The sequence below is a fragment of the Sarcophilus harrisii genome, chromosome 1 (genome assembly GCF_902635505.1).
Source record: "Sarcophilus harrisii chromosome 1, mSarHar1.11, whole genome shotgun sequence".
In the NCBI taxonomy this organism is placed as follows: Eukaryota; Metazoa; Chordata; class Mammalia; order Dasyuromorphia; family Dasyuridae; genus Sarcophilus; species Sarcophilus harrisii.
The window spans coordinates 360,738,483-360,882,661 of NC_045426.1; the positions used below are offsets into that span (position 1 = coordinate 360,738,483).

At 34.9% G+C, this 144,179-nt stretch overlaps 2 protein-coding genes across 2 annotated transcripts in view; both read right to left on the reverse strand.

Annotated features, from left to right (window-relative positions):
- Window positions 1–966, reverse strand: part of ELAC1 (elaC ribonuclease Z 1) — a 20,841-nt gene extending 19,875 nt beyond the window's left edge. The window contains exon 1 of the mRNA XM_003759550.3: window positions 881–966. The gene's annotated coding sequence lies outside the window, so the exon portion shown is untranslated. The remainder of the gene's footprint in view (window positions 1–880) is intronic.
- Window positions 967–20,197: 19,231 nt separating this feature from the next.
- Window positions 20,198–90,188, reverse strand: ME2 (malic enzyme 2). The gene is made up of 16 exons (XM_003759547.4): window positions 90,109–90,188; window positions 66,118–66,237; window positions 64,346–64,479; window positions 62,580–62,729; window positions 60,536–60,611; window positions 59,255–59,416; window positions 58,821–58,924; window positions 58,085–58,194; window positions 57,876–57,973; window positions 56,634–56,747; window positions 48,517–48,631; window positions 46,005–46,147; window positions 39,347–39,449; window positions 35,354–35,424; window positions 32,980–33,078; window positions 20,198–23,986 (listed from the first exon to the last, which is right to left on the reverse strand). The coding sequence occupies exons 2-16, from the start codon at window positions 66,223–66,225 to the stop codon at window positions 23,819–23,821; spliced, it is 1,755 nt and encodes a 584-aa protein (XP_003759595.1). The 5' UTR covers window positions 66,226–66,237; window positions 90,109–90,188; the 3' UTR covers window positions 20,198–23,818.
- Between the last annotated feature and the right edge of the window lie 53,991 nt (window positions 90,189–144,179).

Sequence of the window (144,179 nt, forward strand, 5' to 3'; positions counted from 1 at the left end):
TCATGAATCCTTCAGGATTATCCCGGACTGTTGTATTGCTGAGAAAAAATCATTCAAACTTGAATATAGTATTGCTGTTATTGTATTCCCTGTTCTCCTAGTTCTGCTCACTTCACTCCTATCAGCTCATTTCAGTGTTCCTAGGTTTTTAAAATACATATATTTCGATAACTAAATTTCAATACTATTGATTTCCTGTACAATCCTAGATCCGTTATTTTATATATTTACAAACATTATTCTGAGATGGAGGATTTCACCAGACTGACAAAGAGTTTCATTACACAAAAGAGATTAATAACCTCTTCATCTAAAACTACAATTGCAAAGAAAGCAAAAGCCTGAACTGGGATGGAGGAGGAGAGGAGGGAGAAGGGAAAGTAAGTTTCATAATAATAAAAAAAAAAATCTGATTTTTTTATTATTATTTTTCCCTACTTTTCCCTAAATCGAGGGAATTGAATTTCGAGTTTCTAACTGCTACGGTTTTATGCAATACTCTGGGAACTGAAGGAACACAAGTTTTTTCCACAGCAGACTTGAGGTTTCTTGGGTAAGAACTAGAGAGCTAATGGCACTCTCCCATTTTATAGATGAGAAAACTGAGGACGTCCCTCCTCCAGCCCAGGCCGTTGGAAAGGTGCCCAACTCCGCCCTGCGCGCACCGCCACGTCCTTCAGGAGGAGAGCCCGGCAAGGCGGCGCCTGCAGCTGCACCTCCTGGGGGAATCCTGCAGGGGGTCTGCTACCAGGGCTAAGGCAGGGAGCAGAGCGCACGCGCGAGGGCGCGGGGCCACCGGCTGGGCCGGACCCTGATAGCCGGGGGCGGGGAGGGGAGGGTCCGCAAGGACCGTGGGACGCACGCTCTCGGGCTTACTCACCGATTCTCGGGGCAGCCCCGGGGCAGGAGGAGAAGGCGAAAAGGAGCACCTCACCTCAGAGGGCCAGACCCGAGCGAGGGGACGGGTGTAACGAAAAACCCAACCTCTTGAGATTGCAGGCAACCACGCTGGGGGGCGTGAAATAAGTAGTGGGCGGAAATGTGTCTCCGGCTTTTCGGCACCCCCGCGATCACTTCCGTGTCCAAGCCGGGAGGCCTGGGCTCGTCGGGGGTGTTCCCGGGCTGCCCCACGCGCCGGGAGCAGATGCTCGCTTGTTTCCGGGTTGGCCAAGGGGCCGAGTGAGACGCTTTCTCTTCAGAAATCCACGTAAAACAAGCCCTAAATCCGCTGTGTACCGAATCGGTGATGGAGGCTGGGGAAACGGCAAGCTCTCTCACTCGCTTTCCTGGAGATACCTTCGCCGGCGCCTTTACTCCTAACTCCTAGCTCAGGTTTTGGTGCTTTCCTATTAGGAAAACTCACTTTTATTCTCCGCTCCCAACCCCCCCCCCCTTTTTTTTTTTTTTTTCTGTTTTTTTTTTTTTTTCTGAATTTTTCCAGTTCTTGATTCTGGCAGTTCTTACTTGCACGTGCCTTTAGTTTTGAGGTAGAATGAATTATGCAAAGGACGGAACAAACTAACACAGAAATGCAAAAACAAACAAAAACAACAACAAATAAACAAAAAACAAAAAACAAAAAAATGTTAAACAGGGTTCTGTGTGAAACCTCGCATTTTATGTTTTTTTAAAAATATGTAATTCTACCCATTACTTTGAAAACGGTCCAGATTGTCTAATCTTTGTTCCTTTCTGTGCATTCTGAGGGAATTCGGTGGAGCAGTGGATAGTGCTGGACAACATAGTTCAAATTATAGCCTCACTTACTACAATTATTAATTCATTTAATCCTCAACAATCCTGCAAGGTCAGATTACCCTCATTTTACAGATGAAATTACTTTGGAGAGAGCAGTTTGGGTGGAATTAGGTTAGAAGTCAGGATTTAGTGGGTAAGAAAAAAGGAAGAGTGAAGACACCAATTATAGATTATCTTTTTGAGGGATCTAGTTACAAAGTACAGGACAGTTAGCAGGAATGGTTTTTTTGTTTTTTTTGTTTTTTCAGAATTGGGAAGGTACAGGCATGTTTGTAGGCAATAAAGAATGAGCCAGTAGAGAAAGATTGAAAATAGATGAAAGAATAGAGATAACACAGGAGGTGTAAGAAGCAGAATATCTTACCAAGGAACTCCACTGACTCACTGATGAATGCAGGGAAAATTAATTTTACATTATTCAAGAATGGGTGCCTAGGTGAATAGACACACCTTTGAAACATTTTATTTTCTATCTTTAAAGGCAGCATTTTATTTCCTATCCATAAGCAAAAGACCCTCCCCTGATTCACCATTAATTGGATGTTACAGAAGTTACATGACATGAATCTCATTACATAGTCAGTCTCTGCTCCCAAAGAGCTTACATTCTAAAAAGGGGAAATTATCAGGCTAAAGGTAAAGAACAAAAGTTTCTTTTCAAATCTCAGGCTACCATCCCTGATGACAAAAGTTAGTCCCTGCTCCCAAGCTTACATTCTAGTAGGGGAAGATAATCTCCAACCTTTATTTTTCGTTGATTAATTTAAGTTTCATTTCTCCAATTTGATTTTCATAACTGTAGAAACTAAATGCCCATCCATTTCTCACAATTTCCCCCTTTTTATCTTTTTAATAATTTGGTTTCCACATGCTTTTTCTAACCTCAGATTTGACTAATACTTTTTACATCCCCCTTCACAAAAGTCTATTAACCCCTGCACAGATCTCTTTACACCAGATAGATAATTTATCCCTGAATTCTCTGCTAATTCTTCCAATTATAATACATATTCCTCCTCTTCCTCCTAACCTCTCTAGAGTCATTCTTGGTACAATAGAGACTACATTATACTCCAAAAGCAATTTTAAGAGAGGGGGAATGCAGAATAACAGAGGTATTTACAAAATCATTATCTACACCTAATACCCTATACCAAGATAAGATCAAAATAGGTTCATGATTTAGACATAAAGAGTGATATTATAAGCAAATTAGAAGAACAAAGGAACTCTCAGCTCTGTGAAGAAAGGAATTTGTGGCCAAAGAAGAATTTGAGTATATTATTGAATGCAAAATGGATAATTTTGATTATATTAACCATTCTGCTAGTGGCATCTAACTCTTCTGCTATTCCCTTCACTGCTTCTCTGGTGTTTCTTTTGCTACTCTTGTGAGTAGCAGTCACTCAAATCCAGAACCAGATTCTTAGCCTGGAACTCATCAGTTATTATTTTTGACTTAATTCCTCCTGATTCAGTCTTAGTCTCTTTATTGTATGCCAAAGTAAAAGGAATAGCCCATTGGGTTGGTGCACAGGTGCCCACTCAGTTCCTGGGCAAAGCAGGTTTGAGAGTTCTGCCTCCACAATTCCATCCAAGGTTTTCTGGGGTGTGCTCATCCCTGAGATTGCCAGAGCTACCCTCATTTACATCCAACTATCGTCCTTAGATTTTGGAATCTTTCACTCTGCCATGAGAGGCAAGTTGGTTGATCTCCAGAGTTAAGGGGCTAGTTTAGCCTGGCTTATTCCCTCACAGAAAGGAAAGGTAAAACATATTACTGCAATTCTCCCCAGAAATGTTATTTTGAAAACAGGAGGAATTTACTCTGATATTTTTCCATATCCAAAAGGAATGGTACTATCTGGACATGGGGCAACCTATAGCACAAACACAGAAATTGCTTTTTATTCAGACTCTTTACAGAATACTTTACCAACTCCACCCAGGCATTGGTGTCTATCACTTGCATTAAGTCCTTAACTGGATGCCAAATCTTCCTAAGAGAACTATATCTATTACATGTATAACCCAACTTACTGTTTGATCTGCATTTTCTAAATGTCTAGCTCTTGTAGCAAACCAAGCATTATTCCAAATTGGATAGGCAGTTCATAAAAACTTCTTTCTCTATTAGAACCCAACTGTACCAACTTGTCAAGACTAATTAAGCCTCTACAATTCTATAATTTGACAAGCATCCAACTGAATTGTTTATGGAATATCCTTTTTTAGTAATATTAACCCAAATCTTAATCTGATCTCCCCATCCTAAATCCCAAATACTATTGCAGCAGGGAAATAGCATTAATCCTATATAACCTTCCCCCTTTACAGGATTGATGGACTCCTTACAGGGAGCCCACTCAGACATTGGGTAATTTGGGATCCATTCACCAACCAGTTCCAGTTCCTTCCCAAACAGATGGAACCCAAAGTCCTTTGGGGTATGGGGCTATGATCTCATCTTCTGAAACTACTTTCTGTTGACAGTGGATATTGAACTGGGTCATCCTATGGAGTCCCATTTGAAGGGGCTTGAGGTAATTGAAGATCCAGTGGGTTGAGCCAGGGCCCTAGAACTGGTCAATTTAGCTGTCTAGTGCTGGTCATTTGAAGGTGCCCATTTGAAAGTGAATTGCTCAAAGTCTAGAGGAAAACTAACCTAAGAGAACTAGCGAGAGAGCAAGTACAAAGAGTAGAACCCTTATTCTTGGAAGGTGTGTTTATACCTTCCCTGAAGATTCTATAAAAAGCCAGTTAAGCATCATCTCTTTTAAGAGAGACTACATTATACCCCAAAAGCAATTTTAAGAGAGGGGGAATGCCATCAGGATAACAGAGGTATTTACAAACTCATTATCTACATCTAATACCCTATACCAAGGTAAGATCAAAATGGGTTCATGATTTAGACATAAAGAGTGATATTATAAGCAAATTAGAAGAATAAAGGAACTCTCAGTTCTGTGAAGGAAGAAATTTGTGGCCAAAGAAGAACTTGAGTATATTATTGAATGCAAAATGGATAATTTCGATTATATTAAGTTTAAAAGTTTTTGTGCAAACAAAACCAATGCAGACAAAATTAGAAGGGAAGCAATAAACTGGAAAAAAAATTTACATTCAAGGGTTCTGATAAAGGCCTCATTTAAAAATAATATAGAGAATTGACTCAAATTTATAAGAATTCAAGTCATTCTCCAATTGATAAATGGTCAAAGGATATGAACAGACAATTTTCAGATGAATTAAAATAATTTCTAATCATGTGAAAATTTGCTCAAAATCATTATTAATCAGAGAAATGCAAATTAAGACAACTTTGAGGTACCACTACATACCTGTCAGATCGGCTAAGATGAAAGGAAAAGATAATGATAAATGTTGGAGGGGATGTGGGGAAACTGGGACACTGATGCATGGAGTTGTGAACTGATTCAACCATTCTGGAGAGCAATTTGGAACTGTGCCCAAAGGGCTATCAAAATGTGTATACTCTTTGATCCAGCAGTGTTTCTATTGGGATAATATCCTAAAGAGATCTTAAAGGAAGGTAAGGGATCCACATGTACAAAAATATTTGTGGCAGCTCTTTTTATAGTGGCAAGAAATTGGAAACTTAGTGTATGTTCATAAGTTGGAGACTGGCTGAATAAATTATGGTATATGAATGTTACGGAATATGGAATATTCTGTAAGAAATAATCAGGAGCATGATTTTAGAGAGGTGTGAAGAGACTTACATGAATTGATGTGAAATGAAATGGGCAGGACCAGGAAATTATTATATGACAGCAGCGAGGTTATACAATGATCAGTTTTGATGGACATGGTTCTTTTCAACATTGAGGTGATTCAGACCAGTTCCAATGGCCTTGTGATGAAGAAAACCATCCGCACCCAGAGAGAGGACAATGAGAACTTGAATGTGAACCACAACATAATATTTTCACTCTTTTTGTTGTTCTTTGCTTACATTTTGTTTTGTTTCTCATTTTTTCCCCTTTTTGATCTGATTTTTCTTGTGCATCATGATATTTGTGGAAATATGTATAGAGGATTTGTACATGTTTAACATATATTGGATTACTTCCCAGCTGGGGGAGGAAGATACACACAAGGTTTTGTTGGGGTAAATGGCAAAAATTAACCATGTATATATTTTGAAATAAAAAGCTATAATTTAAAAAAGGAGACAAAATCCTTTATTAACAGGTTTCAGTCAACATCCTCCATTTTCCAGATTTCTTTCTTACAACAAATACTGGGGAATTCCAAGGACTTAGAGAAGGTTGTAAGTGGCCTTGGTCAAGCTGCTCCTGTACTATATCTAATAAGGCCTGTATTTTATCGCTACCTAAGGGCCACTGTTCTATCCAGACTGGTGTATCAGTTTTCCAATGGACAGGAACAGGTGAAAGTGTTGGCAGGCCTTCAACAGCAGCCCTGCTTAAAAAACCGAAGTACTCATTTTTAATCCTAATTGTTGTAAAATGTCTCTTCCCCACAGATTGATGGGAATTTATTCTACTACAAAAGGAGTAAAAACTCCTGTTTCACCTTCAAAAGTCCATCTCATAGGGGCAGCACTAACTTCAGTTGCTATTGATCCTTCTACGCCAGACATGTAGGTGTCTGCCTTAATCTTTGGCCAGTGACTGGGCCAGTTGGCACCTCTAATGACTGTACAATCTGCACCTGTGCCTACCAACCCTTCTAATGGTAGGCCATTTATATAGATAGTGAGCATAGGTCTGTCAGCTGTCACAGCTGGGTCCAGTATATTCCTGGATTTTGTGGCCTGGAGTCAGAATCTGGAGACTATCACCAGATTGCTTATTAGGATTCTGTAGCAGTAAACCTGATGCTCCTACTTCTCCTGGTTTATAAGTTACACATTGTTTACCTGTATTAGTGACTGGGATATTATCTACACATTCCCCAGTTTCCCACATCAGTGTATGGATGGACACTGTTTTGTAAGTGCTCTCAGGAGGTGAAATGGTCAAACCTACTGTGCCTGTAGGCAAGGGATCCATAGGCTGGAGAGGAACAGATTTCACCTCTTTAGGGGGTATGTCAGTTGTCCCAGCTGCATACAGCTCTATTCTCCCCAGTTGTAATCCCTTTCTCCCATCAAATGGCTTCCTGGCTGATTAGTCATGTCTGGGTACTGGACTTCTAGGCACTCTCTGGGTGTGGCATTGGCTGCCATCATGCCCCAAAGTTTTTTTTGCTTGGGGCCCTGGAGCTGGACCCCTCATCCCGTTTCCCTGAATCAGTCTACATTCTGAGGCCCAATGGAAGCCTCTGTTGCATTTTGGGGTTTTGGATTTTGTTCTCTTCTAAGTGGCTTATTTCTCTCTTTTAAAAATTAAATTAAAATTAAAATAAATAATTTTTAGATGTATTTTATAATTACATTGCAAACATTTTTAGATGTATTTTATAATTACATTGCAAACATTTACAGATCACCCCCATACCATGCAAAGTCTCTTATAACAGACCTCATCTGAAAGTTATGCCATTTATTCTCCTTCTAATTCTTTCCTCAAAGCTTTTATTTACTTTTTAATCCTTACATTATTTCTTCTATGTATTCATGTAATCCTTGTGGAAAATTCATTTTATTCCTTTCAATCTCTTCTTGTAGTTGTTAGGGAGTTAGATTTGCAGTAATTTTTGATAGGAGGTGGTGTTTTCTTTGATTGATTCATTTCTCTAGTTTTAATTCCTGAATTAGGACTTTATGCCAGGGCCAGGCTCTACCTCCTGTGCTCTCTAACGTAGAATGGTAGGTTTTGGATTCCTTGGACTTCTTATGTGGACATTTACCTCTTGTGTGGCTCCCCTGGATCTTGGAATTTCTGAGCACGAGATCTTTAGGATCCTCTCTGATGTCTTGGATTAGATTCTGGTCTGTGGGGACCACAGAATTCCTGGTTTGAGGGCTGTGGGCTGGCCTCTGGTCACTTCCCATTGCAGTTCCCCAGGGCTACAAAGGAATGCACCTTGGGACTTTCTCAGAGGAACCCTCTGCTTTTGCTCCCTCTGGACAAAGAGACTTCTAGGTTATGCATATCCCTTATCTGGTCATGTTGATATTTGTTTTTCTTAACATCTGGCTGATTTGTGTAATTCTGTGTCATTTATAATTGTTGGATTTCTTTTGATCCTGATTGGATCTACTATGAATTTCAGGGTTTTCAGGAACAAGTAGATAGGAGATGGGGAGCTTTACCTAGTCATGTTTATTTGAGCCCATGTGCTGTAATAAAATAGCAAATCTCTGTTATTTGTGATGGATGCCTCTGTCATGATTGTTTCAGTCAGATTCAAATCTCTATTATACTATTTTTATAATATTCTTTTACAATTATGTTCTCCCAATCTATTTCATATTTCTATTCTATATTACCACTTATGGTACCTTTATATCATTTCACTTAGTATAGTATCTGGCACATAGTAAGCACTTAATAAATATTTATTGGACATTGAACAATTATGTCCCTTATTCTGGACATTATAATGAAGTAGGTTGTGGTTCCTTTAAGAAACTACATTTGTGATTCCTTTCAGTTTGATTTATTCCTTTCTGATTTCCAATCCCTCCTGGCTGAGGTATTATCAATCCAGGAAACTAGGGTCTTTGATTCACAAATCCTGGTCAAAAGCATCCCTTTGAATTCCAATAGGAGATCCGGGCTTGTCCCAGCCCCCATGGGATCTGAGCCAACTTGGGCCATCTCAGCCCCCATTCTAATGATCTGCTTGGGTTTCCCAACCCCCACCAAGCAAATTCTAGACCTCGATGAAACCCAGCAAGGAGCCAACTTGGGACTCCACCCATGGGCCCATTTTAGATAAATCTCTCATTATAAAAAGAGCCAAACTAAAATCCTCTCCTTGCAGAAGTTTCAAACATGCCATGCTATGCTATGCTAGCTTGGCACGTCAAGGGCCTCTGCCCACTGGAATACTGTTTCCAGTGCTATCCCCTCTTTACTCTCACCTATTTCCCTAACTAGACTTTAACCTTACTTCCAATCCCCATAATAATAAATCTTTTTTATCAATCTAGGTTTTCGGGTCTGTAAATTACCTATGCTTGTGCTGAATCCCAAGGGATTGTAGGGGAGACAAACCCCTCCATTTGATACCCTGAACCCCAAACCTACCACTAGACCTTATTTAACTCCCTGACCACCAGAAACCCTCATTTCATTTGGGTATCCCAAATCTAAACCTCATCAATACCTCTCTTAATGCAACATAAAATCATAGTAACTTTATTAGTTACTAATTCATATTGAACTTATATAATATTGTTGTTTTTCAGCCATGTCACATGACCTCATTTGAGATTTTTCTTAGCAAAGATACTGGAATGGTTTGCCATATCCTTCTCTAGCTCCTTTTACATATGAGGAAACTGAGACAAGCAGGGTTATGTGACATGCCCAGAGTCACTTAGCTAATAAGTGTCTGGGATCAGATATAAATTCAGGTCTTTGTGATTTTAGGCCTAGTACTCTATCCACTATCCCAACTAGCTACCCATTGCTTTTGTTATTATGATGCTTTAAGTTTGCAAAACACCATAATGTTATCACATTAGCATTTCATTAAAAGTCCCAGACCTTATTCAGATGCACTGTTACCTAGCCACTTGATTCCCATTTGTAATTGTGAAACTGATTTTTAAATTCAAGTGTAAAACTTCACATTTATCTGCACTTGTACCTGTTTGGATATTTTTGGATCCTGACTTGTCATCCACCATATTTACTGACTTGCACAGCTTTGTGCAACATCATAGCTGTTTTGGTTGTCAGTTTAAAGCTGCCTCTCTTCTCTTCATAAAGTCAAGGGTAAAAGGAATATGGTGGGAAAGGGTGGACTTTGCCCCAAATTTGAATGGCAACTCTGTAACTTATGTAATTATGTGATCTTGAACAATTTATTTAACTCTCTAGTTCATGATTTCCTTGTATTTAAAATGAGGGGATTGGATTAAATATCCTATGTGATAGGAGAAATATCTTCATGGTCCCCTGAGATATGGGCTAGGCTAGTTCTTTTCTCTAAAAGGTTATTGAAATTGTCCTGGAGACTAATTAGCTCAGGAAATTAAAAACTGCGGTGACCTGGGAATGTCAACTGGGGTCATGAAGAATCACTTGGCTCCTTTCTCAGGAGCAAGATAACCAACATTAGTACAGAAAAGTAGCATTCTGCTGAATTAATGCTGTATCTTCCCTGAAGCTCATTCTCTTCATGTGGCTAAGTAAACCTCCATTTGTTAACTCTACCATGTGCCATAAGCATACATTTCACTTAGTCTCATGTTCAAACTTGAGCGACTTTCTGGTCTTGAACCAGGTTTGGAGTACTCAGCCTCTGCTGAAGCTTCCAACTGCAGATCCAACATACAATGACAGTGATTCTAAATGCATTCATGATATAGTTCTGGGTGATGAATAGATCAAAAGAAAAGCCAGACTAAGGTCCCTGCTGCCCAGAAGATGAAAATCAAGTAGGCACAATAAGGCATATATAGAGAAAATATTTCAGAAAAATGCAAAAGAGATCCAAGAGGAATGATGAGGTGACTCAAGACTAAGGAACTTGAACTGAGCCATAGAATGTGAAGAGGAAATTTATATGGAAAAGAAAATCAGTCAGTAAGCATTTGTAATAGATAATCAGAGAGCAAATAGGGCCCAAAGCCCAATCAAACCCAGCTTGTCAGCTGTCTGAAAGGAACATCAATTTAGGAAGCCCTTCCCTTGCCAGGTCCTAACCCTACTGCCTACTTCCTACCAGGTACCAGCTACCCTTCCCAGATATTTGCTTACCCTACTCATGCCCTGCCTGAATAACACAGAACCCTGCTTCACTCAGACTTTTAGGCCTGTTACCCTCCTTCTTCTTGAAACCTTCTTTCTACTATTGCTCTCCCAGGACCATCAAGCCTTAAGCATCTGCCCTGTTACTTTTTAATTTGAATTTCATCTGAATGGCCCATATGCCTGAAGGATCACCTGGCCTTTCCATGTATTCCTAAATTGTATCCTCCTATGTGGGTTGTCTCTCCTAATTAGAATGTGAGCACCTTGAGAGCCAATTGTTTTGCTTCTTTATTTGTAGTCTCAAGATTTAATGCAGTGAGTGGTTGGGACTAGTAAGCACTTAAGAAATGCTTTCCCATTCCATTTTTAAGCACCAATTTTGTGCTGTGTACTATACTAGAGAATTTTCAAATATTCAAATGTGATGTCATCATTTGGCTGTCGCCTTCAACAGTGCAGATCACAAAATTTGTTTGCCCATTCTTTGTAACTTGTGTTCATGTCCTGCTAATGGGGTGAATAAGACCCAAACAAAAGACCAGGCCCTTAGCAAATAGGTGGGCCATAAAGAGGGGCATTGATAGAATGTCTCTGTTGAATTTAAATTGGCCTTAAGTGAGTTTTTGTTGAAGTGGGCCCTTACTAATTTTCTTGAATCGACAGTATTATCTCGACCCCTATAGTTACTGTATGTCAATCCCCACCTCCACTCTCACCCCCCACTTATTTCTCTACTATATAAGGCCCTGCTCTTCCACATCTTAATTGCTAGTTCATTAGGAACTTAGCCTGCCTTATGGCATCTGCCCCTTGTTAACTGTGAGTTCCACTGGGATACTTAGTCCACATTTTCTCCTTGTTATCACTAAACTCCCTTTTGGAATTTAGCTTGATGCTAACAGTGTAATGATATCTTTGCCTCTTGATTTGAAAATGGTCTAAACCTATAAATTCTTTTGAGACATTTCATCACACTGCCCTAAAACCTCAGCATATTTATTTTGGCTTAATCATTGTTTCCCTATCCTTCCCATTAGTTAGCTTCAGAGGAGCCATTCATACTTCCATTCAATCAAGGAAGGCCTTACTCAATTTACCCTAACATTGTAAGAGTCCGAGTGCTGCACTTGAGCTTGCGCAGCCATCATGCCTTGCTCCATGACCAGCTGGTTCTATTATAGTTCTGGACATACCCTATAACTGCTTAGGTCCCCAGGGTAGTGTTCTACACAGACTTACCTTTCCCAAAATTTGTTCTCACTATGCTTCTTCCTTTTGAATCTTACCCATGTTTCATTCCCTGAGGGGTAGGTTCTCTGCCAGTTAAAGTGGCAACAGGACAACATAGCAAAGTAATTCATGTTAAAGGGAGAAATATGGACATTATTCCCATCCTACCCATTCTAGGTTACACATTTTGTTGCCATTGTTGGTCAATCATTTTCATTTGTAGCCTACTCTTCAAGACCATTTGGAGTTTTCTTGGCAAAGTTACTAGAATGATTTTCTATTTCCTTCTCTAGCTCAGTTTGCAGATGAAGAAAAAAAATAAAGCAAATAGGGTTAAGTGATTTGTGCAAAGTCTTACAGCTTGTCTGAGGCCAAATTTAAATTCAAGAAGATAAATCTTACTCCAGATTACACGTTTATTTTATTTTAATTTTAAAACTAAAATTTATTTCTTTCCCATGCTTTGCCCCCAGCTTAAAAAAAAAGAAAAACAAACCAAATATAATAAAATACAATAATAAAATTCCCACATTGCCCATATTCAGAAATGAATACACATAGGAGTCCCTCTTCTCCATGTATTAACCATTGTTGGACTTTATTTTGCTTATGACTAATCCTTCCCTGAAATTATCCTCTTTTATTCTAACTTGCCTCTTTCCTTCCTGTTTCCCTATTGAGTGAAATGTATTTCCACACCCAAATATGCATATCCTGCCCTCTTTTTGACAGTTAAAAAAGTGAGATTTACAAATGCCAGATTACAAATGCCTTGGTCTAACTAAAACAATATCTTTAGTACAAATAGTCATCTCAAACAGTAATAGCTATAAAAGTAGAAGAACCCTGCTTTTTTTTTTTTTTAATCCCTACAGGCTATTTATATTTATTCAGTGGGATTTAGTAATATCAAAATATTCTTTGCACAGTATAAGACTAATGCTAAAGAGCTTGTTTCTGCTAAAATAATTATAAATTATTTCATTTCTTAAATTGGTATAAAAAGTTGCAAAAAAGTAAGAAAATATATTACACTAGTGGTGATACTGTTATCAAGATTTTCTTCCCTAGTGAAATGATTATTCCTATGTCAAAATATAGTTCTTGTTCATCAGTGCTTCTGAATAACTTGCAGTTATACATGATTTCTTGTCTGATGAACAATGTTTATGGAAAGAGCAGATACCACATAAATACATTTGCACTTCTGACAAATTTCTTGCTGCAAAATATCAACTGAAAATCTGCCACCATATAAAGGATTTTCTGGGGTTAGGGTAGATGTTAATTTACATAAAAATTAATGTTTAGCAAACACTGTAATTGCAGATAAACCAAGGGGAAGGGATGCTATTTTGTTTGTTCCAAATCAACAGCACTTAAGAAGGTAATATATTTCTATATCTGTATTTCAACTTAATTGTATTTGATTGAAACATTTAAAAGAAATGAAAAATGAACATTTTTTTTAAAAGGAAGATTTAAGTATTATCTATTTCCCTACCCACCTCTCCTTATTTGCCTAGTTTTCTATTTATGTATTCAAAATATATGATATGAAAAAGTTTTTTTTTTCACTTTACCTTTCCCTTTTCTTACAAAACAATAATATTCCATAACATTCATATACCATAACTTATTTAGCCATTCTCCAATTGATGGGCATCCATTCAGTTTCCAGTTTCTTGCCATAACATGGTACTTTTGCAAAGAAATAGAGTGTCTTCTTTTATCTCTTTGGGGCCATGAAACTACTCAGTTTCAAATGTAGTCTGTGGAATTGTAGTCCTAAAATGATAGCTCCCAAATTCCCAATGGTGAATTCATCTTTAATAGCCAGTCATTTGATGTAATAATTATAAAACATCCCCTAATAAATCTGGAACACTTCCCCTAAACACACACACACATACACAGTGCACTAGAAGGAACAAATGGCATATACTTAGTAACTTAGTACACTGTAGTGAAGCACATGGTCTAAACAATTTGTATCTATTGTACTGCAAGTCTCTCATGTCCACTTTTTCCTTATGATGTTCTCATTTTGTTCTCTCTTGGTCAAATCACTCCCCAGTGCTCCCTGGGTCTGTGCAGCTCCTAATTGTCAGAGCTAATTCTCCATTGAAATCACAGATAGCTCTCTCAAGGAACTGCCAGGTGTCATGCTCCTTAACCATCAAATCCATCCATCATATTTTGGTCCCCATGTGTCTTTCTGTATATCTGGCTGGATGCAATATCCTCTACTGAGTGAGTAGATGCCATGGCTAATTCAGGGGAGGAGACAATAATCTTTCTGCTGTTGTTTTCTGGTAGTAAAGGGGTTCATACTCCCCAAGGTTGCTATCTGCCTTAATGTCCTCAGGGCTAGTAGACTTAGCTTTTTAAAGGACATCAGATCAGGCTTGTGGCCAGCTTCATTTCTAATTCAATAAGGAAAGTTTTTTTGACTTGACTAAGCAACATCAAGGCTAGATCTGTTTTTATATGTCATTTACACATTAACACTTTATTATCTATAGCTTTCTGTATCTATAGCAGCAGAGATGGAGGAAGGGGAGAAATTAACTATATACCACCTACCACCCCCAACTACTTATCATTGGGGGGGGGGCATTGGAGAACATCTGAAAATTAACCAGTGATTACAAAGAATAAGTATGCCCTGCTCAAGAACAGGTCATGTCAGATTAAAATTTCACTTTTTGACAAGGTTACTAAACTGTTAAGTCAGGAGTATTTGATAGGTAAAATCTAGGTAAGGTATTTCTATTTGATAGTTTCTCTTTGTTCTTTGCTGCACACCTTGTTTATTTTATTCTTTTTTCCCTCTTTCATTCCCTCACCATCATCCCCAAGCAGGATATAGTTAAAAAAGATTTATCTATGTATACATATATAGACATATATATGTCTATCTTTTCCTTTCCCTGATGATTCTTTGCTTTTAATTCTGCTCTTAAAAACTTACCTTGCTATTACTTAACCTCCCTTCACCCATGGATCCCTCGTCTTCTTCTCTTACTCTTTGCTTCCCCATCTACCCATCCTTCCCTCCTTATTTCTTTATAGATTTTGGAGGGTGCTAAACCCTTCGTGGCATATATGTAGCGTTGTCCATTTAACCCATTCCCAATGTGAGTTAGGTTTTCAGAACTACAAGTCTTCCTTCCCTCTCTAATGCCTCTGTATGTTTCCTCTGTACCTCATTTGTATGACATGATTGCTATTTTTACCTTAACTGCCCCAATCTTTCTTTTGAACTATCTTATTATCAATATGAATTTTAAACATATGCTATACATTTCCCATGTAAAAAACTCCCACAATTTTTCCATGTTGAGTTTCTTGAAATTTCTTTGATTTTGGCTCTTATATGTTAAATTTTCTATTAAGTTTGGGTTTGGTTGATAGAAAGTCCTGAAAATCTGCAGGTTCGTAGAATGTCCGTTTTTTTCCCCCATCATTCAGTATTATAATTTTACTAGATATATTTTTGGTCACAAGTCTAATTGTTTAGATTGTAAATAAAAATTATTCCAAGATCTGTGGTCTTTTATTGTGGCTACTGCTAAGTCCCCTGTTGTTCTAGCCCCAGCAACAATTGTAGTTGAATGTTTTTTTTTCTTGTTTTTTGCAAAATTTTTTTGATTTTTTTTTTAAATTTGGCAATAATATTCCTATGTGTTTTCTACAAAGGATCTCTTTGAGGTGGTGATCAGTGGATTTTTCCTATTTCTACTTTCTTCTCATGTTCTATCACTCCAGGACAATTTTCTTGTATAATTTCTTGCATTATTGTGCAAGGTTCTTTTTTTGGTCACAACTGTCAAGTAGTTCAGTTATTCTTATATTTTCTCTTCTTGATCGGTTCTCCAAATCTGTTGTATTTCTTACATTTCACATTCTATTTTTTCATTCTTAATACTGTTTTATTTTTTAGTCTCATAGTTTTACTGTCTTTCCCTTACCCAATTCTAATTTTCATTTTTGAGACTAATATTCTTTTCTATTTGGCTAACTTTTTTTCATAATCTTTTCATGGATAGTTTTTGTTTTTCCTCAATGTTTCTCATTTGATTTTTAAATTCTTTTTTGGGTCTTATAAATTCCCTCTGAGCAGGGAGCCATTTAATGTTACTCTTTGGAACAGAGCAACTTTTTTACTTCTGTGTCCTCCTCTGAAGATGAACCCTGTTCTTCCTTATTCCCATCATAAATTTCTATGGTGGGTTTTTCTTCTTCTTTGCCAGTTATTTTTAGTATAAGTACCTCTAATCATAGGATGGGGGGAGATGGTGCCTCAAGCTTCACTTCAGTTCTCTCAGACTTGAAACCCCAAATCAAGAGCTCTATCGTCTAGCAAGTGCCCTGCATCAGCAGCATCCTAGTCCCACAGCTTCTGCCCTCATGGGTATGCTGGTTCTTTCTCATGCAAGATCCTGGCTCGGCGGCATAGCTAAACCCAGCACTCCTAATCAGTAAAGGTTCACTTAAGAATTCCTGGAATCAGACCCTGACTCCACAACAATCCAGATGGTTTAAGTTTCTGTGATTCCTGCTGAGGAGCCAGTCAAACCCAACCAGCTCCAGGGCTCCCCATATAGTGTTTCTGAGGTAGAGGTAGTTGCACTGCACACGGTTAATCTCTAATTTCTTCAGATTTTCTTGGGTTGTACCTGGAGAAGCCCTTGTTCTGCCTCATCTTCTTGATTTTTCACCAGTCCATATGGTGAGTCTATGCCCTGAGGCACAAATTTGTTTTATTTGTGGAGGAAATCTGGAGAACTTGAAATTTACCAACCTACTCAACCATATTCCCTAAATCCTCCTTCAATTGCAAATCTTAAATTACCTTTTCAGTTGTCATATTTTGACTTCTCTAGCATTTGACATCAGCCTCTACCATTTCCTTAATAGTTTATCTTCTGTGAGTCTTTCCTAACATCTTTTTTTATTTTCTTAATGATTACCCCTCCTTCATATCCTTTATTGGTTTACTATATACTTAATGCTGTATTATGGATGTATCATAAAGCTCTGTACTGAGCCCATTTATCTCAACATTCAGTAACCCCATCAGCTTAAATGTAACTTTTCCTAAACCCATTCTTTTAATTTTCTTATTTCTGTTGAGTGCATAATCATCCAATCAACATTTATAACCTGTACTTCTATCATCAACCCTTCTCTTTCACACACCCTATATTTCCATTCAGATGCCAAGCCTTGCTGCTTCTATCTCTACATTTGTTTCTTTCATCCTACATCATAGCCACTGCCCTAGTTCAGGCTCTCTTATCAATTGATCTCCCTGCATCTGATCTTCCCTCTTTAGCCATCTTCTCTAAACAGTTGCCAGAGTGGTTTTCTTAAATTGCAAAACTGATCTATTCCATGATCAGTAAACACCACTGGCTATTTCTTCTCAGGTAAATTACAAATTTAGAATTCAAAATTCTTTACAATCTCACCCATCTTTCCAATTTTATTCTACATTCCCCTCCCTCCCCCTTTTGCACTGCACAGTTCAGGCAAAGCAACCTTCTTAGTGTCCTGCACATGACATTCTGTCTTGTTTCACTACCTTTGCACTGGCTGGCCCTCATGCATGAATAACCTTTTATCTCATTTCCAATCCCTTGTTTCTTTGAGGCCTGCCTTCTTCAGGAAACCTCTCCTAATCCCCCAGTTATTATGGTCCTTCTATACCACAGATTACCTTAAATTTTCCATATATTTTGTATTTATGTATAATCCAATACAACATAATCTTTTTTTAAGCCAGCAATTGTCTTTGTATCTCCAGATTCTATCACGACACCTAATAAACGCTTATTGATTTAACACCTGAATTTTTTTTTAACCTTGGAATACTCCCCTCTCAAAGCAGAACTGTCTAGAGAAGATGCATGGGAGCTGAATGTAATAGCAGTAAAGACATAGCCATTGCAAAGGATGAGCAAGAACACTTTCCAGTTGGCCCTGCTCATGATCTCTATGAAAGGTAAAATCTTTCTTTTAGAAGGTAATTCAGTGCTTAAGAGTTCTGGGTCTTGAGTCCAAATCTGATCTCGGACCCGTCACACATATTAGCTATGTGTCCCTAGGCAAGTCACTTGTTTGCTTGTTTCCTCAACTGTAAAATAAGGAAAATAGGAGCAACTCCCAGGATTGTGGTGAAGATCTAATGAGATAATTAGTACAGTGCATGACACACAGTGCTATATAAATATTAGCTATTATTTTTTAAAAATTATTTTTTGGTGAGGCAACGGGATTAAGTGACTTGTCCAGGGTCACACAGCGAGTATGTGCGAAGTGTCTGAAGTCAAATCTGAACTTGGGTCCTCCTGACTCCAGGGCTGCTGCTCTGCCCACTGCCATCTAGCTGCCCCAACTATTAATTAATTTTGATAATACCACAGAACTTTTCTGAAAGAATTAGTTTAAAAATGGTGCAAGATGGTAATTATTTTATACATTGTAACATGGTTTTTACTTTATTTTTCCTTCCTAATAAAATGTACAATCTTGAATTTATGGTCCAATATTGCATTTTTCTATAGTTTAAGATGAAAGTACAACAGAGATAAGTATTTTGGGAGGACATAGCCAGGTAGAAAAAGACATCAGAGAACACAACATGCCACAATGTAAATTGAAATCGGTAATATTTTCAATGAATTAGGCATTCTGGAGTTATTTTAAAGTTTTAAGATAAGCCATTTAAAAAAGTAACCAATATATACAATGGTATACTTAAGAACAAATACATAAGCATAATTTATGAATACGAAAATTTTACTAAGAAAATATAAGACCAGAACACATCAATTATAATGCCCTAAAAGAGAAAAAAAAAATTCACATAAATTTCTTATGACTGATTACTAGACCTTCATATAATAAATCAATGTTGCATACAAACATTTTCCCTCCTTAAATTTATATTCTCATGAATAATCAACATAAAAAGGAATTATTCTTTTTTTTACCTTAAATATTAATGGGGGAAAATAGTAAGCAATGATTTTTGTAGTATAAGATTTCCTTTAAATCAATAATCAATTCATGTAATAGATTAGTTTGTGAAACAGTATAATTGGTTAAAAAATTGTTGTAGTTCTTTGCTCAATTCTACATTTTGAGAAAAGTGAAGGAAAACATTTATAATTAAATTCAAGTATTTAACTTTCTGCTCATCAGTTTTTAATTGTTTTCCTATCCTGTAATAAATTATGTACACATGAAGTTGCACTTATACATGTACATGCAGTAGGTATTATCTAATACTTTCTACAAAACGAATATATTAGCATAAAATGGGAATTTTAAAAATCCTGAGTTAAGGGCAGCTAGATGGTGCAGAACATTAAGAGCACTGGACCCAAGTTTAAAGCTGGCCTAATACACTAGTTATTTGACTTGGGGCAATTCACTCAACCCTGCTTGCCTCAGCTTCCTCTAAATGACCTGGAAAAAGAAATGACAAACTACTTCAGTATCTTTGCCAAGAAAACCCCAAATGGGGTCACAAAAAGTGGGGCATGACTGAAGCAACTGAACAAAAGTTGAGAGGTAAAACATGAAAAGGATGAAAGAGATAACTTTAAGAGAACAGTAGATGAGTGTTTCATTTAAGATAATTTTCGAAACTAAAAGTCATTTATATTCAAGATTGAAATGAAAGGGCTTAGTGAAATAATTATTCTTGTCTCATCACTCTCTTTCATATCTTGAGTATTACTAATTTATGCTAGAACTGGAATGTTACAATCAATGATTGGTTAAGTATTTTTTAATTTGAAAAAGCATTAAAAAAAAAATCACTGACCTAAGAACATTGAACAAATCATGAAAATCAAGTAAAGTCCTAATTTATCAGCAAGATTTCCTCCTCAAACATAAAGCTTAAAAGATTTGCTCAACACCAGAGAATAAGAGTAACAAAAAAGGGTTTAACGTTTTTTTATATGGAATAGATAACAGTAGAATATAAAAACACAGCTTTTTAGCAAGAAGCTGTTACAGAAAAGATACAAAGCTTTTAAAGACATTTTATTTAATGTACAATTTCTGCAACTGAACTTTTAACATATTTTCATTTTTACCCCACTTTCCCTTTATAAAAAAGCAAAAAGATTTAGAATTCTCAAATCCATTTTGCATGGAATTTTCAGTGAAAGCAAATCAACATTTCATAAAGACTACTGGCCTTTCTTGAGTCCACTCATATTTAATTGATTTGAAAACACTATAGGCCTAATTCTATGTTTGCTATTACAAGATACAACACTGCATTTAACCCAATTACTTTACTATAATATGGGAAAATTTGCTGGTTAAATTAAAATACTGAAAAATCTCATCCACATTAAAGGACCAGGAATTTTTTAATAGTTGAATTATTCTAATCGATACATTTAATCTATTGTATCTAATGGATACATTTAAATGTTAGTCTGCAGAGTGCTCATTTCAATACTGGTAGAAAATAATTTTGATGCATATCAAAAGATCAGAGAATCAAGTACTATTTCATAACAGGTGACATGTCTCATTGTAACTTTCTAATTTATTAATATAGCAGCATCTGAACATATGTAATTTCAGATACAAAATACAAGCACTGCCAATTGCATCTACTCCTTTAAAAGTGAAATTTCAGGATTGGGAACTTTAATTAGAGCTCTTATAACTGTGCTCCTATAAAACTGACCCCATTATTGTTAGTGAATTCAACAATGTATAGTATGAAGAAATGGCAATGAATATGGATAATATCTGAATGAAGTATAGGAAAAGAATTTCTCCATTATCTCCCCCCTGGAAGCTTTGTGACAACTGTTACTTACTATTTGTTTATAATTGCTGTTACTGACTCCAAGCTGTAGATAACATTTAACAACCATTACACATTAATCCTAAAACAATCAATCTGAATTCAGAGAAGCAGGACTTGTTTTTTTTTTTTTCAAGATTACTCTTTACAAAGTAAAAAATGGTTCTCATATTTGATGAGTCTTTTTCTAAACCAATACAAAGAAATACATTGTAGTTAGATGTATTTTCAGGAAATCTTCTGAAGCATTATCTTCAATTCAAACAAATTACATTTATTCTCAGACTGATACCTTAAATTTAAGTAAACTTATAGACTGTAAACACTAAGATAGCAAAAATAGATGAAAAGTCATTCTATGTAAAAAAACATCATTTGAGTTGGTATTTTAAAAAAATATTTAAAATGCAGAAAACTATTCACAGTATTGAATTTAAAACTCATACCACATTTTAATACTTTTAGCATTTTAACCAAAATCTCACACTCACATACTTTCCCCATTATAGTGTAAATTAACCTTCTTTCAATTGGGGAAAGGACATCAGTGAAGCAATCTTTTCCCTTATTCTTACATAAGTGCTCCATTTGGCCTACACTGTATCTGGTACCAGATTATAATATTTTTTTACTCTGGACTATTAAACCATCTCTGACAAATCAACAGTGGTTCTAGTTCCTTCTTTCTCCTATAAGGTGAAACTATTTCTCTGTTCCTTATGAAATTAATTACATTTTCCCCAGACATAATTTCATAGAAAATCAAAAAAATTATAGTTTATTTCCTGTTTTTTCCCAATCTACTTCTCAATATTAATATTTTCAGCCAGTGTACATATTGTTGTAGTCAATTTAGAAAGTACAATTCTTGAGTAACACTAAGAATCAAAACATGAAATCTGGAGTCATAATCACATGAAACTAGCAGACTTCTATTATTAAAATAAAATTCTCCTTAGTTTTCTGTCACAAGAAGGGACACTGGTGTCTAGCAGCTTTAAAGATACCATATTATTTAAGAATTAGATTTTTAAAAAACTTATACTACCAAGTTTCTTTTCCTGACATTTTCTTAAAAACTATATTACCAAAATCTGTAAGCCATTTTCACCCAAGACAAGAAAACACAAAACTTACTGCTTTATTTGAGATATATGTAAGGGCATTCATTAAATATGCTCATTTTATTTCTAAAATGCATAATTATATACTGAAAATATAGCAATGGACATATTTACCAAGAACGTAAAATTTATTTTCTAATTCATAGTTCCTGGCTTCAAAAAACAATAACTGAAAGAAATCTATAATTATGCCCACCATTTAATACTACATTAGAACCTCAAATTATTACAATTTTATGGATAGGATCATTTTAAAGGCTACCTATTTTAAATGAAGAGCAATGAGGAGGAAAAAAAGTTAAATGCTTCGTCTCTAAGCATGAAAAATGCATAACTATGGACCTAATTTACTTATTTCATAGGAAATAGATTTACAAAACATAGTGAATAATCAGGGCATCCATTTATAATTATTTAAATCAAATTTCCTATGAAGTCATATTAAACAATGGGGATCAATTGAAAGGTTTCTGAGTTTCAAAAAACACTTAATCATCCTCAGAATTACCATCAATCCATTTTTCAACTCTTTCCATTGAAGAAATGAAACAAAGGAAAGAAAAAAAAGATTCCTCTCCTAAGAGCCACTACACATTTTTCTATAATGTTAGAAGAATACATGACTATTGTGAAGAAAATCAAGTAACTCACACATCTGAAATGAGATTACAAATTACTATGATGACCAAAATGTATATTTCCAATTAAATGTTGTTTTTCAAATCTCAAACTCTTGGTTTGGAATTGCCTCTAAAACTCAGTTTAAAGGAAAGAAAATTAATCTCATTATTTTATGCTTAAATCCCTAACTTGCAAAAGATACACTCATCTTCCTAACCCACCTCATATATCACACTTGCCTCTGAACAATTTTTAGCTATTTCTAAAACTCAAATCCACCTCATGAGAATGAAAATTTTTAGTAAAAATCAAAACAAAAAGATCCCAGTATTCTAAAAATAACTCCAAAGAATTCTAAAAATGTGAGAAATGGCAAGATAGTTGGAGGAAACACAAGAGATTCCCAAAGAGATGATTATGAAGGGGACTATTTAGCTGAATAATTTATGAATATGATACATTATATTAAGTCTTCTTCTGTATTACATCTTGTTCTTAAAGAATCATTTGCAATTCAAGAAGATGGAAGTATTGTAAATTATGCTTGTTTCAGAATATAACTTCAAGATTGAGCAATTAATTAGTATGCTGTTAATTATAAACCAATATTACCTATGTAAAATTTTTAAAAAAAAAAGGTCCTGATCACAATTTTGGTGTATTTTTCAATAGACTGGTTGACCATTTCCTTAGTTTTTCTAAAGCTCATACTAGCTTCTCATTTCACCCTCCCAATATATTTTAGATAAAATAAATAATATAGAAAACTTTTCCTATTTCACAACTCAGTCTGTCAGAGATTCACAAAGTCTATGTTAAATGGAATAACATTTTGGATACCAGGAAAAACTCCTCTAGACTTTAGAAAAGTGTAGAGTTTCTAATTAAAGGGATTTCTAGCTTCAAGTTATAATTCAAAATTTGTTTTTCACTTCCACAGGAGTGAATTTTAAATAATCCTGAAGGAATTGGATGGGAGAAGATTATTACTTATAATGGCAGAAATAATTTTACTTTGGCAGTCAGCAGTGAATGGGAATACAATAAACACATCTAAAAAATACATATGCATTTATATTTTTAACATATACGGTGTGGCATGTACTCCAAGCTTGTATTAGAGCATATAGTAGTTTGAACTTTTTTCTTTTTTAAAAACGCACAAACAATGTAAGTGATGTATTCTCTCACAGATCTGATTTATAGATATTTGGAGAAATAAATCAAGCAAAATGGAGTAAGACAACAAAATATGGGGGAAAAAAAAAAACACCCTACAAATATCAATTATTTTTTCTACTTGGTGTGGAAAAAATGGGGAGGGTGGGGAAGGAGGTCCCTGCAGCTTAGCAAATGTCCTTTTAGAAGGAATGCTTCTATTCAAGTATTTTGGGAGGATGTGATGCAAATTCAGGCCATTCATATACATCTGGCAGCAAAGACTCATAATCACTTCGCCATATTCTTGATCTAACATAGTCAGTCTTGTTTTCCGGTTCTGGGTAACGGAAAGCCATCTTCTTGGCATACAGATATTCTGTAATCTGAAAGAGAAATAATATTATTATGCAGTTTGCATGTACTATCAAAAAACAAGGGTAGTATATGATAAGGTTTTTTTTTTTGGTTAAATTTTAGTTCTTTAAAAGAATCTTTAGTTCTTTCAGTTCTTATTAGTACATATGGGATGGACACGATGCCTTCTCAAAGAACTAACCCCTACTATAGTTTGGGGATACAATTTCAGGACCTCCCCTCCTTGCTTGTACCCTTGCTTAATCTTGCACAAACCACTTTGTAATTTATAGCCCCCCTGCTGTTGTACCCTGAGAGTGGAGTGAATTCCTATGAAAGACTGTGAGCCTTGATACTAAGTCAGGAACAGCTGGGGCTCACAATGGGCTAAAAATTGTTTTAGGGTATAAAAACTGTTCTTTGTTGCCTATCCTTTGCCTCACTTCACCCGAATAGTAACTCCCAAGTAAATCGAAAGTAAAATGCACAAATAAAACAAAAACAAGTTAGCAAAAAAAAAAAAAAAAAACAAAAGAAAGAAAAAGAAAAACTACCCTGTCAGACAAGAAAGAAACTATCATTGAGCAACAATAAAATAGCTGGGAAAAGTGAAACCTCCAATGCAATATAACTGGCTGATCTGATATACAGATGCCAATCAATTATCAAGCATTTATTAAACAAGTCTGACATGAAGGAAACTGCCAATAGTACAAAGAGAAAGATGAAATGGTCTCTGTCCTTAAGCAGCTAATGTTCTATGTGGAGAAACCATATGTCTATGGGTAAGTAAATATAAAATACACACACACACACAAATATACTGGAAGGTAAAGAAGCTAAGAATACAACCAGGAAATCAACTACTTGAAAAAATTAAGCATTATACTTCAAGGAAAAAAATGGTGATTCAATGAAATAGAAGCATTTCAAATTTTCATCAGAACACTAGAACTGAGCAGTTTTCAAATGAAGAAATCAAAGCTACACATAATCATATGAAGAAGTATTCTAATCACTTCTGATAAGAGAAATACAAATTAAAACTCTGAGGTACGACTTCACATCAAAGGAAAAACCCTGAAGTTCATAGCAGATCCAATCAGGAGCAAAAGAAATCCAACAATTATAACACTGTCACAGCAATGCACAAATCAAGCTAGAAGCTAAGAAAAACAAGTAACATAACCAGGTAAGGGACATGCAAAGTGTAGAAGTCTTTTTTTTTCAGAGGGAGCAAAAGCAGAGGGTGGGGACCTTGGTAGCTGTGGGAAACAACCAGATGCCAGCCTGGCATCATTGTGCCACACTACTCAAACCAGGAATTCTGAGGTCCCTATAAACCTTACTGTAATCCAAGATATCAGAGAGGATCCTAAAGATCTAGTGCTCAGAAATTCAGGAGTGTCACAGGAGAAGATGTGAAAAATCAAAAATGTTGGAGAGAATATAGGAAAATTGGAACACTAATGTACTATTGGTGGAATTATAAATTGATCCAATCATTTTGGAGAACAAAATGTAACTATGCCCAAAAAAGCAACCAAACTATGTATATCCTTTGACCTAGCAATACCATTGCTAGATTTGTATCCCAAAGAAACTATTAAAAAAGGGGAAAGGACCTACATTAAATATTTATAGGAGCCCTTTACGTGATGGAAAAGTATTGGAGATTGAGGGATGGGGAGTGGCTTAACAAGCTGTGATATATACATGTAATGGAATACTATTGTGCAATAAGAAATGACGAACAGGCAGATTTCAGAAAAACTTGGAAAGAATTGATGAACTGGTACAAAGTGAAATTAAGCAGAATCAGCAAAACATTATACATAATAATCACCAACATTGTATGATGATCAACAATGAATGACTCAGTTTTCAGCATCACAAGGATCTAATGAAAAGCACAAAGGATTCAGGAAGGAAAATGTTACCCACATTTGGATAAAGAACTGATGAACTCAATGCAGATCAAACACACTTTCTTCATGTTTTTTTTTCCCTATTTTTTTTTTTTTTAATGTGGCTATGTTTTATGTGATGGTACATATATAACCTATGTCAAATTGCCTACTGTTTTAAGAAAAATGAAGGGAAGAAGGAAGAAAAATTTGGAAGTCAAAAATCTTATAAAAATGAATGCTAAAAATTGTTTTGAGAGGTAAGTAGAAAAAAAATATAAAAACTATTTTTAAAAAGTAAATATAAAATACAAAGTGAGGATGCGGAAAACACTGGCTACTGGAAGAGACTAGACAGGATAGGAAAGGATTCATGAAGGAAATATTTAGATTGAGGAGAAGAGGGTTGGGGGAGAGAGATAGAGGGAGAAAAAGAGAAGAGCAAGGGGGGAAGAGAGGAAAGGAGAGGGAGAGAGAGAGAGAGAGGAGGAAAGAGGGAGGGGGGGGAAAGATAGGGAGGAGGAGAGAGGAGGGGACAGGAGGGAGGGAAGGAGGAATGGGAGGGGGAAGAGAGAAAGGAGAAGAGAAAGAGAGGGGGGAGAGAGGAAGGGAGGATAAAGGAGATCGATGAAGGTATTTGAGGAAGGGTAACATGATAAAGAATACCACATGGGCAGCTATACTGGAGCAGGGAAATTAAAGAAGAGGCTATTGAAATATCTAGGCAAGTAGTGGCAGGGGTAGTTGCAATGTGAGTGGAGAGAAGGGGGAAGGTGTTATTGAGGAGAGGAAGATAATAGTAAAATTACAAACCTGGATGAATGGAAGAATGGTAGTGGTCAACAAAAATAGGGAAGAAAGGTGATTTGGGAGGCGGGGTAGGAAGTATGATATCTATTATGAACATGTTGAGATTGATATGCCTATAGTAATATAGTTATTATATAATATATAAAATCAGAAAAGCTAAATACCAAGAAACATGGCAACAATGTGCTATGAAACATAGGATCATTATATTCAGACAGTATTGTACTGAAGGGATGCCAAGTAGGGCAATGGCAGTGCATCAGAAAGCTGAAGCATAAAAAGTAAGTACAGGAATAGAACAAGTACAGCCCAGATGCCAATCTACAGCATGGCTTCTAAACTTCTTTCTATGAATGTATCAGAAACTGCTCTTATGTGTCCCAATGTAAATGAAAAAGGTAAAATAATTTATTGGGAGAAGATGAAAATGACTATGTGTTTTTCTTCTTCCCTGCCCCAATAGGTGGTTTTGGCACTTAAAAAGAAATATTTCACTAGATATTTCATAATACTGGTCCAAAACCCCAAACAAACTCTGAAACAATTTTATGAATTTTTTTCAGACGGCTCTTTTCTAAACACTTTATAAACCTGGTTTATTTTGGTTAAGTTTGCAAGTCTGATTCTTTCAGGTACTAATGAATCAAGTGTCTGATGTTGAACAGAATAAAAACATGCTGTTCATTTGTGCTAATGATGCAAATTACATAAAACAAAACTTTTTTTTTTTAATTTTTATTTAATAGCCTTTTATTTACAGGATATATACATGGGTAACTTTACAGCATTAACAATTGCCAAACCTCTTGTTCCAATTTTTCACCTCTTAACCCCCCCCACCCCCTCCCCTAGATGGCAGGATGACCAGTAGATGTTAAATATATTAAAATATAACTTAGATACACAATAAGTATACATGACCAAAACATTATTTTGCTGTACAAAAAGAATCAGACTCTGAATTATTGTACAATTAGCTTGTGAAGGAAATCTAAAACAAAACTTTTATAAGGATTATCAAGAACTGCATAAAAACTTCATGCATTTATCTTTTATTTAATGATAATCTAATATATAACAAAGATGTTTAAATAACTGATTCTTTCATCTTTAAATAGTGTGATCATTTATTTATTTCACCAAAGCATCAAAATAACTCAAACATCATTTTGGAACCATTGGCTCATTTGAGAATTGCCAAACAATATTATAAGACCACTGTAGAATTGAACTTGAGGAAACAGACTTAATATCTGGCAGTATTTTATACCATCTTTCAATCCCTCCTTATTTTTTTTTTCTCATTGATATAAACCACTTTATTTAGACTTATTACAGGACAAAATTTGTTTCATCATCAAGGCATCATAAAACTCATGCTATAATATTAACAAATTAAATCAACATGCTATACTACGAATAAAATATTAAGGACTTACAGTATGCAAGACTAAGTTCTGAGGATAGAAAAATGAACAAAATAGTCCTTGTCACCAAGAAGCCTAAAATCTAAGTGGTAGAAGAAGAAATACATAAAAATACATATGATATGAGCTAGATTGTGAGGGCAAAGAAGGGGCCTAGAGAAGGTGTTTTAAGAAATATCATAAAGATATCACTATACCTGAAATTAGTCTTGAGAATAGAAAAATTTTACTAGGCAAAGATGTAGAAGGAAATATCAGCCAAAGAACATAGCCTGGTTGAAATCATATAGAATGGGAAGAATAAAATTGGGGAATAGTGACTGCTCTAGTATGGTTGGGGGACAGAATAGGGTAAAGAGTATAATCAATAAAAATTGAGAAGTCAATCAAAGCCAATCTTTGAAGCTTTGAAGAGCTTTAAATGTCTGACTAGGGTGTTTCTATTTTATTTTAGAGGTAATGAAGAGCCACTGAAGGACATTGAGGGTTATCTAATCTAGTGAGGTGAAGTGATTTGCCAAGGCCAAAAAGATTGTCAAAGATGGGATGCAGGGCTCTGTCCTAGCATGGATGCTGACTTCAAAGCCAATGACTATGCTATTACCTTCACATTTAAGTGGGGGGTAAGGAGAGCCTAGTCTGCAGCAATGGCAGAACAGGAAAGGATAGTCCCCACTAGAGATAGGTTAAAGGGAACAGAACTGGCACTACACAGCATCTGAATGGGTACATGAAGGAAAAGAAGAAATCTATTAAGGTCTAGAGCCAGAATAAGGATAACTTTATCTTCCCGAGTTCAAATCTGGCCTCAGATACTTAAGTGAATGCATGACTCTGGGCAAGTCAGTTAATCCTATTTGCCTCAGTTTCTTCATCTTTTATAAAATGATCTGAAGGAAATGGCAAACCATTCCAGTATCACTGACAAGAAAACCTTAAATATAAAAATGAAGAGTTCAATAGAACTGAAATAATTCAACAAATCTTTCCTTCCTCTAGAACTTCTTTTTTATAATTTTTAATCTCCTGCTTAATTTTTTCTAAGTATTCATGTTGTCCTTGTGGAAAATTCATTTTTCCTCTATGCTTGCAGTTGTTATGGAGTTGCTTTCTTTTTGGGTATTTCTAGATTTGTTATGATTTGTAAAGATTTAATCATTAAAAAAATAATTTGTGATGGACAGAAGCAGCTACACCCAAAGAAAAAAATACTGGGAAATGAATGTAAACTGTTTGCATTTTTGTTTTTCTTCCCGCGTTATTTCTACCTTCTGAATCCAATTCTCCCTGTGCAACAAGAAAACTGTTTGGATCTGCACACATACATTGTATCTAGGATATACTAGGACATATTCAACATATATAGGACTGTTTGCCATCTAGGGGAGGGGGTGGAGGGTGGGAGGGAAAAATCGGAACAGAAGTGAGTGCAACGGATAATGTTGTAAAAAATTTACCCTGGCATGGATTCTGTCAATAAAAAGTTACTATAATAATAATAATATAAAAAAAATATTTTGATATTCTCAGATTTCTGGCTTTAATTCCTGATTTGGAGCTTTGTGCTAGGATGAGGTTCTACTTTTCTATCCCTTTTATTGTACTTTTGAGTGGTGTAGTTGGTGCTCTTTGGTATTGCTCAGTCACTTGAATTTCTGCCCTAACTACAAAGTTACTAAGCCTGGATATTTAGGGAGCCCTTTTAAGGGAGGGGAAAAAAAAATTAAGCTAGCTAATAACCTCCTAGATCTGGGGTCCTGAGCTGGACCGAGTCATACTTCTGGTTACTGCTGATACTATATAGCATTTGCAAGATTCCTATATTGGGGCTTTTTTCAGGGAGCTCTTTGCTCTTGCCAACTCTAGATACAGGACCTGGTAGGCTATTCATGTCCTTAGCCATCTCTACAATTCCTGGAGGCTACTCATTAATGATCCTGGCTTGGCTAGTACCTTTTCCTATTAGCCAAGAGCTTCTTATCCTTTTTTAAGGGTGGAAGAAATCACTTATAGTTTCTCAATGGATTTCTTGATTATTATTTTTCTGGTATGAATTCTAAGATTTTGATGGACTATATATAATAACTGGATGTACAGCCTCCCTTTCAAGCAGCTATATTGTCAGTTTTCTCATAAAACTTTAAAGAGATGGGAAAGTAGGCATATGGTATTGTAGTTATTGATGTCTTCTGGAATACTTTTTCCAATACTAATCAACATGTTGAGTTTTTCCAAGCTTTGAGTATCATCCCCTTTTTCAGATACCCCTTAATAAATTTTCACGAACCATCAAAGGCACAATTTGGGTGAGAAAGAAGAGTGCTAAGAACTGTCAGTGTGGGCTTATATCCCAAAGAGATCTTAAAGAAGGAAAAGGGATCTGTATGTGCAAGAATGTTTGTGGCGGCCCTCTTTGTAGTGGCCAGAAATTGGAAACTGAGTGGATGCCCATCAATTGGAGAATGGCTGAATAAATTGTGGTATATGAATGTTATGGAATATTATTGTTCTGTAAGAAATGACCAACAGGATGATTTCAGAAAGGTCTGGAGAGACTTTCATGAACTGATGCTGAGTGAAATGAGGAGATCATTCTATTCTTCAATAACAATACTATACAATGATCAATTCTGATGGACGTGGCCCTCTTCAACAATGAGATGAACCAAATCAGTTCCAATGGAGCAGTAATGAATTGAACCAGCTAAACCCAGTCAAAGAACTCTGAGAGAGGACTATGAACCACTACACAGAATTCCCAATCCCTCTATTTTTGATTTCCTTCACAGGTTAATTGTATACTATTTCAAAGTCCTATTCTTTTTGTACAGCAAAATAACTATGGACATGTATACATATATTGTATTTAACATATACAACATGTATTGGTCAACCTGCCATCTGGGAGAGAGGGTGGGGGAAAGGAGGGGAAAAATTGTAACAAAAGGTTTTACAATTGTCAATGCTAAAAAATTACCCATGCATATATCTTGTAAATAAAAAGCTATAATAAAAAAATAAAATAAAATAAATTAAAAAACCTGTCAGTGTTCTACAGTTAGTGATATAGAACAGATAAAGTTTTTAATGTGGTCGACAATAAATACTGACATTATTTGAAGGTATGTTTTACAGAATAAGAAAATTATTTGAAAGGCTATTTTGATTCAGTAATAAATTTTTGTAGAAAGCCATGTTATATGATTTTTACATAGCCACACAATTTTCAATTCATTTTTGAGATAAGTAACCAAGAAGTAAACTTATGTTGGAGATCTTTTCCAGAAAACATTTCCAAAGAACCTCTTGATGTTGGTATTGTTTTGCCTCTCATTCTTAGATCATCTACATTAATCAAGTAGTAGATAAATTTATACACATTATTTACTGGATAGTATGTTAATCATAGAGAAGCAGAGACAAAAATTAAAGGCCCTATACTAAGGAAATTCTATCACATCGTGAAGACGTACAGAACCATGTTTACAAAACAGATATAAAAATTCAAGATAAATTGGGGCCAACACCAGCAATTGGAAAAATCAGGAAAAGATTAATTATTAATTCAGCCCTTTAGTAATTATACTTAAGACTATTTCAATTATCTCCTAACAGATCAATTCAATTCTATTGTTTACCAAAAACACTTCAGACTTTTTAGGCTAGAAGTAAAGGTTTCTTCAATATGGCTGTTATTTACCTTTCCAGGCTTATTTCCTTTCACATGTTCTGTAATCTGCCTATAGTGAACTACCTGCCTATACTTAAACATGTCATATTTTCTCATTCTTATGTCTTTTTTCATGTAACTATCTTTGTCTGGAATGTCTACCTTATCCTGTTTTCAAATCATTGAAAGACTCAGTTCATACACTTGAAGCATTGGAAAAGCACCTCTCTTATGAAATGAATGTATTCTTCTTTATATTACAGCTATTTGTGTATATATCTTATCATGTTTATTAAATTAAAAATTTCTTGAGGGCAGAAGACATTTCCATAATCTATAGCACTTACTATAAGTGTATATTATAAAAGTGTTTTACTATAATAAGTATATAATTCTACATAGTAGGCACTCAGCAAAGGCAACTATTTTTGAAAATTAGCAAATCTTTAGTGAATTCATTATTAAGTTTATGAAACATTACTACGATGCAGAAATTTATGTTAAGTTATACCTCTTTATAAGTCAAACAATATCTAAATAGCTGTTCTTTTTATAGTGGCAAGAAATTAGAAACTGAGTAGATGCCCATCAATTGGGGAATGGCAGAATAAATTATAGTACAGGAATATAAAGGAACATTATTGTTCTGTAAAAAATAATGAACAGGTTGATTTCACAAAGGCCTGTAGAGACTTATATGAATGGATGCTAAGGGAAGTGAGCAGAACCAAGAGAACATTGCACACATGTGATGATTAACATTCACATACTACAACTTATTCAACCATTCCCCAATTGATAGGCATCTACTCAGTTTCCAGTTCTTTGCCAGTACAAAAAGGACTGCTACAAACATTTTTGCACATGTGGATCCTTTCCGTCTTTTTATGATCACTTTGCGATACAGACCCAGTAGTAGTAGTACAGACCAAAGGGTATGTATGTATGGTTTGGTAACTCTTTGGGCATAGTTCCAAATCGCTCTCTATACAATTTAAAATTGTAAAGATTATTTGGTCTAACTACAAATATCCAACAACAACAACAACAAAAATCAATTGTGTTATCTTTCTCACTTTGAAACCAAGTTAAATGCTTGCATGTAGTTTTGATTTGTGTGTTCATTCACCAACAGGTCACCCTCTCACAACGTCAAATTCAAAAGCACATATATTACAAAAAAGTAGTACATTTTATTTATTACTTACTTTGATAGCAATATTAATTGAAACTTCCTGAATATTGGAGAGTCGTGGATAAAGCCTTCCCTCCTCTAGCTCCTTTTCTGTCAATTGTTCACTCAATGCCTACAGTAGAGAAAAAAGCATTTTTAATATCACAGAATCATTACAGGTATCTGATGAGGGGTATCAAAGACTACTACAGGAAATAAAATCCACAGATTACTTTCTAACAGCAATAAATCTAAAACACCACCCGCATATGGAAATATATAACTACACATAAAAAAAAATTGTATTCTTGTTAAATTCTACTCAGCAAAGACGTTAAAAAATCACATTAAATTTCTGAAATTTCAAGAAATCTCAGAGACCATCGAATTTAATTCTCTCACATTTTATTTATTTTTGATCTTCCTTTCTTTTCATTAAAAAAAAAAGTTTTATTTAAATTTTTGCCTTTATTCCAGTCATTTGTAGAAATTGGAAAAATTTCATCACGAGAGTGACCCCATCTTTGTAAAATATAAGCAGTAAGAATAAGTCAAAATACCTGTTATCATGACTAATAATAGTAAAAATACAACAATTACTATGTGTCAGGCAATGTGCTAAGCTTTTTACAATCATTATTTCATTTGATACATTTATACAGATGGGGAAACAGAAGAAAATAGAAGTAAAAGTGAGTTATTCAGGTCACACAGCTAGTAAGTTTCTGAAGCCAGATTTAGACTCAGTTCCCAAACCTAGGCCTGGAACTCCATCCACTGCACCATTTAGCTAGTGGACACTACATTTTCTCTACTAGTTGCATGCTCCAAAATTGTGTCTGAAAGTTACTAAGAAGAAAGTTATGTTTAAACTCATAAAAGCTACTAAGATTACCTAAAGAGTGTATAGCAAACAAATAAACAAAAAGAGGTACATTGCATTTAGGGATGTGTAATATGGGTGATAACTCAGGAAATGATTAAGAAGGAACAATCAGTATAAAGAGAAAATGAGTGTCATGAAAATTCTAGAGAGAAGAGAATATTCAAAAGGAGAAGGTAATCAAAAGTGTCAAATGTTTCAAAGATGTATAAAACAATAAGGATTGGAGTTGCCTCTCACATTTTATAAATAAGGAAGTTGAGATCTAGCACTATAAAATGATTAATTTAAGGGCACACAGACAAGATTCAAAACTAGGATTTGGCTCCCAATTCATTTTTCTTCTTACTATTTAAGTGCTTGATATTTTTCTTAGACTTCAATAACTATTTGAACAACTATTTCAGAATGAACATGTATAGCTGTCCTCAAAAATTAATTCCTATTCTAGACTTTATGTTGTGGAGACTGGAGTTCAAATAAACCAAATATATCAAGAAAAATCAGCAATGAAGAATTTGAATTTTTTCTATAGTCAAATGAAAAAAATTCAGTTTTACTGATTTAAAAGAAAATTTAAAAAATTACTCCACAAAATGTACAACTTCCTGGTGGGTAAACCAGAAATGCAACAGGCATACTACTTTCATTGCCAGACTGATTTAAACTATTCTCTATTAGTATGAAAAGAAACTTATCATATGTTCAATTTCAATTCATAAAGCAATTATTAAACACCTATTATATATCAAGCAAAAAAGCAGAAAGCAGAGATACAAAGACAGAAAAGAAATAGTTCCCCTGCTCTCAAAACTTTTATTGAGTGGGTAAGGATAGAGAATGGGAAGCAAACTATTATAAATGTTACCTTAAAAAAAAAAATCTATCTAATTTAAAAAATTTAATTGTTATTAGTTTGGATTACATTTTAAGTTCCAAACTATCTCCTTTTCTCCCTCTCTCCTAATCTTTCCCCAGAAGAGGCCACCATTTAGCACAAGTGTGTGTGTGTGTGTGTGTATAAAGCATATTTTTATCAGTTCTTTCTCTGAAAGTGGATTGTATTTTCCTCTGTAATTAATTTGAGTATTTATAACACTCAAAATATCTAAGCTGTCCTCTGAACACGAGTAATACTGTTCATTTCATTCTTCATTGATTTCAAACACATCTTTCCATATTTTATTAAAATCAACCAGCTCATCATTTCTTACAGTACAGTAGTATTCCATCACAATTATATCAAAACTTGCTCAACCATTCTTTAATTGATGGACATTCCCTCATTTCCAATTCTTTGCCATAACAAAGAGAGCTGCTATAAATATTTTAGATCACATAGGTTCTTTTTCTTTTTTCCTGATTGGGAAACACAACTAATAGTAGTATCGCTGGGGTATATGGTTTTATAACTTTTTTGGGTTTGGGAATAATTCCAGATTGTTCTCCAAAACAATTGAATCAAGTGTCCCAATTTTTCCACAACCCCTCCAAATTTCTTGTTTTGCCCTTCCAAAACAGTTACCTTTGAAGCTTCTAGAAAGACGTGGTCACTGATATGCCGAACACCACTAAGAATTACAGCTAGGGCCACACCTAAGATAAAATGTTTTAAGTTATTTGGCAAATTAATCTCATATCACATGAAATTTCATGTTTTTCAAAGAGTGCAAAGACGACATAATAATGGTCATTACTTTTCATTTTAAGAAAATTCCTTGAGTCAATAAAAAAATGAAAACTATACAAAATACTAAGTTCCTTCTGCTAATCTCCCAAACTCTGGAAGTTAAAACAAATGAAAAAATGAACATCAATGTCAAATAACTATTTCATGCTTTATTAATAATAAATGATACATTATGGTAAAACATAAAGACCTTCATTGCATTCCAAGTCAGGAGACAGGTTCTCATTTTAATTCTACCACTTACTAGCTCTACAATCTTGAGGGAATTACTGCTCCTTTCTCAGTCTCAGTTTTTCCATCTGGAAAACAGGAACAATAAAATCTGCTCTGCCTCTAGTATAAGCATGAAAAATACTTTTTTGGCATCTCTACTGGCCAGGTTATGAACCAGGGCATAGCTATTTACTACACAATCATCAAGTAGTTTAGAGATTTTTGAGGAAAAAAGTCCAGGAATTCATCTGTCAAAATCTCCCATGAATTAAGGTTCAAGTGTAAGCCCACCCCCTCCCTCTCCTTTATTTATGATAATGCCTCCTTGAGCACCTTATGTAAGTCCTTTTCCTTCTCCCTCTACTCATGTATTCCTTTTCTTTCTTTTCCCATTTTTCTCTTCAGATAGACAAAATATAATAGAACTACTCCCTAAGCCTTGCCTATTTGGACTTCCTTTATAATTTCTGATGATAGGATTCGTCTCCCCATATTACAATGTAAGTGGTTTATTCCTATTTAGTCCATGATCATTGTTTGTTTACTTTAAGTTTTTCACTCTCTCTCTCTCTTTTTTTTTTTTTTGCTGAGGCAATTGGGGTTAAGTGACTTGCCCAGGGTAACATAGGTAGGAAGTATTAAGTGTCTGAGGCCGGATTTGAACTTCAGGGCTAGCATTCTATCCACTGCCCCTTCAAATTTCTCTTAACTCTTTTATTTGAACTTCAAAGTTTCTATATAACTCTGGTCATTTCATCAGGAATTCCTGGAAGTTTTTTTTATCCCCTCCTCCCTTCCTTTTCTGTAGGACAGTACTCAGTTTTGAGGGATAAGCCAATCTGGGTTTTACCTTCTGGAATAGCACATTCCAAGCTCTCTGTGCCTTTTGAAGTAGTGAATGAAATTCAATGAAATTATAACTGTAGCTCTGGGCTTGAAGTCTTCCTTTCTGGCGGCTTGCATGATTTTTAATTTGACTTGGGAATACTGAATTTTGATTATAATATTTCTGGGAGTTTTCATTTTGGGGTTTATTTTAAAAAGATAATCAGTGGATTCATTTTGAGTTGGCCCTCTGCTTCTAAGAGATCTAAGGAATTTTCCTTTAAGTTTTCTTGAAATATGACATCTAGATTCTCTTTTTGTCAATAACTTTCAGAGTCCAATGAATGATTTTTTTCCCTCAAATTATCTACAAGATCAGTTCCTTCTGTTATACATTAAATTTTTTTCTAGTCTTTTGACTTTGCTTTCCTATTTCTCATTTTTTCATGGACTCATTAGCTTCTGTCTTGTCCATTGTAATGTGTATTTCTTGTGTCAGACTGTTAATTCCCATTACAATATTTTCTTCTACAGATTTCTTTTTTCCCCCTCTTTTTGTGAAGGCAGTTGGGGTTAAGTGACTTGCCCAAAGTCCCACAGGTAGGAAGTGTTAAGTGTCTGAGACTCAGATTTGAACATCCCTGATGTCAGGGATGGTGCTCTATCCACTGCATTCCTCTTCTATAGATTTCAATTGTTTTCCTTTAGCACCTTCATTTTATTGACAAAAACTTTGATGATGAAACTTTTGTTTCATCTCTATTTGAATTTATTCCCAAGCTGAATTTTTCTTTGAAGTTTTTTCTTGTCTGGGTTTTGGAGTTATTTTTCTTCTCCTTGTGGGTTTGTATCAAGTATCCTTGTTACTATAATACCTCTTAATGGTGGAAGTCTTTTTTTGTTTGTTTTCTCGTTTTTTCAGTCTACTGCCTGACTTTGGGTTTGATATTAGAACTGGGCTCTGTGCACTTCTGAAGATAAGGTCTGGGATGAGCCTCTTGATGTTTTGAATATTTCAGGCATAGTTCAGAGGAGAGATCTGCAAAAGCTTTCAATACTCCTAAAGGTCTGATTCAGGGCCTGCCTCGGTTCCAACTCTTCAAATTCTTGACCCGTTTTTAGGACTGAGCAACAATAGCTACCAGCTGAGTCGGCCTCTATTAACCATTTGGAAAGCTGTGCTGGTTTAGAGGGTCACAACTGACGGTTCACCTATGATCTGGGACTCCTATGCAGGTGGCAGAAGCTTCTTGCTCCTGAACCTGTCCTCCCTGTACACAGTCCTAGGTCTGTGATGGGACAATGGTGGGAAGCAGAATCAGAGTTAGGAGAGATTTTCTTTATCTCTCTGTGGATTCATAACTTGGAACTTAGTTATGGGGACCAGTGCTGCCAAGTGAGATGTCCCTGCAGCAGTTTGGGATCTATGCAGCCTCTTCCAATGTTGGAATGTTCCTCAAGAGGTGCTCTCCATCAGATTCTCCTCTCTATACTAATTTTAGCTGTAACTTTGTCTTGAAATTTCCCATTAGGATTCAGTCTGAGGCATTTTCTAGATCTGTTTGGAAGAGTTTTTGAGAAGAATTTGTTATACTGCTTCTTGCTACTCTGCCAAATTGTTTTTGCCTTCAGTCCTAGCCTGATTCATTCTTAAAGGCTATAGCAGAGGAATGCAACCGTAGTAGGGTCTAGCAAGCAACAAAGGTTTGGAATCAACTAATGATATATTGAGAATCTTAACCTAGGTATGTCTGGAAAGGCTCTTCATTAGACTATTAGTAAGGTAAGGAATTTTTTTAAACTAAACCAATTGTCAAAGATCATTTAACTAAGAGGGAAAGTACCTGCACCAACAAAATTACAGATCCCTAAAGTAATGAGTTTAGTTTTCACCTGAAATTCAAATATTGTCAAATTAATTATTTACGTCAACTGAAGAGAAGAGTGGTATGAATAATACAAAATTAAATTTACTTTTCCCCTATTTTGGTTAAAAACAACTTTTTTTCTTTTACTTGTTGTTTTTAAGTTATTTCTAGCTCTTTATATTTTTCAATAAAAAAATGAGATTTTATGGCTTTAATGTTACTGATTCACATAGCACTTCACAGTTTACACATAAACACATAGAATGAAGTGCTTCATTTAATTATCTCAAATGATCTTTGCATTAGTCTTATGAAATATATAGTGCAATTTTATGATTATCTCCATAACAACAACAAAACCCCCCAAAAAATCCAGGTACACTAATGCTTAGGGAGTTCACAACATTTCAAACAAAATAATGGAGCAAAATGAAATCTCCAACCAGACAGAGTATGAACAGCTTTCTGCTTTCCCATCTAATTCCATCCAAACTGTAATTACTTTTTCACCATCTGAATACTGGTAGTCAATAGCATTGTTTTTCATATTATAGCAAAGCTTTTTAAAACAAATGGAAAAAGCTTGGATAAGTGATTACTTGTTTTACTACTAGTAAATACAATGCAAAAGATAATGGAATATTTCTCTGGATTATTTTGATTTTCATGATTTGTTTAGTTTTAATTGATCAACTGATATAATACTACATTATAGATTACAAACCTCAAATTTTCTAAGACTATAAAATTCCTAGAATTTGAAAAATACTGTTCTTTTGTAGGAAGAACAAAGTTTATTAGTGCTTATTTCTTTGTAAGATAAACATTATTCCCATCATTTTCTTTGTGTGTGGGTGTGTACACATGCTCATGTGCACACACAAAATTAAATCCTACACTGTAAAATATCTTTGGAATTTACCTGGAAAAATATAAGCATTGTTTCCTTGGCCTGGGATAAAACATCTTCCATCTTCTAATTTAACAGGCTCAAATGGACTACCACTGGCAAATAAGCATCGGCCCTGTTTAAACAAAATATAATATTAATGAAAAATATCTTTAACAACTAGGTGACTTTTTCTGAACTACAATTCAGGAGTGAATCCACACAAAGTAAGTCCTAAAACTATAGGACTTATAAAGCGAAAGTTAAAAAGCAAAAAACGGAGAGATCTAAGTCAATATTTCTAAAGCAATAAAAGCTAGCTAACAATGAAAAAAACCCAAAATTTATATATTAAAGTGGACAAGTACAATATAGAGTAACCATACAAAAAATGTTACTAATTTTGAAAAAACTAATTTCCAAGACAAAAGACTGTAATTTTTCTGTAGTCAATTTTAAACCAGAAACCAAGGATAAAATGCCTGGCAAATATCACAATACACATGATATTGTTACCTGTCAACATCACTGAGGAAAGAGAAATGAGTACAAAAGTGATACCATGTATGTTCAGAGAAACAAGCATATGTCCCAGTTATTTTTTCAACGTAGGGAAAAAAATAAAACTGTTATTGCCTTGAAGGCAGGTACTGAATTTTGTAATTATTTGTATTCTCTAATAACTGGTGCAACTAGTTCTCTAATAAGTCTGCAACCAAATGCTCACAAATAAATAAATAAATTGACCTAAAGCAGCACTTATGAGAAATCCTTTCAAGATATTCCTTTCAAGTTTGTTTATAAAATAAATTTTTGTAAAGTGAACCACTTTCCCATAAAATACCAAGACGTCAGAAAGCAAAGAAGAAACTAGTCGATTAACGAACACTATAAGCAGTCATCTAACATTCAAAAATTATCTATAAAGAACAACTGAAAATACCATGAGGTTTCACAGTCAAATTTAAACCAACTCCATAAAATATTAAGGACAGATTTTTTATGATATAAAGCTATCAGGAAGTTTTTAATGGTTATTTCTAGCCATTACAAATTCTGAAAAGACGGAATCAGTGGTGTAATTCTACCCAGATCATTTAATTCTTGTAAATAGGAACAAAGAATAACATTTTGGACTGAAAAATTTTTAACAGTACATTTACATCCACATTCTTTTCTCTCATAGTCTCTTAAATTCTACATCTATAAAAGGCTAAATGTTATTTTAAAAGAAAATATTCTCAAACAGCAGAGGGCACTAAGATACCCAAATCTTCTAATGCTTTCTCTGAATACAAGCTACCATATTACATATAAAACATGACAAAGTATTTTTTTAAAAGCTTTCATAAAATGAAATTACCCAAAAAGTGCTCTTTCAAAGTAATGATCTTGAAAAAACTATATGCTAAATATTTTAGGGAATATTCTTTTAAAACATATTTCAAAATATACGGGGATCACAGGAGTTAGGAGTTGAAAGATAATTTAGAAATCTAAGAAACTCCCTAAATTCATATTAGGAAACTGATGCCCAGAGAGATTAACTATCTCCCAAATTCACAAAGGCAATAAGTGGGAGAGTAGAGATCGGAACTGTGAGACCTCTGGATCTAAGACTCTTTTTATTATGTCAGGATGCCTGTCTCTTAATGTTCTTAGAGATCATAAGTCTTCAAAAGCTTTTGAGGAAAGATTTGATTGCTAGAAGTTAACAGTTAAGCACAAGGCTTAAATAATTGCCCACGATCAAGCAGCATAAGGGAAAAGCAGGAATCTGAACTGCACCACACATGGCTAACAAGATGATCAGGTTGGACAATGCTATTTTTGGTTAAAGATAGAATGTGATTCAAGCTAGTTTTCTTGTATGGCTCAAGTTGTCTATGAAGACTTAAAGAATGTCTGAGAAATAATTTCAGAAGCCCTAGAGAGCAGGTGATCAACCTACTGCTAGAGTAAGAAAAGTCTGAAGAAATTCCCTGACAAGAAGTTACCCAGTATTTGCTACAAGTGAATGGGAAAAGAAAATTTTCTCAAGGTAGTCAATTTACATTTTAAGCAAAGTCTCAATGTATTCAAAAAAGGGGGGGGAGGGGTAGTTCTTAGCTCTGTGGGTCTTACCAATACAGGCTGTGGCAGGATCTAGCCCTAGTGGAGTAGTTTGCTGACTACATCAAAGCTTTGATGTAAAAAACTACATCAAAGCTTCTTAAATTGTGGGCTCTGACCCCGTATGAAGTTGTGTAACTAATGTTGGGGGGGGGGAGTCACAAAATTATGATTTATTATCAATAAATATATGATTTGCATACCTATTTTATATATCCATTGTAAATAGCATATATCCATTGTAAATAGCAATTATTTCTGCTTTGGCCAGAAAACCTGAGGGTCTTCTCCCAGATTCATTCATTCATTGATTTGTTTGGACTAGGTGAAAGAGTAGATTCTTTGCCTCAATTCCCACTTAGCCTTAATCACTGAATGGGTGCGTGGCCTCAGTCAAAATGAGATCTGTTTAAGATTTTAGTTTAAAAAGGCCCCGATTTCTATTGCATCCAGGGCCATCTCCAGTCATCATGATCTACATCTGGTCACTGGCTCTGGAGGGGTAAGTGAGGTGACTTTATACAGCCCTCCCTCACTTAAATGCAATTCACTTGTGTGCCATGGGATTACTCCCTAATATCATAGTCCTCTTTGAGAATAAAGGACCAACAAAAACAACACCCAGGTAAAAATTTCTTGAGTACAAAGAAGTTGTCTGGAAAAAATTTAAGAAGCCCTGATCTAGATTATTTCATTGCCAACTTTCCTTGATCCAATTTCTTGATGCTCCTTTTTACTTCTTTTCCTCATATTGTTGCCACAGATATCCCTGCAGGGCTGAGTCTAGGGCCTGAGTCTCATACATACTTCTTGTGTCTCTATATGTTTTTCTGCATTAAAAAAAAAACAAAAAAAAAACACCACAAACTTTTTTCCCCTTGTTTCTATATAATTTCCTAAAGAAGAGTCCCTATCTTTTGGATGTCACTGGAATAAAAGTGGTACTCTGGTACTCTAATACAATTAACTTCAAAGGACATTTCTTTCAATTGTAAAATTTTAAAGGTTCATATATTTCATTTGCCTTCCTGATCCCTTCTTAAATACTAATAGGCAATCTTCTAATGTCAGAGAACTTACTACCTCATTAAGATAGCAAATTACATTTTTTGGATTTCCAGTTTTCTTGACTTATTACAGAATCATTGGAACACATAAGAGTTAGAAAGGATCTTAGAACTCATCTAGTCCCCCAGTTTCTTAAACTGTGGGCCCTATATGGGACTTTGTAACTGAATGTGATTTAACAATTTAAAAATTATGATTTGCTATCAGTACCTTTTTTTATATAGTTGGGTTTACATAAAAATTTCTTGGGTGAAAAGGGGTCGTGAATGGAAAAAGTTTAAGTCCTCCTCTAGTTCAATTCTGCCATTTTAAAGATGAGAAAACAGTGTCCTAGAGAGGTCAAAGAACTGGACTAAGGCAGAAATCTTTATCTAGTCTAGATATATCTAACATATGTAACATATCAATATATCTCTACACACAAACACGTATGCATGTGTGTAAGCTCCTAGAGGGCACAGACTTATGTTTTGTCTGTGTATCCTAAACACGTAACATGTAACTTGCATAGAAAAGGTGCATAACAAATGTGTAACAAACTAAAAGAGTCCATGGACTCAAGACTCTTAATGGGAATTTAGCTTTTGAGGAATGAAGGTGGGGTGATATTAAAATGACATTCTGGTTTTATTCACTTATACAACAACAATACTAATAGCTCACATGCTTATGTTTTTTAGTGATTTAATATAATGCATTATTTCATTTGATCTTCAAAATATGTTCTAATGGAAAGATTATTGGATTTAAAATTAGAAGACAAGGGTTTGAATCTTATTGCTACTCCTTATTAATTATGTGACATTGGTTAAGTTACTTGATCTCTCTGTGGCTCAGTTTTCTCACCTACAAAATAAGGATAATAAACTCTTACTTCTGACCTTACAAAAGGCTCTTGAGATTATGGCATGAGAATATATGTAAAAAACACTCTGAAAACTAAAAAGATCTGCATTAGGTGGCAGTATAAATTTTAATTACTAACATTTGGGAAAAAAACTACTAAAAATAAAGAGTTAAATGATGACCTGAACTTAAACCATGGATATTTTCCAAAATAGCACAGCATATGTTTGTTTGGGAAGATGACATAATTTTAAAAGATAACAGAGAAGGAAGATCCCTCAACCCATTTGCTTCTTCTGAGAGAACAATTCTCCAAATGGAAAGAGCAGAAAGTCCTCTTGAAAGAGTGATGCCGAAGACAGGTGAGGAAATAATAAGATGGAACCAAGCTACTTTAATTTATATCGTTTCCCAGTCTGGTCCCAGATTTAATTTCAAAATGACTGCTGGTAATTTTGAAGAGAAATCACAGAAAAAGAAAGACTAGAAATTTGACCAGTACTACTAATAATGTCAGAAAGAGTAGATTAAAGAAACTACAGACCTTGATATAGAACTGATATTGAGAAGATGGTAGAGTAGTAGGAAGTAGTACAGCTGAGCTCCTCCCTATAAATCCTCCAAACAGATCTAGAAAATGTACCAGGCAGAATCCTGATGGGAAAATCCAAGAACAAGTAATAGAGTTATTTTTCCTGCATAGGTTGGCAATAGGAAGACAGACTAAAAGATCTTCAGACCATGGAGATCAGTGGCCAAGGGAGCCATGTACTCTTAAGCATAGGGAGCAGTTTTGCACCAGGACGAGCAAAAGTCCCAGACTCACATGAGGGACTCTTGAAGAGGACAGGTGCCAATTAGAAGCACCATTGCCCACTTTCCAATTTGGTATCATGGATCCAGAGTATACTGAGGAGGGGGTGTATGCCCAGGGTGCTATTCTGAACAGTAGAAGGCCCAAGACAATGTATTGAGAAGGAGCAAGTTCAGAAGCCAGTAGCAGTCATGTGTTTCAGACCAAAGACAGACAGCAGAAATTTGAATCGCATTTTGGACATAGTCTGCAACCTGTAGAGGAATATCAAGGGCAGGAATTCCACACCAAAGGGTGCTTATACTTCTGTCAGTCTGAACCAGCAGAGCTTTCCAGGGGGCTAAGAGAACCTGAGACAAGCAACATTTACTGTTGTCCAACTCAGAAGCTTGTAGAGCTCAATTGGGGGTAGCAGTCACTTTTTGCTCTGGATCAGACCTGTTTGGGAGCACTAAAAGCTTTCGTTATGTTCTCACTTTGAATTGTGCCCGAGTTCCTAGAAAAACAATTCAGGAGTTTCAGCAGTTTGGGAGAGGAGGATTTTTGCTAACTGATAAAAATATATACTTAAAAAAACTGGCATTCATCTCCACGAAGAATTGAGCCAACATATTTTCTTAAAAACAAATCAAGCCATATTAACTTTATTTCCTTATTTTCCTTTGAGACTTTCTTTAGTCTCAAAGATCAAGGAAAATGGATACAGAAAGTCAAATAACAGTGCATTAAATAATTTTTATCATATTTAAAGTGCCAGTTGTTATTATTTGGGATGAACAGTGTCCCAAAAGCTTCTGTGAAGTTTTAAGTTAGTTTAAAATTGAACTAAAAATTGCAATGAGACGTTGGATCCCTACATATTGATTATTAAATCTTATTACTAATCTTAAAGCTTATTAAATCAAGTCTCACTATCTTCATGAATAAGATGATGAAATATGAGCAGGTATTGTTAATAATAATAATAATAATAGCAAACTAATGAATAATTGCTCTGTGTTAAATAGCAAGAGACTCAAAAGTAATCATGTCATCTAGAATACCAGATTTCCCATAATTGTTGTATCACCTATGTTTTGTCTTCCTTCACTCAAAAGATACCACAAATAAGAGATGCTATGATTTTATATTTTAACAGGTTCATACAGAGCAAAACACTATAGAATAAAGTATCCATGATCCACAAGCAAATTAAAACCAACAACTTGGTGCCATTCTCCATTCTTCCCAGCTAGGTATATGCTTATCAAAAATAAGAAGGGTCAATGTTGTTGTTGATACTTCGTTCTTGAAGATGATCAGACTCAAGGAAGTTCCTATACGATGGCAATACTATCTGACCATCATACATGCCAAACACAAATGATTTAAGACGTATCAGTTATTTAGGCTAGTTGTGTTCCTTTCCCTCTCTCCCATTAGAGTGGGCAAATCAGACTACCTTCTTTAGTCAACTTTTTTGACAAGATGATTACTCTTTAAAAATCATTATATTTTGAGTATCAGTTTTAATAACTGATTAGTTCAGTTCAAATCACACTTTAAACTACCTTTTCATTCATTTTTCTTTTAACAAACTTCAAAACACAGCTAAAATATTTGAATCAGATATATGCTTATTTTTCATCTTTCTCTTATAATTAATATATTTATGTATGTACTCTTAGTAATTTTTTGCCAAGCTCTGTGCAACAATCCAAATTCTACATGGATCAAATTCTAGTAATACATATAGCATTTAAAATACTCAAATCAGAAAAGATTGCTTATAGTAAATTTTTGATTGCTTAGAATTAAGTCTTAGAAAATTACATTTGTTTCTAAATTTGTTTTCTTATCCTCAATTATTACCTCTGTAAGTGTGTATGCTTCTTCAGCTGTGCATTCGGCCTTTATTGTAGGATTGCTTAATGCAAATATTACTGGCCGTTCATTGATTGAGGCCATGGCTTTGATCACATTAGGAGTAAAGAGTCGACCAGCACCTGCAACACCTGTAACATAAGAAAAATGAACAAAATATTTCATTATACAAATACATAACACCTCTCTCCTCTTTCATAATTAATGAGATGTAAGGCACTATTGGGATTTGTGAATACAAAGATAATGCCCTAGATCTTATAGAGCTTACATTCTTCTGTGAAGAAGAATAGCAAAAGATGTACACATTTTATACACAAATGTGATGAGCATAAGAAAAATTCAGGAAAAGAAAGACCACTAACAGTTTGAGCAATCATAAAAAAGACAACATTCAAGTTAATCTTTGAAGGCTTAAATTTTTGAGGTCCAGATCAGAGTTTGAGAAACATATTTCAGAATGTGGAGAAGCTTATGTGAATAGATGAAGTTCATAGAAAATGGAATACTGAGCTAATGGAGTAACTAATAGCCCAAAATGACTGTATTATCTGAAGGGGAATAGAATGAAACAAAACTGGAAAGGTAGATGGGAGCCATAAAAATGAAGAAGGCTTTAAATATCAGGCTAAGGTGTTTACTAAAGCACTGGGGAACCAATGAAGGTTTTGCAGTAGAGAGTGTGACATGGCCCAAGTCTGTGCCTCAGGAACATTATTTTGGAAGGTTTTTGGAGAACTTGCTGACATACTACTGAGGTGGTTATCAATTTTATCTCTAAGTTCAATAAACATTTCCTTATACATAATAAACACTCAATTCTTTATTGTTCATACTTTTTAACAATATTGATTTGAATAAAATTTCAATCATTGCAAAAGAATAGTCTAGAAAACTAAAATGAAAGAAAATGTTTCTTAAGCTCTCAAATAGTTTACAAGTCTCAGATGTCTCTGTGTTAACAAAATGGTAGGATCTTTATTTCAAGCCCTACTCAATGCAACAAAATTTCAGAATATCTGGACTTGTCCTTTGAATTTTTATAAAACTATGTTTACTATTGAAGTGAATGTTTTAATAACCTATTATGAAGGTCTTTTGTTCTTAAGACTATTTCCTTCTGAATTTTTTGCTCAAAAAGAGGCAACATATTATGCTGGCCTGATATCTTTCAATTTTTGGAGACAGAATTTTTGCATTTTGCTAAGAACAGACTTATAGAAAAGGAAGATTTCTTAGAGATTATTTAGTCTAATGCATTCACTTGAGAAATCTGAGGCACGGAATAATAAAATGACCTACTCAAACATAGGTCACATGGCTAGTTAGCTACAAGATCAGGAGTTAAATTTGGGTCTCCTCCCTAGCTCAACGTTTTTCATTCCCTTTACAGACCAGAAACAACATTTCTGATTGTGTATGTAGCATCATGAGGACAGTTTAGCATATTATCTTAGCTTTATCCAGAATGTAAATTCATTCTATCTTATTAACACTACAAAACACTCTACAATGAAGCATTAAGAAATAAACAATAATTCCTAGATAATATGCTATGCTTTCCATATATCATAAACAACAGAACTGTATCTAAATAGTGATCTTATGCTAAAAGGATGAATTAATGTATTTCCTTGACAAGCAATTATTAAGCTTTATGAAGAATTCTGTGCTAGGTGTTGGGGGAGACACACTGAGTCAATAAGATAAGACTTCTATTCTCACTGAGCCTGAGGGATGTGATATGCTCACAACCAAATGATACATGTGAAGTGGATAAGAGTTCGAGAAAGGACTCTAATCAATTCAAGGGACTAAAAGTACATAAAAATTGGGAGGAAGTACTTGAATTAGACTATGGGAAAGGTAGCAAGGTAACACTTGCAGGATATTCCAGGTAGAAAGAATACTATGAATAAAGGTACAGAGGTGAGTACAGGAAACAATGAGTAAAACACAGCCAGTAAGTATAGAGAGGAAGAGTATGAGACAGATTAGAAAAGAGAAGTGGTGTAATATTGTGAAGGACCTTAAGTATCAGGATGCTGAGCCTAAAACTCTATCAGTAGGTAATCAGAAGACACTAAAGAAACAGCAGCAACATACAATTCAACCAATATTTATGAACTGCAATATCCTCAGCTGGATGCTAGGCTTGAGCAGATCTGTGTATAAACAAGATTAATTTGATAATGGGGTGATAAATTGTAAAAAGGAGAGAGAAGGGGATGGGGAGAAGACTAGTTACTACAGGTAATTATGAGGGCCTGTCCCGGGGTAGGGAAGTGGGAAATGAAGACAGAGGTATTGTAGAAAAGCAGACAGTGTGGCTAATCACATTATGGAAAATGAGGAAGAAGCATGTATCAGAGTTGACATCAAGGTTTTCAATATAAGAATATGTATTCCTAAACCTCAAACTTGACTTTCTCAAGAGGCAACATTAGTTTGTGTTTGTTTAACAAACAGATCAGTAAATTGGATTACCATCTTTACTCACCAATAATAGCTGAAGGTTTAAGTATATTTACTGCATCTTCAAAAGTTTTAGGTATGTTTTCAGGAGCTAAGTGAGCAAATGGTTCTTGATGGCTATCTATCATATCTTTCCTTCCCTATATTTCCAAGTGAAATAATACTTTTGTTAGTATAGAAGTTATAATAAAAAGACATCATTTTTATAAGCATAATTTTATCTCTAATTTAGCCATGCACATCTTTCTATTTTCCTTTATAATTCTGAAGTGTTCCATTTTATTTATTCTTCCCCATATAGCAGAAGACCTTATTACTTCTAAAATTAGTTTTTTCCTATTGATGTCCTTTATCAAAATTCACTTGCTCTGGGAAATTCTCAAATCTCAAAGATCAAAAAAGAAAGAATATGATAATTAAAATTCTCCTAGTGTCCAGTCTTTTTTCTTTATATATATATATATATATATATATTTTTTTTTTTTCCATAAGATTTCTTGGATTCACTTCCATCTTGTGGTTTCTTACTGCCAAAGCTCTTCTCTATCACTGTTTATGAGACTATAAGATCTCTAAAGACACCACAGTGATAACATCACATTCAATTTTTGTATTCCCCACTGTTTTATGGGGGGAAATACATGATATGTGTTTGTTTATAAGTTTGTTGAAGTTAATATGTTGACCTGCAACCATTTTTCAACCTCTGTATTTACTCTTCCTTCAATCTTATTAGCAGCAGGAATTTTGCTTTTTTATAAAGTAATACTTTAATACTAGCATTCCTCTTAAAAAATATATACCATAGGTCCTAACTAAAAAATATTTTATTGACATTCCCCCTTATTATATGACTATCACTTCCCATGGAGTCCTACTAGTTTATTTCTATCTACCCCATAAAAACTATTCCTTGGAACAAGTAAGTACAACTGAACAAATTAAATAAACATCTTCCAATTACTTTTCACCTGAATTAGAACTAATCACAGGCTTCAAACATGCTCAGAATTTCATACTAAATTCTCCCCTGCCCCCCTGTTTCAGAAAAGGAACAAACTTTTGCAAAGTATTTCTAACACTTCTTTCTTCTCTCTCCCCTTCCTCTTTCTTTTTCTCGCTCTGTGTCTTCAAAGTTCCAAGCAAAGGACTAATAACAACATTGTTAGGGAGGGGAGCAAAGAAAAAACATCTTAGAAGATCACAAATACAGAGAGAGAAGAGACCTCAGAGGTCATCTAGTCCCAAATTCTCTTTGCAGAAAAAGACACTGAAATCCAGAGAAGTTAAATTACTTTCCAAATGTCCATCACACATGTAGCAGTAAACATTGGAGCAAGTTCTGAATCCAGGTTCTCTTGATTCAAACAACCGATCAAACAACAAGTATTTGTTATTTGCTTAATACTTGTCAAGCACTGTGCTAGGTAATGGGAATAGAAACACAAAAACAATGAAATAATTTCTTCCCTGCTTTACTTCACTGATATAGGGAACTCCTTTATAAAGGAAGTGCCTCTACAAATGTAAGTCAGCATTTACTCTATAATTTAGTCTTAGGTGTCTTTGGCATTGAAAAGTTGTATGACTTGCCTAATGGCACAAAACTAGCACATATTTTGTACCTAGGTCTTTCTGAATTTGAGGCCAGTTGCCCAAAGACTGTGCTACTCTGAATAAATAAATATAATGAATAAAGTTAACTTGATTTTGAGATTTTCTCCGAACTGGCAGAGATAGGGCTTGAAAAATTAATGGGTAGGAGTTATACATGATTGGTAGGAAAAGCAGAAGACCAAAAATGTGAGGAATTCTAAGGTGAGAGAACAAATGTGGTTATCATTTATCTTATCCTTGAACTATCTTATCCTTGAACAATCGTTCCAATTACTTTAAAAAATACTTTATTGATATACTCCCTTTAAAGAAAAAAGTGACTATTACTTTCCACTGACTACCTATTTATTTGCATCCATGTAAAGCTTTCCTTTGGGACAAATAAATATAATTGAACAAAGTAAATAAATACACATATTTTTTACTTTGTTAAATTTATTGTTTTATTTAATATATCACAATTACATTTTCATCTGACCCAGATAACTTTGTGGCCTCTTTTTGACACATTTAAGACTCATCTTGCTGAATTCCAATCTGATTTCAGACACTTACTAGCTATGTGACTCTGGACAAGTCACTTAACCCAGTTTGCCTCAGTTCCTCATCTATAAAATAAACTGGAGAAGAAAATGGCAAGAAAACCCCAAATGGAGTCATGAAGAATTACGTGTGACTGAAATGACTAAACAACTATCTACCTAACAGTAGTGCTGAGGAATGAACTTTGTAAACCTTAAAGTATTATATAAATATGCTTTTAAATATGATGCTTAACAAATTATTAAAATGACTGATTATAAGAAGACAAATGAAACTAAAACAGAAAAAGAGCGAGAGTTAACTATAGGCACAGGGACTGGAGCAGTGATTTGACTGGTACAGGAAAAATTCAGGTAAAACACTTAATCAATCAATTCAGGAGAGCATTTTCTCTGTAAGTTATATTTAAGATAATGTTCTGGAGTAGTCCTGAAAGGTTGAGTGACTTGTAATGGATCTAACAGACAATAGTGTCAAACTCAGAACTTGAAACCAGATCTTTCTGACTTCTAGGACTGTTCTTTGTCTTCTATTCCACAGATTATGGTGAAAACAAATAAGTTTGCTGTGGATAAGAGAAGAGGTGGAAGGACAAGTCCATAGTCAAAGGATAGAACTTTGAAGTTTAAGACAATGGAGACAGTACAGTTTTGTAGGATAATGAACTTATGTTTTTAATGAGGTAGAGAATTTATTACAGGAGTTAATAAATTATGAAGTCAAAGTATTTAGGTATTGAAAGGGTCATAGAATTAATGCCGAAGTCCTTCCAAATGATGGCAAGGAATAGGGACAAGAAAAAGCCTATGTTTTAAAGTAATATTGTAATTGAGAGTAAAATATTTTAACATATTGCAATTGGACCACTGAATAAATTAATATTTTTCAACAACTGAAATTGGGTCATTTAAAATTTTATGTTTTATATTAGTGTAATATGTAAAACTACTTAGCAGCAAAAGATTTAAAGAAAAATAACATTTTCTTTTCAATCTGGACCCTGGAATCAAATGATTTGGATAACAGGTAATTTCTATGTTGTATGTGCACACGCACACACACACACATATACACACACACAGTATTGTGTCCTGTTACATTTCTTTCCCCCCTGATCTGAAGGGTAAGGGGTAAGCTTACTGAATAAGCTTAACTGTGAATGGTTAAGATATTTACTATATGAAACAGATGAAGGAAGAGTCAGGAGTTTTATAAGACATATTTAACACAGGTAAGGTATTCAGAAGAAGAAATAGCAGGACATTTCTACACTGATTAGCACTGATCTAAAAAGAAAGTACTAAAGTCACACTAAAAAAAATTGTTTGCAACAGGTAGAAGCAAACTTAAGAGTTCTCAGCAAATATCTGACTTTTTTATCTGGGTGCTGGCCAAAATTTTCTCATCTGTAAGATATGGAAGTAGGACTGGAAAACTTCTAAGTCTAACACTTGGGGAAGAAGAAGAATAGATAAAGAAGGAATAGTGCAGAATAGTGCAGAGGGAAAGATGGAAAGGCAAGAAACAGTTTTTAGTCAGAAGAAAAAAATATGGAATAAGGGACAGGCTAAGATGCAATTATCTCTGTGGGCAGCTAAGGTAAGGTAGAGACATAAATCATGGAATATTGAATAGGTTAATGAACTAAAAATCAGAATAATCAAAAGAACATCATTGTGAATGTTTAAGTGGCCAAGTATGAGAGCAAGGAGTAAAATGGAGGAAAAATGTCAGGCCAGTGAATGAACTCTTTAGAAGAGAAGGGAGAGCAACCCAAAAACTATGACAGTAAACAGAATCTGTATAGAATGGATATCTGAGTAGAGGTTGCCAAGAAATGATATAAGAAAAGTCAGAAATAATAGCAAAAATAGATCAATTTTTTTCCTCAGATTCTAAGAGTTGGAAGGAATCTCAGATCTAGTCAAACCCATATCCTATAATATACCTGACAGGTGATTAATCTTAGATCTTAATCTTAAAATCCAAATCTTAAGTTTAAATTCTTCTTGAAAAACTTAAAACAGAGAATCCCACTATCTCAAGTCAGGTTTTGCCAGTTTGGGAAAGATTCCAAATCTTTCAATTACTGCTTTCAATTAAACAAGTTTAATTCCTCTTACATACAACAGTCCTTCAAATTCTAGAAAACAGTGTCATGTTTCCAGTCACTGTGAAAGACCAAACATAAAGCCCTGGGATACTCTACTGGAGACACCCTGCTATATTAACGCCGATTTAAAAATTACTATTGGAGGCCAATCAGTTATGTATCCAGCTGTTTAATGTATGACTGTTTAATATATATCTCTCCCATTTATTTCCCCCACAAGAAAAGTATGAGAACCTTTACTAAGATTTAGATAAATGCACATATCCTCTATTCAATGAATAATCCTATCAAAATAAGAAAATGAAATTAGTATGGCATATCCACTTCTTGCTTTATGTAATCTCTGATTTTCTATAGAACTATCTCTAATGATTTTTCTGAACCAGTGTATTGATGGAAGGAGCAACCAGCCTTAGGAAAAGTGATAAAAAAAAATGAAGCATTGACTGGAAAAAGTTAGGTTTAAGCCTAACTTTAAAAAAGAGAGTATGAGTAGATGACATAAAAAAAGGGAAGTTTATTATAAAAAGACAGCTAAAAGTTTTAAGAGAGAATGGGGAATGAGGAGTGATGTGGCTGAGGACAACAATAAAAGATGAAGTAAAAAGGACTTTCCTTTTGACAGATATCTATGTTGAATTACAGCAATCAGGGAAGTATGAGATAGGAATTTGTTAGCTGTATTACAAGGGAAGTGCTAAAATGACTGGAATTTATCCTAGTTGAGTTCTACAGTTTAAGGCTAATGGAGTCGGGAAAGATAAAGAGGGGAAAGTAACCATTTAACACCAGACAACACCCAGATGAGGCTGCCCATTTATTTCTCCATACTTCCTCTTCATAAGCCTTAAAACAGATAAGAAGGGTCATGTATGAGAGTATTTTAGTCCTAGGCATTTCATAGCTATTTTATTCTACCCACACCTCTTTCTACCACAAATTTAGCAAAGACAACTGTGGCAGAAACCAGACATCTGTGTGGGAAGCGACAGTGGTGTTGTTACCTTCATCCACTTGTGTTTCTGGTGATGAAAGAGAACTGAGGGGACAAACCCTGCAATCTTCCTTCCTCCCTCTTTTTAATATTTAATTTCTCCCTACCTATTAGGTTATTCCTAGATTATGGCAACAAATATGCTCAGATCTCATACACATGCATATGTGTATACACACATTTATAAATGTGTGTGTATATAAATACACACACACATAAAAACACACATTTGTATATGTATACATGTGCATGTATGTATACATGCATGAATATATCCTAGACAAGTTCTTTGATCAACCAAACCACTAGAAAAAGCCATCTACACACTGCCACCAATTTTTTTCACTTATTTCTGATTCACTCAATTGAAACTCACCTCTCAAAAGTTATTAATTTGTAATTACCAGATCTAATCACTTGTCTTAATCCTCTTCTCTGCAGCATTTCAATGCACTTTGTTCCTTTTGAATGCTCTTTCCTATTTTGTGTGACACTTCTTTTGGGTGTTCTCTTACCTGGCTGGTCATTAAATAATCTCAATGTAGATGATTCTTGAACTTACACATACACATCCATGTTGTTCCCTGAATTCTAATATTGCACCATAAACTGCTGATTAGATATTTTCAACTCGATATCCTAGTCTACTAATCTAACTGTCCAAAATAGAACCCAATAAATTTCTTCCTAATCTATTCTCTCTACTCAACTTTTTTTTTTTTTGAGGGCAAACATTTCTATACTTGATCACTTAGATTTGCAATTTCTAAATTCTAAATTCCTTGAGCTTTCATTCTCCCCTATATCCAAAGAGTTCCCAAATCTTTCCAGTTCTACCTCCATATCATCATTCTCATCTGCCCCCATCTCTCATTCACATAGTTAACAATCTAGTTCAGGGTTTTATTATCTCTTGCTTGAACCACTGCAAAATCATCCTACTGAGCACCTAGCCTTAAGTTTTTTCCCTCTCTAATCCATTCTCCACAGATAGCAACCACAGGGATGCCAAAATGATTCTCCTAAAATTCCACGACGACTACACGATGACCACTTGCTAAAAAGAAGTTCCAGTAGTTTCCCAGTTGTTTCTAGGATCAAATACACACCCTTGTTAGGCACTTAAAATGCTTCTCAACGTGGTTCTAGGTGACATTTCTAATTTATTGCAAGTTACTCTCTTTTATGCGTCTTTTTGTTCCAAATAAACTTGCTGTTCTGATTTACAATATTCCCATGTCCCATCATGCTTAGACATTACTATCTTTTCACCTTTGTTTTTGGAATCCTTGGGATGTCCATTACTTCCTGAATAAAGACTTTCTTGACTTCTGACACCCTGATATTGTCCTGGCCTCAGCAATTTCAAGTACAAGAAACTCTTGGTGGAGTGAACTCTTTATCACTGCAGGTCAGCGCCTTATCTGAAACTTGTAGGCTTCCTGGCTTCAAAGCCCATTTTTTTCCTACCATTTGTGCCCCCCAAAGTAACATGTAAATATATTAAATTTACTTATATGTGCAAATTTTGTTTTCTCCAATAGAATGTAAGATCTTTGAAGGATTCATCAGGTATTTGGTTTTTAGAGTCATTTGTTACTCCTCCCTTCTATTGTTTCCTTTCCCAGTGAATAATAAAAAAGAAATTAAAATGTACAGTCTAGAAAAAATCCTTTCCCTATGCCCTTCCCACATTTCTTTTCTTCTCACAATTGACTCCACCCTCTGCATACTCAATGGCCTTCCTTCTTGCTGTTCCTCCCTCAGGACATGCCATCTCAACTACATCTTCTGATTGGTTGCCCCTGGAGTGTTCTCCATTCTTACCTCCACCTTCTGGCTTTCTTCAAGACTCAGCTCAAATCCTTCCTTCTATAGAAGGAAGTCTTTCTCTTATGCTTCCCACTGCTAAAGATTTCCTTCTAGAATTACTTCCTATTTATACTGTATATATGTTGTCTGTATATAGTTATTTATGTATTACTTCCCTCATTAAAATGTAGAGGCAGGGACCTTGGTTTTGCCTTTCTTTATAAGCCCCAGAGTAATTTAGCATAGTACCTGACACAGAGTAGGTACTAATTATGTAATAATTCATAGGAATGCAATCTTTAGGAAAAAGAGAAAGACTGTAAGGAATTTTGGAGAAGAAAAGCATTGCCATCATCTCTCTCAGCAAAACCAATAGCAACATCTCTGAAGTGGCACCATGGCTTAACCTCTTGCCTTGACTGTGATATAGACAAATACTGTTGTCTCTTCATCAATTCAAAAATGAATCCTGCCCGATCTAAAATACTTTTATGTGGTGCTCCCTGCTTAGCTCAAACTCCTGACTGAATTTCTCAAGGACTTAGTTCAGAAGCTTCCTCAGAGCTGGGTTGAGAGCCTTCTTGGCTCTCATTCAGACACATGCTTCTGGGATGCCTGCCTCTTTGACAAACTCAAGAAGTTCCATTTTGACCCATGGAACGTCTTCATAGTATATGTTAGAGAGAGATGCCATTGGTTAAAAAAAATTATTTTATTTTCAAAAAGACCCTTTAAATCAAATGAAAACAAAAAATCCTTTTTCCTGTAATAGTAAGCTTCCAGAAACAATTGATAATTGTGATGAATTCATGACATCTGGATCTCATTAAAAGGTTTGGAATTAGACTTATATTTTATATTCCCATGCCTTCTCTACTCACTGGACTAGAATATTCATAATGGAAACTACATCGATTTTAAATAATAAGATGGTTTTGTGATATTAAATACAATAATATTTGAAAATTATATTTTTTTTTACAAAAAAAAAAAAATCAAACGTTAAAATACTACTGGGGGAAAAAAAAGTGTTTAGCTACACAAATTTCAATTGAAACCTTACCTTGACTAATAAGCCAAACTTGTCAAACATCCAGATTTTTTTTCGTGCTACTTCTTCTGAAATACCATTTTCCATCATGGCCATAACGATGAGATTTGCAATTCCAAGAGCGGCCTGATTAACAAAATTTGAACTTCAAAAATCAAAGAAATATAGCCCTTAATTTTATTAACTTCCATAAAGAACTATTTTATCCAAGATCAATATCTATCACCAATTATTGGTATCAAAACAATATAGGTTTCCCCCTCATAAATATTCCAAAAGCCACTTTCCTATGAAACATGCCCATTCATTTTATGTATAGATGCCACGAGGTATGTAGCTAACTAGACATTAAGATAAATATATATTCAGGTAGATAGGTATATATGTGTCTATATATATACTTGTACTTGCATATTCTGATACCTCACTGTGACAAGTAATCTTGAAGTAACAGCGACTAGGATAACAGTGCTGCTTTGCTGAACAGACTTTGAGTATGAATTCAACTGATAAACTCTCTGTCTTGTTTGATAATAAGCCTAATTAAATTCAGAGAGGCTAGTTTTGGTCAGAGAAAAATAGGCTTTTCAGTCAGAGTTTCTCTCTTTTTTAATTCAAGCTTTTTATTTTTCAAAATAAATGCATGGATATTTCTTTGGCATTAACCCTTGCAAAATCTTGTGTCCCAATTCTACCCCTCTTTCCCCACTCCGTCCCCTAGATGACAAATAGTCCAATATATGTGAAACATGGTAGAAATTTATGTTAAATCCAATATATGCATACATATTTATACAATCATTTTGCTACACAAGAAAAATCAAATCAAACCAGAAAAAAAAAAAAATGCAAGCAAACAACAACAAAAAGAGTGAAAATGTTATGTTGTGAACTACCCTCAATTCCCATAGTCTCCTCTCTGGGTGTAAATGACTCTCTTCATCACAAGATCACTGTAACTGGTCTGAATTATCTCATTATGAAGAGAGCCACATCCATCAGAATTGATCATCATATAATCTTCTTGCTGTGTATAATGATCTCTTGGTTCTACTCATTTCACTTAGCATCAGTTCATACAAGTCTCTCCAGGTCTCAGTCAGAGTAATTCTCAGACCATCTGCAAAACCACTTGATTTTTTATATCCTCTCTATACATTATACAATCATGATTTCTATGTAGTATTACATAATTTTTAATTCCTATCTTTATTTTCATAGCTTAAAAAAAAAAAAGCAATTAAAAGAACTCACCTCTCCTGCACCAAGGAACAAGATAGTATGCTCAGAGATTGGTTTATCAAGAACTTTCTGTACAGAAAGAAGACCTGATAGTGCAACAGAGGCTGTCCCTATTAAAAACAACAATAACAACAAAAGCCCCATAAGATTTAACATGGAAAAGCACATTTTAAAAGTGGTTTTTGTTTTTAAAGTAGTAATAAAATCTAAAATTATTTTACCTTGAATATCATCATTGAAGGTACAATATTTTTCTCGATATTTTCTTAGAAACCTGAAAGCATTGTGATTTCCAAAGTCTTCAAACTGAATAAGTGTGTTCTGGCCATATCTTAAAATCAGAGCAAAATCCAAACATAGTTGAACTAATCATTTTAAAATTGCTTATATTCCAAGATATTACATTGTATCCTTCAAAACAATTATTTTTGTTGTTTAATTGTTTCCAGCTGTGTTTGACTTTTCAAGATTCCACTTAGGGTGTTCTTGTCAAAGGTACACTGGACTAGTTTGCCATTTCCTTCTCCATCACAACAATTCTTACTGGATACTTTTGTACCTATAATCTCATTAATCACACTAGGCATCATAATGGCTAAGAAGTGTTACCTATTCAACAAACATCTATTAAAATACAGCATTGTGAAAGAACATAAGAGACGCCTGAAGACATTGTTCCCAAAAGCTCTTCCTTTGAAAAAACTTAAAATGCAATTTTGTACATGGTATATAAATATGAAAAATAAGAGAATTCAAAGCAATGTGAGGAACAAATGAAATATGTAAACCTTCCAAACCACTCTGCAAATCTTAACGTGCTACATAAAATGCTATTATTATTATCTTACAAAGTTTTGTTGCTACTTTTAATAAATTTATCTTGTAACTGGAAGCCCCCTTCATACAACCTAGTAATTTTTCCCTAATACCTTAATATACTTAAATTTTATTAAATACCTGTCAGTTATGGCTGCCATAAATTCATCAATCAGGTCATCATAACGGTATGAGCGATCTCTTTTCTGATATAAGCCCATATAAAATGGATCTTTTAAGAGTGACTACAAAAGAAAACAAACAGCATAAAAAATGTTATTTACACAATTTCCATGTAAAAATGTAGCATTAAATGAATTAATAAGAAACTAAAATTCTTGCTATTTTTCCTAAAACCTCTTTGTAGCCTTGCACTTTATCATACTAGATATAATGTTTAGTTTGACTACAAAACCAACAGCTAAGCTAAATTCAATCAATAATTCAGAGCCAAAAATATATAATGCCTGGAAAATTTTTTTCTTATTCATCAATTAGGAAAAAAATACAAAAGAAATAATTTTCATAACAAAGAACTGGCAGACAAATAAGAAGGTGGAAAATGTTAAACTCACTGGATTGTCAGTTCCCACGTCAATACACACAGGGAGGCACTTATCTGGCCGTATTCCAGCACAAGCTGTATATAAACAAAGCTTTCCTACTGGAATTCCCATTCCATAGACACCCAGATCTCCAAGGCCCAATATTCTCTCTCCGTCAGTTACCACAACAGCCTTAATTACAAAAAGATAGATGTTAAAAGTTAAGTTAAAATATTAGAGGTTAAAATGGTATTTTTATAGGATTTGTTTCTTAATGTACTTGTAACTATAACTTTGTCATTCAAATTATGTACCTTAAAAAATTTAAAAGAAAATAACCTAAAAAGAACACTTGACCTTCTAGAACTATTCCTTGATAAAAGTATGTTAAAAAAAAAAAAATGAGTTAAAACTAATCTCTCTCTGCTAAAAGCTCTCCCTGGTAAACCTTTAATTTAAACATGGAGGCAAAAGAATGTGCTAAAGGAACAAAAGCCTTTAATGTGTCAAATCACTATAATGGATAAAAAAAGAAATTGTCACACAAATATATGCATGACACGGATATCTAAATTATTTTAATGGATAAAGATGGCTCTTTGGCTAAAGATAGTATAGTGAGTTTCACTATTTAAGTATTTATCCCCTCAGAATTAACAAAGTTCTTTTCAAAATAATTTTTTTACTGAGATATTCAAGCATACAAATGTAAAAACAAAAACATTTATAGGTAAAGATGCTGAAAGGAAACCCAGTAATGAATTTGGAATCCAAAGATTTGAGTTCAGAATTTTAACTATCATTATAAATCATTTCTTCAAATTTTAAAATGGGGATAATGATACTACTAACTAGATATCCCTCACACTATTGTAGTAAAACTTGTTAGTAAAGTATGCAAAATGCCTTTGTTCAAATAGGAAATGGATCTAACCTAGAGCTTTTAAAGAATTAAAAAAATCTAGCAATCAGTCTTACACAAAGAATAAAATCATGAACCCCCAAATAAAGCTTCTTGGTATTTTAAATACTAAAAAACTGAAATCTAAAAGAAGCTGGGAGCAGGCAAGGGTCAACATTATTGCCTTTCTCTTTTTCTGAGTGAATCAATCTTTTCACATCAGCGATTCCTAAAGAGAAAGGCTATCCCTTACATTTGTACAATACCATGATATCCTCATTGAAAAAAAGCACTATGACATAAAAGTGCAAAATAAACTATGACAACAATGAAAAATGTTGATGTCTATGTACACAGGTAACTTAAAGGGAAAGACAACATTGTGAAAGGGAGAGTTGTGCTATTAGTACCTTAACATCATTTTCTGGCCAGTTATCCACAATTGATCTAATATGGCCTCTGTCTGAGATTGAAATAAATAATCCCCTGCAATAGAACAAAAACACTTTTGCACTTTACAATAGTTTACTTTCTTTTGTGTTATGAAGTCCCTCCCTCCCAACTATTAGTAAATTAGACTACTTTGTGAAGTTTATTGAGAAAAGGCAAAGTCATTGCATATTTTAAAATTGATCTAATTATGCCCCACTGATAAAACTGGTTATTACACAGCTGTCAAGGGACATTATATTAAAATGCTATCATTGTTTTATGTAAGATCAGGCTACCATACTCAAATAAGCTAAAAGCTATCAAAATGATATAAAAGTCAATCATCAACATAAGTATGAAATTATAACAACTTCTATGAAGTAAATCAATATAAAACTGTCATTAGAGCTTAAAAGAGTAGCAAACAAGAGAGAAGAAAATATGTAATGGCAAAGTTATATAAAATAATACTCTTATCCAGAGTAAAAGGAGACTTAATTATTTGGAAAAAAATTTCTCTCCCCCTCGCCAAACTATATTTGAAGATATAGTCAAATAGAAATCAAAAAAGTAAAATCCAATTTTGCTATAATTTTCAATCTTGTGCCAACTCATCCTTACACAATCTCTATGTTGCGGTTCCAACTCTTAGGCCAAATAATCATTCGTCCATCAACAAATATCTATTTATTGAACATCTAACATCTAAAAGCACTATGCTAAGTACGGCATGTTATGGTACGATTTGCAAAGCTTAAAATTTACCTGAAGAGGTAAGACATAAAAAGAAAATGAATATAAAAAAAAACATGACTGACACAATCAAAAATGGTCACAATATCTTGGAATTAGAAAATCGGAAAGATCATCTAGACCAGTTCAAGTCTGACTGGGAAAATTCTCAACAACTTCCAAAACAAGGGAGCAAAGAATGATTAAGGGATAATAAAGTCATCAGCCTAGATGAAGAAAAAAAAAATTCATGTGAAATACTAGGAAGAAAAAGTAAAACAGTACATTCGAGATGAGTTAGGGAGAGCAGTAAAAGGGAAGAACATAAAGGATTTTTAAGAAGGAAAATGGGAGGTAGTGTGCAGTATGGACTAGATGAGGGAATCTGATGAGAAAGCAAAAAAGCAAGCAAGAGAGAAAGAAAGAAAGAGGAGAGAGAGAGAGAGAGAGAGAGAGAGAGAGAGAGGGAGGGAGGGAGGGAGGAAGTATGGCAAGATTTTTGTTTAGTTCTATCAGCTGAACAAAAGACATTAGGATATAATGAAATGATAAGAGAAACAAACCACCAGAACTCAGTACTCTTCATGAATATGTGTGTGCTCAAGATACTTAGAACTAGAAAAATCACTATCTGACTACTAAATGGAAAATGAAGCTTTATCTAGTTAAGAAAGGGAAAAAATGAACAGAAAAATATAAAGTTAAAAAACAATTGAGGAAAATCTCTTAAATTAGTAAGAAGGCAGTCACAGCCAGACTGCCAAGTATAGTTTTAGTGAAAAGTAGACTATATCTCTATTAGAATTCAAAAAGAATTCCCAAAGAGGTATCTTGATATAGTCAAAAAGAACAACAGACTGAGAATCAAAAGACCTCTATTTTCTTCCTGGCTCAAACACTAGATTTCTCTGAATCTAAATTTCTTCATCTGTAAATAGCAATTAAAATACAATTTACTTACAAAATACTTTGCAAACCATAAGGAATGACATAAATATTAATTATTATTACTTAGTATTGTGCTTATTTTTTGAGCATGAAATAGAAGAAATCCACATAAATTTTAGGAGCAAAAAGAATATAGAAATAATCATTTCTGTCAAAAAAGAAGTTTGCTTGTTGTTTTTCTATTACTTTTACTTAAGCTACTGTAATATAGAAAATATAAGACATGAGGAATAAGAGGCATGTCAATACACAGACAGGAACTACAGATTAAGTATAATACACTGTATTTTCTATAAGCCACAGTCACAATAATTTCTAAACATAAATAAGAATTAGCTTTACTTTGGTCTCTGAAAGATGTGTCCATATTGTGAACAGGCTAGACCCACTGTTGGAGTATATACTATTGGCATTAATCTTTCAATGTCATCTTGAAGAATCCTATAAAATAACTTTTCATTTCTTTCTTGGACTCCCATTATGTAGATATATCTGAAAATAAGCATGGTACATGGTAAATAAACAAGCTTAAAGATGATTTACTGCTCATGCTCCAAAAATATACATGAATATAGCATTGCATATTAATCACTTGGTTAATAACACAGAAAGCACTACTTTTTAAAGCAATGTGATCATAAAAACTCGTGTTTCTGACTATGAATTCAGAAAAATATAACATAAAACTTCATTCAACTCTAGGAATCAACAATAACCAATAAAGATTTCTATTTATGCACTTAAATGTATTTAAATATAAAACATAACAAGCGAATGCCCAGAGAAAGAACTCTGGGAGATGACTAAAAACCATTACATTGAATTCCCAATCCCTATATTTATGCCTACCTGCATTTTTGATTTCCTTCACAAGCTAACTGTACAATATTTCAGAGTCTGATTCTTTTTGTACAGCAAAATAACGTTTTGGTCATGTATACTTATTGTGTATCTAATTTATATTTTAATGTACTTAACATCTACTGGTCATCCTGCCATTTGGGGGAGGGAGTGGGGGGTAAGAGGTGAAAAATTGGAACAAGAGGTTTGGCAATTGTTAATGCTGTAAAGTTACCCATGCATATAACTGTAAATAAAAGGCTATTAAATAAAAAAATAAAAAAACATAACAAACTATGAAAAAGAATTTAAATATTTATAGATTCTAAAAAAAGTAAATAATATTTAAAAAAACATTGATTACAAATTATTATAAAACTCTTCCTATACTTTCCTTTGATCAGTTCTGGTCAAGAGAAAAATAAATGGAGAAGGTATGCAAAACCAAAGTATTACTGTCACAATATCTCTTAAGAATAGGTTAAATCTCTTTAATTCTTTCCTTTAAACCATACTGCTTCTCTGTGACAAATATTCAGAATAGGGAGAGCAATTTAATAAGTGGCTTAAAATCCATGTAATGTAAGAAAAAAATACAGAAAACAGATAAATGAAATACAGAAAGATGACTTGGAGGGAGGACATGGTAATTATTTTCAAACATATTAAGGACAATCACACGGAAGGGGGATTAGATTTATTTTTCTAGTTTTAGAATCTGACTTCTTAAATTGTGGTTCATGACCCCATATGGAAGTCTCATAACTAAATGTGGAGGTCATGAAATTATAATTTTTATCAGTTAATGTTTGATTTGTGTATCTGTTACATATACCTATATACCTAGAGTTATGTAAAAATTTCTCAAGAAAAAAGGGGTAACAAGTGGAAAAAAGTTTAAGAAACTCTATTTTAGAGGATAGAAAGGCAGAACTGGAATAACTAGAAGCCAATTTCGATCTGTTAAAAGAAAGGACTTTTAAATAACCTCCTAGATACAAAGGGATATTGTAAAGGAAATTCCTGCATTTGGTGGGAAATCAGATAAAATATTCTATAGGCAAACCTAGGAAAAGTTTCCCCTCAATAAACTTACAATGACAAATAAAAGTGAAATAAAATTATTTAAATAATCAAAAGAAAACAAATTGCAGTACAATGTCAAAGCACTGGTTATACTACAATAATGAAATTAGTTTAATCCTAAAAATTGGAATCAAACCCCCACCCCCAATTTAACAAAAAACAAATTTCTGACAAATTCTTACTTTTCCAAAGGATCACTTATTCTTTTTATGTTTCTATGGAATCTTAAAGCTTGAATATCCTGTGTCTCTATTTTAGGAGGTAGAAGTCCTTGAAGTCCAAGCATTTGTCGTTCTCTCAATGTAAATGCCATTCCCTAAAGGAGTAAAGGTCACAAAATTGTTTATAAAAAATTTAATCAACATTCATAAGCAAATTTCAGGATTATTAATTATTTGGCTTTGAATTATCTAAACCCTTTCCCCCTATTCATCTCTACTTCTTGGCTTTTTTAAAAAATCCCATTTGTGACCTACTATAATTGATTATTAAAGATAATTTTATATAATTGTCATAAATAACATAAAGTTATCAATACTACATCTTCATTTTGGTAGATTACCAGCAAATTAATAAAGTTAGTAAATTTCATTAAAACCTGTTAGGCAACTAACTTCTTACTAGAAAACATGAGCAACAAATAAGTCAAACTAATGTTATCATGGGATGCTCTGTAATTAAAATACATCTTTATCTTTTGAGTTCCAAAAGTTGGAATAATTTCATGACTTTTAGCATATCACTTCTCAAAAAGTTTTCCTCCCTTTTCTCTTTCACTCCCAAACAGGCTTGAGAAATGGCCACTTGTCAAGTATATTGTGGAGAGGACTGTTTTGCAGGTATAGGTTAGATCAAAAGTCCACTGAGATCTCATCCAAATCTTAGAATCTATAAAGCCAGTAATAAAAAATAACTGGCTTTTCATATTAACATAAAGTGAGAAAGACTGAAAATCTGAAATCTGGCATGTCTCAATCAGAAATTTACATATTTTTAGATAGGTTACAGGACAAAATAACTAGTATGAATTATTTTGTCCTTATCTTCTACTTAAACCAAGATAAAATGCCAATTTAAAATATATTTTTGAATTCTATATGCAAGAATCTGAATGTCAGTTTCCTAATATAAGAATTTCATTGATGGATATTTATGGACTTTGCAACATAAGACAGAAGATATCCCTTTATTCAACAGCTCTGAAATGTCTTTTAAAACTGTATTACTAAAAGGAGCCACTACTAATGAAATTAGTTAAAATTTTATTTGGCAAAAAAAAAAAAAAAAAAAAAAAAAAAAAACAAACAGTTGACAAAACCATGCCATTGGAAATAAGCTTCTTTAAGAGAAGCTCCTCTACTCAGACCCACTCTACTCTATTCATTGAAGAAAAAACCCCAGCCTTAACTACCTATCAAATGAGCAGTAAGTCACCTTGGGCTTTGTTTCAAGCTGGAAATGGATAAATAAAAGGGACCATTCATTAAGTTCATTTTCCTCGCTGCCCTCTAAGAGAAATTCTGAAAATAATAGTACACAAACTCTAGCTACTCCTGCAATTAAGGGTTTCAATGTTAATTCAGAATCCTGAAAGCTATAAGAAGTTGAGTTTTCTTATATGTGTTTCCAGAGTGCTATGATACATTTTAGATGAAATCTAACTACCTAATGTACCATACATGATCTGTTCCTTAGACAACTATATAGATTCAAAATACCTTATTGCTATAGGAATACCCCTGCTAGAAAACTCTTATCATTCAAAAAGCTGTCAGAATGATTCCCAAAGCAAATTCTACAGAATAACTAAACTTTCAAAATTCAAAGAGTTAATTTGATGGCATTTATTTGATGAGTTGCCTTGACTGCATCATTTATTTGGTGGTAGCAAAATATTGTGTTAAATTAATATATAAGAAAAGAGAAAATTAATCGTAATATTAATGTTACTAACTTTGTTTGTTCTTGGATTCAACATTAATGGCTTGCCTTTTTCTTTGGTGTGTACACTTCGACATGCCAATGTACAAGGAGAGGCAACTATTCTTAATCTAGAGAACATCTTTTCTTTTACCTAGAAAAAAAAATGGAAAAAAATCAGGATAAAAACACATAACAGGGTCAAAAACACAAATTAAATTTTAGTTTTCAAAAGTATATTCAAAAAACTATTTAGTGTATATAAAATTTTATTTTAGAATTTCTAGCAACTGGCTTTGCGATCTGAAAAAAAATGGGAAGATCAGAAGGTGAAATAAAGAATCTTTTTTTTTCCCCTGTCATATAAAGGCATATCCCCCAAAAAGGTATTTGTTGGTGTTACTCATAGAGCTAGTAGTATCTTTAAAATTGCCAGGACAGGCATTCTGCTAAACTTTTTTTTCATGGGAACTATTATTACCACGATCTAAGTACACACAGGTATCAACAGAAGAAGGGGAGAAGAGAAGTTCAAATCCATGACCAGATCCATGGGTTGCTTAAATATTAGTTGTAAAAGATGGAGAGAGGGGGCCAGGTAGTATTATCAGGAGATGGGTAGGAAATTATGAAAGGGTTGAAATAAACAACCAGGTGAGTAATTTAACTTGGAATACACTAAGAATGGGTGAGAGAAGTTAACTTGAGAAAGCTTAACACATCCATACAGATAAAGTGAACTTCATAAGGTAAGCAACATGTTGTTTGTGGACAAACAGTTGGCCTTGAAAGTAGAAACTCAGTATGTCCCAAACAGAACTCATGCAATACAACTTTCCCCTAAAACTTTCCTTTCTTCTGAACTTAATATTACTTTTGAGGACTCAAACATTCTTCTTAATCTCCTAGACCCACAACTTCATTATCAATCATCCTCAATACCTCATTCTCACTATATATATTTTTTTAAAAAATCAACTTTTTTGTTGTCAGTTTTATCTTCACAACATTTCTCCTATGTCCCTTGCATTATACTCACACAACTACTACCCTAGTTCTGGATCTCTAGAATTGGTCTCCTTACTTCAAATGTCTCTTCCCTCTACATTTCATCTTCCATTAGCTGCCAAAACAATTTTTCTAACACAGGCTTTCTAAAAGACAACTAGGGGGGAAAAATCTTTGCAACAAGTTTTTCTATTAAGAATTTCATTTCCAAGAAATATAAGAAACTGATTCAGTCTTACAGATCTAAGAGCCATTCCCAAGAGATAAATTTGATCAAACCACATGAACATTTTTCAAATGAAGAAATCCAAGTTATCAACACAGTCATATGAAAGAATGCTCTAAACCATTAACTGGAAACATACATTGAAGCAATTTTTATATTCTACATCCATTAGACAGGCAAAGAAAAAGAAGAAAATGTTAGAGAAACTATGGGAAAACAGGTACACTAATTGGTGTAATGTTAATTGATACAGTCATTGTGGAGACGGCCATTTAGAAATTTATTCCCCAAAGTCCCCTAACAATGTATGCCCTTTGACTCAGCTATATCTCTACCAAGAATGGCTATATTCCAGGAAAACTAATGAGGAAAAGCACTTATGTGTACAAAAATACTTTAGTAGTTTTTATCATTCTTTTGTGAAATAAAGTTTTAAAAAGAGGACAACAAAAATAATACCATGACCCCAAGAAGCTTACTTTCTAAAGGGAGAGACAACATGCAAATAGATAATTACAGGATACAAGAAAGATAATCTCAGAGCAGAAATCACTTACCAGTTTAGAGGGAGGGGAAAAGTCTATTATAGGAGTTGGGATTAATACTGAGTCTTGAAGGAACACAAAGACATTAAGAGGCAGAAGTGAAGGAGTATAGTATTCCAAGCATGGGAACAAAGGCACAGACATGGGAAATTGGAACACCATGTTTGAAGAACATGAAATAGGCCAGTAGTTGAATTGTAGGGTACATGGAGGAAAGCACATTGTAAGAAGTCTGGAAAGAGAGGAAGGGACTTTATTTTTTTTTTTTTCCTTTTTTTTTTTTTTTATTTAATAGCCTTTAATTTACAGGATATATATACATGGGTAACTTTACAGCATTAACAATTGCCAAACCTCTTGTTCCAATTTTTCACCTCTTACCCTCCCCCACCCCCTCCCCTAAATGGCAGGATGACCAGTAGATGTTAAATATATTAAAATATAACTTAGATACACAATAAGTATACATGACCACAACATTATTTTGCTGTACAAAAAGAATCAGACTCTGAATTATTGTACAATTAGCTTGTGAAGGAAATCAAAGATGCAGGTGTGCATAAATATAGGGACTGGGAATTCAATGTAATGGTTTTTAGTCATCTCCCAGAGTTCTTTTTCTGGGTATAGCTAGTTCAGTTCATTACTGCTCCATTAGAAATGATTTGGTTGATCTCGTTGCTGAGGATGGCCTGATCCATCAGGACTGGTCATCATCTAGTATTGTTGTTGAAGTATATAATGATCTCCTGGTCCTGCTCATTTCACTCAGCATCAGTTCGTGTAAGTCTCTCCAGGCCTTTCTGAAATCATCCTGTTGGTCATTTCTTACAGAACAGTAATATTCCATAATTTTCATATACCACAATTTATTCAGCCATTCTCCAACTGATGGACATCCATTCAGTTTCCAGTTTCTAGCCACTACAAAAAGGGCTGCCACAAACATTCGTGCACATACAGGTCCCTTTCCCTTCTTTATAATCTCTTTGGGATATAATCCCAGTAGTAACACTGCTGGATCAAAGGGTATGCACAGTTTGATAACTTTTTGAGCATAGTTCCAAACTACTCTCCAAAATGGTTGGATTCGTTCACAACTCCACCAACAATGAATCAATGTCCCAGTTTTCCCACATCCCCTCCAACAATCATCATTATTTTTTCCTGTCATCTTAGCCAATCTGACAGGTGTGTAGTGGTATCTTAGAGTTGTCTTAATTTGCATTTCTCTGATTAATAATGACTTGGAGCATCTTTTCATATGACTAGAAATAGTTTCAATTTCTTCATCTGAGAATTGTCTGTTCATATCCTTTGACCATTTTTCAATTGGAGAATGGCTTGATTTTTTATAAATTAGAGTTAATTCTCTATATATTTTGGAAATGAGGCCTTTATCAGAACCTTTGACTGTAAAAATATTTTCCCAGTTTATTGCTTCCCTTCTAATCTTGTCTGCATTAGTTTTGTTTGTACAAAAACTTTTCAGTTTGGTATAATCGAAATTTTCTATTTTGTGATCAGTAATGATCTCTAGTTCTGCTTTGGTCATAAAGACCTTCCCCTTCCACAGGTCTGAGAGGTAAACTATCCTATGTTCCTCTAATTTATTAATAATTTCATTCTTTATGCCTAGGTCATGAACCCATTTTGACCTTATCTTGGTGTACGGCGTTAAGTATGGATCAATGCCTAGTTTCTGCCATATTAGTTTCCAATTTTCCCAGCAATTTTTATCAAACAGTAAGTTCTTATCCCAAAAGCTGGGATCTTTGGGTTTGTCAAAGACTAGGTTGCTATATTTGTTGACTGTTTTATCCCTTGAACCTAATCTATTCCACTGATCAACTAATCTATTCCTTAGCCAATACCAAATAGTTTTGGTAACTGCTGCTCTATAATATAATTTTAGATCTGGTACAGCTAAGCCACCATCATTTGATTTTTTTTTTTAATTCCCTTGAAATTCTTGACCTTTTGTTTTTCCATATGAACTTTGTTGTTATTTTTTCTAGGTCATTAAAATAGTTTTTTGGGAGTCTGATTGGTATAGCGCTAAATAAATAGATTAGTTTAGGTAATATTGTCATCTTTATTATATTTGCTCGCCCTATCCAAGAGCATTTAATATTTTTCCAATTGGTTAGATCAGACTTAATTTGTGTTAAAAGTGGTCTGTAATTTTGCTCATAAAGTTTCTGATTTTCCCTTGGCAGATAGATTCCTAAATATTTTATATTATCAGTAGTTACTTTAAATGGAATTTCTCTTTGTAACTCTGACTGTTGGATTTTGTTAGTGATATATAAGAATGCTGATGACTTATGTGGGTTTATTTTATAACCAGCAACTTTGCTAAAGTTGTGGATTATTTCTAATAACTTTTTAGCAGAATCTCTGGGGTTCTCTAAGTATACCATCATGTCATCGGCAAAGAGTGATAATTTGGGAGGAAGGGACTTTAAATGCCAAACAGAAGACCATATTTTATCCTAGAGGTAATAGGGAAAAATGGAGCATATAATTAAGAGGTGGATAGTCAGGCATATATACATATATACATACATACACACAACATAAAACATATTTATATATTTATTGAAATAGTTTATTATTTTTAATCTTATATAAGGCAGTGCTACCTCCCTCCCCACCATTAATCAAATTTAAAAAAAATTTCTTAATGTGTATCTACTTAGTGTGACAAACCAAATTCCTACATTAGCTATGCCCAAAAATGTCTCCTTTTGCATCTTAAGTTAGTCTCTACATCAGAAGTGAATGGCGTTTTAACATTCTTTTATTTGATTGCATACTTATTGTGTTGATCAGAATTCTAATGTTTTTAAAACTTGCTTTTTTCTATAATGTTATTATATAAATTGTTTTATTTCTGCTCATTTTCTTCTACAAGAGAACATACAAGTCTTCCCAGTTTTCTCTAAAATTTAACATTTGATCATCTGTAATGATATACACATACACATATAGATTATCTATAATCATACATTATACACACACATGTACATTCATATCTATGTAGGGTCTTACTATTTTTATTTGTCCTGTTTTTCTGAAGGTGAATAACATCATCCTTTATATATCTAATCCTTCCATTTTTCTAACTCCACCAACTCATCATTTCTTATACCACAGCAATATTTCAACCTTATTCTATGTAGCTATTTTAAGTAGTCTAAAACAACTGATTGATATAGCTGGCCTATATAACAGTTTCCCTATTTTCATTTTTATATTTTTTAAAACTTCGTTCCCTTATCCCCATCCCCAATTAAGAAACCACATGTGAAGCTATGTAAAGCATTTCCATATAAGTTTGGTATGAAAAATCTTCCACCCAAAACAGAAAATAAAATATAAAAACACCTCAAGAAAAATAGAAATTGGCTATAATATTCCTGGAAGTTTTCATCTTGGAATTTCTTTCAGGAGGTGATTAATGGATTCTTTCAATTCCTATTTTATCCTTTGGTCCTAGAATATCAGTACAATTTTTCTTGAGAATTTGTTGAAATAGGATGTTCAAGCTCTTTTTGTGATGATAACTTTCAGATAGACCAATAATTTTTAAATTGTCTCTTCTGGATTAATTTTCTGGGTCAGTTGTTTTCCCAGTGAGATTTCACATTTTTTCTTTCTTTCTTTCTTTCTTTTTTTTTTTTTGCTTCATCTATTTCTCATAAAATTTTCACATTTTCCCCCAGTTTTTCATTCTTTTGGTTTTGTTTTATTGTTTCTTGATTTTTCATAGAAGTCAATAGCTTCCATTAGTTCAATTCTATGACTATGGGGAAAAAATGTGAAATATCAAATAATGTGGTTTATTATCTGTTTACATTCCTACATAGAAGGATATTTGTAACTCAAGAACTTTCTCATTATTATGGCAGTTAGATGAAGTATATCTACACAGAGAGCACAAATGTGAGTTGAATATGAAGGGATAGCTAAAAAATAAAATAATAGGTAAAAGTGGAATATACAAGGAAAAAGGGAAAGGAAGAGATGGAATGGCATAAATTATCTGCCATAAAAGAGGCAAGAAAAAGGTTTTCCAAAAGAAGAAAATGGAGGGAGGAGAGAAAGAATGAATGAACTTTACTCATCAGAATAGGCTCAAACCTGGGTATAGAAATCTATCTCTCCCTGCAGGAAAGTAGGAAAGGAAGGGTAATAGTAGAAAGGGAATACTCAGAGAGGGGGTGATCAGAAGCCAAACACTTTTGAGGAATGACAGGATGAAAGGAAAGAGAGACCAGAATAAATGGGGGGAGTAAGAAGAGGAAGAGAAATATAGTTAGCAAGAGTAATTGTGAAAAGAATTTGGAACCAAGTTTCTCTGAGGAAAGCTTCTTTTTTCAAATGTATAGTGAACTGCGTCAATTAAAAAAAAAAAAAAAAAAAAAGAGCAAGTCCCAATTGAGAAATGTAAAAAATTGGTTTTACATGTAATTGGAGAAAATAAAATATTAAATAAAAAAAAAAATACCTTCCAGCTAAGATATAGGGGAGAGATTGTGATGAACCAATGATTCTTAGCTTGCAAGCCTGAGGGACTAGGAAGATGGTGTTGCCCTCTACACTAATAGAGAAGGAGAAGAAGGGGATAAGGAGGGAAGGTTTAGGAGAAAAGGTAGTGAGTGACATGTTGAATTTAAGATGTCTACTGGCAAACCAGGTGGAGATCTTCCTTCCTATCAAACCCTGCCCTCATGATAGAGTAAAACATTTAAACAAAATCAATCAGTAAGTATTATTGCCTACTATATGCCAGGCACTGTGCCAAGTACAAGATATAACAGGTACAAAGAACGAAATAACATCTTGCAATGAGCTTTCTTTCTAATGGAATAGACAAGTAATTACAAAAATATATTCGGTATAAACATAAAGTTAATACAAAAATAATATATAATGAAGATAAATACAAGGAAGCACTAGTCACTGGGAAGAATCGGGAAAACTTAATACAGAAAGCAAGTTTCTTAAACAAGAAGTTTAAACAAGCTTCTTAAAAAGAAAGGTAACAGGATACAAAATAAATCCACATAAGTCATCAACATTCTTATATATCACTAACAAAATCCAACAGTTAAGAGTTACAAAGAGAAATTCCATTTAAAGTAACTACTCATAGTATAAAATATTTAGGAATCTATTTGCCAAGGGAAAATCAGAAACTTTATGAGCAAAACTACAAAACACTTTCCACACAAATTAAGTCTGATCTAACCAACTGGAAAAATATTAAATGCTCTTGGATAGGGCAAGCAAATATAATAAAGATGACAATACTACCTAAACTAATCCATTTATTTAGCGCTATACCAGATTCCCAAAAAACTATTTTAATGACCTAGAAAAAACAACAACAAAGTTCATATGGAAAAACAAAAAGTCAAGAATTTCAAGAGAATTAATGAAAAAACAAAATCAAATGAAGGTGGTTTAACTGTACCAGATCTAAAATTATTAAATATATAAAATTAAAATTATATAAATTATTAAAAAGCAGTGGTTACCAAAACCATTTGGTATTGGCTAAGAAATAAACTAGTTGATCAATGGAATAGGTTAGGTTGAAAGGACAAAACACCCAATAATTTTAATAATCTAGTGTTTGACAAACCCAAAGACCCCACTTTTTGGGATAAGAACTCACTATTTGACAAAAATTGCTGGGAAAATTGGAAATTAGTATGGCAGAAACTAGGCATTGACCCACACTTAACACTGTACACCTAGATAAGGTCAAAATGGGTTCATGACCTAGGCATAAAGAATGAGATTATAAATGAGAGGAACACAGGATAGTTTACCTCTCAGACTTGTGGAAAAAGAAGGAATTTATGACCAAAGAAGAACGAGATCATTATTGATCACAAAATAGAAAATTTTGATTATATCAAATTGAAAAATTTTTGTACAAACAAAACTAATACAGACAAGATTAGAAGGGAAACAATAAACTGGGAAAACATTTTTAGTCAAAGGTTCTGATAAAGGGCTCATTTCCAAAATATATAGAGAATTGAATCTAATTTATAAGAAACCAAGCCATTCTCCAGTAGATAAATGGTCAAAGGATATGAACAGACAATTCTCAGACAAAGAAACTGAAACTATTTCTAGCCATATGAAAAGATGCTCCAAGTCATTATTAATCAGAGAAATGCAAATTAAGACAACTCTGAAATACCACTACACACCTGTCAGACTGGCTAGAATGATAGGGAAAGACAATGACAAATGTTGGGAGGAGATGTGGGAAAACAGGGACACTAATACATTGTTGTTGGAATTGTGAACACATCCAGCCATTCTGGAGAGCAATTTGGAACTATGCTCAAAAAGTTATCAAACTGTGCATACCCTTTGATCCAGCAGTGTTTCTACTAGGCTTATATCCCAAAGAGATACTAAAGAAGGGAAAGGGACCTGTATGTGCATGAATGTTTGTGGCAGCCCTCTTTGTAGTGGCCAGAAACTGGGAACTGAGTGGATGCCCATCAGTTGGAGAATGGCTGAATAAATTGTGGTATATAAATATTATGGAATATTATTGTTTGGTAAGAAATGACCAGCAGGATTTCAGAAAGGTCTGGAAAGACTTACATGAACTGATGCTGAATGAAATGAGCAGGACCAGGAGATCATTATATATTTCAACAGCAATACTATATGATGAGCAATTCTTATGGACGTGGCCTTCTTCAACAATGAGATGAATCAAATCAGCTCCAATAGAGCAGTAATGAATTGAACCAGCTACGCCCAGTGAAAGAACTCTGGGAAATGACTATGAACCATTACATAGAATTCCCAATCCCTATATTTTTGTCCGCCTGCATTTTTTTATTTTCTTCACAGGTTAATAGTACACTATTTCAAACTCCAATTCTTTTTGTACAGCAAAATAACTGTTAGGACATGTATGCTTATATTGTACTTAATTTATACTTTAACATACTTAATATGTATTGGTCAACCTGCCATCGGGGGGGGGGGGGGGGGGGGGGGGGGAGGAGGGGAATAATTGGAACAAAAGGTTTGGAAATTGCCAATGTTGTAAAATTACCCATGCATATAACTTGTAAATAAAAAGCTATAATAAAAAATAAAAAAGAAAGGTAAGAAACAGTATATTCCATATATGGAGGTTAGCCAATGCAAAAGGTGTGAACATGTGAGCTCAAGTCAAATGTAGGGAACAAAAAGGGAAAACTAGATCTGTCTGGATCAGAGTTTGAGGAGGGGAATAATGTTCAACAAGGCTGGAAAGATAACTAGGGTCAAGTTATATATCATTTAAAAAGCTAAAGAGAGGACTTTATATTTTATTCCAGGGGGCATAAGAAGCCACTGCTGTTAGCTGTATTAAAAGGAATTACATGGTCAGAACTTTGCTTAAGAAAAATTAATTTTGGCTAGTGGACCAGAGTGACAGCAGATCTAAGACCAAAGGGACCATCTGAGAGATAATAAGGCTTGGAATTAAGGTGGTTGCTCTGAGAACGTAGAAAAAAGCATCAAATATCAGAAATATTGAGAAGCAGAAACAAGAACTGGCAATTGTGTGTGGGTAAGAAGAGAAGGGGCTGGGGAAGAGGTGTGAAATGTAATAGAAAGATCTGGAGATCCGTTTTAAATAATGAGTGAGGACAACATCTAAAGTAACCGTGTGTGTTCATTTGCATTGTTTTCTTATTCATTTTCTTTCCTTTTTGATCCAATTTTTCTTGTGCAATAAAATAAATTGCATAAATATGTTTACATATATTGGATTGCTTGCCATCTAGGGGAGGGGGGTAAGAGGGAAGGAGGGGAAAATTTGGAACACAAGGCTATGCAAGGGTCAATACTGAAAAATTATCTGTGCGGTTTTTTTTGTTTTGTTTTTTGCTAAGGCAATAATTGGGGGTAAGTTGAAGTTCTCAGGCCACATTTGAACTCAGGTCCTCCTAACTTCAGGACTGGTCCTCTAACCACTGAACAAACTAATTGTCCCCATCCCCTTCCCCATGCATTTGAAAATAAAAAGCTTTATTTAATTAAAAAAAAGAAGAAAAAGGAAAAAAAAAAGGTCCTCCCACCCCCAATAATTTTTATTTTGTTGTAACATGACAAATTTTACTTGACAAATGCCAACTAAAAAGCATTTCTGTATACAAAGTAGAACAAAAAAAGATGATTGTATGTATATAAAATCAGTAATTTCTATTACATAGTTTGCTTAAAAAAAAAAAGTATCTATGTGAGGCTAAAGTATAAGGCAGGAGTTGACACAAAATTTAAGATTAAGGAAATGGCACCCCTCTCACTCAAAAATTGAATTTTTTTCAATTCTTTCTGATTTTAAGAACATGAAAACAAAACCACTCCATGCTTTTGAAATTTTCCTTATGATTACTGGTAAGACGGTTTTGAGGGGACATTTTAATTTTCCAAAGAATTCATCTTTGTTGTTTGTTATATTTGCTCACATTTACCAATTTTATATACTTCACCCTATGTTTGCATTTAAAAATTTCTGCATAGCTCCTTTCACTAGGAATGCCTAGAATTTCTCTATTTCATTAAAAATCCACCCCCCCCAATCAGATTATTCTATTTTGTTGGATAAATTATTCTTGTTTTTTTTTGTCTATTTTTTTTGCCTTCTGAAATACAATTTCAAGCCCTCTGCTTCCAATAGTAATAGCTGCTAAAATCTTGGGGGATCTTGTAGCCTCTTAGTATTTGAACTCCTACTTTCTGGCTATTGGTAATACTTATTCTTTCATCTGGAAGTTTTGGATTTTGGCTATACTATTCCTGGGAGTTTTATTTTTATTTTTTTCCAGGAGATAACCAGTGCAATTTTTCTTTCTCTACTTTTATGTTGACTTCTGCTTCTAAGATATCTGGGCAGTTTAAAAAAAATAATTATTTCTTGAAATAATGTCCAATGATTTTCAAATCCTCTCTCCTTGATTAGTTTTGGTAACACTTATATTTTCTTCTATTTTTTTTTTTTAATGCTTTGAAAAGGTAGTAGAGTGCATAGAGTCATGGACTCTAATGTCCTGAAGACCACACTTGAAATCCACCCTCACACATTTACTGTCTGTATGATCCTAGGCAAGTCACAATTTCAGTTTCCTCATCTGTAAAATGGATATAATAAAAGCATTTACCTTCCAGGGTTGTTCATGAGAATAAAATGAGATAATTGCCAAGTGCTTAGTACAATGCCTAGCACACTGTAAAAGCTATATAAATGTTAACTATTAATATTATAATTTCTACTTTCATTACCTTGTCTATCCTGGTGTATGTAGCTCAGCATCTATCTTGCCTAGACTAATGTAACAGCTTCTTAACTGGTCTTTTCCCCCCACTCCAAACCATAATTCACCCAAGTGACAATAATCTTAAATTACAAGTTTGACCACATCAGACTCCTATTCAATAAACTCCAATAACTCCTCATTGCCTCTAGGATCAAATACAAACTCTTCTGTTTGGCATTTAAAGTCTTCATTATTCCCTTTCTAGTAATATACAATCCAGTCAAACCAGCCTAGCCTTCCTGCTAATCTTCCCATTTTGTCTATTGCCTTTTACCCCCCGTTTCATGCCCAGAATATAGTCCTACCTTATCAGCCTCTTAGATTCCCTTGTTCCACAAGAAGCCTTTGTTCTCCTACCCTCACCCCAACTCTCCCTAATTCTTAACGTACTTGTTGATGTACTATATCTCAAGACAGAATGTAAGCCATGTGATGGAGGGGACTGTTTCATTTCATCTTTGAAAATGTAGTGCCTACCATATGGCCTGGCATGTAGTAGGTACTTAAATTAGGGATTGTTAATTGGTTGATTCATTTCCTCTATCACGTAATAATGCTCTGCATATATTAAGTCCTTAATATTTGTTAAGCTCTGTCAAGTGTGTGAGGGAAAGGAGTGAATGAGGTGGTGTTGAGGGGATGAAAAATGCTTGTTGAAGACAGACTGGCCCTGTTATTGTTCAGATGTTTTTTTCAGTTCTGTCTAATTCTCTGTGACTCCATTTGGGGTTTTCTTGACAAAGATATTGACAAAGTTTGCCAGTTCCTCCTCCAGTTCATTTTGCAGATAAGAATTGAGGTAAAGAGGGTAAAGTGACTTGGTCAGGGTAACACAAGTTTCTAGAGCCACATCTGAATTCAGATAGATGAGTCTCTCTGATTTTAAGATGTAACAATCTATCTACTCTGCCACCAATTTGGCCCAAGGTTGGGCTAGATGTCATCAAAGGTATATTAGAATCCAAACTTCTATGAAATGGCAATGCATATACCCCAACTCAGTATCTAGCATCAGGTGAGAAGCAATTCAATTTAAACAAACGCTTTGGGAAAATAACCCAAGGAGCTATCCAAAACATATTAAACTCAGGAAAACAATGCTAATTTATTTTAAATTTTGATAATAACTTTTTATTTTCAAAATACATGCAAAGATAGTTTTTAACATTTACCCTTGAGAAACCTTGTAGAACAATAAATTAACAAATTAAATTAAATTAAAGGCTCATCATATTTATGTTGTGGGGATTTGTTATAACAACACCTCTTTATTCATATAGTCTCATGATGAATTAACAACATCAATGGAATCGTCTTTAAATCACAAAAACAGCCACAAGTTACCACATTTCCAATAAATTTCTTGCCTATGGCCTGGAAAGCATTTTTAAGCAATATATACAATTATGTCTAAAGAAACTAATACTTGAAAAACGTAAGATAGATTAAACATAATGATCTTTAATAAATAAATAAAACAGCACCAATTGCAAAAGACTACTTCCTCTTAGCAAAGAGATGGTAGCCTAATGGGAGTAAAGAATGAATATTTTAAAGACACAGTGTCTAGATTGGACGGTTTTTGTTAACTTTTTATTTGTTGCAAGACATAAGTCTATGGGGGAAGTGATTGGTAATAAAAAAGAAGGCATCAACAAAACATTTAAAAATAAAAAGTTTTTCTCTCTTAACATGATTTATAAAGCAATGTATATAACAAATAAACAAATTTTTAAAAAATAAATAAAAAGCATCGGGCAGTTTTCCAAAGATTTTCTTCTTTGTCCTGTATAATTCTGGGCCCAGATCATTATAATCTGTACAATATACTTTTTTTTTTTTATCATTGGGGGCATGTAAAAATTTAATATGAATAATCATAAAATTATTTAAAAGAATCAGAACATATGAATAAAATCTAAAACTTTTAACTATACATTACTAGATATTTGCATTTTTCCCCTATTTTTCTTCTAAATGTTTTAGCATTGTTTAGCTACAACCTATCCACAATTAACATATTGGAAATCATAAATTTTAAAACTAATTACTAAAATGAGTTAGCTTTCTTTTTCTAGTAGCAGAAAACTATTATAAAGTTACACAGGGCAACCCCACTGGGATTTACAGATATAGAGAAAAAGTTCTCTTCTTTCTATATCCAAAGGGAGTTAGCCCACATTCTGCTCTCCTATCTGCAAGGTCACAGTTACAGGCATCAAACAAGGTGGAGTCATAAACAGTATTTAAGTGTACTGATTTTGTTACTATTTAAGAATACCAATACCATCTACTCCTCCTCAACCCCTCCCCAATCCCTCGGCCCTTAATATGCACAAGTCTGCTTGATTGATTTACTTGATAAGACAAGGAAGGGCCAAGCAATTCTCCAAGAGAAATAAAACTGCTTGCAGGGATTCTAGGTTTTTCTTGGCTTTCACAGCTCCATGATAAGCATTAGTAGGACTCCCAGTGGCAGACAATAATAAAATAGCTACTATATCACAAACTATAGCAAACATTTAGTTAATTTATGTTAATGAAATTTTCCCATGTAAATGAAATCCAAAAACTTGCAGTTTGTTCTTTTTCGACTTATATGAAACAAAAGTTTCTACTTGAGAACTCTGCAAAATTTTTAAAAGTATACTTCAATTATTTGCTAAAATGTGATCCACTCAACACCAAAGTCATGGCAAAATTTGTCTTCAATGCAAAGACTTTTGAGCATTTGTTCTAGGAATTCAGTTATAGAACGTATCTTATTTTCTTAGCATGGCCCTGTCATTAGTAAAGATGTGATCAACCACAGGATTCATACTATAAATGTACTTTATTACTGCTAAGATGATTTTATTCATTAAAGTATATATATCTTACATAACACAAGATTTATGTGAATTTGTCATATCATCCACAAATGTAAAGTATCATAATTAAATCCCCTTTAAGAAAAATCAATAGAATTATGAAGGACTGTTAAATTTTAAGTAATATTATTAGAACTCGAAAAATAAAATTCGAAATGTCTGAAACTGAGGAAAACATTCAGAAAGCATAAATTAATTTTTATACTGTATTCCAGTTAAAAAAAGCTTTGGTGTAATGTTAAAGGTCACTTTTAATGGGGTGATCAGTTCCTCCATTTGTCCTATTTCATATTCTGCCTTAAGGTTATGACCATCCCCTCTTAATGGTTGAGATAAAGGTGTTATAGACATTCCTTACTGTCATTAGAATATCAGTAACCTCCATATATGAGGCTATCCCCACCTAGGTATCTGCATTATGTCATTGTTAATGTTATTCCATAAAAGGCTTACTGTCCCAGGGGCTAGACCCTTTGAGATGATAGTCTCGTCTAGCCCTGGGATCCATTGGTCCCAGTATTTCTCTCCATTTAATTATTGAATTGGTCTCTAATCTCTGTCTTGCTCAGTTTCTTTTGACATTACATTTGGAGCTCCCCAGTGAGATGATTAGAAAATGAGCAGGATGAGAGACGAGACTTTCGGGTCTCTGCCTTGGGCCGGGGTGACTGAGAATCTGAACTCTTGGCCTGGAGAGGTCGGGCCCTCCTGGATTTCTTCCAGAGCCTCTGGGAAAGAGCAGTTTCCTAGCTACAACAGCCTGATGATAGACAACCCCATTTCGGCCACAGGAAAGTAAGTTTGTCTGGGTACCTTTTGGGGTACCATGTGGTTTTGTTTGTTTGGTTTGGTTGATGAATAACTGGATTCACCGGGTTACACGGTTGTACAGTTGTCACTCTTGGGGTGCCCTTTTTGGGGGTACCAGTTGGTTTGGTTGATTAGTGAATAACCGGATGCGGGTGTCACTTGGGGTGCCCTTTTTAGGGGTGCCATTTGCTTGGTTGATGAGTGGCCTACTGGACGCAGGGGGTCGCTACTGGAGTGTGATGGAATTTTGGACAAGGTAAAAGACTTTTTCTTTCCTTATCTTGTGGTGGACACTGCAGTCATCAAGACTGCAGTCGTTTGGAGCTCTTGGGAGCTCTGGAACAATTCTTTAGGAATTGCTGCAACTCTATCTCTAAAAAGGGATCCGAGGGAGGCTACAAAGGTTGGGAAAACTAAGCTTTTACTTGTCTGCAATCTAGACACTCCACTGCCTCAAAACTCTTTTCCTGGAGCAGATGCTTTGCTTGAGGAAACTCTTTCTGTCCAACTCTTTTCCAGAGACAAAGGCCTGTCCTTTGCATTTCTAGAGGTCCTCCCACTTCTTCCACCCAGTGGGAAGTATATACATTTGAAAATGGGACTCAGTTTCCCTGTTTGGGTCATCCTGTGTTACAGTAATGCCGGCCCCTCCGGCTTTTGCATGCTCAGGGGGCTATCTACAAAGTTTTTTAAAAAACGCCATTTGGTTTAGCTTTAATGTTAGTGTCCTACTGAATGTTGTAATTGTGCAGTCTAAGTGTGATCAGTGTTCTGTATGTTATTGGACAGTCTAGTTGTGCTCTGTTCTATGTGATTTTTGTGAAATTGTAATTTGTTTGTTTTGGTAACTTAAGAGCTCTGTTAAAATTAAGAACAATGATCAAATTTGGGAATTGGTTATTTCAATACTGAACTCCAGCTGGTGAAAACATTTGATTAGGAATTTAAAGATTATTCTAAATTTGGGAAATGAATTGATTATCCTTAAGTATAAGATCTTAAAGGAACAATAGCTTGTTAAAGAATGTCTGTTAACTTGCCTGAAAGAGGTCATGTGCCTCTAATTTTACCTTAAGTATGTAACAAGGACTTTTCTGAAAGCTTCATCCCTGGCCAAGCTGGGCTTAGGAGAAGTCCATTGGGAATAATGGCCACATGGGGCCAGGAGGAGAGAAAGAAACTATATTTTTTTATTATTTGAAATGAGATAGAAATGGATTATATGCTTTAAATCCAGCTTTGCTGAACATGTAGGTTTTATGGGATTCCCCCACCCACTGATTTCTGCTACTTTAAATAAGATTTAAACTCGCCCCTCTCCCCACTGCTGCTACTTCAGCTATACGAGCCATTTAATTAGCCTGGAGTGATTTCGCTCCCCACTCTTGTGGAATTGGGGGAAGGGTAGTCACATGGAATTCTATTCTCCCCCCTTCCTCTAAACTGTTCCAGACATTTTAAAAGCAGCAAACTGATAAGATTATGGTAAATATCTTGGGTTTGTAGTTAATATGCACTGCATTTTTTCCCTCCTGTTACTGATTTCTATAATGGTCAATAAGAAATTGTTAATTCAATTATGTCATACTTTGCTGTTTCCAATCTGGTTATGTGTAATCACTATATCCTAAATACTTGAGCAAATAAGTATTTAGTCTGGTCATCTATTGGTTACCAGATATTGTGTCTGGATATTCAAGTTTTTTTTAAGGTTTTTAACTAATGAGAGGCCACATCTTGTAGCAGTCCTTGTGGACCGGTCTTTCTATCTCAGCCTGTTCTAACTTTTCTTTGTTAGATTTGTTTTTATTTCTAGATTTGGTCAAATTGTAGATATATTGACTTGCTTCTGGGACCTAGATCAAACCTTTGTTTGTCAGCTCGACACACTACAGACCCATCCCCCTTGCAGACTGAGCATCATCCCTAGCATCGTCCCTGTCCAGCTTGAAGAAGCAAATGACAGCTATGGCCCGTGCCCACTTTTCCTGATGTAATTTGGACTGATGGAGGGGAGTGGGAAAGTGGTTGACTTGTTAAAATTTTCACTGTATTACTGTGCTGTGTTTAAGACTTGGAATGGAAATTGTTAAACTTGTGTAACTATTGCTGTTATGTTTGAGGGACTTTTAGTCTGTTATGTATATGCATATGGGTATGATTTGTATGTGGAATGGTCATTTGATAATTCCTTTCCAAAAGAAAAAAAAGGGAGGAGAAGAAATAGGAAATTGGGGAAACTGGTACCTTGCTAGTTTAGATTTAATTAGTTTAGATTTAATTGGAAGTCCTTTACTCCTTGCTTAAATTTACTAGACTACGATTTGCTGGTTGTGCTTTAACTTGGAAATCCCTTATTCTGTTGGAATTGCCCTGGCAGACTCAGTTTTTGGGATTATTTCTTAGAAACAACCAGAAATTCGATACCTGTCTTGGAACTGGCAGTCTCTCTGAACTCTCTCTCCACTCCTGTTATCCCAGGTCCTTAATTAGTATTTCAGCATACTTAAAAAGGACCTTGTTGATATCGAGGCCTCTAAAAAGTTTGGGGCTTGCCTGCCTTGATCTAACTGTGCATAATCTGCTCAGAAATCTGCATTCTAATGGCAGCCCTGTTTGTTCCTCTGGGCGGGACAGGTGGAGCCGCTCCAAGCCTCACCCTTCTCTCCTGGAGATGGCTGCCCCTCTGGAATGGGCAACATAACTGCCTTGAGCCTGCTGCTCTCTGTAAGCAGAGGCCAAGTCATGCACAAATGACCACAGCTGTCCATATGCTCCCCAACTGCAGAGGATCTGACAATTGATTGTCAGAAATACTTGAAATAAGGAACTTTGTGTATAGCTGATTAATTCTGGGGTTATCAGGGAGAGACTTGCCCTTGCATTGGTCTAGCTTTATTTTGATTTACTTCACATAGGGTTGTTCAAATTATAGTGCTAAGGCCTTCTAGAGGAAGGCAATTCAAAGATTTGAATAGTTCCAAGAGAAAAAGGAGGGAATGTAATGTTAAAGGTCACTTTTAATGGGGTGATCAGTTCCTCCATTTGTCCTATTTCGTATTCTGCCTTAAGGTTATGACCATCCCTATATGAATATTATGGAATATTATTGTTCTGTAAGAAATGACCAACAGGATGATTTCAGAAAGGCCTGGAGAGACTTACACGTAAAACTGATGCTGAGTGAAATGAGCAGGACCAGCAGATCATTATATACATCAACAGCAATACTATATTACTGTATGATGACCAGTTCTGATGGTCCTGGCCATCCTCAGCAACGAGATCAACCAAATCATTTCCAATGGAGCAGTAATGAACTGAACTAGCTACGCCCAGAGAAAGAACTCTGGGTGATGACTAAAAACCATTACATTGAATTCCCAATCCCTATATTTATGCCCACCTGCATTTTTGATTTCCTTCACAAGCTAATTGTACAATATTTCAGAGTCTGATTCTTTTTGTACAGCAAAATAACGGTTTGGTCATGTATACTTATTGTGTATCTAATTTATATTTTAATATATTTAACATCTACTGGTCATCCTGCCATCTGGGGGAGGGAGTGGGGGGTGCAGGATGACCTAAGAGGTGAAAAATTGGAAGAGGTTTGGCAATTGTCAATGCTGTAAAGTTACCCATACATATAACTTGTAAATAAAAAAGGCTTTGACATTACATTGGTATCAGAAGATCTAAATTCAAATCCTAACTAATTACCAACAACTCTAACCTTAGAAAAGTAATTTGAACTCCCATTAGACTTCAAATTTCCTCAAATGTAAAATGAGGGGGATTGGACTAGATGGTCTTTGGGGTCTCTATTGGCTTCAGACCTATGATCCTATTGCTACAATGCTTAGTATTTAAGTATTGCAAGTGACACACTTTTAAACAGAACTTCATAGAGTAGGCAGCATGATTTAGTGCACAGGATTTGGATTTAAATTTCAGGAAGGTTCAGCTTTAACCTTTATTAGCTGTGTGCCAAATCACAATCTCTCTGAGCCCCAGTCCCTTTATGTGTAAAATGAGGAGACTGGATTCAATTTATGAAGTCCCTCAGAGCTCCAAAACAATAGATAATCAAAATAATCTTGACCAGGGAAGAAGGGTTCAGAGAAGATGAGTTCAATTTTAGAGGCATTGTTTTATCATAAATTGTAATATTAGGAGTGCATTATATTATCTATAAACACAAAAATCAATATAGAAAACAAGAATATCTTTAATTTAGACTTCCCCCCCCCCCTTTTTTTTTTTGCTGAGGTAATTAGCGTTAAGTGATTTGCCTGGCATCACATAGCCAGGAAGTATTGAGTGTCTGAGCTGGAACAAAGGTTCCAATTCAACATTTAGCTTTAAGTATATTCAATAAAACCTGGTGTGAAGGATCTATAATTTCATCACTGTGGCTGTATCTCCAATCCTTTCACCAATATGAACTACAACTTCTATAATTTAGGCAACAGATTTGTTCTAAGTTTTGTATCTAATGTAAGAGTCAAAGGCAGAATTTAAAGTCAGTTTTTCTAGACTCCTATTTTATCTACTATGCCAGCTGTCTCTAAATCTACTTAAGCTTTTTGGAGTTGTCATAATTTTATTATTATAATTTCAAAATCATCTGCTCAATTTGTTTAGGTACTGTGGTATATAGTCTGGAGTTCAAATCCATACCAACTATGTAACAATGGACAAGTCATTTAACTTGTGTAGCAGCTGCATTAACAAAATGATTCAAGAAAAACAGCACTAACTATTCACTGGGCTGTTGTGGGAAAAACTTTAAAACACAAAATGTCACCTATTATTATTAGAAGTAGCATAGGTAAACTCCTTTAAGCAAGCTAAGTAGTTAGATGTGTATGAGTATGTGTGTACATATATATATGGGGGGGGAGAATGTTTTGGTGTAATTTGTCTTTATTTTGTGTGGCAGTCTACAAAATGGATTCATGGGACTATAAGACAAAGACTATATCAAAGACTATAAAGGGTACTTAGATCAACTAATCCCAGGGTCAATCTGTTCCTCCCAGTAAAGGACAATTAGGGGATTTTGTCTCCAACACAGTCATACCTATTATCTCCCAACACAATGCAAAGCCTCTCCTCTAGCAATGTAAACTCTAAACTCAATCTCTTCCCTATTTCACAGCAACTGAGGATCCTAGGGCTTGGTTGCAGCAGCTGGACCTATATACATGGCAGATAAGAATTCCTGACCTCCTTTCTGTCATCAATGGGATAGTACTAGTAAGTGAACAAAAATAGGTGATGTGTTCTATAATGCAAATTTCATTCTATTTTCTTTTTTCTAAACATACCCAACTTTCAAACTTTCCTATTACTTTTCTAGTTACATACATAATTATATATAACAATACTATTATCCTTCTAGTAACCCTGGTTTGCATCATCCTCAATTCCTCACTCAACTCACCTCACAAATGCAGTTAACTGCCAAATCTTGCATTTTCTCACATATGCCCACTTCTATCTATTCATACAACCACCATCTTGGTTCTTGCCCTCATCATCTCTCATTGTCTCATTTCCCCTCCCCCACCATCCTCCAAGATATGTGATTTTTTTTCCCCAAATGGCAGGTCTGATCCTATGAGGTCCCTGTTTGCTAAACTCTTAAGAGTTTTCTATTGAACTTAGGAACAAATATGTCATTTTTATCCTACTCTTTTATTTTAATTTTTGTCTGTTTTATTATATAATTAGTAGTATAGTTGTACATATATGTAATTTACAAATAGACAAATATGTTTGGGGATGTGTATGCGCAAAAATATTTTACTTAAGAGATACGTGATCAAAAAAGTCTGGAAGCTACTGCTCTAGTGTATTTTAAACACAATTACATAAAAATTTTACTTTCAAACAGTATTTTAGTAAAACTTCTATCATATAAAACGAGTTCCATCTATAGTTCAGTCATGGAAACTCATGGCAATTTATTGCAGACATTTTAAAGGCTAAGAGCATTTAAGATGTGACCTTTGCCCAAATTACCATAAAAATATGCTTAACAAGGAGGAACAACATTGGTGACAATCAAATATGATTGACTCAGCTCTTCTCAGCAACACAAAGATCCAAAACAAATACATAGGATTCACAAAGGAAAATGCTATCCATAACCAGATAAAGAACTGATGGATTCAGAATGTAAATCAAAGTATATTTTTTTCACTTACTTAATTTTCCTCATTTTTTTTCTCCTTTTGATTTGATTCTTCTTTCACAACTGTGACTAATATGGAAATATGTTTTACATGAATCTACATGTATAAATTTTATCAAACTGCCTATCATTTTTGGAAAAAGGGAAGGAGAAAAATTTGAAACTCAAAATTTTTTTTTTTTTTTTTTTGCGAGGCAATTGGGGTTAAATCATTTGCCCACAGTCACATAGCTGGTGAGTGTTAAATGTAACCATTTGAACTCAGGTTCTCTTGACTCTAGAGCTGGTGCTCTATCCACTAAGCCACCTAGTTGCTCTTGGAAATGAAGTTTGAAAAAGCTAAAATTTTTCTTGACATGTAACTAGGGGGGAAAAAGGCTGTTAAAAATTAGTGAGGAGCAACAGGGTAGTTACATAGAACTTAATAGACAAAACACTATCATTTCCCTTAAGGAATAATAAAGGTAATAAAAGACCTTTACTGTATTCTAAAATACTTTTATTTCCCTGTGATTAAAATCTTTACAGCAAAGATGACATGGAATTCAGCAAAGAACGTTTAAATGGAAATATGTAGCATTATCAAAATGACGAAACATACATTCAAGAAATTAAAAAGGTCACTTTTAAGATTTTGCTACTTTTTATATAATAAAATCAAGCACATTTTTCCTGCTAAATATTTTTACTCAATGATCTATTCTTTTCAAAGAAAAACACCATCAATTTTAGTGTCAATTATATTTTAACAGCATATAGCCATTTAGACTCTATAACTACACCAATTTATATGTACCCAAAAGAAAACCTAATCTTTTAGCTTTAAAATTATATAAGCCAATTAAATTTCATGTTTTAATGATAAATTAAAATTAAATATAAATAATATATGAACAACATTAGTTAAGAGTAGGATGGCAGAATGGAAGGAAACATAAGGTTTCCTTTAAATGTAAGGTAATTAAAACAGAAAATACTCAAAATATTGAAGCTTTCTTAGCATAATTTTTAGTCTTAACAAACTGGTGTTGTGGGAAAAGCACTATACTTCATATCCTATTATCTGTGTTAAAGTCTTAGCTCTAAACTCTATTAGCTATATTACCTTAAGTTAAGTCATTTGAGTCTCAGTTTCTTCACATGTAAAGAAAGATACATGCCATTTTCCTTATCTACTTCACAGAGTTGTTATAGATAAAATAAAGCCTATGTAAATGCTTTGTTATTTTATATAAATGATAAAAATAAATAATATTTTAGCAGGCATATCATTAATGCATTATATGTTTTGTATATGTAATACACATTTTAAGTTTGCCAAATTTCCTTATGAAGAATATGTGGAAGGCTACTGAAAAAAAAAAATTCCAAGGAAAGCGGGATGGATGTTGGACTGAAATTTGAATTGGTCTATACTGCTGCACAGATCTCAGAGAAAACTGAAGGGTAAGTATTTAAAGGATGATTTTTCAAATACATAACATACAAAAGTTTGTCCTAATTCTAAAAGGAATACACAACTCTGCTCTAAAAATGCACTGCCCAACATTTCCTAGTCATTTTATCATTAAAGCCATGTCAGCAGTTCCATTTTGTACATCTAACTTTCTAGTCCTTATAACTATTATTTTTTTTTAAAAAGCCAGTTACAAGTTAAAAGTTAGCTTTCTTAAATTTACAGGAAACCTGATAGGTTTCCTTCTACCCACTCTTAAGGCTGTTTATGTTTAATCCTTTAAAGTTTCTAACATAAAATGATTAATAATTTACCTGTTTTTCCCCCTGAATTTATGCCAATTTAACTAAGTTCTCCCAAAATAATCAATATACAACTTGGTAGATTTAGTCCCCCCTAATTCTTGCAGTTAACAAAAGATAGCTGAGTAGTTTCTGACTGGATATACTTCTCTACATCTTCTACAATACTTTGTTCTCAAAGATAAAAAGTGGTTATTTTTAACTGAAAAGAATTAGGGTTATAAGACGCTAGTGACGTTATTACACCATGAATGCAAACTGCACAGCTATTAGTAACCATTTCATAAAGCTTAAAATATTTCCTAAGAAAGCACCTCTACAGCAATTTATTAGTCTGCTCATAGCTGTGACAGAATACACACCAAAAGCAATTGCTGTTATTTATTTATTTTTTTTTTTGAAAAGACTCATTATCATCATCATTGCCAAGAAGAGTTATTTCAACATTGGGTCAAGGAAATTTAGCACATAAATAGAAAGGTATTCCTAGAAAGGCAAAATCAAACCCACCCCAAAACTAACCACCTGCTGCCCATCCAATAGATGCAAATGAACCTGAATTTCTCCAAACTATTAGTTTTCCAGCTTTAGTCTCCTCAAACAGGCCGGCACATTGAACAAAACAACCACTTGTCTCTCAAAGGCATTCCAATACTAGAAGATGCTCTTTTTGCAAACTTCCTCTTTCGGGGCTCACGGGAAGACACTAAATAAGTTGATTCAGATAGAAATGCCCATATTCATGGGTTGTTTTCTAAAGGTAAGCTCGGTTGGGGCGGGAGGCGCCGGACAAGGATGCTCTTGTTCTTTTTCTAGGGGAGACCCTCCGAGCCGCCCCGCTCGCACCTAGGGAGGCGTCCCCGGTGTCCGGGAAAGGCGGCCGGAGGTCACATGAGGTCACTGGTGGGAGGGCGAGAGGGAGGTCCCGGGGCTCCGAGCCCCTCCCCTCGCCCATTCTCTCGATTCCCGGACCAGGATGACTGCGTTGCTGAGGGAATCGCGGGGGTTGGACGTCTCCCTCATCCCCTCAGGATCTCCCCTCAGGAGCCCGCCCCCCTCCCCCCCTCAGGACCGCGACGCTGAGGGGGAAGCGCTGGAGGCCTTGGCGGGAGATGGAGGCTGTGGCCGTGGCCTTTCCCAGAGTCCCACGCACTCGCCAGGGGCAGGACTCGCACTCCATCCGAGGGGGAGTCCTCCCTCTTCCCCTCATGCCACCCGCAAACCCAGAATTCTCCAGCACAGGTCCTTACCGGGCTTCTCGCCTAGCGACAGGTGGTGCTCCTGGCGGGGAGACAACGTGTCCTCTTCCACCTGCTCAGACAATGCTCCTTCCCGGCCGCCGCCGCCGCCTCTGCCTCTTAATCCTCCCTTTTTCCGTGTGCTCCGCTCGAGCCCAAGAAAGCGGCCTGGCTGGCACAGGAGAGATCCGGTAAAGGGGCGGGGTGCAGGCAAAGTGATGGGTGGGTGCGGCCTCGTCGTCGAGGCGGGGAAAAGACTGACGCCAGGCGCCGACCAATGGAGAAGCGGGATTCCATCCGGGAGGGTGGGGCTGGTCCACGCGTCGTCTCCGCCTGCTCCCCTAGACTCCTCCCCTTTCTCCTCTTTCCCCCTCCTTCTACCGCACTGCTCATTCCCCCCTCCCCCACTCTCTTCTGCCGCTCCGAGTTTAAGGCGCGAGCCTCGCTTTGCTGCTCAGCCTGAAGGCGAGCCCTGGGGGAAACGCCGAAAGTCCAGCCGCGCCCTTCAACTCCGAGAAAGAAGCCGGAGGGCGGGGCCGGCCTCGCCCTCGCCCTGGCGAGTTCCCCTTGTCCTCTCGCTGGCTGGTGCTTGGATGGATGCTGTGAGGTCCCGGTGGGGAGAAGGGAAGCGAACCAGCAGGGGCCGGAACGAAGAGCTGGTGTGCTGCGGCCGAGAAGTAACGGATGTAGGAAGAGACTTCGCTTCGGCGCCGGGGAGAGGGAGGGAGGGCAGGGGGCGAGGAAGATGAAACGCCGTGAGGCTGCAGGGTGGAGGTGGGGTTCAGAAGTAACGGGACTCCCCGCTGACTGCGGGCTAACTGGGAAGAGGATGAGGGCACCCGCGTCCTTTATCTGTATCTGTTGGTGGGTTTTGTGAAGGGGGGGAGGGGGAGTTGACTTGGTTTGTCTCTGGCTTGGAAGCCCCGACGTTGGCACGGAGGCTGCGGCCACCACAGACAAGGAATTAAACCCTCTAGAGTGCAGTTTTTTTCAGCTTGCAACAATCGCTCCGAAGCAAAGGCCCAGTGAGGAGTATCGGACCATGTCATCATGCCTGTTGTGCTTTTCCCAGGAGCTATGTCAATTCCAACATTTAAGCGTCTGTGCAAAGCATTGGGTTGGCTTCTGGGGATGAAAAATTTGAAGAAGTTACCTTCCGTGTTTACCGGGTGATAGGTGGAGAAAATAGACACAGATTTTTAATATGAGAAGATGTAGTAAGTACCAAGAAGAGGCGTGTGATATAGTTATTTTGGAGTGGAATTTACTTAGTTCTTCTGGGTTTGTTGGTAGGTTAAAAAAAAAAAGCCTGATGATTCATATAGTTTTTAGTTTTATATATATTGCTACTTGGGTGAAGTTATTTTTTTCAGTTTTCTCAAGTTAATTTCAAGGACTTCCTAAGAGTCATATCTGAAAAATGTAGTTTTTTTTTTTTTTTTTTTTTTGCTAATGTTCCCTCAATTTTTTTCTTCCTTTTATCATCTCTTTTCTGAATGAAATAATTATATAAAAATTAAGCGCGGACTGTGTGTTGGGCATAGGGGTTACAAAAAAGTTCCTGCTTTCATGGAATTTAATAACTAGTAATGGAGACAACATGCAAATACAAACTAAACCATATATATAGGATAAATAGGAAATAAAGACTGAAAGCATTGGAATTAAGAGGTGGTAAGGAAGGAAGGCTTCCAGTAGAAGATGGGAATTTAGTTGAGAAGAAAAGGAAGTCAGAAGATATAAATGAGAAGGGAGGGAATTTCTAGGCTTACAGGACAACCAAAGAGAATGCCTATGGTGAAGAGATGAATGTCTTGTTTGGAATGGACAGTGACGATATTGTCACTGAATAAATGAGTATGAAGAGTACTTTTTTTTTTTTTTTTTTATTTTATTTAATAGCCTTTTATTTACAGGATATATACATGGGTAACTTTGCAGGATTAACAATTGCCAAACCTCTTGTTCCAATTTTTCACCTCTTACCCCCACCCTCTCCCTGGATGGCAGGATAACCAGTAGATGTTAAATATATTAAAATATAACTTAGATACACAATAAGTATACATGACCAAAACATTATTTTGCTGTACAAAAAGAATCAGACTCTGAATTATTGTACAATTAGCTTGTGAAGGAAATCAAAAGCAGGTGTGCATAAATATAGGGATTGGGAATTCAATGTAATGGTTTTTAGTCATCTCCCAGAGTTCTTTTTCTGGGCATAGCTAGTTCAGTTCATTACTGCTCCATTAGAAATGATTTGGTTGATCTCGTTGCTGAGGATGGCCTGATCCATCAGAACTGGTCATCATCTAGTATTGTTGTTGAAGTATATAATGATCTCCTGGTCCTGCTCATTTCACTCAGCATCAGTTCGTGTAAGTCTCTCCAGGCCTTTCTGAAATCATCCTGTTGGTCATTTTGAAGAGTACTTTTCAGGGAGTTAAGGTGTAAGAAGTAAAACTGAAAGGGGGCCAAGCTATGAAGGGCTCCACCTCTTAACCAATATGGAATCAAGATGGTTTAGGTCATACAGTGTAAAATGCTTGTCTGAGTTTTATTCCTGCTTTGTTTCAGTATTCACAGTGTTTTTAAATCAAATATCTGTATTAGCTGCCTGTCATTTGTTATAGGTGCTGTTCTAGGAGCTGAGGTTGTAAAGGCAAGAAAATGAAATTTTAGATTCCCTACCTTATTGGTACTTGTTCAGTAATAGTGCTCTAAGATTTACAAACCTTTTTTTTTTTTTTTTTTTTTTTGCTGAGGCAATTGGGTTAACCCAAGTGACTTACCAGGGTCACACATCTAGGAAGTGGTAAGTGTCTCAGGTCAGATTTGAACCCAGGTCCTCCAGACTCCAGGGCTGGTACACTATCCACTGGGGCGCCTAGCTGCCCCAGGTTTACAAACTATTTTGCAAAACACAAAACAAAACAAAACTCATCTTATCCTCAACAACCCTAGGACTATTTGGAAGAAGTGATGTGGCCAAGTCATACGATTAGTAAATACATGAAAATTTCCAGCTTTTCCTGACTCTTGCATTCCATCACTCTTATCTGATACATACATGTGTATGTAGCACATACAATCTGCTAGCTGGGCTTTGATGAAAGATAGGAGCAGCTAGATGGTACAGTGAATAGAGTGCTGCCTCCTGAAGTCAGGAGAACGTGAGTTCAAATCCACCCTCAGACACTTAATATTTTCTTACCCTGGGCAAGTCACTTAACCACAATTGCCTCAGCCAAAAAAAAAAAAAAAAAAAACTAGGCTACCAGGTTTAATTGATTCTCTTCAATACTTTTTATATTGGCAACCAATGGCAATTAGTTTTAATAATCTAATGTAGTTTAAGATCTGGTAATTTTTCAGTTTTTGTTCATCATGATCCTTGATATTTTTTACTTTTTTTAAATTTTTTTTAGGTAATTTTGATATTTTCTTGTCTTGTTCTTTCAAGTAACCCCTTAGTATTTTGATAGGAATAACACTAAATCTATATAGGTAATATGGGTTTTATTTCATGGTACAATTCAGCTATGGACAATGAATATTTTCAGTCATTTACTTTTTTGTACAATGTTTCACATTTGTCCTAAAGGCCTCTTGGTCACCTTTCACATTTTAATGTATTTTTTAGTTATTTTTAGTGAAATCTTTTTTTAGTGATTTTTGTCAGTTTACACTGTATCCTAGTAATTTGAGCTAATAATGAAATGTTTTGGTTGAATCTCTAGGGTGCTTTAAGCAAATCATTGTATCTGCAAATAAAGATACTTTTGCATCATACTTTTTTTACTCAATTTTGCCTTATTGATATAGCTAGTATTTCAAGAATAATAGCAAACCATTTCTACTGATACCCTAATATTCCATTACAACCATTTGCCTTAAATTAGTTAGCCACTCCCCATTTAATGGGTACTTTTTTGTTTTTCATTCTTTGCCACTATAAAAACTGCTTAGTTTTTTTTGTGTATAGGGAACTTTTATTCTTTTTTGATCTCTTTAGAATGATCAGAGACCTACTACTTCTGCTGAGGGTAGTGGGTTAAAAGCTGTGTATAGCTGAGTAACTTTTTAGTCAATTTCTAGAATAACTGAAGTAATTCACAAATCTTATCAATACTGCATGAATGTAACTTTTCCTCACAGCCCATCCAACATTTTTTATTTTCCATTTGTGTTAACTTTGCTACCCTGATAGGTGTGAGGAAGAAACTGAGTTACTTTATGTAATGTTCTCTTCTCTAAAGTATAATCGTTCTCTGGGAGCAAATTTCTTGAGGGGCTTTTGGAGGCAGCCTTAGTTTCAGTCCAGTTCAATAATCACCTCAAATGCAGCCAGGAGTTAAAATCCAATCCTTTGTTGTCTCTTTCAAAATAGCCCGGTTAGTTTTCTTAGAGGCCTCTCTCTCTCCTTGGTTCCAAGAGCTCCTGTTGCTAGTCCTTTTGCCTCTGCCAGCTTCAGCCTCTCTAAATCCTGGCTTCTCAATCTCCCCGGGCTCCCAGTGGGCTTGTACTTTTATATATTCTTTTAGAGGTGTGAACTCAAAGGTTGACTCCTTCTCCTAGATTGGGATTGTGGGAGCTGTGACTTGTGAATCTCCTCCACTGAACTTGTGAATCTCCCGGCTGAATCCTGACTTGTGAATCTCCCGGAGTACCTATCAATTCCAGTGACTTAGCACCTTGTAAGAATCCTAAGTGTATCATTTCTTATAACATTATAAAAACCAAAAAAGTTCCATAAAACTGAAACATTTAGATCTTATATGAGTTATTTTATAAACCCAGCATTCTACAACTCTGAAAGAAGCAAAAGGTGCATATCTTCATTTCTTTACTGCAATCATCCTTGATCATAATTATATAGCATCTGGTCTCATTTTTTCTTCTTTCCATTTACATATTTTAATCTGCTACGTGCAGGGAGTTATAATAGATACTAGATATAAAGATGAAATGTGTTTCCCTTCAAGGTTTTTACAATCTTAAAACGGATTGGAGGTGGGAAGAGAGGATAAGGGATTCACATAAATAATAGACAGAATGCTATAAACTGTTGAGGAATCAGGATGGAAAGATCACTTGCCTAGGAGAAGAGATGAGAGAGGAGGTTTAGTAAAACTTAACAGTAGAAGAGCTGTCAACATATTTGGTCCTCATATTGCTCCTTAAGATATGTGCAATTTCAAAGGTTCGTGTATATATGGCAAGTATACTGTGGCTCATTTTCATATAACTGATGCCTACATCTCTTAGGGATATAGGAGTACCCCAGGGGTTTTGGGTGGTCTTTTTCCATTGCCATTGCCTTGTGTTTCCAATGTTAGTGCTCTTTCTATTATTAGGGGCCCATGGTGTATCCTATTTCCAATTAACCACTTTGGGCATCTATTAGCTTTACAAAGAGAAGCAAAAACAAAAGTTCATACATTTCCCCCAATTTGGAGCACATGCCCTAATACCTCCTCAATTTGGGGGGAGAATAAGCTCAAATTTAGTTCAGTTCCTACATAGTATTGGTCCCACCAAGTTCAAATCCAAATGTAGCACTGATGGTGAATGAGTCCTTGTCTCAGCTATTGCTAAACTGGGTTGCAAAGGTTATTTGATTATCATTCTGTGTTCCACATGGCATTGTTGCTGAACTGGCTGCAAATGCCAGATATATGTGAATGGGATAAACTAAGTGAAGACCTCATAAGAATTAACCTTGATCTATGCCCTAAGTTGCAACTTTGCAATCAGTTGAGCTCCAGCTAAAAGCTTCAGGTGTTCAAACATTTCCTTCCTGTTCTCCTCACCTCCAATTAGCATTTAAATACTTAATGTGTAAAGAGTTTATTTACTAGTATTCTTTTGTTTCTGAGACAGATTTCTGAGTTTAGGGTGTAAGCCTAGACTCCTCCAGACAATGGGAGAAAAGATGAGGGGGAGTGGGGAAAGGGCTTCTAGTTAGGGTCTATATAATCTTGTATGTATTTTGCAGTTTGCACTTCTTTACTGTTGACAACCTGTCTGTTAGGAGTTGCCCTTTCTGGGAAGATTGTAATAAATTCTTTTTGCTTTTCTATCTTGAGAGTCTCTGATTTAATTTGGGTTGCGATCATAGATATCCCACACATCAGAAAGTCTAAATACTTGTTCTGATCTTTTGAAACTCAAAAGGTTCTAAGGTCCAATCCCTTCCCCGAGTTGGAAAAGAATAGAGGCAAAAACTAAAGTTTTCACAATTCATGTTAGCCTCATTGGGGAGGTTCTAAGTCTTCTCTTATAATATTGCTTCTCATTTAGCTGCCTTCAGTGAAGAAATCAAACCAATGGCCGAGAAACCAAACAATGCATCCAAAAAGAAAAGTTGAGTTCTTTTGAATATGCCCACCAGAATAGATAACCAGGAAGGTTTCTTCTAACCATACAGTTAGCAAACACAAACTAGTATACAAACGTGTTCATTTTTTACTAAAACACATGTATGGCCATGATTTTGGGGAAATCTCCAAGATTAATACTATCAGATACTCTGTATATGTGCCAATTTCTATTGCATATATAATATAGTCTAACAGAGATACACACATATGTATACATGCACACACTAAATATAATGTAATATTTGTAGCTGGTTATACAAGTGGGTTTGGCTAGATAATCTCTAAAGTCCTTTCCAGCTCTAAATTAAATGTTCTTATATACATTTGTCATTTTATATTTACATTTGCCCCAACTTTAAGCATCAGGCAAAAATTCATTGCTAAATTTTTGCTGATAGATTCTAAAATAATGAACCCTGACTATTAATAATTAACATAAAGTCCTTTAAGTTACAAGTCACCCACTTACTGTTTCAGTTTCCTCATCTGCAAATTGGTGCTATTATCCCATTTTATAGATGAGGAAACCATGAGAAAGGTTCAGTGATTTGCCCTGTGTCACATAGTAAGTCTCAAGTCCAATATTTATGCGCTGTGTGCATATCATTGTGTCAAAATACCAAGATACATTATAAACCCTTTAAAAGCATGTCTTGTATAACTTTTTGTTCCTTACAATAGCATTCTTAAAGCCAGTATTTTTAAATTTAAAATCTGCAGCTTCTTTTTGGTTTCTCATTTCTTTTAATGCTGCCATCATTTCTAAGTTGTATGTAGTGTAGTATATAGTGTATGTAGTATGTAGTGTATTTAATATACACTACATAACTAGTATGTAATTACTGCTCCTACTATATTTTAGCTATCTAAAAGTCTTATTTTTATTGGTTGTCTGTTATAGTGAAATACATATAGTAGGGCACAAGTTTATTGAATTTTTTTTTTTTTTTTTACTCTTAATAATAACAGTTAATTCAACAAACATTCAGAACCTATTAAGTACATGGCTAGTCTAGGGAACAAGTGCAAAAATCAATTAAATGACAAAGATATTTCGTGGCTATGCAGTTTACAATCTAATTGGGAAGATAATACTCATTAGCAAATAACTGCAATACAAAATAGAATGTGAAAAGTACAAAGATAGATATGAGGGAAGGCAGATTATTTTAAACTGGGTGGGCTGAGCATTTTAAATGTGTTAAATAAATTTATCAATGATATTATTGAATGATGAATTCTGCTACAATCAAACATGAAACAAAGTACTCTAAAGGATTTTCTACTCTCAAAAAAATTTAAAATATAGTTTAGATCATAGAATATATGTATGTGTAAATATATATATATTTGTATGTATATCATGTATGTACACACACATAGTAACTTTTTGAAAATATCTTGTACTAATTGACAACCTCAAGATTTTCACAGTATTTTTGAAGTTACCCAAACCAGAGTGTTAGTTTAAGAGAAAGTAGTATTTGACACTGTTAACAATATTGACTTTTGAGCTCTCAAAGCAGCCCTAGGTTTTACTCACAAATTTTTGTTTCTTCTAAAACAAGTGTTGTAGACAAATAATAGCATCCCAAAGGGCACCAGGGTCTTTTCTATTCCATGATATTTTTGCATCCGTGTTTATTTGGATTGATTTCTATTTAGCCTAAATTATGATAACAGCAGTAGTAATTGTTGACATTGTTAAAAAACTTTTTAAAATTCGCAATGACTTCTACATACATTTTCTCAAGGGTTGCCATCTTATTTCATCCATTTTGCATCCTACTTTAGGATGAATACATATATGCACCTGTCACATTTCTAGTGGCTAGTTTAGGTGGTGAAGGCAGAACAATAGGAATAATATATAGTATATAAGAGCTAGAGTAGTTGATGAAGCTAGTATGATGCTAGTTTATATATGGGCTACTCCTTGGGACCTAATTCTGGGGGGAAAATGTAATGAACAAGCCCTTGGGTTTGGGAGGTAAGAGAAAGTTTTTCACTATCAGTTTCAGCTAAGTATTAAATTTTGGTTGATGAGAATGGGTATTTATACAACAGTTTATAAACTGTTATATAAATATATTTCCACTAGTAATGTTTTATTGTGTTTTAAGATTTTTAAAGGCAAAGAAAAAATGAAAGAAGTAAACATGAACTGAAAGCGATTAAATAATATTTATAATAAATAAGATAATAATAAATTTATAATAATTATAATAAATAAGATTATAATAAAACTGGTAGCATAGAAGAGCTGGGAAAATTAAGGAAGAGAAAAAGAAAGTAAATGTAGGTTCTGGGACTAGTTGAAATGTATGGAAAATATTCAAGTTACAGAGTAACTAATTTGCTCTATACCTTCGATGGGTGGGGCATGAGAGGAAACACTTTGTAATCAAATACTTGATATAGTCACCACTATGATAAAAGTGACTTTAAAATGAGAATGACCTAAAAAAAATTTACTTGTCAGGAATTTTTCAGCCAAGGACAAGCTGAATCAGTGAAACTCTTAACAGTCACCACAGACATTATAAAAGATTCACTGAAAACCATTTTTTGTAGGAAGTTTTTTTTTTTTTTTCTTTTAATCATGGGAGAAGAATTACTCAATTTATACATATAGTAAAATTTGTTTATAAATATTAAATTGATTACTGAAATAGAAGTAACAGGAATTTTGAGAGCAAGTGTGTTTGCAAAAGAGATAAAGGGGAAAGATTGGGATAGTTTGGCATATATTCTAGATAGGAAGTGAGTGAGTGCATAGAAATGATGACTGGCTTAATATTCTGCAGAGGAGTCTGTCACAGGCATGAGAACATCCTAAAAATGAAATTGAAAATAAAATTCCATTAAGTAGAAGAATAGGGAGATGCATATAGGAATGCATATGACTGCATGGAAAACTCAATAATTAATTCATGTTTTATGGGATGCATAGAAAATGTAAACAAGGGCAGATATCTGAGGATGAACATGCAAGGCTATCATTGCCCCATTTTAAGACTGGGAAAGCTCAAAATGAGTTAAGACCCTAAATTCAATCAAAATGAGATTTTGGAAGGCAAGTTGGGGGTACAAGGGAACTTAAATGAGGTAGGATCATTGAAGAAAAAAGAAAAATTGGAATTACTGTTTAAGGTGAATAGTAGAATGATGACTTTGGACAAGGAAAAGAAGACTGGATTATTCAACTCTTATTAGCTTCTGTTTTTCTCCCCAAGGAGAATGATTAAAGCAGGAAGGGATTTAAAAAGTAATTTGGTCAAATTATCATTTTACAGCTAAAAGAACTGAGGCCTAGAGAAGTTGGTGACTTTTCCAGTTTTACAAAGAAGGGAAAAAAGTGGCAGAACTGGGTTTTGAATATATATTTCATTCTATTTTGCTACCTCTGTGGACTAGAAGAGTACAACAAAAATGATTAACAAGAAATTGAAACCAATGGTCCCTGAAGAGATAAGGGAACATCCAGTTGCCCACAATAGATTTAAATTTCCCAGCCTAAATGAGCTACATTTTATAGTACTGAAAGAGGCTTAAGCAAACTGTTCTAGCTAAAAGAGTATAGGGTGCCTTAGAGCCCAATCAAAGAAGGGTGTAAGTAGAGCAGCCAGTTAAGAAGCTGAACTGCCCAGCAGGTAAACCAAAGAAAGGGAAAAAAGTTGAAAGATTGGGATATTCACATTTAAACAAATCATTTAAAAAAGAATAATGTAATAACTAGAGGAATCAGGAAAGGCTTTATGTAAGAAGTGGTACCTAAGCTATACTTTAATAGACATTTAAGATTCTCTGAGATGAGGATGGAATACATTCCATATAATCTTTATACTGGGATTTAAAGTTTTAGAAATATTTTTTTCATTCATTGTCTCAAATGACTCTTTCAACAATGCTGTGGGATAAGTAACGCCACCATGCATAGATTATACTATATCTCTTATAACTATATTCCTAGAACCATAAAACTTTAGGATCTTAGAGACTATCTAATCCAATGGTTCCCAAAAAAGTCTTGTTGAAGGGATCTACAAAGCTCAAAGTTATTTTCATAATAATATTCATGTTTTAATTTCTAACATGGTAAATATTGATCTTAAGTAAAAGTTATTTAGGAGTCATTAATAATTTTTAAGAGTGAAAAGGGATTTTAAAAAGTTTGAGAATCACTGAAATAATCCAATCCCATTCCTGTTACAGATGAGGAAACTGAAGTCTTCTTACAGGAAGAGATGAGCTCAAAGTCATTATTATCTCTCTCTTTACTACCTCAATCTGAAGTGATCTTTTTCCTTTGAACTCTGATAATCACTTAATAACGCTACTATTCATACTCTTTACTGCTTTGATTATTTTTTTGATATATCTTTGTCTTCTCTCAATCTAGATTATAAACTATATGATAGAGGCAAACAGGGAAAATATTTATTTCTTCATATTTTTATCTAAAATATAATTATGCAGTGGATTAATATCAACACATGTGCACCAAATAGCATAGCACCCAAATACTTATAGAAAAAGTTAGATGAATTATAGAGAGAAGTATAGAGTAAAATATAAAAATGTAAGCCTTCAGTTGACCTCTGTCAGACGAGATAAATCCAAGCAAAAGATAAAAAAGAAATGAAAGATCTGAACAGAATTTTAGAAAAATTATGTGAAAAATGCTGAAAAGTTGGGTTTCCACAGTATTGCAAGCTTTGATTGAGATTGTGGGTACCACTGACCAATAGGTTTTCAGAATGTGAGAGGTTAAGGAAAATTGGGATTCACAGAACAATTAAGAGATCCATAGAAGTCTTGAGCAAAATTGGGGGGCTAGGAAGGCACAGGTGCATCAGCCAATCAAAAAGAGTCTTGTGGTTTTGAGAAAACCACGAATTTAGGATAATGGCCAATCCAGCCCAAACGAGTTGGAGTTAACCAAATCACTACTGTGCCTGCTTAATGGACTAATCGAATATTAAACAACATACCCCAAAGGAGGAGTTTTCTGCCATTTTTGAGCATGGAATGTATGATGAGGGGGAGGAGTGTATTTTATACACATTAAGGGGAAACATGTAGTGGGCATATCAGAAAGACTGTAAATCGGATAAAATAGACCAATCCATTTTCTGAAGGGAGGAGCTGCTTCACACAAGCAAATATAAAGGTTCCCCTTTTCTGTACTTAGCACTCCCTCTTCCCTAAGAGTGGGGCCCCTTCTGGCCGGAAACATTAAGAAGATTCCTTAAGATTCTTTTTTAATAAATTTTCCTTGATTCCTGATTTTCAGTATTAAGAATGTTATTTTTAATAGTTAGATATGACAGACTTCTAGAGAATACAAAAACTGATCATATACAAATGTAGAAAAGCAGAAATATTAATTCATCTTTTATCAACCATAAGGCAACAAATGATATTCAGTAAAGAATCTTTGAAGCAAAGATTAAAAATTAATTTGAAATAAAATAATCTTAATGAATCAATAGAAACAATAATTAAAGACAAGATACCAAAATTTAGGTAATGTAGTTAAAGCAGTACTTAAAGGAAAATTTATAACTCCAAACATCTATCAATAAAAGAACAAAAGAACTAATCAATAAATTAGACATTCAACTAGAAAAACTAGAAAAATAAAAACTTTCAATCAAAAGCCAAAATTGAAATCTTGAAAGTCGAGAGATTAACAAAGTTGAAAGCAAAAGAATTCAATGAAACTAGAAGTTATTTTTAAAAACCCAATAAAATAGATAACCTTATTAACTAATACATTTGTAAAAAGAAATGAAACCCAAATTATCAGTATCAAAAAAGAAAAAGGCAAATTCATAACCAATGAAGACATAAAAACAATTATTAGGAGAAATTATTATATGTTTATTATATGCCAATAAAATGGACAATCTAAGTAACATGAACAAATATTTACAAAATTTTAAATTATACAGATTAACAGAATAGAAAAACCCTCTTTGAAAAATAACGTTAATAACCATAGAATTCAAAAGGATACAATCTCAAGAACAGATAGACTTACAAGTGAATTCTACCAGGTATTTTAAAAATCTAAAACACAGAAATATTTTTAAAAATAGGAAAGGAAGAGACCTTGTCAAATTCCTTCTGTGACATAAATATAGACTTCATATTGTTCAGGGAGAGTCAAAAGAGAAAAAAAACTATAGACCAATTTCCCTAATAAATGTTAGGGCGAAAGTTTAAATTATATATCAGCATGGAACCCCCTGTGACATATCAAATTTTATGCAGCTATGACTAGACTAGATTTTATATCAAGAATTCAAGACTGGTTCAACATTGCGAAATTTATAAATATAATGAACCATATTAACGAAAATAATAAAACATCATTAGCATAATTATCAATACTGAAAAAATCTGTGAATAAGATTAAATTTCCATTCCTAAATACTAGATAGAAATAAATGAAGTTATAAAATCCAAATATCTATCTAAAATAAAACCAAGTGCCAACTTTTTTATCTGTAATGGAGATAAGCTAGGACCTTTCCATATAGTGCCTGAAGTGTTAGATATAGCAGTAAAACAAAGAAATTGTATTACTACAATAGGCATAAAAATAAGAAAGAAAAAGAAATTTAAGAAAAACATAGGCAAAGAGAAAATAAAAATTTCACTTTCTGCAAATGATACAATGGTTTACTTTAAAGATCCCTAGAAAAATCAACTAAAAATTGAAGCAATTAATAACCAGCAAAATTGCAGTATATAAAATAAATCTACATAAAAAGTTTTCTTAGAAAAAAGCATACAATCCACAATTGCCCCCAAGTTAATGCTTTTTATAGACCCTTTTCAAAGTCAATCTTCCCCAAAAGACTATTTATGCTAATTGCCTCCACTTCCTCTCTTCTCATCTTACTTCACTTCAAAAAACAAAAACAAAACAAAACCAAAAAACCTCTAGAGATTGAAGAGACCTCAGAAACTTTTTAGTTCAAGTCCCTCATTTTCTGAAAAAGAAACTGAATCCCAGAAAGGGATTTTATTCAAGGTCAAATGCTTATTAACAAAAGCGTGATTTGAATTTAGCTCCTCTCTAGATTCCTAGAGACTTCTGAACCTATTGAAATCTTATTCCCATCTTATTTACTCAATTAAAACTGTTCAATGTTTCATAATTCAGGAAAACCCTCTAAAGGTATCGTAAATTTATAAGTCGCAAATGATAAAATTGTCCATTTGAAACAAAATTAATATATATTTGCTAGACATCAACATGAGGCATTTTGTTTAGCAAAGTCTGATACACATTCCTGAGGTTAAAATGACTTCTGCAGGTCTATAGGCAGTTCCATCTGATGTAAAAAAGAAAACACTTATAAAATGACTATGTCATTGGAAATTGTTCTCTAATATTGCAGGATCTAAAAATACACAAGGGAAATCAGCATTAAATTTAAAGGTATTTGTGCTGGGTGACCCACAGAAATAGAGACTGCCAAATAGGCAGGAAGCAGTAAGAATATGGGTAAGTACAACATAAAGAAACATTTTCATTGTTCTTTGAAATGTTACCGTAGTGCTAACATTCAAAGAGAGCTCTAAAAATGGTTCCTATAATTAAAAAAACACATTTTTTTCAGAGCATCTCAAACAATAATAGTATGCCAATAATTAGCATATCCTCACCAATTAGCATTAGAGATTTGGAATCCTCAAAATTTGAGTTTTGAATAATGACACTTCTGTTTGCAAAGCTACGTTTATTCCTTTGTAGAACAAATAATACCTTGATCTGAAAAGAGTAAGACTGTTTTCTTTGTGAAGATAAACTTATGTTTGTTTTGGGACTTCTTGGATAACTTACATCTTTGGAGGGAGAAAAGAAGTAGGTGCTTCAGGAAAAATGACATTATCTTGAAACTATGGGGAAATGCTTAGCTTCCTTGGCAAGGTTTCTTTTTTGAGAGACCCTTTTAGTACCTTGTTTAATATTATGTTTCTGCATAGTAATAATAAGCACTTAATTCCTCAAACATTTATTATGCACTCTATGTATAAAAGGAACTGTGATAGTTGCCACTTAGAATACACAGTTTCTGATCTCAAGAGCAGGAGATAAGACAATTGTAACACAAAGCAGGATGTATTTTGTATTATAGAAGAAACATAAATTGAGAACTACAGAGGTTACAGAATTGAGGTAATATGTGATTATATATAATTATTACTATTAGTCGTGTCGGGAGAAAGTTCATAAAGAATTGACATGTGAACTAGGCTTTGAAGGATCAGTAAGTTTTTGAGGCACAAGACAAATATTGTAATGTGATTTGCCTAAAAGATAAATGTTGAGGAGTAGTTCAAGGGGATAATAAAAGATAGATTGAGGCAAAACTTTAAATGCCAACCCAAGGAATTTGGATTTATTTGTTGGTCAGTAGAGAACTTTTGAAGGTTTCTAAGTTGTGAAGTTATGAGAACAGAGTTATACATTAAGAAGATTAATCAGTTAGCAATATACAGAGGCATGGTTGCTGTCAGTTAGAGACAACTTCTAAGAGCTTGCTTCCCTTGATTCTCCCATGGAGAGTTCTTTGGTAGTATAGATGGGGAGTAATGGTGTCCTTTACCCTATAGCTTGTCTGCTCCCATGTGGAATATGGACTGAACTAAGCAAATTTTCACTTGGATCTTAGAAATTTTTTTCTACTTTGTGTGAAGATCGCGTATTTTAAAGTCAGTCGGAGTCAGGAATTCAGGTTAGGGGAAAATCGTCAGTCTTTATTCTCAGTGAAGAAGGATCGGAGGTGGAAGAAAATCGGCGATAGCAATGTGTGCAGCTGAGTCAAGAAGCTAGCTAGACCAGCAGCCACACGACCAGCAGCCACACGACCAGCAGCCACACGACCAGCATCTAGGAATATGGAACCCAGGCCCAATCTCTCCCAGCTTCTCTTCCTGTCTCTCTCTCTGCCTCCACCCACCAAAATCATCATTTCCTATACACCACATCAGGACTTGCACGGAGAGTGGACAGGGACCATTCTTTATCCAATCATGTATATTAATAGAGTATAGCCCAATTACTATTTAGCCTCACGTACTTGGGACCTCAGTGCATCAACTCAAACCTCAGCCCATTACAACTTTGTGCTGCTTTTTTTCTGAGTAACAAAATGTTATCCTGAAGGTGATCTAGTCATGCTTGGAGGTAACCTTGGGAATTTAAGGTCAGGAGGTTCTGGATCCAAAAATAGAGATTTCTGCACCAAGGAACAAATCTGACTACAAAAAGAGGAGCCAAAACATGTGGCTTGGCTTGCCTAAAGATAGGGACTTTCAAGTTCATGAGTTTGATGAGGCTTCAGTATCAAACTTTCAATAGATTAAAAAATAATTATAAATAACTCTGAATCTTGCTTTAAGACGGTTTATGTTGTGAGTGTTTTGTATGTAAGAAATAAGTAATTCTTAAATTTGAATACATGGAATACTTTTGTACTTTACTGTTTGGGGAAAGTCCCAGACATGATCAATCACTAATCATTAGGCCCTCACATCTGCTAAACATTCTTACTATATATCTCTCTTATCAATTCCTTATTCCAGTTTCCACAACAACTTTTCCATCCTTCTTCAAATATTCCATGGATCCTTCTCCTTCCACTCTTTCATCTGAGAACCTTTACTCATATTTTACCGGAAGAAAATTTTGAGATCATTTGCTCTAAACTTCCTATATTCCTCTCTTCCTTATTTCCTATCACTCTTCCTTTACTTCTGTCTCACATGATGAAGTGGCTTTACTCCTTACCAAGGCTAACCACTCTACTTCTTTAAGTGACCCATTCTATACATAGATTGGGCCATTCTGTCATCTCCCACTATTTGATTTGTTTTCAATTTCTCCCTCTCTACAAGGTTCTTCCCTGTTGCCAACAAACATGTATATTTCTCCCAGCCTGAAAAAGCCCTCACTTGATCCTTTCATCCCAGTTAATCTATTGTCCAATATCTCTGCCTTTTGTGAGTTATCTTCAATAGATGCCTTCACTTTGTCATTCTCTTCTTAATCCCTTTCTATTTGGCTTCTGACCCTATCATTCCACCAAAACTGCTCTCTCCAGTTACTAATGATCTCTTAATTACCAAATCCAATGGCCTTTTCTCAGTTCTTATTCCTCAAGGAGATCACTCTTTCCCAGATTTTCTCCTAATTATCTGACCCACCCTTCTCAGTCTCCTTTGCTGGATCTTCCTCCAATTCTTGCCTTCTAAAGCAAGTGTCCACAGGGATCTGTCCTAGGCCTTCTTTTCTTGGTGATTTCATCACTACCCATGAATTTCATTATCATCTCTATGCTGATGATTTTCAATTCTACCTGTCTTTCCTCAGCAGCCATAGGAGTGGTAGTCAGCCCAGTTTTCCGCTCTTCTGTCTTCCTTTCACTTTCATGTTTTCGCTTTTGGTCTTTCACACATGGTCTTTTGCATTCATGATTCTATAGGCTAGCATTTCAACAAAGCACTTTTTTTTTCTATTTTTAATCATTCCCCACTTGTTCTTTCACTCTTCTTAACCTACTTATCCCTGGGGTCTGGTTGTTCCCTGCAGTTTGCCTTTTCCTTCTTACCAAATTGCCATGGTCTTGGGAAAGAAGTCATGAGACAATACTGATTTGTCCACTGAATTTTTAAAAAAATTCTGAACTTAACAAACATCAAATAAAATGGGCATTTCCATACATAATGTAATTGAAGAAGAGGATTATATCCGGAACTAAGTCCTCCATTGCAAATTAGTGCTGGCTAAACTTAACTGGAGCTTTATGGTAATCCTTTTATTCATCCATGATTGACTTCTTTTCAACCTTCCCTAGGTGTTATTTTAAACTTTCTCTCTTATATCAAAATGCTTTGGAAGGGAAAGGAAGAATTCAGAACTCAAAATCTGTAAAAATGGATGCTAAAATTTTTCATAACATGTAATAGGGGGAAAATAAAATTCTATTTAAATAAATTTTCTCCCTCTTTAAGCCCCAAATCTATGTCTAATTTCCTCTCTTATGAAATAACCTTGTATCATGCTTTATGCAGAAGATAAAGTCCACCTGTGAGCTCTCATGGAACAAAGAAAAGAATATTGATTCTAAAATCAGAGAACCTCATTTCTAATATTGCTTCTAAAAATTTCTTTTGTGACCTTCAGCAAATCACTTAATGTCAATGGGCTTTAGTTTCCTCTTATGTATAAAATAAGAATGTTAGACTAGATGACCCTTAAAGCCTCAGATTTAGAATATGAAAATCTTTTTGTCTTTACCCAAATTCTCCTTTTATACAGTGTCAGAAAATTAGGTGGCTGTCCTTACTAAGTCTGTTACTTTCAGTTATATCTTTAATTTAGTCCCCTGTTCTATTATTTCTTGATTTCAGTCTCTCTCTCTCTCTACTGACTCTTTTCTTACATGCAAACTTTCTCAAGAGTCTCTATTTTGAAAAACAAAAACCCAAATAAAAAACCTCATCCCTTGACTCTACCATCCCTTCAACTCTGTTGTTTTTTCCTTATTCCCTCTTTGTAGTAAAATTCTGGAATTGGTCATTATACCTGCTTTTTTTCCTCACTGAGTAATTCACAAATCCCTGCAATATTAGTCAGTTCATCAATAAACATTGTTAAATGCCTTCTATATACCAGGCACTACACTAAGTGCTAGGGATAAAAGTGAAGGCAAAAATAGTCCCTGTGCTCAAGAAGCTCACAGTCTAATATGGGAGACAGCATGCAAACAGTTATGTAGAAATGAGATTTATAGACTTAGTAAATTGGAACTAATGTTGCATGGAAGTCACTAGCATTGAGGGGGAATAGAAAAAGTTTCTTGTCAAAGATAGAATATAAATTGAGATGAATCAATCTGACTTCTATCTTTCTAGCTAACTTTCTGTCTCCAAGCTTATCAGTGATTTCTTAATTTCCAAATACAGCCTTTGCTCAGGTCTTTTTCTCAGTAAACATTTGTCTACAGCATTTGATGTGTTGAACACTCTATTTCTTATGATATTTTATCCTTTTTTTTGCTATTTATAATTCTGCTGTCACCTGCTTCTCCATTTACCTGTTTGACCTTTTCTTCTTATTGCTCTTTGTTGGTTGATCATCCTTTTCCTATTCCTTAAAGTCTCCATCCCAAGTTCTCTTCTTCTCCCTCCCTAGATGAGCTCGTCTATTCCCATGATTTCAATATTACATCTCTCTAACTAAAAAAAAATATCTGCTAATGTAGCATAGGTTGGTACCTCCCAATCCATATTTTCTTTTCATGTGTGTGCTTAATGGTATTTCATTTTTTCCCCAAATACATATAAAGATAATGCTCAACATCCATTTTTGTAAGATTTTGAATTCCAAATTTTTCTCCCTCCTCCCAAGGCAGCAAGCAATTTGAGATAGGTTATATATGTACAATCGTGTTAAAGATATTTCCACATTAATCATATTGTGAAAGAAGAATTAGAATGAAAGGGAAAAACCACAAGAAAAAAAAAAAAAACAGACAAAAAAGTGAAAATAGTATGCTTTATTCTGCATTCAGACTCCATAGTTCTTTCTTGGTTATGGATAGCATTTTCTATCATGTGTCTTTTGGAATTGTCTTAGATCATTGTATTGCTGAGAAGAGCTAAATCTATACTAGATGATCATTATACAATCTATCTCTTATTATGCCTCGGCCTGCAAGGCAGAGTGTGTGGACCCTGGAAGAAAAGAGATAAGGGCAAGAGAGAGGGGACACGCAAAATGGAGGCAAGACAAATCCATCTGATCAAGCCTCATTTTAATGGGTGCAATAGTACAGATATATATAGCAGTAGAAAAGAAGGCAGGGTTGTACAAACACAGTACAGAGTGGGGGTCCTAGACAAAGGGTTGGTATCCCGCCCAAGGATGAGCTGCTCAGATGTTTCTGGTGGTAGGAAGCTATGATGTGATTAGGGGATGCCTAGATATCTGCCTATTCAAAGTTAGGGCAGTGCTTGGATGTGATTAGGAGATTCCTATTCAGGAAGTCTTTGGTATGATGTGATTAGGAGATTCAACCTATTCAAGGTTGGCCTTATGTGGCTGTAGATTAGTGCCTGCTCCCCACATTATTATAATCAGTGTTTTTCTAGTTCAGTTCACTTAATTCAGCATCAGTTCTTGTAAGTCTTTCCAGGCTTTTCTAAAATAAGCCTTCTCATCATTTCTTAAAACAGTAACAACAACAAAAACACAATAGTATTCCATTACATATATCACAACTTTTTCAGTCATTCCCCAATTGATGGACATTCCCTTAGTTACTACTTCTTGGCAACCATATGTACAAAAAACTGTACATGTGGTTCCTTTTTCCTTTTTTATGCTATCTTTGGGATCTAGACCTAGCTAGTAGTGGTATTGCTGTATCAAAGAATATACACAGTTTTATAGACTTTGGGGCATAATTACATATTGCTCTCCAGAATGGTTGGAAAAGTTTACAACCCTACCAACAAGGTATTAATGTTCCAATTTTCCCACATCTTCCCCAAATGTTATGGGCCAGAACTCTCTACTTAAAACAAGATTCTTACAAGGTGCTAACTTAGTGGAATTGATAAAGACAATGATTATCTAGTTTAGCATGGTGATTAATAGTTCTCTAGTTCAGTACATGTACTTTAGTACTTAATATAGTTCCACAAGATTCACATCTATGATAATGTAATTAAAATAGAGCATATAAGCTGGGACAAACTCTGCCAGGTGGGATGCAGAGACAATTTCATTCTATCTTCATCAGCCTTGTGGAGGCTGGTCTGTCCTCCTTCTCTCTCCACTGAGTCCAAGGCCAGTCTGAAAGGCTAACCAGACCCCAGGCAAGGAGATAATAAAGAATTTGGACTTTAGTACCTGGCTATTCTTATGGTAATTACTCTACTGAACCCAAGACCTCCAGAAAACCAACCAACATTATTTTCCTTTTCTGTCATATTAGCCAGTCTGATAGATGTAAAGTAGTACTTCAAAATTGTATTAATTTGCATTTCTCTAATCAATAGTGATTTAGAACAGTTTTTCATTTAACTTCTTTAAGAATTTGGATGCTATATCACTTGGTGCATATGTATTTAGTATTGATATTACTTCATTGTCTATAGTACTTATTAGTAAAATGTAGTTTCCTTATCTTTCAATTAGATTCCTTTTTGCTTTTGCTTTGTCTGAGATCAAACTTGCTACCCTTCATATCAATATTTTCAGCTGTGCTGCTGAATGAATTCATCTAGATATCCTATTGACACAACCTACTCAACATGTCCAAAGTCAAATTAACCATCTTCCCATTTCTCCTAACTTCCCTATTTTTAATGATGGAATTTATCTAATTAAATAGTTAATTAGAACCATCTACCTAATTAACTGGGATTGAACCTCAGATTAATATCAAACTCTACTTTTCCTCAACTCCCATATTCACTTGGTGGTCAAATCCTATTGATTTTATTTCTACAACATTATACATGCATACACACACAGAGCGATATGTATAACTATGTTTATATATATATCTCCTGCTTACAATTTTCATAACTCTCACCTTGGTTCAGGTCATCATGACAGTTCCCCTGAACTTTTGCAATAGCTTCTTAATTGGTCTCCCTGCTTGCATTTTAACTCGTACCCTAACTTCAATCAGATCTTTACCAGGCTACTAAAGCAATCTTCCTAATTCATGTCTGATCACATTACTCCTTACTTAGAATCCTTTAGTAGCTTCATCTTGCTTCCTAGATAAAGCACGAACTTCTTAGCTTGGCATTTAAGCTTCCTCTGGCTTCCAAGTCTTGCTCCAGTTTACCTGTTCAGTCTTATGCCATACCATTCTGTTTTATAGATTCTAAAGCTAAACTGGATGACAATTATTTCACAATCTTGTCTTGTATTCTTCTATCTCCATGCCTTTCTTAGGGCTGTCCTCCCATTCTTGGAATTCACTCTCTTTACATTTCAGCCTGTTCAAATCATTTTCTTTCTTTAGAGATTATCTTAGGTACCACTTCTTACTTGAAGGCTTCCTGATCTTTCAACTAAAAGAGATCTCATTTTGTAATTATCTTTAGCACTTTATCACTTCTTCACTTTTAACACAATCTATCATGCATCATGCTTATTTCTACTATTACATCCTACTATTGCAATATAAGGACAAAGATTATATTTCTACCTTGTATTCCAAATACCTAGAATAATGTAATATAATTTAACAAATATGTGTTACTTAGCACTGTAGTATACATTTGGGAAGCTATAGACATCAGATAAAAAGCCTCTTTCTCAGAGAATTTACTGATCTTTTCAGTTTTATTCCATGAATGTAGTAGGTGATTAATAAATATTTATTGGATTGAATTGAATTGTGGTATTAGCTTGCATTCCATTTCTATAGATAGGTAAAGTTTTTTATTTTTAAAATACATGCATAGATAGTTTTCATCATTTACCCTTGAAAACCTCTTGGTCCAATTTTTTTTCTCCTTCCCTTCCCCTCACCTCCTCCCCTGGCTGACAAGTAATCCAATTTGTTCAACTTGTGCAATTCTTCTATTCATATTCCATAATTATCATGCTGCACAAGAAAAATCAGATCGAAAAGAAAAAAATGAGAAAGAAAGCATTGCATTGCTTTCTATTTCAAGGGAAAAATTACTTTGAAATAGTACTACTGGGTTATAGAAAACTCCTAAATCACCTTCCAAAGGGCCATTGAGTCTAACTTGGGAGCCTCTGGGAAGTGCAGGGTCATCTTGGAGGTTCAGAGCCATAAAAGGAATCACAGTTATTCCAAATGGTCTACTCTAAACCTAGATTGTTAATGGAGAGAGTGGTAGATTACCCTGGATCTAAGGTGAAGGAGAACATATATTTATGTTTAAACCAAACTACAGTTTGCTTAAACAGGAATGAAGTGGAACAGTGATTAATTCAGTAACATATTTATTAAATGTCTTCTGTGTACAATTCTAAATTCTAAGTGTCACCACTCTCTAGCAGATTTTTCACAGAAATGTGCAAATTCCAACTTATTTAGACCATCTAATGCTGCCAACAAAACATTTTTCTCTCATTTCTATGTCTAGTTTTAGAAAAACTTTTGAGTTTTACTTGAAAAGTATTTTCCTAGTAGCTTTTATCTGGATCTGCCTAAGGCCCCTACTTTATCAGCCATCTGATCCTATGTCAATGGAAAGCAGTTTTAAGTAGCAATTGGACACCAGTATTATTGTTGCTTTTGGCAGACCTCCAATTTCAAGGTCACGTTGAGACATGTCAACAGATCACTTGTGACAGTTGGCAAACTCCAATCTATTTCATTGTAGGAAATTTACTAGGCAGTTACATAGAATTTCTGACTTGCATTTTATAAATCCTTTTGCTTGATCAGTATCATGACATAAATTCAGGTTAACTAATTAATGCTGCAGATATTGCTTCCTAGTTAAAAGCAGGCCAAACTTTTTTGCCTTCAAGGGTTACACTTTTAGAGAGATTTTCCTTAGTCATCCTGTCTACATTTTGAGGAAGAAGTTGATCCTATCTCGTTTTATTTGCTGGCATATAAATATAGGTATGAAGTGCAATAGGAAAGCTTTTTAAATTAACTTTTGCGACTTTGGAGTACTTTATTTAGGTTGCAGAATAAATATGTAGGTTATTTGATCTATTTTTTTTTTTTTTTTTTTTAGCATTTTAATACAGGTTTTTTTTGAGAAGGAAAATATATTTTAGTTCCAATATCAAAAGGACAAAGATGCATGTCAAGATGTAGGAATATCAAAAGTAACCATTTTCTAGGTTTATGAAACTTACCCAATTTTAGCAATTCTTTTATGTCATTTATAGAAGTAACATTTATACTTTGAAAATCAACAAATGTTACAGATTAAGCCTTTAATTTAATTTTTTTATTATCTAGATTTGAGAAAGTATGGAGAAAATGTTAATAACGCAGTTTAAACTTTAAAAATGTGTCAAGTACATATAGTCCCCCTGGAAAGCCAGTTGTTAAATATTTACCAGCTCATCTTTGCCTCTGCCCCAACATTTTTCACTAGCATTTTCTTGAGAGTTACTCTTGGGTAGATATTATAGTCAACAGGACCACAAATGCAGTTGCATATGATTATATGCCTAGATGCTATTATTCTCTGAGAATTTTTTGGTTAAGTGCTTATTTATGTAATTCCATATAAATTCCAAGGTATCCTTATTCAAACTTTCACTTCTGCTAATGGATCTGGGTTCTCATAGTAAGGTTGCATATATCCCTCAGAGTTCTAGGGGTATACTTGATAGTGATTGGGGGTGATTCTCTAATGATATAGGTTCAAAAGCCATGTTATGTTCTATCCTTCTATTAACTTCCAGCAATTAGCACCCCAGTTCCATTTATTCTCTCAGTGTCAATTAGTAATTATCAATCAAGGAAATGTTTACTTTGAAAACATAGCAAAAACAGAAACATAAGCATTCTCTCCCCCTTCCTCTTAAATAACCTCTGTCCCTGTGGAGACTTTATTCAAATTGGATGTAATTTTTTTTATTCAACAAATATTTATTAGACATTTTTTATGTATATGTAAGATACTGTAGAACTCACCCATGGAATTCACTTCCAAATGTGCTTGATTACTAGGTACCACTGGTAGTTAGGTCCACTCAGATCACTCCTTGGGTTGGCTGTGTGTGTGACTTCATTCATAGATTTAAGCTGTAGGGACTAGGAAGTAGCTCTCTTTGATGGGAGTTCATCTGCAGTTCACTAGGAGTCAGCAGGAGGTCAGCAAGGGGCAGGATGTGAACATGTGAATAAAAGACTTTGAGCTTGCACATGGCTGTTTTCGAGCCCTCTATTGTGCATTTAAACCATTGTTCTATGAAATGATGGCCAGAGATCTCTGAAGACCTCAGACAGAGATAAGCTTGGTAAAACCGGCTTAAGCACTGCAAAGGACAGTGACCGGAGATTTCTCTGAGGGCCTGGGAATGAGGAGAGACTGGCAGCAGTGAATGCAGAGCGGGCATTAACAAGGGCATTCACAAGAGTAGTGAATGCCTTGCGGGCATTCACAGTTAGAAGGATACTTTGAAATTATACAATAATTATATAAAATAATGGAGCTAGAAAGCAAATTTAGCCACCAAGGGAGCTTCTAAGTTATTATGGTTTAACAACCCATCTAGACAATCTAGAGGAGAAACAGAAGTAGCCGCATCAAGGGAATGGAATAGAAGATGCCTGCTAATGCTCAAAGATTTCTTCCTATAATATGAGACAATCAGGATTTTTACTTCCTCTTTTGAAATAGACTTTTTGCTAGTGGACATAGGAGCCACAATTTAGTAGTGTGTATTGTCTCTATGCTTGATTTAGAATTCAATCCAGTTGTATTAATTCAGATCCTGAGATCATTAGTACATCTATGATGGGAGCAGCAGAGATTAATTCCTAATTTTTCAATGATTCATGAAGTTAACAGTAATAGTAATAAGTCATCAAGATGTACTATCTTTTGTGTTCATCCCACAGGTAAGTAAGTTATTAATCTACCATATCTTGATTCCCTTGACTAACTGTGAGGACAGAACCAAGGTAGATTCAACACTGTCTGTCCCTAGGATTTTTGAGAGAGATGAAGTGCTTTAATTGAGGTCATGTATATTTAGAATGTTGGCTATTAAAATTTCTTCTTGATACCTTATTGCTTTTAAAATGTTCTTGTTCTCACTATAAAATGAAATCATCTGACAAATTGTAATTGATTTATAGGGAAGAAATTCAGTCATTAGGGACTTATGAATACTTATAAAAAGTAGTTTTGAACCCACATCTGGAAAATTTCTTAGGGGGTGGTGTGGGGAGCTGGCACTAATCTACAGCCACATAAGGCCAACCTTGAATAGGTTGAATTTCCTAATCACATTATATCAAAGACTTCCTGAATAGGCATCCCCTAATCACATCCTAGAGCTTCCTACCACCAGAAACATCTGAGCAGCTCATCCTTGGGGGGGATACCAACCCTTTGTCTAGGACCCCCACCCTGTACTGTGTTTGAATAACCCTGCCTTCTTTTCTACTGCTATATATCTGTACTATTGCACCCATTAAAATGAGGCTTGATCAGATGGATTTGACTTACCTCCATTTTGCGAGTCCCCTCTCTCTTGCCCTTATCTCTTTTCTTCCAGGGTCCACACACTCTGCCTTGCGGGCTGAGGCAAATGGCGCCCATACGTGGGGCCCGGAAGATTTTGGAGAAAGGAGTAGCCATTGCTAGGTCGAACCTCTCAATAAGAAGACTGCGCAGTCCCGGAGAATTTGGAGAATATAGAGAATAAGGTCGCCACGGGTTCACCTGCCCCGAGGAACAGAGACCTGGGTGTGGTAAGAGGTTTCGATACCAAGAGAGAGAAGAAATTAGTGTATATGATAGATTTGTTGAGGATTTCAAGGATTTATTAAGGACTCGTAGAGTAAAGGTTAAAAAAAAATGAATTTGTAAGTTTTTAGAAGATGTCTGCCCATGGTTCCCTTTCATTGTTTTCCTTTTCATTGTTTTTGGGAGCCTAATTTGAGCCTAGAATTGGTGTGCTTAAGGGCACCTTTTAAGAAAGAGGCATTGTCCTGAATTACATAAAAATCATTAAGATTAAGATTTAAGATTCCTCAAGGACTAGCCGACCTAAGCCAGGAAGAGACGTTTCTGCACATCCTTCCTATGACGGGTAAGGCTTTTCCCCATAGGAACAACCTAAGCCAGGCACAGGTCGAGTAATGAAAAATTCTACATTTGATTTTTTTAATATAAACGAAAAAAGGGGGACCTGTGGGGAGCCGGCACTAATCTACAGCCACATAAGGCCAACCTTGAATAGGTTGAATCTCCTAATCACATTATACCAAAGACTTCCTGAATAGGAATCTCCTAATCAAGTCCTAACTTTGAATGGGCAGATATCTAGGCATCCCCTAATCACATCCTAGAGCTTCTTGCCACCAGAAACATCTGAGCAACTCATCCTTGGGCGGGATACCAACCCTTTGTCTAGGACCCCCACCCTGTACTGTGTTTGAACAAACCCTGCCTTCTTTTTGTATATAGTCATTGAGAGAATTCATTTTGTTCAACTACCCATATTTGTTACAAAGAATGTATCTTTCTTCTTTTATTTCCTCAGTAGGATAGGTGATGGGAGAGAGAAAAAAAATATAGAGAAGGTAAACATGTACTGCAGATGTGGAATTTTGTCTGACACTTAGGTCTTCTGATTTCATATGTAGAGCTCTTTCAAACTAGGCAACCTAATCTTCTTTCAAACTAGGCAATGAGTCCAATCAGGAGTACTGGGTTTTTAATTTAATCAAGATGGGGGCAGAGTTAAGATGGCAAAGTTAAAGTAGGAACTAGTCCGAGTTCTTCCTTAAACCCTCAGAACCCACAAAAAGAAACAATTTTGGTTTCTAGACTTCTCAGCCCAGAGACACCAAAGATAACTTGGAAGGTTGACAGTAAAGGTTTGTCTCATTAAGGCAAGAAAGCAATGGGGAAATCAACAAATCAGGATTATGGTAGAATCAGCAGTGGTGCCTCGGCCTGCAAGGCAGAGTGTGTGGACCCTGGAAGAAAAGAGATAAGGGCAAGAGAGAGAGGACGAGCAAAATGGAGGCAAGTCAAATCATTCTGATCAAGCCTCATTTTAATGGGTGCAATAATACAGATATATATAGCAGATATATAGATATAGCAGTAGAAAAGAAGGCAGGGTTGTACAAACACAGTACAGGGTGGGGGTCCATGACAAAGGGTTAGTGCCGGCTCCCCACACAGTGGTAGTGGAAGCAACTTCTGGAGGCCTCAGCCCACAGACTGTCAGGGGGTGGAATTGGTCACATGAAGGTTTCATTACTTGCATTGAGGAAGGAATTCGTTGCTTTGGCACTTACAGTCATAGTGGAACAAGCAGAATAGTTAAGGGTAGAAAAGAGTGCTTGTGTCACTCAAACATGTTTCTCCCTGGATCATAACACCTTGAAAAAATTGAAAACTTATAGGTCTCTAGAAGGATCACTGTAAATAGTTGACAAAATCCCTGAAGCTTGGGACGTTACACCTTCCACCCTGGAAACAGAGCCCTATTTTAGCAAAAAAGTTAAAAATAAAAGTTAAAAATTAGGAAAATGAGCAAACAACAAAAAAAATTCTAATGATAGAAAATTATTTTGGGGCCAAGGAAGATCACAAAACACACTCAGAAGATAACAAAGCTCCCACATTCAAAGTCTCCAAGAAAAATAAAAATTGGTCTTGAGCCATGGACGAGCTCAATAGAAATTTTGAAAATAAAATAAAAGAGGCTGAAGAAAAATTGTGAAGAGAAATAAGCTACAAAGAGAAAGGAAAATACAAAAAAGCTAGTGAAGATAAGAATACCTTAAAAAGCAAAACTGCTCAACTGGAAAAAGAGACACAAACAAAAGCTCACTGAGGAAAATAATCACTTAAAAATGAGAATTGAGCAAATGGAATCCGCTAATGACTTTATGAGAAATCAAGAAATAATAAAACTAAAAGAATGAAAAAATAGAAAACAATATGAAATATCTCATTGGAAAAACACAACCTGGAAAATAGATCCAGGAAAGATAATTTTAAAATTATTGGTCTACCTGAAAGTCATGATCAAACATAGACATCATCTTTCAAAAAATTATCAAGGAAAATTGTCCTGATGTTCTAGAACTAGAAGATAAAGTAGAAATTGAAAGAATCTACTGATCACCTCTTGAAAGAGATCACAAGATGAAAACTCCCAGGAATATTATAGCTGAATTCCAGAACTCCCAGATCAAGGAGACCTTCTCAATAGGGGTGGAAGTAGAAAGAAGGGGAAAGAATCTGGAACTCAAAGGTTTAAATATAAAAAAATTGTTTTACATGTAACTGGGGAAAATAAAAAATATTTTAATATAGCCAGGATAAATCATTATATGTTTGTTATAGGTTAGGTGCTACTGATAAAAAGATAAAAATAAAACAACCTTTGCTCTCAAGAAGTTTACATTTTATTGATGAATAATACATATGCCTGTGTACACACACACATTCTCACATAGTTATGCAGAATATGCTACATTGAGAGGCATAGATTACATGAATATGTAGATGATGGTGCTGTAGTATTCTGTCCTGATATGAATTAAAAAACTGCTGAAGTGATTTCAAATTCTGAAATTTTGTGATATTGTGATTCTAATTCTATTCTTAGGGCCATTGCTGATTCAGATTTTGTTATTAACTTTGTTTCAGGAAGGAAGATATTGACATTTTTAAGTAATGACATTGGTTTCATTATAGCAGAACTAGTCTGACCAGACTTGATGTCTCAGTGGAATCTATTATGGGAACTAGCTGGTTAAAATGGAGAAGTTTCCAACTGATCTGTTTGGTTGTTATCTTGTAGGCAATACTGATTTGTTCTGGCTTCTGACATGAAACTGAAACCTGTCTCAGGTTACTGGGCATACTTCACCCTGATTTTTTATTTTAACTTCATTTTTTTTTTTTTTACAGGTACTAAGATAAAGGAGTAGCAGAATAAATATTTCAATCTAGCAATTGAACCTAATCAGAAGAGGGAAGTAGAAATCATTGAAGAGAAATAACACAGATAGATATAAATGAGACCAGTCCTGGATCACCTTCTTCCTTGTCATCCCCTTTCCTCCTTCTAGTTCTTCAGGTTCAATACTTGTACTCATAATCATATTTTCCTCTTTATCTCTTTCCCATTATCTGTTTCTTCACATTCTCCCATAAACTCCTCATTCATATGGGAAGTACAAATTTTAAAGCTGTTGACCCAAGATCATCACAATGGACTTAATCCAGGTTGTGTAATCAGCAAGACAAATACATCTAATCACACATACCTTGTTTTACTGTAATTCCCAATAGATATAGTAAATCAGAGATCTTAACCTAGGTTCTGAGAACTTAAAAAAGATTTTTTTTTTATAACTTCATTTTAGTATAATTGGTTTCCTTTGTAAACTGATTTTTTTACTTTATGTGTTTAAAAACATGTTTTGAGAAGAAAGCTATAGGCTTTACCAGACTGTCCCAAGAGGTCAACGACTCAAAAAGGGTCAAGAACTTCTGCTCTAAACTATCATTATGGAGTTTGAAAAAGATGAACTGGGGACAGATAGCAGTTTCCAAGAACCATCTGATATTTTTTGCCCCTTCTCCAAAAATGGGGTTAAAAAAAAAAACTGCTATTAGAAAAATGCCATAAAAAGCTTTTAAAAAAATGCCTCATTATCTTCCAGAATAGCACAAGCTTACACAAGATGAGGCCCCTGCTTTATGTGCTTTGCACTGCAGGAACTTATCCTGCCTGATTTCTGGAGACAACACTCAGATAAGCAGAAGAGGTAAGCCAGGCCCAGCTTTTTAAACTGTAGTTCACAATTCCATATGGGATTGTAATTTTTTTCATCTGATCATTTGATTTTTAAGTTTAGTTTCATAAAGTCTAGAATGTGAGATCTGGAAGATCATTGTGTTCAGTACTCTAATTTTACAAGTGAAGAAACTGAGGCTGAGAGTTACTGAATATCTTGTTCAAGGTTACTGTCATTCTGTTTTTGGAAATAACACTGAGATGGTGATTATTTGTATTTATTTTTGTATATAACTAAAGAGATAAATGAGCATTTACTATAAATGAGGTACTTCCTAGGGTTCTATATTTTATGTATCTAAATTCTTAACCTTCCCATTTCCTGGGTCTGAGCTACTATTTACCAGTATACATGAAAGATTATGTTTTATTGTGCTATCATAAATGAACAGAAGTTCAAGGAACTGACCTCTCCTTCATGCACTTTTTCATTTACACAAAAACAAAATATTTAAACACATTAACTTTATTGTTCCTAAAAACTGCCCTCTACATTTTTATGATAAACAAGATGACCTGACTCCACAGAGACACTCAATAGCTTTTCAGGTTGCCACTGCACATTTATTGTTATGGTTCCTAATCACAAAATCTTCAATTTGGAAGAGATCTCAGAGGTCATTTAATTTAACTTCCTACTCAATGAAGGAAACTTTAGAGCATCCTTAATAACGCTTTACTTCAATATTTTTAGTAAAAGGAATCTCCATGCCAAAGGTAATTGCCTTTGTTTTGTTGAGTTTTAGATGGAGTGCTGGACCTGGAATCAGAAAGATCTGAATTTAAATCTGGTCTCAGACACTGATTAACTGTGTGACCCTGGGTATCCGGACCTCTCACTAGAGGATTTTGGTACCAGCCCAAATCCTCATCATGACAGAGGAATAAAGGGGTGGAACTCTCAAAGATGGTCAAATAGGAGTCTGTTTATTCAAAATTTTCTCAGCATTATATATCCTAACATACTTACATAACTATAGCACATTGCGTATATGCTAACTATAGGATACTGCACATGTGGGACCACATCAACTTGCTCTATATAGTGTGGAGAAGTTTCCTTACCACTTTAGTATAACTCTGCTTTAATTACAACATAGGTTGTCACATCCCCTTACTATGTTACTTACTTACAGATGTTCTTAAGGGTAATGGGGAGTTAAACCTAACACATCACCAGAGTTCCACTGGACTAAAGGGTCTTAGGATTAAAGGATCACCCAGGGTTCCCCACTATCTGTGACCCTGTATACCTGCAAATCACTTTAATTTTTGTCTGCCTCAGGTTCCTCAATTGTAGAATAGGGATACTAATAGCTCCTACCTCCCAGGGTTGTTGGGAGGATCAAATGAGAGATTTGTAAAGTACCTGGCATATAGTAGATACTTAATAAATGCTTATTCTTTTCCTTCCATAGTAAAACATTTTAGGGGAGCTCTCTTTGTTAATACTTTTTTTCTTTAGAAAGAGATGAATCATGCAATGGAAGTGATTAGATTATTTTTCCCCTACATAGATTCATAATGAAGTACATAGAATATAAGCCATTATTAGTTTTTTATCAAATAGAAAAAATTCCTCAATTAACCTGAGGATATTATAGGACAATAGTCATTGGATGAAGGCTAATGGAGTACTAAAAACTCTTATTTATTGAATAACTGAGTATCAGTTTTATATACTTTGTGACCTATAAAAAGCAAACTTCCCATTCTGCTCAAGCTGTCAGCTCTTGAGGACTTGTTCTTTACATTTTTGCCTTGCACCTTTTCCACAATACAGGAAGAGGGAAGAGGATTCTCTACTTCTCCCCAACCAGAAATAATAATGGTAATGAATGGAAGAAGTGCATAGTCAGTTATGTAGGAGATATATTTTTATTCACTCAGAGAGGAGAAAACAATGATATTGTTTCCTAAACTCTTAACTTTCTCTGTAGAGATGGGGTATTCTTAAAATCTTAAAAGAGCATGATTCTAGAATCTTGTCTTATAACAGAGAAAGTAGATTTCAAGACTAGCATCAACCTTGGGATTACCTCATGAGCCACTTCAAATTCAGAAGTTCCTGGGAGTTCCAAGCTCTGACTATTTTAGAGAGAAAAGATTGCCTGATGAGTCCTGTTCTTTAGAGAATAAGACATTCTGGGTAGAGAGTTTTGTTCTTTTAAAAGGAGTAGTGCAATGTTCCAGCTGAGGATTTCAACAGTCAAAAGCTGGAGACAATAGAATGGAAACTATTGCCTACTATCAGGGCAACACCTGGCGGATGCTAGAAATCAAGGTTAGGAGAGCAGTGTGAAAATAGAAAAAGAATCCATATGGTATCAGATACTTGAGCTGCTCCTTTTCACATTGCTTTGGCAAATATATTAAAAGAATGCCTCTCTTTGTTCTTTTTATGTATATCTGTGCTCTCTGCTGAGGCTCACTATACTTGTAGAAAAGTTCATTCTAGGTTTATGAGGTGGTGTTTCCTTGATGGTTTTCATAGAATGCCATTTCAGTAAATGACTTTGTTTTGAATTAATTGTCAGTCAACAAGCATTTATCAAGTGCCTAGTCTCTGCTAAGCATTGTGTTGATCACTAGGGGTTTGAAGAAAGACAAAGGCAATCCCTGTTCTCAAGAAGCTCACAATCTTATAACGATTAAATGAGAGATAATTAACAGAAGACACTAGAATTAAGTATTAGACAGGACTTCTTACAGAAGGTAAGACTTTACCTAGGACTTGAAAGTAGCCAAGGAAACAATGCAGAGATGAGGAATGAGATAATTTCAGGTTTGGAAGACAGCCAGTGAAAATGCCTAAAGTTTGAAGATGGCGTATTTTGTATATGCAACAGTAAGGAGGCCAGTTTTACTGGATTTACAAGAGTGTGAGCAACATATAATTGTATCCCCTAGCTATACTGAAAGGTAAACATATTGCCAGGGATTTGTGAATTATAACTTTAGAATAGTGGGACTCAAAGAATACTTGAACCCTGAGGTCACCATCATCTGGAGGACCCATCCTGTGAATTGGGAGTGCCCCAGGTACTATACTCTTTCTGATTGCTATACTCTCAAAAGAGATGAATGGAAAAAATGAAGAGCATGTCCTCCAGAGCTGAGAACTTGAGCAATGATACCACTTTGCTTTTACAGACCATAAAGAATATGAGTGATCTCCTCTTATGTAGTCATTAAAAGTTCCCTATGTCTCACCACTTGCCTTCATCCAGTCCCATCTGGTTGATTGATGAATTGCAATTAACAGTATTCCCCACCTTGTTATGTCATCAAATTGTATTGGGAACCTCTAAATTTGATCACTCTCCCCATATTTATCTCCTTTACATTTATATTAAACCAAAATCTGCCTTTAAGTTTCCTTAACCCTCTGGTTTTAGCACCAAGTTCTGGTCATTAAGCCTGCTATCAATCAAACTTGTTTCATTGTTAGTTACCCTTCATTGGCAGGGCCACAGTTCACTGTGTTGCCATAGGTGTAAGTATTGAGATCTCCCCACACTGCCTTAGGGCACCCCACTAGAGAAAGGACTGTAGCACATCTGTCTGTTTATAAACCATTTTTTTCACTTAGAAATCAAACTTCTGTTTGAGTTTTGACTTTCCTACCTTTAGCCTGCTTTGTATGACTTCAGTCACTGGTAGGTAAGAGGTCAGTTCTGGTTCAGTTGACACAACTAAAATACCCAAATCTCATGCATAGTTAGCTAGCTGTCCCTTCCTCTCTCCTTCCTTACCTGCCAGGCTCAGTACTTTGTGATTAGACCTATTAAATTGAAATTTTTGAGTTTGGGCCCATCATTCTGGCCTGTTAAAGTGGTGGTGTTTTTTTTAAAGTGGATTCTGTGGTTTATGTATATAAGTATATACCAAGCACTGCCACACCCAAGTCTTTTTACATTACCTTTGCAAATACAAATGCAATTAAATTTATTCTTATTTTCTTCTCCCTTTTGTCTTTTTCTCCTATTTCCTCTTCTCCTGATTTCCTTTCTTCTTTCACTCAGTCCCACCTCTCCTGTTTCACACCACTTTGCTCTTCACTTTCACTTTCATACCCCCCCCCTCCAAAGTTGTTTCCAATTTTCATCCTGTAATGTTTCTTCTAATTTCATGCTATCATGGTTTCCATGAATGACTTGAAGAAATACTTATATAAGTTCTGTCTCCTTAAATTTTGATAAGCATACTATAGATATTTTCATCCCAAGTCATTGATTAAGAAAAGTTGACCAGGATAAAAACAAATATTAGAGATTTTACTTTAAACTAACAATGATGTATTAATAAATATTTTCTTGGTGCGTTGTTCAATCTACATTCCATCTATAGATTTTTAAAATGTCTATTTTTAAAATTTACTGTTTATTAAAAAGAAATAAGATAGGAAAAAAGTCAGGAAAGAAAATTAAAACAAAACAAAAAAAAGAACAATGAATTTCCAGTTCAAGAAAAGAAATATAGTAGAAGAAATTATATTCATAAATGTCCATCTTTTCTTTACTTTCTTGTAGGTTGTTCTTTTGTTTTCTGATGTGCACTTTTTTTTACTCCCCTCTCCCCCCCACTTTAGTTCTCCCAAATCCTACAAACAGGCTATAGTTAAGCACATATATATTTAATAGATACCTAAACACATACACACAAGTTCACACAGAGAGATACACACACACACACATATATACACACACACATACATATCCATACCCATCTATAGACCCGCACACATATACATATACATAGAGCAAAATACATACATTACTCATATGTAAACATGCATTTAAAGCTATCAGTATGGTTGATATATAATGTAAATTTCTCTCTTGTCGAATCTTTAAGTTTGTCTGTGTCTAAGATCAATGATTACTATCTGTACTTTTTTTTTTCCTACTAAATTTAATTCTCAATCTTTATTGTAGTGGTTGTCTAAATCTCTTTTTTTCCCATTCCTGTTAACTCTTCAACTATAATTCTGCTCCTTTATTTGCCTTGCTGTTACTTAACCTCCCACTACCCATGGATCCCTCTCTTATCTTCTTCCCTCACCCTTTGCTGCCCCCTCCATCTATCCCTTCCCGATTATTTCTTTATACCCTTCATGGTATATATGTAGTATTTCCTATTTAACCCATTCTCAGTGTGAGTAGGTTTTTAAAAGTATGAGCCCTCCTTCCCCCAAATGCCTCTGTGGCTATTCTTCCTCTGCATCTCATTTGTATAAATCTTTATTCTGAGTTAATCAATTATTGATGTCAGTCTTAAACATATGGTATATATTATTTCCATGTAAAAAACATAAACAATCTGCCCATGTTAAATTCCTTAAAATTAATCTTACATATTGGCTTTTACATATTACATTTTCTATTGAGCTCTGATTTGGTTGATAGAAATTTCTGAAAATCTGCAAGTTTGTTGAATGTCCTTTTTTTTTTTCATTGAATAATATAGATAATTTTGTTGGATATGATATTTTTGCAGATATATATGATTCCAGGAACTGTGATCTTTTACTGTTGCTACTGATAAGTCCTGTACAATTCTAATTGTAGCTCCAGCGTATTTGAATTGATTTTTTTCACTGTTTCTTGCAAAATTTTCTCTTTGATCTGGGGGTTTTGAAATTTGGCAATAATATTCCTATGTGTTTTCCATAAAGGATCTCTTTGAGATGGTGATCAGTGGATTTTTACAATTTCTACTTTCCCCTCATGTTCTATCACTCTAGGCCAAAATTTCTTTTCTTTCTTCCTTCCTTTTTTTTTTTTTTTTTTTTTTTTTCACATGGAATGTTTTCTTTCTTTCATTTTAAATTAAAGCTTTTTATTTTCAAAACATATGCATGCATAATTTTTCAACATTGACCCTTGCAAAACCTTGTGTTCCAAATTCCCTCCCTTTCTTCCCACCCCCTCCCCTAGATGGCAAGTAATCCAATATATGTGAAACGTGAAAATATATGTTAAATCCAATATATGTATACATATGTATACTATTATCTTGCTGCACAAGAAAAATCAGATCAAAAAGGGAAAAAATGAGAAAGAAAACAAAATGCAAGCAAACAACAATAAAAAAAGTGAGAATGTTATGATCCACATTCAGTTACCACAATTTTCTCTGGGTACAAATGGCTTTTTTTATCACAAGATCATTGGAACTGGTCTCAATCAGGACAATTTTTCTTTGATTATTTCTTGCATTATTGTATCAAGATTATTATTATTATTATTTTTGGTTACAACTTTTAAGTAGCCTGATTATTCTTATTTTTCTCTTAATCTGTTCTCCAAATCTGATGTTTTTAAAAAATATGATGTTTCACATTCTGTTCTATTTTTTCGTTCTTTATATTTGTTTTGTTATTTCTTGTTCTCTCATAGCTTCACTGGTTTCTCCTTGCCCAATTCTAATTTTCAAAGAGTTTTGTCTTTAAGATTTTGTATCTCCTTTTCTTATTAAATATATATTTTAAAAATAATCTTGTGTTTTTTGGATGGTTTTAAATTCTCTTTTGAGGGGCAACTAGGTGGTGCAGTGGATGGAGCACCAGCCCTGAAGTCAGGAGAACCTGAGTTCAAATCTGGCCTCAAACACTTAACACTTCCTAGCTGTGTGACCCTGGGCAAATCACTTAACCCCAGTTGCCTCAGCCAAAAAAAAATTCTCTTTTGAGTGCTTCTATAAATTCTCTCTGGGGAGGGAGCTATTTGATGTTACTCTTTGGGGAGAAGAAGCTCTTTTTACTTCAGTGTTCTCCTCTGAAAATAAATATCTAACCTATTCTCATAGTAAATTTCTATAGTTGGGTTCTTTCTTTCTTTTTTTTTTCTTTTTTTTTTTTTTTGCTGGTTCATTTTTTTTTTTAAATAAGTATTATTGTAACCACTTCTAATCATGGAGTGGTGGGGAAGAGGGGATGGTGCCTCTAGCCTTCACTTCAGTTCTCTCCTTTCACCTAGATCCCCAAACCAAAAATTCCTTTCTCCATCAAGTGTCAGCAACCAGCAGCCCTGCTCCATTGCTTCTGTACTCACCAATTGTGCTGCTTCCTTCTCACCCAAGGCTGCATTCCTATAGCACAGCTCAGCCTGGCATTCCTAATTGGCTGAGGTTCACCCAATTTTCCAAGATTCAGACCCCCTATCCTACAGTCTGGGAGGTGAAAGTTTCTGTGGTTCCTGCTGAGGCTGCAGCCAAACATCGCTTGCCCCAGGGATCTCCATTTGGTGTTTCTGAGGAACTAGTCCAGAGATATTTGCACTTCACATTCATTTATCCCCAGCCAGGGTCTTTCTTCAGATCTTCTCTGGTTGTACCAAGAGGACCTCTGTTCTGCCCCAAGTCTTCTTGATCTTTCACCAGTCTATGTTCAACCTGAGGCACAAATTTGTTCTGTTTGTGGAAGAAATCTGGATAGCTTGTAATTTACTGACTGCTCTATCATCTTCCCAGAATCCTTTTCACAGATTTTTTTAACCTGAAAATTTTTTTACAGATTGTTTAGTTCAGTCTCTTTCCTCTCCAAATAAGGGAATCAGAGCCTAGAGATATTCAGTGACTTGTTCAATGCCCCACAATAGGTTAGAACAGAGTCAGGATGGGAAATATTCGTATTTGGTGAGTTTTCTGTTGCATCATGCAGTATCCTTTTAATTCTACTATCATCTAATCCACATTTCTCCATATTGTCCACAAGGATGATAATGAGAGAGTGCTGAAAATAAGGCATTCTTTGTTTATAGAATTACTTTGTCTCCCAGGCTAATAACCCTATCAATAGTATAGAAGATACCACCTAAGACTGTGTCTTCTAGTACTTAGTAAATATTTGTTAAATTGAAAACAGGAAAGGAAAGTAGTTTGAAACAACCTATCAGTGAGACCACTGCCGGTTCATTGTGAATATTGTTTCATTTTATAAGTACTTATAAATCAATGCTTTAATAGCCTGATCTAGAATCTTACTAAAGATAGTTCATTTAACTGTAAGTTCTAATACTGTGCTTTTAAAAACCTGTTTTAAAATTAGATCATTTGCTCATTACCAATTTTGCTTACTTTTTCTGTTGTCCCTAATAAGCTAATATTTCTATAATATTTTAAGGTTTGAAAAATGTTTAAAATATATTATGTCATTTTATCTTCACAAAAACCCTGTTAGAAAAATTCTATTATAATCCCTTAATTTCTCAAAGATAATTGAAAGTGTTTCAGAGACCATATTGAGAAAATCTTTTAGTATTTCATAATGTTTTCATTATCCAAGGTTGGGCAGATCTGAATGCGTCTAAAATAATTTGGTGCTCCTTTACAATCTCTTTACCTATATTGAACTTTGAGTTCCTCTTAACTGTAGTTGTTTTTTTCTTTCTACCTTAAAGACTTTCCTTCTTGGTAAAGAAGATACAAATGAAATAGGCATTCAGTTCTTCTATTTTCTTTGTGTCATCTGTTAATATTTTAACATCTATTCCAAACAGAAAATCAACCCAGTTCAACATAACTAATATTTAATAAACAGCTAAATTGCTAGGCATTATCCTGGGTGAGTAGGTTATAAAGATTAAAATAAGACAGTCCCTTCCTTCAAGGGAGAAATAATAGTTCAGAAATACAATGAATTTGAGTAGAGAGAGAACATTTACAATTTACAACATAGATTGGTGGCATCCCAGCTCACTCTTTTTTTTTTTTTTTTTAATTTAATAGCCTTTTATTTACAGGATTTATACATGGGTAACTTTACAGCATTAACAATTGCCAAACCTCTTGTTCCAAATTTTTCACCTCTTACCTCCCCCCCCACCCCCTCCCCTAGATGGCAGGATGACCAGTAGATGTTAAATATATTAAAATATAACTTAGATACACAATAAGTATACATGACCAAAACATTATTTTGCTGTACAAAAAGAATCAGACTCTGAATTATTGTACAATTAGCTTGTGAAGGAAATCAAAAATGCATGTGTGCATAAATATAGGGATTGGGAATTTAATGTAATGGTTTTTAGTCATCTCCCAGAGTTATTTTTCTGGGCATAGCTAGCTCAGTTCATTACTGCTTCATTAGAAATGATTTGGTTGATGTCGTTGCTGAGGATGGCCTGATCCATCAGAACTGGTCATCATCTAGTATTGTTGTTGAAGTATATAATGATCTCCTGGTCCTGCTCATTTCACTCAGCATCAGTTCGTGTAAGTCTCTCCAGGCCTTTTACATTATAATAATGCTTTTACATTATTACTCAGGCTAATAAAACATCAAATATAGAATAAGATTTATACTATCCTAGAGAAAAAATGCCAGAAACTAAGTCAAGAAAGCTCTCTTTTTCTCTGTGGTTAGCTTTTGTCGTACTCTACTCCTGTCTACTGTGTTTTACTGCTCTGATGATATACACTCACATTTCTTCAGCTGGCAGCTTGGCTCAGGCACCTGATACACTGCTCTATCTACTGAGAAACCTAGGGCTTAAGTTTTCTGATGCACATGGCTATGTGAAGGGGCTATGTGAATGCACAGATTATAAGGGACCAAGTCCTTATTTCTAACCTCTTAGCTCTTGTTTTATTTTTCTCCACATCCTAATTTCTCTTATAAAGACTAAATCCAAGGGTGTGATCCATATTTTTAACAGTCATCTTCAATATGTAGTCTATGAGGCAACCCAGAGCCAGGCAAGGAATTCATACCTTATCAAGAAAACATTATTAATGCTGATCAAAAGTCCTCCTTATGGGAGGCAATAGACATTTATATACTTTGTACAGGGAGATATCATCAATGCTAGAATAAAGTCATCATTATTATGGCTAAGGTGAACTGAGGTTAATGTCTAATCATACTCATTACAAATAAATTATACCAATAAGAAAAAGTCAAGGAAATCTTATGCTTTTATTAATACACATGGAAAAAGCCCTTGGTAGATATAAAGATACATGCTAGGAATCTGCTACATACTGGGAATACGAATATAAGCTAAGCATAATAGTCTTTACCCTCAAGAATCTTACATTCTGATGGTGGAAGATAATACATTAAATGGAACTGAAAAGGGAGGAAGGGAACTATGTTCAGTTTGTTCAGTTCATGGTTTGAGGCTATGGCCAGGAAGTGATAAAAAAATTATGTAGGTAACTATGTTTAAAAAATACTCACAGGTGTTGGAATGGAACAATTTTTCTTTAACATGGTAAAAAATTACTTATCTATAAATTAATTGGAGTTTTATTGCTAACTAACCATGATCATTAGATTTTTCAAATAATTTCTGTTCTTGCTATTAAAATTGTTTCATAGTGTTTAAAATCATTAACAATGATTTTTATTTTTTATTTTTAACAATGATTTTTATTAATGACATATAATAATTACCACTGCACACATATTTACAAATCCTCATATATAAATATTTTCATAATAAGAAATAAAAACAGACCACTGGATTATTTATTGATCCTTCCTAATCTATTTCCTGCCTCTATTCCTTTGTATGTTGTTTTTGTTCAGTCAGAGCTGACTCCATTTGAGAGTGACCCCATTTGAAGTTTTTTTGGGAAAGACACTGAAGTAATTTGCTATTTCCTTCTCCAAATCATTTTACAGATGAAGAAACAGGCAAATAGAGTGAAGTAAGTTGCTTAAGACTGTACTACTATTAAGTGTCTGAGACTGGATTTGAATTCAGGTCTTCCTTATTCAGGCCCAGCACTCTATTCCCTGAACCACCTACCTATTCTCCTTTATATGCAGTGCCTAAATAATTCTCTCCAGCTGTGTCCTCTGGTAAGTCAAACCAAAAACTGGGTTCACCTTCTTTCCAGTTACACAGTGAATATAGAGAAGGTTCCTCCTCTAGTACAGTTAGTCCTGACTGAAGACCTTCTCAAATTCACAAGGTTGCCTACAAGCTTGGACATGACCATTTTGGGATTGCTGATTAATTACTTATTATCAGTCAAAGAAATACCAATCAAAAGAAGCAGTTAACCAAGGTCTCAAGCTCAGCACACTGAGCTAAGCTCAGTAGTCACCATGTTGTCAAAAGTGGAGAAAGCTATTATTTCTCAACCCCTCATGGGACATCTCAGAATTACATGGTGCTACTTGGAGAACTGAAGGAAGAATGAATGAGAAGGCAAGATCACTTTTTAAAGGAGTCAGAAGCTCTTGATCAGCGACCAATAAATTTTTCATCTCAAAGTACCTTGTCCTTTCAGGGGCCATGTGTATTCCTGGTAACCCTAGAAGCTTCCAGAAGAGTTCTAACAAACACTCCATGATAGCTCCTATAGATTTATCCCTAAGCAATTTTTATAGGGGTTAACGTCTGCTAAGCATGCTATGTATGCATATGTATATATACAGGTATGAGCATGTATGCATACACACATATATGCCTTATCATACATTGTTGAGACACTTTATGCAAAAGAAATAGGACAGGAGATGGAGTGCTGTATACAAAGATCAGCAAGCAGTCCTGTTTACCTGAAATAAAGAATAAATGAAAATAAAACATATACAATTGTAGGGAATGGTGGTAAGATTATGAAAAGTTTTAAATACCAGAGAAGTTGGTTTGTACTTTAGAAGTATCACTTTATCAGCTGTGGAAGTAGGATTGTAAAAAGGGCAGAAAAAAGCCAAGGAGAAGGTTATCATAATAACTCAGGGGAGGGGGTGAATAAGGCTCATCTAGGGAGGCAGCTATTTAAAGAGAATGGGGTTGGCTGCAAGAAATGTGAACTTGACAAGACTTGACAATTTGGCTAATTATGAGGCGTGAGTAAGAATATAGTCATGAATAGTTGTGAGGCTGTGAATCTCTTATGCTTAAAATGATGGTGATGTTCTGGACAAAAGTAAGGAAGATAGGCTGAAGGGTAGGTTTTGGAGAAAGGTAATGAACTTTGTTTTGGGCATTGGTCGAATTTGAAGTGATCATGGGTTGTCCCGTGGTAAATGTCCCACCCATTGGTTAGGGAAAAGGAGCTCAGGAGAGATTGGGGTGGTGTCTTTATTGGAAATGGGGTTATTGAGAGGAGGAAAGTTTTGGGGATAGAGATTCTAAGCTCCATTTTGAACGTTGTTTGAATTGTCTCTAAGAAATGCAGTTGGAAATATTTAATGGATACTTAGTGATGTGGAACTGAAGTTCAGAATAGAGATTAGGGCCAGATTTAAAAATCTAGAATCATCTTCATGGAGTTGAACCCATGGGAGCTGTTGAAATCACTGAAAAAAGGTTTAGAAATACAGAAGATAGCATGGGACAAAGCCTTGCTAGATATAACATGGGGTGCATCTAAACATAGTTGACATGATATAGATAATGATTCAGCAAAAGATGGAGAAAGAGCAGCCTCTTCTACAAGAGCAGAAGCAAAGAAGAGTATTACAAAAACTGATAGAGAAGAGAGAATTTGGTCAATGGCATAAATTGTAAAATATTGTGTGAGGCAGTTTGGATGAAAAGCTGCAGAACTATACAGGAAGGACAGTTAACAAAACTTATTGCTACTGCAAGGGGAGGAGGAGAATAGATGTCAGTGGGAACAGTCTTAGTGTGTGGTATCCATTACCTACTGCTGAGGTCAGTACGCAAGTTCCCCGGCTTCCAGGTGTGGAACTGTGTAGGAAGGAGTGCTAGACCCCCCCTTACCACCAAACTGACTACTCAAAGGCATCTCCAGATACAAACAGAACATTTATTCTGTCCTTGCAAGGAAAGGTTCAAGCATATCAACTGGACAGTACAGCATGCTGTGTGGCATGTGGTAGAAACAGGGAATGGATGATATAGCAAAAAAGCTATGGGTACACCCTCCCTTCCTATTGATTTTTAAATTCATTAGACGGACTGAAAAGGAAGTAACCATTGACCAATGATCAGAAATGCTGTCTACTTCCTGGGGGTTATGTGACTTCCTAAAATTTAAGACTTAGGGTCTGACCTACTCTCAGTGTTCTGACAAATCTTCATCTGGTCCCATTCAGAATCATGCAATGGGAGTTTGTACAAAGGCCCAGGGTCCCTCAGGGCTCAAACTTATACAGAATATTAGACAAAGAACTAATTGGTCAAATAAGAAACTCACCTATCATCTACAGGACAAGACAGTCTAAATCAGTGAAATGAGGATATTTTCTAAACTGATAAGGGGGAAGGAATGAGGGGCAAAGACAGAGAGAACTTAACTCAACCTTGTCATCCTGCACTGGGCAAGTAGATGAGGCCATAGAGCTGGGCTTGGAGTAAGGATGACTCATCTTCCTAAATTCAAACCTGACTTCAGACACTGACAAGCTGTGTGACTCTAGGCAAGTCATTTAACCTTGTTTGCTTCAGTTTTCTCATCTGCAAAATGAGCTGGACTAAGAAATAGCAAACCACTCCAATACCTCTGTCAAGAAAATAGGGTCATCTAAGTGGGGGACTTATTTTAGAAGAGTTGGATGTCACTGAACAGCATCAAAATGCTATCTCACAAAGAGGTGGGATAGTACCTTTTCTTTGGGTTTATTAATATAACCATACATACAGTCCTTGGAGGTGGAGCACTTGAAATGACTCATTGTTTTCTACAAGAAAGTTAATTAAAAATTGTGAGTAATGAAAAAAAGCCATTGTAGGGAAGACTGGGAGAGACCAATTGCACTTGAGTGATATGCACAGATGCTGTACTGCAAGGGAGAGAGGTATAAGAGGAGAGTAACTGGAAGCCACCAGTCTAGAAAGCTTTTTTTTCTAGAAGTTTGGCTGTTAGATGAAGAGAAGAGATAAAATGATAATGTGAAAGAAAGATGAGGAAATTGAAGTAATTTTCCCATGGTCACACAGGTAATGGGTGACAGAGGAAGAATGTTAATCTAGGTTCTTTGACTCAGAATCTATCCCCTTTACATGGTACCATGATGGTCTCTGTAGGAAGAGTGAGGAGACACTGTTCCCATAATCAAAGATTGAATTGAGGAGGTATGTAGAAGAAAGAAGGGGGTGAATCGGAAAGGCATTTAAAAAAAATTAATGGACATTACTTGGGAAAAGTGTAGTCAGGGAGTGAAAGAAAATGAGTCAAAAATGACTAAGAGTTTAAGCTTAAATGTTTGAAAGATTGTATTACCATTAACAAAGACAGGGAAGCTGGCAAGGGACATATTTTATGGGATGAAGGGAAGAAAAATGATGAGCTCAGTTTTAGACATCAAGAACTTCTTGTAGCTACACTTCCCTACAGTTAAAATTATCAGATCCATATCTTATCCTCTCTGGATTCTTTGTGGCAACTACTTAATTCTAAAGTTAATTTGTGTTGCTAATAAGAAATCTCTATTCATTTAAGTGAGGGGTTAGCCCCAAATGAGACAGATACTTACTCCCTCAGAGTGAAGTAAAGGTAATTCGGTGACTTCAGTTTGACCTGAATTATATAGAATGTTTGTTCTAGTAAAGGATCATCAGGCATTCATTCAGTTTCTGTTTTCTTAGAAGGGGCCATGGCATTCCATAGAGACGGAGAGGCTCAGTAAATTAGAAATGACACACCTGGGGTAAGGGGAAGTGACTTTATTTGGCAGCAATCATGTCCTTCCATAGAATGAAACAGGACATGCCCCTGGTTTTTTCCTGAAGCAGAAAAAGTAGATGTTTGGAAATGGAGAAGCCTGAAGCAATCTTTTTTAAGTCAGTCTTTTTTTCTATGTGTAATGTATTTCTTGTTTCCTAGATTTAAGTCATTTAAAATCAGGAACCAGGTTTTGCAGTAAATGCAGCATTAATGTCTACTTTCTTCTGTTCAAAAACAGCATATATAAATTCAGGAATGTGACAGAAATTGTTCTACAATTCTGACAAGGTTAGAACATGGAATTCAGGCCTGAGACTTGGCCAGGTCCCAAAGTAAAGCAAAGACATGACAGTCACCAAACTATTCCTTAGGCTATCTACCCATGATTTGCATCTTTGGAGATTTCCCCTTGGGATCACAGATCACTTGCATATTTGATCTTGTGATTGAATCATGTAGTATAGATATTTGGGCTAGATTTGGGCCATACATTATTCTGAAAAGCATAATTTGCAAACTTTTGGTTTACTTTGAAGGTCCTTATCTATACACGAATTTTTTTAAAAAATGATGCTGCATTTATAGCAAAACATGATTTCTGACTTTGAATTACTTAAATCTTGAGAATAAGAAATACATTACCCAAATCCACCAATAAAAAAGATACTGAAGGGCAAAGTTTATGGCTATTTAGTATGTGGTCAGTAGTGTCAAACTCAAGTAGATTGCCTATATTTACATATTAATTTAGAAAACTACAATTTAATATTATTAATGTTGTATTTAATTTTTATTTATTCTGTTAAACAGTTCCCAAAAATTACATTTTAATCTAATCTAGATTACACTACAGAGTTTTTAAACTGGATTCCATTTGTTTGATAGCTCTGCTGTACATCGTGTTCTAGAGGCAGTTGTGGTGTAATGGATAGAGAATTGGGTAAAATGTGGATACCAAAGATGGATGAGTATCCCTGAAAAGGATTGTATAAGGTGTCAAGGAAAACTAGCACTTCTGGAGTGAGATTTTATCAAGTTACACAAGTAAGAAGTAGCCAGAACTATTTCTTAGTCCTACATACTTGTAAAGGATTTTTTTTCTTCACTAGGAACCAAAATTTAGAAGATTTTACAATATCCAGACCACAAATTTGATCTATAGACTTGGGTAGGAGTTGGAATAGATTATTTCTAAGTTCCCTTAACACCCTAAGATTTTATAATGCTATGATTTTATTCTACAGCACAATCTGCGAACATTCTATTCTAATATGATATTTTACATTGTCAATTGTGATGCTAGAAAGCTGTGATACTGGTAAAAATTAATTGTTTAGCTTAATCTATATAGAGATGCCATAATCGCTCTGAAAATTTGGTATCATAGCTCTAAATTCACATTAAGACATAAAGCTTACACAAATGAATAGAGAGCACATGGCTTTGAGATTTCATAGCTTTTCATTTTAAGTTCATGTGTTACTTGATTGCATGTTATTACTATTCCAACCCAAAAGTTGTAAATAGAATATTTAAATATAATAACTAGGAATAGAACTGGGAGCGTACCTATAATTTCTGATACAATTCTATAACATATCATTAAAGGGAGCATTTGTGAGTGTTTAGAAAAAGAAATGACAATCACCATAAGCCAGCATGACTCCATCATAAAGAGCTCATTCCACATGGACTTCATTTTTTTTTTTTTTTTTGGATAGGCTTATTACAATGGTAGGTGAGAGGAATACTGTGGCTATACTCTGCCTGCATTTTGGCAAAGTATTTAAAAAATCTTTCTATTCTTGTGGATGGTATGAAGAAATGTAGGCTAGATGATAACATGGTTGGTTGAAATTTGATTGAAAGACTATATTTAAAGGATTAAACATTAATGAACTAATACCAACTTATTTATTTATTTATTTTTATTTAATAGCCTTTTATTTACAGGTTATATGTATGGGTTACTTTACAGTATTAACAATTGCCAAACCTCTTGTTCCAATTTTTCACCTCTTACGCCCCATCCCCTCCCCCAGATGGCAGGATGACCAGTAGATGTTAAATATATTTAAATATAAATTAGATACACAATAAGTATATATGACCAAATCGTTATTTTGCTGTACAAAAAGAATCAGACTCTGAAATATTGTACAATTAGCTTGTGAAGAAAATCAAAAATGCAGGTGGGCATAAATATGGGTATTGGGAATTCAATGTAATGGTTTTTAGTCATCTCCCAGAGTTCTTTTTCTGGGTATAGCTGGTTCAGTTCATAACTGCTCCATTGGAAATGATTTGGTTGATCTCATTGCTAAGGATGGCCAGGTCCATCAGAACTGGTCATCATATAGTATTGTTGTTGAAGTATATAATGATCTCCTGGTCCTGCTCATTTCACTCAGCATCAGTTCGTGTAAGTCTCTCCAGGACTTTCTGAAATCATCCTGTTGGTCATTTCTTACAGAACAATAATATTCCATAATATTCATATACCACATTTTCATATGGCTAACTAACTCTTTTAGGGTGTTGAGTCCCTTTCTGGATTTACCCTGCCAGCTAAGAGTATGCCCCAATCTCATGGGGTGTTCCCTTTCTCCTGGGTAATTGTGAGTTCCACTGAAGAACTTGTTTTTCATATGCCCTCCCACTTGATTTCATATTTATCATTTGTAGTGTCTATTGTGTCCCTCCATTTTGTCTGGAACCTATTCCTCTAAATGAATTTACCTTTTGCCAAAGAGTATGGCCATTGTGAATTCTTCCGTGTTTGAACCCCAATTTTTGGTGTCTGCCACCATTTGGTGATAAATGCCACATCATAGATCATATCACTGAGTCAGCAATGCCACTACTAACTCTGTATCCCAAAAGGATGAAAGAAAAAGGAGAAGAAATTACATGTACAAAAATATTTATAGTGACTTTTTTTTTTGGTGGTGGCAAAGAATCAAAAATTGAGGACATACCCACATGAAATGGTTGAACAAGTTGAGGTACATAATTGTGATGGAATACCATTGTGCTGAAAGAAATGGCAAACAGTATGTTTCAAAAAATCCTAGGAAGACTTACATGAATTGATGAAATGGGAAGTGAAAAGCATGAGGAGGACAGCAATATTGTAATGATAAACAATTGTGAAAAACTTAGCTACTCTGATTAATACAGTGATCTAAGACAATTCCAAGAGACTTACAATGAAAAATGCTATTTCCACAGAGAGAACTAATGAACTCTTGAGCACAGATTGGAACACTTTTTTCTACTTTATTTTTCTTGTCCTTGTTTTTACCCAACATGGTAGGGGAGGGGCTAAAGGGAAGAGAGAATTTGGAACTCCAAATTTTAAAAATGAACAGTTTTTAAAAAGTCATAAATAAAAGAGCATTTATTAAATGCCTACTATATGCCAGGAATTGTGCAAAGTTCTGGGAATACAGATACAAGCAGGAAGAGAGTTCTTGTACTCAAAGAGCTTACTTTTTTTTTCTCCAGTAAATAAATATTAAGCACTTACAATGTGCCAGGCACTGTGTTAGGTGCTTGGAAATACAAAATAAAAGAATGACAGATCCTGTCCTCAGGAAGCTTACAATTTTATTTTAATTTTTTATTATTTTTAATTAAAGCTTTTTATTTTCAAAATATATACATGTATAATTTTTGACATTCACCCCTACAAAATCCTATGTTCTAATTTTTTCCCTTCCCTTTACCCACCCCCTTCCCCAGTTGGTAAGTAATCCAATATATGTTGAACATGTGCAATTCTTCTATACATATTTCCACAAATATCATGCTGCTTCAGAAAAATCAGATCAAAAAGGAAAAAAATTGGCAAAATGCAAGTAAACAACAACAAAAAGAGTGGAAATACTATGTTGTGGTTCATAGGCAGTTCCCACTGTCCTCTCTTTGGGTGCAGATAGCGCTCTTCATCACAAGACTATTGGAACTGGTCTGAATCACCTCTTTGAGAGCCATTCCATCAGAATTGATCATCAGGTAATTTTTTATTGCTGTATATGATCTCGTGATTCTGCTTATTTAACTTAGTGCCAGTCTATGTAAGTTTCTCCAGGCGTTTCTGAAATCATTCTGCTTATTATTTATAGAACAATAATATTCCATAACATTCATATACATAACTTGTTCAGCCATTCTCCACCTGATGGGCATCCACTTAGTTTCCAGTTTCTTGCCACTACAAAAAGGGCTGCTACAAACATTTTTGCACATGTGGGTCTTTTTCCCTCCTTTATGATCTCTTTAGGATACAAGCTCAGTAGGAACACTGCTGGATCAAAGGGTATGCACAGTTTGATAGCCTTTTGGGCATAGTTCCAAATTGTTCTCCAGAATGGTTGGATTCATTCACAGTTCCACCAATAATGTATCAGTGTCTCAGTTTTCCCACATCCACTTCAACATTCATCATTATCTTTTCCTGTCATCTTAGCCAATCTGACAGGTATGTAGTGATAACCCAGAGTTGTCTTAATTTGCATTTCTCTGATCAGTAATAATTTAGAAACCTTTTTTTGCCTCGGCCCGCAAGGCAGAGTGTGTGGACCCTGGAAGAAAAGAGATAAGGGCAAGAGAGGGGACGCACAAAATGGAGGCAAGACAAATCCATCTGATCAAGCCTCATTTTAATGGGTGCAATAATACAGATAAATATAGCAGTAGAAAAGAAGGCAGGGTTGTACAAACACAGTACAGGGTGGGGGTCCTAGACAAAGGGTTGGTATCCCGTCCAAGGATGAGCTGCTCAGATGTTTCTGGTGGTAGGAAGCTCTATGATGTGATTAGGGGATGCCTAGATATCTGCCTATTCAAAAGTTAGGGTAGTGCTTGGATGTGATTAGGAGATTCCTATTCAGGAAGTCTTTGGTATGATGTGCTTAGGAGATTCCTATTCAAGGTTAGGAATGTGGCCTTATGTGGCTGTAGATTAGTGCTGGCTCCCCACACTTTTTAAATGACTAGAAATGGTTTTAATTTCTTCATCTGAAAATTGCCTGTTTATATCCTTTGACCATTTATCAATTGGAGAATGACTCAAATTCTTATAAATTCGAGTCAATTTTCTATATATTTTATGAGGTCTTTATCAAAACCCTTGAATGCAAAAATTTTTCCCCAGTTTGTTGCTTCCTTTTTTTTTTTTTGGCAATTGGGGCTAAGTGACTTGCCCAAAGTCACATAGCTAGGAAGTATTAAGTGTCTCAGACCAGATTTGAACTCAGGTCTTCCTGACTTCAGGGCTGGTACTCTTCTCACTATGCCACCTAGCTATCCCTATTGCTTCCCTTCTAATTTTTTCTGCATTGGTTTTGTTTGTACAAAACTTTTTAACTTAATCAAAATTATCTATTTTGCATTCAGTAATGTACTCAAGTTCTTCTTTAGCCATAAATTCCTTCTTCTTCCACAGATCTGAGAGGTAAACTATTCTTTGTTCTTCTAATTTATTTATAATCTCATTCTTTATGCCTAGATCATTAACCCATTTTGACCTTATCTTGGTATATGGTGGTAAGTGTGGGTCAGTGCCTAGTTTCTGCCATACTAGTTTCCAATTTTCCCAGCAGTTTTTGTCAAATAGTGAATTCTTATCCCCAAAGCTGGGATCTTTGGGTTTGTCAAATACTAGGTTATTAGAATCATTGATTATTTTGTCCTGTGAACCTAACCTATTCTACTGATCAACTAATCTTTTTCTTAGTCAGTGCCAAATGATTTTGATGACCACTGCTTTATAATATAGTTTTAGATCTGGTACAGTTAGGCCACCTTCATTTGCATTTTGTTTCATTAACCCTTGAAATTCTTGATCTTTTGTTCTTCCAGATTAATTTTGTTATTATTTTTTCTAGTTCCGTGAAGTAATTTTTTGGAAGTTTGATTGGCATGGTATTGAATAAGTAGATTAGGTCATTTTTATTATATTATATTATAGAGCTTACATTTTAATGAGGGAAAGACACTACCTTAAAGGAAACTATGAGGGGGGATCTTAGGGCTGTGTCAGTGAAGAAAGCCTGGAGAAGAAGGAGTAGTGTTTGAAAAGGAAAGAAGACATGACTAGCCTGTGTGTGTAGCTTTAAATGGAGTGTCATGGAAGAACCAGCTAATCAGGGACCTTAAGGGAGGAGAATATTTCCAGTGTGACAAATTCCAAGATGAATCTTCTATGGCATGATAGGGGAAAGCCAAGAAAGTTAGAAGCAATGCCTAGAGAGGAATGAGGACCCAACTGACTTGTGTGTTTTCCTTAAAACTGAGGTTATCTAGAACGATGAAACAAATTGAGTAAGATTAAATTTAGTAGAAATAATTGTCTTACACTTGGGTTTTTTTTTTTTTTTAATCAATTTCATAGTTATAGGATTGGGGAAATGTAGTTAGACAATGTCTTTTAAAAAATATATGATGTTTTTTGGGGAATGCAAATATTCAATGAATGTGACTCAGCAACTAAAAAAAATGCTAAATAAGTTTAGGCGGAATTAAAAGAGGCAGAAAGCCTAAAATTGGGAAGGTAATGTATAGTATTCTCCTAAACTCAGATCACATATGGTTCAGCCCAAGAAACCACATTTTAAGGTGGGTATTGATAACCTGGAGAAGATCCAGAGGAGAATGACCAGTGTGGTCACAGGATTAGAGATCTAGACCTGGATGGAACTGCAGAGGCAATCTAGTCCAATGACTTAACTTCAATCCAGAGAAATGAAGTGGTTTGTTCAAGGTCACAGAGTAAGTAAATATTAGAGATAGAATTTGAAAGCAAGTCCTCTAATTCCAGTGCTACTTTCCTAAAGAACCGTGAGAAAATGCCTAATGAAGGAATGGGGAATTTATTTTTTGTCTAAAGAAAAGAAGACAAAGGGAATATGATGTAGATATTTGAGTATTTTAAAGGCTGTCATATAGAAATAGGATTCTCATTGACTGGTTTAAGTAGCAAAGTAAAATGTAATAGAGTATTATTACTTCTCTAGAAGAAGCAACAACTTAGATAGATAAGCATGGGAAGACATAAGTTGTTGCAGAATGGAGTAAGCAGAACCAAGAAAACAATATAAGCAGTGAATACTATCAGGTAAATGAAAAGAACCACCGAAAAGTAACCCAAAGTGAATATTGCAAAATAACTAAATTATGTATGTCCCCAAAGAAGAAAAGATACATATCCCCACTCCTTTAAAAAGGTAAGAAGTCAAAAGTTGTGGAACATTGAATATATTTTTAGACTTTTTTGATGTATTGATCAATTTTGTTGATTTTTTTTTTTTCTTTAAAAACATTATTTATAATACCATGGCTCTCTGGGAGGGGGATAAAGAGGGGTACTGGGAGGAATTTTGATGATGCAAAAAATATATAAATAAAAATTAATTTAAAAAATAATGGTTCTATGTATACATATATTGTATTTAACATATACTTTAACATATTTAACATGTATTGGTCAACCTGCCATCTGGGAGAGAGGCTAGGGGGAAGGAGGGGAAAATTGTAACAAAAGATTTTGCAGTTGTCAATGCTAAAAAATTACCCATGCATATATCTTGTAAATAAAAAACTATAAAAAAAAAAAAAGGAAAAAAAAGAAAGAAGAGTACTGCAAAAAAAGAAAAGAAAAAGAAAGAAATTAATTCTTCTTTATTATGAGCATGTTAAAAAAAAATTTAGTTCTAAATTTTCTCCCTTCTTCTAGCCTTTCTTTTCGTCACTGAGAAGGCAAGTGGCAAGATATCAATTATAAGTAATGGAGAACATATTTCCATATTAGCCGTGACAAATTAGCCAAATAAAGGTTTTTTTTAAAAGTATATTTCAAAAAAAATTTTTAAAAAATAATGGTTCTTCTTGACTTTACAGGGTTAAAGCAAAAGTAATAGAATTTTCGGAGAGGTACATTTGAACTTGATGTAAATTTTTGAAGCTGTCTTGCTAAGTAAGTTAGTCCCTCCCATTGAAAATTTTAAAGAGATAGCAAAATGATCATTGTTTAAAGGGGATACTTTACACTCAGGTTTGGGACCTTGAAGGTCCCTTCTAACTCTGAAGTTGTTAAAATGTGACACTTATTGACCACAATAAAATAATTAAGTCACTAGAGTCAACTTAAAATAATTTGTAAATCTTTAACTTTTATTAGTATCTGGATAGATTTTTTTGGCTTAGCTCTTATTAGAGTCTCTTCAAAATTTTTTACAGGGCAACTGAAATAGTGACCAAACCTCTTTCTGTCTCAAATTCTTCATCTTGAGAAAAAGAAAGTACTCTGTACTGTCAGTGAAGAGACTTCAGCTCTTGACCCAACCTTGCTATTGATTATCTGGGTTAAGTTACTGAGAAACATTTTGTGAGTCTTTAAAGCAGAACTCCAAATTTTCATTGTTGATTGCTGTAGAGCTACCTATCATTTTCAGAGCAAAGCATCCTTTCCCCTTCCTCTTAACTTGCCTCCTTCATTCTGAAGAATGAGGGTGATGCTTTTGTTATTATTTAGTCATTTCAGTTATATTCAACTCTTAGGGACCCCTTTTGGGATTTCTTGACAACCATTTAATACTGAATGGTTTGCCATTCTTTTTCCAGATTATTTCACAGATGAGGAAACTGAGGCAAACAGGGTTAAGTGATTTGCCCAGGGTCATAAAGCTAGTAGTATTTTAGACTGTATTTCTACTCAGGCCTGACTTCAGGCCCAGTGGTCTAGTCACTACGTCACCTAGGTGCCCCAAAGATGGCATTAGTGTGGTTCTTTGAATTCCTTTTTTCTATCACTGAATCCATGTCAAAAAAACACAAACTACTACTTTCACAGATTTCTACTCCATACTCTATTTCCCTGCAATCCAGAATTTGTCTAGATAGCTCTGTTACTAGCAAATGTTTTCAGGGAGCAGCAGATCACTTTTGTTCTTTCTCTGTGAAGACAACAAAAAAGGTTACCAGGTAAGGTGGGAAGAATGTTAGATCTAGAGTCAAAGGACTTGAATTCAAATCCTAGGCCTCTGTGATGTTGGATAAGTCATTTAACTCTATAGCCCAGTTTCCTCATTCATAAAGTGATGAAATTGGACTAGGCAACCTCCAAGGTTTCTTCCAGAGGTATAACTATATATATTTTTTTTAATTTAATAGCCTTTAATTTACAGGATATATACATGGGTCTATATTACTATATATAATATATTTATGTATTATAAGTCTATATAACTATAATCCCAGAGGTCACCAAATACCCAAATATCTTCTTGTATATCAAATCCTGGATATCTAAGGGGTACAGCAGGTGGAGTGTTGCACCTGGAGTTAAGTATACCTTAATCCTCTGAAACTTATGGAATTATTTAGGCAACCAGGTGGTGCAGAAGATAGATCACTGGACACTAGGCCTATTAGCTGTGTGACCCTTGACAAGTCACTTAATCCTGTTTGCCTCAGTTTTCTCATTTGTAAAATGAGCTGTAGAAGAAAATGTAAATTAATTGCTCCAGTATCTTTACCAAGAA

Coding starts and splice junctions, on each gene's coding strand:
- ME2 (XM_003759547.4), bottom strand. CDS start 66,225: ATGTTCTCTAGATTAAGAATAGTTGCCTCTCCTTGTACATTGGCATGT. Junction 62,730..64,345: donor ATAAGTGATCCTTTGGAAAA/GTAAGAATTTGT, acceptor GCTTATTTTCAG/ATATATCTACATAATGGGAG. Junction 58,925..59,254: donor ACGTGGGAACTGACAATCCA/GTGAGTTTAACA, acceptor TTTCTTTTGTAG/TCACTCTTAAAAGATCCATT.